Here is a 122624-nt window from a genome sequence, read left to right as displayed (position 1 = left end):
TAGAAGAAGAAGATAAATAAATAATACCTAATTTTTGTGACAAAATTAGGACTGAGGAGCAACTAGCATTTTATTTATTCTCTTTCGAATATCCAGTACTCAAAAGATATCTCCCTACTCTACATGAGTTAATTAATTAATAGTAACAAAACAAAATATAGTTACGTTTTGTTCCTGTTTCGAACTTCACAGCGACAATCGTGTGCTACACATTATTAGTTCCGCTTCCTTTACAACAAAGACTCTTGTCTTTTAATCTGAAAACGATTTATTGGTCGGCTAAAACCTTGTAACTTCTAACAGAATCAACATATTAAATAATAACGCTTATAAATAATACTTACAACACTATTCTGCCTTCCCGATTCATTGGCGCAAATTAAGAAGTGTGTATATATTATTTTTTAATCCCAATAATGCCCATGTATTACGAATTATTATTGGTAAAACTATCATTCGTTTTTCAGTTATGAGTAATGAAACGTAACGCATTTCTTAATGTTTTATTTCAACTAAATCTTCTTATTCCAAATACCGCAGTGTGTAAAAACGAAAGTCTCTGACCAGTGGGTGTTGCTAGTGATGATATACGGCTGTGAGACTTGGTCGGTGGTAATGGGATAATTTTTTTTTTATTGCTTAGACGGGTGGACGAGCTCACAGCCCACCTGGTATTAAATGGTTACTGGAGCCCATAGACATCCACAACGTAAATGCGCCACCCACTTTGAGATATAAGTTCTAAGGTCTCAAGTTTAGTTACAACTGCTGCTCCACCCTTCAAACCGAAACGCATTACTGCTTCACGGCAGAAACAGGCAGGGTGGTGGTACCCACCCGCGCAGACTCACAAGAGGTCCTACCACCAGTAATTACGCAGATTATAATTTGAAGGCTCAAAGTCACTCAATCAAGGGAGAGGGCTATGCTCGGAGTTTCCCTGCGAAATCGAATCAGGAACGAGGAGATTCACAGAAGAACCACAGTAACTGACATAACTCTAAGGATTCCAAAGTTGAATTGGGCAAGACACGGATCGTTTGGAAACTCTGGGTCTGCGGAGGCACTTCGGTTCCTTCTGTATGTTCGAGATGATACCGGTATCTCGTTTTTACCATCGCACCGCCCGCCACCGGAGTAGAGTTCATTCATACTACCTGGAGCCACTGCGCTCATCCACAGAGCGTTTCCAGAGGTCTTTTTTGCCACGTACCATCCGGCTATGGAATGAGCTCCCCTCCACGGTGTTTCCCGAGCGCTATGACATATCCTTCTTCAAACGAGGCTTGTGGACAGTATTAAGCGGTAGGCAGCGGCTTGGCTCTGCCCCTGGCATTGCTGAATTCCATGGGCGACGGTAACCACTCACCATCAGGAGGGCCGTATGCTCGTCTGCCTACAAGGGCAATAAAAAAAATAAAGTCATATTGCTCACAGGTGGCCAATGGTGTCAAAAAAGCTCTCGAACGGCGACCGCGCACCTGTAAGCGCAGTGTAGGTAGACTTCCCACGCGGTGGTCCGGCAACCTTTTAATAGATGGAAAAAAAAAACAGCGAAGGTTTGTTTACCTACGAAGCCCTATTATGATGCTATTTGCGTTTTCGTGTATACAACGTGTTGCAAAACACCCCGTAAAAATCTATATATTAAATACGTGAAGCAAAAACTTTGTAGGTACCCCTTTTTACGAAAATGGCGCGGACAGAGGAGTATAAAATTTCCTACACTTATAGAGAATATAGAGAAGGAGTGCAGAATGTTAATATTTTTTTTAATTATGCATTAATAACAGATTAAATCAATAAAAAAACATTACACACATTACCATGTATTTGACACACACACGCATGCATACTATTTGTTTATTGTCAAACTTTTCTTATTGCATATAGTCTGTAGTCAAATTGAGAATAGATTAAACATTGTTTGTCTTTATTAATATTATATTTATCTAAAGTGTAGTCTTGGCAAAATCTGTGAGCTCCTAGTAAGCTGTCATGTCAGGGAACTACATTATATAACAGAAAGGCCTACGTACCTATTTCACTTAATAATTGTCTACTTTCATAGTTTTTCTATTTTTGAAGTGAAAACTTCTTTAGAATCGTTGTAATTTCAAACCGGATGCAACGGAAAAAACGACAGGTAAGTGACACAAATACAAAAATGTGTAGGATGAAGCCAGCAAAGAATGAGACAGAAATATACATACTATTTAATACAGCGCCATCTGTGAGATTTTTTAATACTAACGTGTGTATGAAAGCTCTTGTAGTGAATTTTAATTTAGGATTATACGTGAAATTAAAATATCAATTCACAGAGGGCGCTACCTTACAATTATTTACTAATGACAAAATTTTACATATACTTAAGACGTTTAGGATAATTGTATTTTAATTTTGGAAGGTTTCACTTCTACCACGTGTGAATTGCACACATTTTTTTTTCAAATGTAGGTACATTCTGCGTAGTTTACTCTTTAATTTTACTGAAATAGAGTTTGCACATCAGTGAAAATATTTTATTTTTTTGGGATGAGTTATACAGCGCTACTACGATTCTTAAATATTGTGAATGAACTCGTTATAAGGCCTCATTTAATCTCCTATCGGATTTACGGGTAGTTTTGTAACACCCTGTATAATGTAAAATTTATTTTAGATTATTTAAGCAAGCTGATATTTTCATCATCATCATCATCATCTCAGCCTGTCCACTGTCCACTGCTGAGCATAGCGCCCTCCAATTGATCTCCAGAGCGGCCGGTCTGTTACCACCCGCATCCAACGTGACCCAGCGACTCTAACTAGGTCGTCGGTCCATATGGTAGGTGACCGTCCCACACTGCGCTTGCCAGTACGTGGTCTGCACCACTTTTACTGCACCAATTTTAATTTGCAGATCAATTTTTTTTGTCGATACGCAAATAATCTTTATATTTGACAAATGAAAAAATTATTTGATCTATCTTGCTGCCGAGTGAACAAAACGTAAATATGTCTGACAATTGATTTTTGGACTATCGAAAATGTATCTACGCGCTTCGGTCATCACTATTTATTTAATAAATGGATCGAGAAATCATCGACGCATCTTATAATTTAAAAAAAAAACCCTCCCCTGTGGACTCCCTTTCTCGGCACTTCAGACAAGAAAACAGTAAAAAGTACATTAATATATTATAATATATTTCTACAATAGTATAATATTGATAATTACGTTTCTTTGCACACAGTAAGAACTGTCAGTTCCTTCATTAATTTAAATTTAATTTAATTCAAAATTAAACCCTAAATCGGGCAATATTAAGTTTATGATGTATTGAACCATGAAAAGTGCAATTTATTCGAGACGACGGTAAAGAAAAATTAGTATAAATAGTATATTTAAATATGTACATATCATTAGATACCTATCTATTCTATCGATTTATCTATTTGCATCAAGTTGTCAACCATGAGTAAGTACTGCTGACGTCACAATAAGGTCACAGCTGAACGTATAGATTGCATTGTAAGAGTCATAAATATTTATTGATTTCAATTTCCGACATTAATATTGTGTAATTGTGATTAGATCAATCGACATTAATTAATTTGAAAAAGCTTTTTTTTGGTTATGGATTCGCGAGTTTCTTTGTTGAAGATGATTTAAAAGGATATATCATCTTTTCGCATTAAAAGTGTACAATTTTCAAAAATATTCGAAATTTTATTAATATGCGGACTCATTTGGTATCACCAGTATTTTTCTAATAAATACTGTCAAAAGAGCGTAGTTTAGTTTTAGATTTTTTTTTAATTTTCCTATGTTTTGACTTTTTTTTCCTATCTAAGCTGATAGCCTTGAGAGGCTATTTCAACGGAACCTTAACTAGTAGGTGAGCTCACGGGGCTCAAACCTGACGACGTTGCTAACACGAACCCTAGCAAGAGCCGTGCTTCGGAGAATCTACCACCTGATCGGAAACGCGACCCACTGAGAAGTTCCGGTGAGAAACGAGGTGGGCTGTGTCTGAGGTTTAAGCCCTTCGTTGCAAGTGTTTTGACTAGGTACTATTAACAAAATTAATACACAATTCTATCTTACTTTAAAAGACAGTTAATGTAACTGGTAAAAGATAAAAAACAAATGTTGCAAAGATGATTAATATTAAAAGCATCACAATGACATGTTAAGCCTTTAAAACACTCTCCTGTAAAATTAGTAAGTTTTGTGATTATACAGTTTTAAAGCGAGAAGACGATTTGTTTTATTTTGTTGTCACCGGTCGAATTCTTCGTTTAATTGTTTTTAAAATAAATTTTGAACTAAAAACAACACCGACTTCAAATAAACAAAAGGAGAACCAACAATATCAACGTATATCAATTAAATGTGCATTATCTATATATATAAAACAAAAGTCGTGTTAGTTACACTATTTATAACTCAAGAACGACTGAACTGATTTGGCTAAAAATTTATGAGGAGGTAGCTTAGAACCAGGAGAAGGACATAGAATGCTTTTTATCACATTCCCGTGGGACTTGACATAAAACGTGGTAATTATAACAAAACGAAACTGACAGCTAAACGTATTATTATATTCTACATTCTTCTATATATTCTATGGTTAATTGTGCTAATTATTATAGAATTTTGAAGTTGACTGGTTGATGTGTTTGAAGCAAACCGTGTGGCGGAACAAAGTTCGCCGGGTCCGCTAGTTAACGATAAATCAAAAACTATTGGTCAGAAATTGATAAAGTACAAATATTTTTCTACACAAGAAGCATTTTCTTTGTCGTGTCACTGTATCGTCATTCGGTACCATTGCTGTCCTCCTCTTCCTTGCGTGGTCCTCCTCATTACAGAGGGTCGTGACTCCCCCGCTGCATCAACCTCTCTTGTACGATCGTCCTCCATCTGCTGCGATCCTTGACCTCGTTGTCATGGCTGTGGGCAGATGCTATGCGCCTAACGAGCAATCGCCACTTCTCCCGTGTGTGTGGTGAGCCGTGTACACTCATGCAAACAACCGCCAATTGCCGACTAAAAAATAAAAATTAATAATTAAATACAAAATTACAAAGAAAGTAATAGGTTGGGGAAAAGTTTCTCCGCAATTTTTAAGAAAATTCACAACATTTTTTAATATACTTTATTTATATTTAACTAAAGTATGTAGATACCATTTTGTTCGATAACTTTTTGCCATTTTGTAGGTAGGCACATGATCCCATTGCTATAGAAATTTTGGGGCTTCTGATCAAAATACCGCGACAATTGGTTTTGGCAGTCCTCTCGTGATGATAACCTGACACTGCCTAAAGAATTCCGAAGAGACCGAAACAGGTGGAAATCTGAAGGTGCAAGGTCAGGACTATACGGCGGATGCATTAACACCTTCCAGCCAAGCTCTCTTAATTTTGGCTGAGGGGCTAAAGATGTGTGAGCGTTATCATGATGAAAAACTACACCCCTTCTGTTGATTCATTCCAGCCGCTTTCTCTCAACTTCTTGCCCTAATCTCATCAGTTGTTCGCAGTAGAGCTCAGAATCGATGGACCTGTCTGGGGGTAATAGCTCATAATTAATTAATGAATTAAAATATAATGAATCATTATCAATCCGTAAACGTAGGAAAAAGTTCTGAGGCAATAATATATTATTATATAAAAAAAGCAGTCGAATTGACTATCTCCTGTTTTTTTTATAACATTTAATAGTGATTTTCATCCAACTTAAAAACAATCTTTATAAAAGTGTTACAATATATTTTTAAAAATTTCATCATCATTCAAACGTACGAATTGGGTAGGTATCCTTAAAACACATACCTATGTGTTGCAAACCTCTAAATCGACATACCTACATTGAGTTGTGTAATAAATAGTACACGAGTGTTTTATAAATTAATCAATTTGAATGCCGTAGCTATGTTGCCAAATAAAGCATTTACTCGTTACGTAGATGGGCCACTTGCAGCTAACGCTAGGCTTCTGCTTCCCCGCAGCCATTATCGAGTATGATGATAAAAAATCTGCCTTCGATTCGCCTCGAAGACTTCGTCGGCCGGGCCTCCTTGGGGTGAGCTGCGCCGTCTGGTTGTAGTGTTGACCGCGGTAACCCCCTTATCTCATCCGGGCTCTGACCTCGGAGGGGATCTGACGCTTGGGCGAAGAGTGCAAGGGAGTCGCTTAGTTGGTAGGGCCCTGAAAACATCCTTGGGCCCGCGGTCTCGCAGTCGCGGATCAGTCCCACATACCCTGTGCGCCTCCTAGGCGCAGGGACCTCGTAGGAGGTTCGGCCCCAGTCACGAAAAAAAAAAAGGTATAATGGTACAGCGATATTATCACTAGAAGCGTTCTCTTCCAGACAACCCTTTACATGCAGAAATTCTGAAAAAGATACAGCAGGTATAGTGTGTTGCGATGTACTATTAGTAATAATAACTAGAGTGGTGTATTAAGATAGTTTTTGTCTATGATTTGACTAAATTACCTTTTTTTCCTAGCTATGTTGATAGCCTTGAGAGGATATTTCAGCTTTACCCTAGCGTGTAGGTGAGTTTTCGGGGCTCAAACCGTAGGTCTTGCTAACACTGGCCCTAGCAAGAGCAGTGCTTCGCAGAATCAACCACCGCATTGGAAACGCGACCCACTGAGAAGATCCGGCGAGAAACTCAGTGGGCTAAATCACCTATAGTTTAATGGCTACCAGATTCCATTGTTAATGATACATGAATGACGTCACATACCTAACGGCATTCTGTTGAAGCCTCAATTGCATCGCATAGCAATCGTCACACTCTTCATATCCGAACTATTTACTTCGCCGCCATAAAGGCCAGAGGGGTAGTCCTGGCTTGTACAGACTCACATAGCGCTCCAACACCAGGAATCACCCCAATTTCTAGACTTCGCCCGACTAATATATTGTCGTTACAGACTACTTCTTCATCTTTTTTTTTTCGCACAGAAGAAAATCGCCGGATCCCCACCCGCGCGGCAGGTGGGGTATGTGGGAGTTGAACCCACTAAAAACTCCTGCTACTCACAACCGGCGCCCTACTTCGGACCGGGCCGGAGCCCAGTCGGAGTTATTGAGACGGCGGGACATGGTTGACGCAGAGCACATTACATCCATCTTGCCGTCTCACAGACGCCGAACCGGACTTCTTCATCTTGGAATGTTATCTGTTTGTTCAATACTTAATCTACAGTCAATGCTTTTGGCATGTTTGGCGTCGTGGCCTAAAGGATAAGACGTCCGGTACAATAATATCTAGCGATGCAACGGTGTTCGAATCCCGCTGACAGGTACCAATTTTTCTAATGAAATACGTACTTAACAAACTTCACAATTGACTTTCACGGTGTAGTAATATAATCGTGTGATAAAAATCAAACCCGCCTAATTACAATTTGCGTAATTACTGGTGGTAGGACCTCCTGTGAGTCCGCACGGGTAGGTACCACCACCCCGCCTATTTCAGCCGTGAAGCGGTAATGCGTTTCGGTTTGAAGGGCGGGGCAGCCGCTGTAAGTATACTGAGACCTTAGAACTTATATGGGTGGCGCATTTACGCTGTAGATGTCTACGGGTTCCAATAACCACTTAACATCAGGTGGGCTGTGAGCTCGTCCACCCATCTAAGCAATAAACATAAAAAATAAAATTATTATTATTATAAAAAATAGTTCACCGTATTTGGTATCTAAGATAAATTTTCAATAATTCAACTTTTTACGAACTATTAAAGATCTAGAAACTAGCTAGAGACTAGTTAGTCCTTTGATGTCAATGAAAATGCAATATCCGGCATTAGCCTCAACCATTCGCGTTATGCTAATCGAGTAATGAAGCCTGTAATTGTAGAAGTAAATTATAATATCTCGTAAGCATTAAACACATAACTTGCTACAGATTCGCTGTACAAGGAAAATGAGAATAGATAGAAAACTGAAGATCTTCAACCTTAGACGGTCTTAAGAGAGTTCAGAGTCCGTCTGAAGTTCATGAAGAAGTTCTTTGAAACATTAAGAAAAAAAAACTGCTATGTTGGAGCCAAGTTGAATTGGACTGTCTTACCATTCAGATCCAAAATACTCTTTTTTTTGTAGTTCATATGTGTTAAGTACATTTTTGATTAGAATAATTGGTGAATGTCTGCGAGATTTGGACAGTAGCATATAGCCGCATAAAAAACAAAACGGGATCGATGGAGACAGCTTGTGACGGAATCGAACGGAGTCACGATCCTCAGCAGTGAGGGACCGATTGAAGAGAGAGAGAGAGATAGCCGTTTTTTTTTTTTTTTTTTTTATGTTTGAAAGTTTACTGGTGGCCCGAAGGCCTTTCCAGTTTCACCAGGACAGGTGGGCGAGCAAAGGCTCAGCCAAGAGGGGTGGGATTTGCTAACAACTGCCCGAGCGCCTCCGAAGGAGACCTAACAACTCAAGAGCAGCTGCTTCGCAAATGAATCTACTACCGGATCGGAATCGCGACCCGCTGAGAAGATCCGGCGAGAAACTCAGCGGGCTGATGCATGGGTTAGGTTGCACGTCGACCTCTTTGTCGAGTTCGACGAGTACGGTTACCGGGGTCCCTAAGCCTGCCCCTAGTATTAGAGCTGAAGGCATCTAATGCAAAGGTTATTGGATCTGATGGATCCGTAAGGACGTGTCTAGGGCGTCGACGGTGACTGGCTCCTGCATGATCAGGATTCGGAGAGTAGTCAGCGGCGGCAACGATAAGGCGATTATCATGACGCATAGCCTTATCGAAGTATCGTTCCGACGCTGACTTCATGTATTTCCGAATTGATTCGAGGCCCAGGTCGTCGTGTAGGTCAACGTTCCTCACGAACCACGGAGCGCCGACAGCTAACCTGCAAAAGCGGGATTGTAGTGATTGGAGGGTGTCTATGTGTGTGCGGGCCGCGTGAGCGAACACCACACTCGCGTAAGTCATGACGGGCCTTATGCAAGTTTTGTAAAGGGTCACCTTGTTCCGAAGGGACATTTTACTCCGCTTACAGATCATGGGGTAGAGTCTACCGAGAATAAACGCGGCACGGTCACGGACTGATTTTATATGCGGGCGGAATGTCATCGATGCATCCAGGGTAACGCCCAGGTACTTGACCTTCCTGGCCCAGGGTATGGGTTGTCTAAAGAGAGTAATCGGGGGTGTGAGATTCCTCCTCCTAATCCGGGAGGAAATCCGTGTGGAGCTTCCCCTCTGAAATAGCACCGCAGTACTTTTCGCTGGGTTGATGTCTATGCGCCATTTTCGGAACCACTGTCCTAGGGCTAGGGCTGCGCTCTGAAGCTTCTTCGCGATTAGGGACTTATTTCTACTAGAATAGTAAACAGTCGTGTCGTCGGCGAATAAAGCTAAATGGGTCGGCGGCGACCGGGGAATATCGTTGACGAATAAGCTAAATAGGAGGGGTGAGAGGACAGAGCCTTGCGGGACTCCAGCTGTGAGAGGTCGTGGGGAGGAGCGGGTTCCCTCGACTCGATATCGAAAAGAGCGGTTCGACAAGAAGTCCCGTATGATGAGCACGAGACTATCCGGCACGCCCATGTTGAATAGTTTGAAAATCAAACCATTGTGCCAGACTTTGTCGAACGCTTTTGCGACGTCGAAGAAGAGAGCTCCCGTGTATAACGGTTTTGGTCGATTAAGCCCCACAAGAATGTGCTCCGTGAGGCGGTGCACCTGTTGAACGCATGAGTGATTTGTACGGAATCCGAATTGTTCATCGATGAGAATGCCCTTGGATGAGACGAAATCTCGGAGGCGCTTGTAGAGCAGACGCTCATACAGTTTGCCTAGAGACATGAGGAGGCTAATCGGGCGGTAGCTCGTCGGATGATTTTTTGGTTTATCGGGTTTATGTATGCCGATAACGTCCGCTTCTTTCCACACCGCGGGAAAGATACAGTTCGCCATAGCGGCATTGAAAATAGATGCCAACATCACGATGAGTTGGACGGGTAGAAGTTTAATAACGCGGTTAGATATACCGTCGGAACCGGGAGCCTTGCGAGGACGTAGGTCTTTGATCAAGTCTTTAACTTCCATCGGGGTGACGGGTGGTAACGCATCCGAGGGTGGCAAGGAGGCTCTGCGTTCTACCTCACTGTCTACTAATTCTACATGAACAGGGTCCACGGATTGAGTGCTGGGCGTGCACTGGGTTTGCAATGTATCGGCCAGCAGCTCTGCTTTTTCGTCATCATCAAAGGCCGCGAGTCGGCCTGAGGGGCCTACGAGGGGGGGCATAGTTACTACCGTATCCGATTTGAGAGTACGAGCTAAGCGGTAGTAAGACCTTTGGGAGGGCGCGAGTCCTTCTAAGAAATCAGACCATCTGGCATCTCGGACTTCGGCGATGCGAGACTTTACGTCGCGTTGTAGGGCACGCATTCGAATACGATTTTCCGCGGTAGGATACCTGTCGTAGGCGCGTATCGAGGCGTTCTTAGCTCTAAGGAGCTCCCTAATATCGTCGGACAATTTGAAGCGGTGAAGGAAGTCCTCCGCTACAACTTGTTTCGATGACCTATCTAATGTCGAGGTGATGTGTGATGTTAAGATGTCTATGGCTTCAGCGGTATCCTGAGGAGTCGGGGTCGAGTCCGGGTTAAACGGGAGCGATGGTGGATCAGATTCAGCCAGGCTGATGCCCAGCGTGTGCCAATCCACCACAGTCCTCGTGACGGGAACGGAATCGGGAGCGCGACCGAGCTTCATGACGACGGGACGGTGGTCTGAATCTAACTCTGAAACTACTTCGATCGAGTGTAAGCGCAGAGTTACGTTTTTTAATAACGCTATGTCGAGTATATCCGGGCGATGCGCGATATTTAGCGGGTAGTGAGTCGGGGTTAACGGAGCGACGATATCGAAGGCGAGATCATCGACTAACGCGTCAAGCCGCCTGCCATTCGGGGTTGTGGTGTGTGAGTTCCACCTGATGTGTTTACAATTTAGGTCGCCCGCCAGAATAAGGGTTTTATTCTACTAATGTACGCCATTGATTACCGGCGGAGTGAGGGGAGGACGTACGTATTTAACGACGCGTATACGTCAGCGTATTCTTGCAAAACGGCGATGAAATGTTGTGCAGTGGAGGCGGCGCGAATGGCGTCACCCAAAGCGTTAACACGCTCAAAGTTGATCGACTGAAAAAAGTCGATCGCTAGAGCGAGATTTTCGGACGCGGTCGGAGGGCAGGTCGCGGGGGAGGGACGTATCGCGGGGGTGGGACGAGTCGCGGGGGAGAGAGTTGTAGCCGTGTTCGTGTACGGCAACGGTTTAGCCCAAGCCGAGACGCTGGGCACCGACGCCGGCACGAAAGCAGGCTTAGCCTTCGGCACAGAGGGTACCGTGGCTTTGATGTCTGGGCCGGAAGCTCGGAGGCGGTTTTGACGGGCGACGCGGCGATTTATTTTTGGAGCTCGGGGGCATCCACGGTAGTTCGCGGGGTGACCTTGTGTTCGGCACAGGACACAGCTAGGCGGTTCCGTCGCGGTTTTTTGGTCGCGAGCGCAGAGGGCCGTGGCGTGATCGCCCAAACACTTAACACATCGGGGGCGCGCGTGACAGTTACGGGAAGAGTGCCCGTACAGTTGGCAGTTATGGCACTGACTAGGAGTGCCTTTTTTATGGGGGACTTCGACGGCAATACCGGAGAGCCTACAGACGGTCCGAATGTTAAAAATTTGCTTACCCTCGGGGGTAGGCTGGAGGGCGACTAAAACCATATTGTATGGCTCCCTACCGCGGCCGGTGTGCATGCGGTGCACGGAATTTACTGGTAGGCCTTGTTCTATCAGATCTGCCTTGACGAGATCGGCATCTAGCTCCTTCGGGATTCCACGTATGACAACGCGGAGTTCGCGCTCCTCCTGGAGCGTATAAGTGTGGAAACTTATACGCTCCTTTCGGAGGTAACTTGAGAGGGCCCTATGGTCGTCGGGTGTCGTTACTTTTATTTGAATCCCGTTGGCGAGATTACGGGCGCTGGCAAAATTAATATTTTTGGCCTTAAGGGCCAGGGAAACTCGGTCCCAAGCTGCCTTCTCTTGAAGGATAACCGGGGGAGGGGTCTGAGTTTTAGATTGCGCCACCGGTCGCGGCGACGGAGTGGCACGGGCTGGAGCCGCAACGGGAGTCTGAGGGCGGGGGCGCGACGCGTTCGCGGCTTTGCTAATTTTAGCGGCCGCGAGAGCTCGAGACTCCGCGGCACGCTTCTTACCCTTTTGTACCAGGGTGAATCCATCCGTCGATGAGGCGGGGGCGAGGTCGACCTCCATCTCCGAGTCAGAGTCGGAGGACGAGGAGGCGGGCGCAGGTGACCTACAAGCAGGAGTTTTGGAGGGCGCGACGGAGGCCGCGGATGATCGCGCTGCTGGAACGGTGGCCACGGCGGACGACGCAGTAGTTTTACTCGCCAGTATAGGCGACGCGGGAACGGCAGGCACGACGGAGGCTGCGGTGCTCGATGTAGACGCTTTGCACGCAGGTACAGGCGACGCAGGAGCAGCGAGCACGGCGGAGTCTTCGAGAGAGCTCGCAGTGTGATTGGCCTTGAAGGCCAGAAACTCTGAGGCGAGCTGTGGGTGACGAAGTCGGAGGAATTCCACGAATACAGCGTCCATGATCGCTGAGTACCCAGGTGGGGCGGCCCCGGGTCTTGAAAACACTCGCCTTGCGGCGAGGCCCCAACTTCTCGGACCTGAGCGGTTCTATTGAACACAGGTGGCAATGCGGCGCGATTACTACAGGACAAAGAAAAAGCACAACAAAACAGAAATTACAAAAAGAAGCAAAACAAATAAATACTTGCAGGAAAACACTTTGTTGGCAAATCTTCCACGAACACAAAAATAACTAAAAACAAAACAAATAAAAGCTTCCAGGAAACACACTTGGTCGGCAGATGTATCACGAACACAGGCCGCGCGAACAATGGCCGGGCTAACAAAAGCCGGGCGAACAAAGACCGGGCGATCGAGTGGACGATGAGCACGTCCGCACGTGACGGGTGCCTCTATCGGAATGGGAGATAGCCGCATAATTTAACCCGACCTCAAACATTATTTGTATAGCTATACTTACTCGCTATTTCTTCTAATTATGAACATCATAGCGTATTGATTTAAAAAAACATATGCCAATATTCTTTTTGTATAAAAATGATTTCACGCACAAGAAATCGCAAATTCCTCTAGTGCACACAATATAAAGGCCGTATTTCTTTCACTTCCTAGTTTTTTTTTTCGTTTTAATCAATTACATAACTCATTTGGTCTCGAAATAGATGGAATAACGAATACCAACCAAGGTCAGGACTTCGAAGCGGCTCAGAATGATTTTGCATCTTATTATTTTATCTACACAGTGTAACGTTATTTCATACCTCACTATGGCTTGTGGCCAGGAATTTAATCTGCTTTAGGCAAATACCAAATTGTATTCTTGTTAAATTTGTCTTATTGCCCAATACCATTACTATGTTCTTTATTTATTTTAACCACTTAAAGCGGATATTATCTAGTAAATTTTGTAGAGATTGATAAATTCGGGCATCTTTTGTCCGATTGAATTCATCTTTTTTACAGTTATTGTTGAAGCTTCACAGATTTTTTTGACATGATGCCAGCAAGTGGAACGCGAGCTCAAACATTAAGGTATTTAGGTTTAACTCCTCCTTTTCAATAGCTAAATTTTTTCTTAAGAATAGTGATACTTTTGTTACACTTTTTTGACTGTCTCCGTCGATTTCCGACGCAGACCTAATAGGAGGTTTTATTGAGTGGTGTTTTTACTTATTCTGATTCCTGATCCATCGATCTGATAGATATTTTTAATGTACCTAAAATTGCAACGTAAAGTGCATAGCGTAATGCAGGATAATTAAGTTGGCCATAGATCACGCACTTTATTTCTAATCGCGCTCCCAGTAACACATGCCCCAATTAATTTCAATTGTCAGTTCCAAATATTTTAATTACTAGATTTGAACAAAACTTCTTTTTAAAAAAGTTCCGTTTTAATAAATCCTCGTAACAGATCGCTTAGGACGTATTCTTCTAGATTGTTTATCCTCATTGTAGCCCTCAGGGCTTCTATGTGAAAATCATCGAAATATTCACGAAATATTTTATGTGACCTGGTACCTGCAATGACCGCTAAACCAAGGCCAATCAAAAGAACAGAAGTAGGAACGAAAAGCGCACCTTCTTTACATTTAAAGCCGTCAGCGCAAAAGCGGCTTAAGCTTACCATACTTAGTATAGAGATAATGATGTTCGAATTTACCTTTACAATACTTCTTAGGCAAAAAAATACGCGCCAAAATGATGTTTACAAAGGCAACTGTTATCTATAGATGAAACTAGGGATGGGCCGACGGGACGAAATCCATAGGAAAAAAAAAAAAAAAAAAAATTCGATATTCCAAATTTTCGATATTCTCTCATTTATTGGTCACTGTCCATTTAATTATCGATTAAAAAAATCTGCATTAGACTTTTCGTGTTTATTTCCGGTATGTCAATTAAAATAAATAGTAGGAGAGCTGGCACCAATTTTTGGGTAGGTATTTGAGGCAAGCTGAAAACTTGTCACATACCTCTCCTATTATATTCCAACACGGAATTGCAGACCTGGCTGGTGAGTAGCGGGGCTAAATCAACCTCTACATTTTTAAAAATATTAAATTTTTTTCCCCAAAAATATATTTGAGGCAATACGCAATTTATATATGTTGCGGTCTAATACTTAATAAATACGAAAAAAAATAAGCCAGACAATTTAATCGGGGTTGTAACATTAACAGACGCGTGCAAAAAATTTTTAAAAAAATTATAAAAAATGTTTTTGAGGCAGCTTGAAATTTTAATGGAGTGTTATTTATAGCTAAAAAATAAGATTCCCACCTACCTATACCTATAGTACCTATCGACATAAAATAGGTGCAGTTTCAATATATTTAGGGATATTAACGGCGGAGTGTGGTCAGGTATGAGTGGTATTGAAAAAATATAACACGAGAAAACATTACGGAAGTGCGAAGTTGTGTTACTTGACTTCCGGAAGTCGTAATCAGTACTACAATCGAAATTAAATAGTGATTGAAACCGGTATTTCGGTGTAACAACTGTTAATAAACAAAATTATAAAAACATAATAATGGAACTAAAAATAATAAAGAAACAAGTAAATAAAGTAATTATGTAATTCACTACCTACTGGTGGTAGGCCCTCTTGTAAGTCCACACAGGTAGGTACCATCACCCTGCCTATTTCTGCCGTGAAGCAGTAATGCGTTTCGGTTTGAAGGTTGGGGCAGCCGTTGTAACTACGAGTATACTGAGACCTTAGAACTCTTATCTCAAGATGGGTGGTGGCGTTTACGTTGTAGATGTCTATGGGCTCCAATAACCACTTTACACCAGGTGGGCCGTGAGCTCGTCCTCCGATATAAAAAATAAAAAAAAAACAGTCTGATTTGGCAACGGATATCTAAGAACATTGCGAAGCAAATTTTTTTCGCAGCTTTAGATAGGCAAATGACTTCAGAGCTTATCGGAGGCTATTGCCATCAGGATGAGAACATCTCCGTTTAGCTACAGACTTGTAGTAAAGCTTGTTCAGTCCAAAAAAACACGAATCCGACTTAATTATATCGTATAATGTTACTGTGGCTGAATCAGAAATATGGTACCAGTTTGTTCGAACTCACAGTATGTGATATCAACCTTGACTCCCTCTGGTTTTAAATTCATTGAAGTACAAGCTAAGCCCGGGGGCTTTCAATGCTACGTAATAATAAAATGTTAATATGATTTGTACTAGTTCCTTACGACATTACAACTTCCGGTGTCGAAGCGAAACTAGTTTTAAAACAACGCAAATGATATTCTATTCTAACATAACTGTTTCAAATCGATTGAATTTCTTTTACACTGCAATTCTATAAAGTAATTTTAAACTATATATTTCATATTTCTTAGACGTAGATAGATACAGTATGCTATTGTAATAGTTATGTTTCAAATCGATTGAATTTCTTTTACACTTCATTCGATAACATTCAGGAAGAGTTTTAATATGTTTTTCGTCCTTCTTAGCGGTAGATATATATTATTATTTTTATTGCTTAGATGGGTGGACGAGCTCACAGCCCACCTAGTATTAAGTGGTTACTGGAGCCCATAGACATCTACAACGTAAATGCGCCACCCACCTTGAGATATAAGTTCTAAGGTCTCAGTATAGTTACAACGGCTGCCCCACCCTTCAAACCGAAACGCATTATTGCTTCACGGCAGAAATAGGCAGGGCGGTGGTACCCACCCGCGCGGACTCTCAAGAGGTCCTACCACCAGTAAGATAGATAGATAGAGTATGTTTTTTGGTACACCGATATAATATGGCGGTTGACGATTTTATCGCTAAGAGCGATCCCTTCTAGACAACCATCAAATGAAGTAGATCTATGTAAGGAAAGGTACATTATTATGTATATATATATTATTTTTGAATCGATAAGTACACCGCGGACGTTGACCGGTGCCTGTAGTGCCTAAAATTACTGAGAGTAAATCGGGAGGATTCGAAATGTGATAACAGCGGCTGTGTGTTTTCCGATCCTCGTATCATTTATAGCATATAGAGACCTCGATAAGGGTGCTTTTTTGAAGAAATCAAATTATAGCGGCATAGTACTAGCTCTATTGATTTTAATATTTTTTCCTTGCCTATTCACTGATAACCTAAGGGGCTATGCAAGCTACGCCTAGATGGGTAGATGAGCTCACGGGCTCAACCTGAGAGAATTTGCTAACACTAGCCCCCTAGCAAGAGCAGTGCTTCACTGAGTCTACCACCGTACCGGAATCACGACCCACTGAGAAGATCTCGCGAGAAACTCAATGGGCTGTGGCTATGGGTTTTTTTATTAAACCTGAATCTCTATGTACAGAGATGTTACAAAAAAAATGAATAAAAACTTTACATATGTTTTGTTTTTTGTTAACAGGAAATAAAATATCGGAGATGAACTCTGAAGGAAAACAAGTTAATTTATAAAGAAAAAAAATTATGTTAAATAATTGAATCGGCTACCATTTCGATGTGTATTTACATACGCCTAGCTATTTAGATGGTAAATTAATTTTGTGTAACAAATTCGGTAACAGAGTTCGACCTTTAGTCTCAAGGTTTTGAACCGAGTTCACGCTGTGATGACCATGGGCCCCCGTAACTATAGAATATAAAACCAGAACCACTGTTAGCTTGTCGCCAATTATATTAAATCAACAAATAGGTATATGTCACATTATTTTTGGTAATAATTTTTTGATATCAATTATTTTTAAGCGTTTTTATTACTGCTTAAGATGGTTGGACGGGCTCACAGCCCACCTGGTGTTAAATGGTTACTGGAGCCCATAGACATCTACAACGTAAATGCTCCATCCACCTTGAGATTTAAGGTCTAAGGTAAGTTCTAAGGTAAGTTCTAAGGTCTCAAGTATAGTTACAACGGCTGCCCTACCCTTCAAACCGAAACACATTACTGCTTCACGGCAGAAATAGGCAGGGGTGGTGGTACCTACCCGCGCGGACTCACAAGAGGTCCTACTACCAGTAAATTTTTGGATTAAAAATTATTAGTAATTTTCTTATCCACGCTACGGTATTTTCTGTACTAAGTTATGAAATTTCGCTTTGTAAGCCTAGTAATATAAAGTCTAGCGTGTAAAATATACCATATTGGATTACGTCAACACTGGTAGCACGGCGTATTCATAGATGAATCCGTTTTGATGCAGATGTAATACAGATTAATTTACGGTCTAATTAAAAAGGCTGTTTTAATCATGAAAGTTTAATCGTAATTATTATAGAATATAACATATTTAACAGATCCTTGAATCGCGCTAACGACATTTTCAAGATATGTTTGTATATAATATGTAACCTCTATACGATTTATCTTAAAAGAGGTTAAGATGTTATAAAGATGACATAAATAGAATTTCGAATATAGAAACATTATAAGAAGGAACATCTATACTTAATATTATAAAGAGGAAAGATTTGTTTGTTTGTTTGTTTCGAATAGGCTCCGAAACTACTGGACCGATTTGAAAAATTCTTTTTCCATTAGAAGCCGACATTGTCCCTGATGAACATTGGCTACTTTTTTTTTAATTTTTTTAATTTTTTTTAATTTTATTTTTTTGGTTTCATGTGTGTTTTAATGTTTCCGAAGCGAAGCGAGGGCGGGTCGCTAGTTAGAAATATAAAAGCATCTTGAAATATTGAAATATAAAAAACATAAAAATAGTGGTGAAGCAATAGCTTTAAATGTTGTTTCTCTTTATAAGAGCAACTCAACTTGTGCTATAGTTTTACTAAGCTAAACTGTATTTTGGTGTAAATAAAATAATACATTATATATATATATATATACAAGATCCAAACAACTTTACTTGGGTCCTTGTGTGAGTTATTTCACCTGCTTGGTGGAAGTCCAACTTCTCCCACCAGTCTCCCGTTGTCGGTGCCACGGAATAGATGAATAAGGTTTTAGGAACCTTATTTAAGGAAGGACCTTATTTATCTATTCCGTGGTCGGTGCCACCAAAAAAGCACAGTCCAAGTTTTGGTGGTGGTTGGGCATCTTGTATTGGCTACACGGGTATGTACCACCGCCCTGCCAGACTATTTCTGCCACGAGAATGATGGCTCATTGAACAATTGGTACGTAGACCTCACATTTCAAGGCGGCGTTAACAGCCAGTGATCCTCACTGTTATACCCATCTACGCAATGATATATAAAAAAGCTCAAGTCAAGGCCACGACCACGATCTTAATGACTTAAAAACATATTGAATCATTTTAAATATCGATCAGACAAAGCCGTGAACTCAAACACTAATTTATTTCCAAGAAAAATTGAGTCGACTATTATCAAAGCCGGCAATCTGACTTTTGGACAATGATTGGTAAATCAGAAAAACGAATTATTGACTTTGTATTCCATTGGCAGTCACAAAACTCTTCGGAACGACATCTTAGATAAATAACAGGTTAACTATTAACCTTTATTTATTGCAGGTTTTGAACCGTATTCTTTGAAGGAGACGATTTTATTCAAATCAATCTGAATTGACATATCAATAAATTTTTTTTGTCCAAATGCACAGATTGCCACCTTTGATAATAGACGACTCAATTATCATAATTTGACGCATGTATTTTTTTTTTGTATATTCCTACGGAAGAATTCCGGTTTTTCTCTTTGTAATTAATTATTCAAAGATATAATCAGTTCGAGAACAGGTCTCCTGTTATTGAAGCCTAAAGGCTTTTCCGAGGCCGCGAGCTTAATATGACCCACAAATTATAACATAATGTGGGACGTATATGTTACTATGCTAACATCATAGACAGGGATTTACTTACGAAATTGCCGATTTCACTGACTCGATGGACTATATATCGTAATAAAAATCAAACTCGCAAAATTATAATTACTAGTTGTAGGACATCTTGTGAGTCCGCACGGATAGGTAGGTACCACCGCCTTGCCTATTTCTACGGTGAAGCAGTACTGTGTTTCGGTTTGGAGGATGGGGCAGCCGTTGTAACTATACTGAGAACTTAGAACTTATATCTCAAGGTGGGTGGCGCATTTACGTTGCAGATGTCTTTGGGCTCCAGTTACCACTTAACACCAGGTGGGCTTTGAGCTCGTCCATCCATCTAAGCAATAAAAAAAAAGATATTGCTATGCTAAGATAATAAATAGGTCTTTACCTAAGAAGTTGCCGTTTTGACTGACTCGATGGTGCAGTGATTAGCGTCCCTGACCGTTGTGCCAAGGGTCGTGGATTCGATTACTATTATACATCGGAAAAACATTCGTGTGATTAACATGTTTGTTAGCTCTTTGACTAGGTATATTGTATAAGTAGCTGTGTATGTCAATTTCTAGTACCCACAACAAAGGGAGCCCTAATTGTTCCCAAAAAACAAAGCATTTTCTCAGTCTTGTCTACTAAAATACTGGTCATTTGAAAAATTATTTATATATGGCTGCCAATAAATTCTAAATTGAAATTAATTTTATTTTAGATATATTATTATGGAATTATCTTTTCAAATTCAGTCATTTATTTCACTGATCAAATTAGTGTTTTATTTTCACTCCACATACACACTGACTGTAGCTTCTCCACCAATATGGACACAATAGAAATACGAGTAATTATGGAACAGGAGTTCCTTTACGGCAGTTTATCTTCGGAAATTTCGTGGACAAAAACTCAATATACAAAAAAACATCTAGATTTTGAAGCATTTGTGCTCTATTTCCTACCTACCTTATTACCAGTAAGTATCCCCCAGGGGCTATTCTGAATTCGCCTTGGTTGGCGGCGAACGAGTTTTCGGGGCTCAGCTTGAGAGACTGCTAACTCTAGCCCTAACAAGAGCAGTGCTTCACAGAATCTACCAACGGATCGGAATCGCGAACAACTGAGAAGAACCGGCCAGAAATTCAGCCGGCTTTGTTCTCTAAATAGACTATTGACCTTATATAGACATGTGAGGGTGCCATGTTATGATCTTGTGAGTAGCCAAAACAGCTGACCTTTTTTATTGCTTAGATGGTTGATCGAGCTCATGACCCACCTGGTGTTAAGTGGTCACCGGGGCCGGGGATGACAGGCGGTAAATATTTGTCTGTAACGCCACCTTGCCTATTATTGCAACAAACATTATTACAACGGAATACAAGTACAATAACTCATCTATATCAATAACAAAACAATTAATAAATTAAAGAAAAACCATTTAAATTAATGCATAGATCCGTCGGAACAATAGATGTATACTTCCTACATTCGGTATCCGGCTATTTCAAACCCAACATGCACCATAATAACGTGTAACGAGTGATCTGGATCAATTAATATCAACTAATAAAACATTATTTTATTGCAAGACCATTTGTGGTGAACAGATGAATACGTGGAGTAGTATGTGAATTTTTTATTTTATTGCGTCGACTGAAGAACGCGTTTATGCTTCATCTGGTGTTAAGCGGTGCTAATATCGAAGTCTCAATTGTATTGTATAATGACTGCCCCGGTCCTCAAATTGGAACTCATGACTGGTTCGCATCAGAAACATGTGGACTGTCAGAGTGAGAATTAATCTATACTAATATATAAATCTAGTGTTTGTTTTTTATTGCCTTTGTAGGCAGACGAGCATGCGGCCCACCTGATGGTAAGTGGTCACCGTCGCTCATGGACGTCAGCAATTCCAGGGGCAGAAATCGACCTCATGCCTCAAGGCACCTGACGCCAATCGCATTGTGATGTCAGCATGTAAGCCCGTCCGCATAATCTATATTAATATATAAATCTACAGTGGTTTTTACGGATGTTCCGTTATAACTACTGAACCATGCATCCGATTAACTTGAAACTTGCTATCCATGTAGAAAATACATGTACTTAATGGATAGGCTAATATTTATATGAGCGTTGGACTCCCTAACAATGATGACAATAAATAATAATGTTAATGTTAAATGTCCGCGAAGCGAGCGAGTACGGCTGGTAACTTTAAAAATAACTAGAGGTCCCGCAGTAGTCGAAATTCGACTATAATTAATTGGAATTGTAAGTTTGTACACTAATATGATTGTATTTTTTCTATAATCACAAATTTCGCCAAGGCTACTCTATAAAAAAATATTAATAAAGACAAACAATATTTAATTTATTCTCAATTTGACAACAGACGTCAAGAACAAAAGTTTGACAATAAATAGTATGCATGCGTGTGTGCGTCAAATACATGGTATGTAGTGTGTGTAATGTTTTCTTTATTGATTTAATGTATCTTTTATGCATTATTTTAAAAAAAATATTAGCATTGTGCACTTCTTCTCTATATTCTCTATAAGTGTGGAAAATTTCATACTCCTCCGTCCGCGCAATTTTCGTAAAAAGGGATACAAAGTTTTTGCTTCAAGTATTAATATATAGATAATATATAATAATATATTCTCTAAGATTCGAACCGCTGTTAATCGCAGCTGAACACTGAAATTTCAGAGAACAGTTGACTCGCTAACTTCCAAATTATATTTTTATTTATTTTAAACCACACTTTAATTGGTTTGATTAATTAGTTTCAAGATCCACTCCACGGTTTCCCCTGTCTCACCGAATGGAGTGACACCGGCAGTAGTTATTGTCATAGTCGACCACCGCGCGCTACGATTCCAAGTATTTATTGCTTATTACACTTGTATGGGTTTTTCTTTCTTCGCCGACTACGGAATAAAATATAGAGTGAATGACGTCATTATTTGGAAGAAGTTACTATTGTTATTCTTACTTCGTGGTATATATAGAAGGAAGGTATCACTATGCATCTGATACTGAATTGTAAACATAATCTACAGTCAATCACAAATCGAATACTCCATTGTTGGTCTCCTCAAGCCATTTCCTAGGGTAGTCCGGCCGCTGAAAGAACCTTTTCGTGCCAGAACCGACGAATTCATTTATTTTTACGATAATCATTTTTAATTGTGTAATTTAATTGGTGTAATAAAAATCAAACCCGCAAAATTATAATTTGCGTAATTACTGGTGGTAGGACGTCTTGTGAGTCCGCTCGGATAGGTACCACCGCCCTGCCCATTTCTGCCGCGAAGCAGTAATGCGTTTCGGTTTGAAGGGTGGGGCAGCCGTTGTAACTATACTGACACCTTAGAACATATACATCAAGGTGGGTGGCGCATTTACGTTGTAAATGTCTATGGGCTCCAGTAACCACTTAACATCAGGTGGGCTGTGAACTCATCCACTCATCTAAGCAATAAAAAATAAAAAAATTGATCGGCCCTGTTAAATATATAAAAGAAATGTTGCAATTTTGCACTTCTCAAATTAAGTTGATCGCATTTTCTCGTTGGCCGGATTATAATAGTCTCTTATCTTTCATTCACAGTAATATTGTATCTTCGGCTGATTTCTTATCTATCACTATGCTTCTTAACTTCAAGTTAAAATTTTATGTGTCGGAGGTATTTTCCAATTTCAGATGGATGTGTTCCAACACCGTGCATATTTCATTTTTGAACCATTCTTTCGCTATAACCTAAAAGGCGGCAATTATTCCAAAGCAACTCAACATTCAACCTAACGTCTCAAGATAGGCAGAGGTATTCAAACTGTAGTGGGCTGTGACATCATAGACGCATCGTTACTGGTGGAAGGACGCCTTGTAAGTCTGCACGAGTAGCTACCACCATTCTGCCTATTTCTGCCGTGATGCAGTAATGCTTTTCGGTTTGAAGAGCAGCGGTTGTACTCTTAAAAGTAAAATCTTAGAACTTACGTCTCAAAGTGAGTGGCGGCACTTACGTTGTAGATGTCTATGGGCTCCGGTAGCCACTTAACAACAGGTGAGCTAATCCACCCATCTAAGCAATAAAAAGAACGACTCAGATTTCAAATTGATAAAAAAGGAAAGTGCACTCATTTAAAATATGTGTAATCTAAAGTTGTTCTGATCAGGTATTTAAGGTATTTCAGATCGATACAGTCATGATCATCATCATCATATCAGCCTGTCCACTGTTGAACATAGGCCTCTCCAATTGACGTCCAGTGCGGCCGGTCCGTTGTCACCTGCAACCAACGCGACACAGTGATTCTCACTAGGTCGTTGGTCCATATGGTAGGTGGCCATCCCACACTGCGCTTGCCAGTACGTGGTCTCCACTCGAGGATCTTTCTGCCCCATCAGCCGTCCGATCTTCGCACTATGTGACCTGCCCACTGCCACTTCAGCTTGCTAATCCTACGGGCTATGTCGGCAGCTTTGGTCCTTCTACGGATCTCCTCATTACTGATTAGCTCTGGTAAAGAAATACCAAGCATAGCTATCTCCATAGCTCGCTGTGCAACGCTAGGCTTCCTAAAAATATCTTTTTTGAAGCATCAAGATCGATACAGCAGGACTCATCCGCGAAGCAGCTGCTCTCGAGTAGTTAGGTCCCCTCAGAGGCCCTCGGGCAGCTGTTAGCTAATCCCACCCCTCTTGGCTGAGCCTTTGCTCGCCCACCTGTCCTGATGAAATTGGAAAGACCTCCGGGCCACCAGTAAATCTTCAATCATAAATCTATACTAATATTATAAAGCTGAAGAATTTGTTGAAAGAATGTTTCAAAATCGGGTTTTTTTTTTCTTCCTTTTGAGAGCTTCCGCTGCGTGCGCTGCAGAAACGGTTAAAGGTTCGCTAAAGTAATGTATGACAGAATTGTTCCCCTTTAAAAGATCTAAAAAAATGTCCGTGACAGTATATGTCTACCTGTCCTGGTGAAACTGGAAAGGCCTCCGGGCCACTAGTAATCCTTCAATCATAAAAAAAAAAAAGGTTAGCTCACTATAACGTTATTTATGCTAACCAAATTTGTGCTAAAATTAAGCATTATTTGTGAACTATTCCACGCGCACGAAGTCGCGGACAAAAGCTAATATATGTATATATATATATACAGTAGTAAGTATGAATAATAAGTTTATCAATGCACTTTTTTGTTGTACTGGGTGCAGATACAAATAAATCGCAAGACGTAGGGTAATTTAGTTGATTTACTTACTAATCTAGTCTAAAGCGAGACAGTGTAATCACATCCCTTCAATAAAGTCTAGCGATCTAGTTATGGTTAGTATTTATTTTAGAAGGGCGGACGGGGCTTTCAGTAGCTTTCAAGGTTGGCAAGAAACGAAGCACAATTAGTAGCCGACGCGAAACAAAGCCAGGCGCACGCGCCTACAACGTTACCGCTACAACCTTTTTGGTGACATAGAGGTTGTATAGGTACATGAAAAAAAATATTAAGAAAATTAATTTTTAAATTACAAAGCCAAAGTTCTTTTTTTTACTTATAAAAAAAAAAACGCGCGCTTTTCGTAGTGTTGCTATTATTTAAATTTTCTTATCGACGTCCTAGAAGCACATTGTGGTAAGTTTTTTTTCTTGTTACTACATTATATTCTACACCAAACGATTCTAAATATAAATAAATTTATTGGAAATTGAGAAGAGAAATTATTCCGAAACATCCGTCATCAAATTATTTGGCCATCATCTCTTACGAAGTGTATAATAAACATCAGCTGGAGAACAGAATATTTTTTATGAGTCTACATATTGATTATAGGCAACAGTGAACGAACGTGAAAATTAAACCAAATATACATGTTTGAGGTCATTTCGTATTTCCTTGTTTCATCTTCCAAAACTGGATCAATGGAGCCGCAGTTATGCAACTTGAGCCTCAATTTTCTGTCTCATGCTGCGCCCGAGCTTTCACGTGAGCTCGTGTCTGTCTCACGAGAGTAATAAATCTATATATTAATACGTGAAGCAAAAACTTTGTACCACTTTTTACGAAAATTGCGCGAACGGAGTATGAAATTTCCCACACTTCTATAGAATATACAGAAGTAGTGCAGTATGCTAATATTTTTTTATATTATGCATAAAAATATAAATTATGCATATCATTAAAAAAAACATTACACACAGTACCATATATTTGACACAACACATTTAAACTCTTTGTTTATTGTCAAATTTTTGTTATTCTTTAAAGTCTGTGGTCAAATTGAGAATAAATTAATATGTATTGTTTGTCTTTAATATTATTTATCTATCACGTAGTCTTGACGAAATCTGTGAATAAAGATATATATACAGATAAAATAGTCTTTGACAATACAACCATAATAATGTTCTAACTAATAATTTCAATTATTTACATTCGAATTTCGAATGCTGAGGGACTACTGGTAAAAATTACTATGTGTCGCTTTCCGTGATGTATTGAAGTTAACTTTTACTCATAAGGATTCCATTCAAACTTTATTAAAGGAAATGTCTTAAAAAAAAAACTCCTTGAAAGAAGCTCTTTACCAAGTCGAACAGAATGTCATATCTCTGAAAAAAGATATCAATAGAATTAAAAAGATAATTGCTCGCTATACAAGTGTGTATTGCAAAAAAAAAACTATACCCGATCGTTATAATGAACAAAAATTAAATATGGTTTCAAAAATTAATTAAAAAGACTCCAAGTTAGTGTCGATACATACATTAGTTAGTTCTGTTTAAATGACACCGAGGATGGTAAGTTGGCGTCATTTTTAGCCGTCGCCTAAAAAAATCAGGTTTAATATTCTAACGAAGTCGGAGCCAAAATTTTAAATGCTTGCTTAATAATAAAATAAATAAATAAAATAAAAATAATAAAGCCTATTGATTTCGTGCATTAACAAAAACAATTTAACCATATTGAATTTCAAATCATATTATGCTTCATTATTATTATCTTTCTTTGAAATATTACAGAAAATAGATTAAAAGAAAAAATAAACAATTCGGTTATATGTATCTAATAGAAAAATTGGTATAATCAATTATAACATATTATAGGTAAATTATTATTATTTTTAGGGTATTCGTGTTATTATTTTAATAATAGCCGTGGGTTAATAATACTCGTAGTAATACTAAGAGACAGCATTAGGTTCAAATAAGCCTTAGTTCTTGGATGAACGGTCCCTACAGCCTACAGAGGAGCATAGCGGCAGAATATTTTTTTATTGCTTAGATGGGTGGACGATTTCACAAATCACCTGGTCTTAAGTGGTTACTGGAGCCCATAGACATCTACAACGTAAACGCGCCACCCACCTTGAGATATAGTTTCTAAGGTCTCAGTATAGTTACAATGGCTGCCCCACCCTTCAAACCTAAACGCGTTACTGCTTCACGGCAGAAATAGGCGGGGCGGTGGTACCTACCCGTGCGGACTCACAAGAGGTCCTACCACCAGTAATTTCGCAAATTATAATTTTGCGGGTTTGAGTCAGGAAATCAAAACTACTAAACCCTAAATCACTAAGCCGCCAATCATGGCCCTCCCTGTGGTCCTAACACCAGTACCAAGCGAGGTCGTTGTGAAAGGACAAAGGCGACCTTAGTTACAAATCAATGTCACGCACATTGATAGAATCGATTTAAAAAAATCACACCTTCGATGTCTTAGGTAATTACGCACACACAGAATATGTAATTACGAAGGTTCTCTAGTCCGGCCTTCGGATTATTACGAATAGTCAGTCTTCTTAAACTAAAACTTTAATTTTTCAATCTGGTACATATGAGATCGTCAGCGCAAAAGTGCCCTAGGCTTATCGTATTTAGTACGATGGTAATGAGGTTTGGTAGGTACCACCGCCCCGCCTATTTCTGCCGTGAAGCAGTAATGCGTTTCGGTTTGAAGGGTGGGGTAGCCGTTGTAACTATACTGAGACCTTAGAATTTATATCTCAAGGTGGGTGGTGCATTTACATTGTAGATGTCTATGGGCTCCAGTAACCACTTAACACCAGGTGGGCTGTGAGCGTCCACCCATCTAAGCAATAAAAAATAAAAAAATACTTTTACACTGCTTCGTAAGCAATAATAATACGCGCAAAAATAATGTTTACAATCTCTTATTAATTATAGGTGAAACTGGGGATAGGTCGGTTTTCCATCAATATATATTATGTTTTGAATAAATTGCAATATATAAGCACTAATATAAAAAAATATTGTGGGTTAGGCCAGCCAAGGCCAGAAAAAGACCTATAACTGTAGAAGAAGCTATACGAGAGAAGAGTGCGAGTATAGGGATGACGTATGTCACGGCCTGAATGGAAAAAGGGATCATGCTACGCCGACTCCACATACCTAAAAAAAGGCAAAAAAGGTCCGAAAAATTAATTTTTTTTTTTGTTTAATCATACATTCTACATATAAATCACATAATCAATTCGCTTCTTATTCATTTATGCATGCATTCGTCAATGTTTGCATTTTGATAATTTTGTTTATTTTTATTTGGTCATTTGTTTGGGTCAATAGCATTAGCGTTGTGCGGAGATGAATGGCTTTATGCAAAACAGAAACAAATCTAATCTAAAATACAGGTTTCCAAAGCGTTCTATGAATATTTCATTAAAGAATATATTTTCGAGGACGATATATCGCAAAAACCACATCTTAGATTGGATACCTTCAAAGCAATTTATTTTTTTAATGATGCAGTTAAAGTGCCCCCTATTCTATACAGATGGTGGAATTTCGGCTTAATCTACTTTTCTGTGTGAGGTTTTACGTGAATACCCATCAGAATTCACGCAAAACATAATCAATCGTAATCGCAAAACGTAATCAATTTCAAAATGTTATTTTTCATGCGAGCCCCTTTTAAAACATGACTTTTTCTTGAAAAAATACGAAATCTTGACTCCGTATTTTTTCCTTGCAGACGTCTTGATTAATAAACGAAATGACTGCGATTACACGTGTAAACTTGGTATGTAATGTCATCGAGGTAGCTTGTCGTGAATCCAAGAGAACTAGACCTTCTCAATTCACAAACGCCATTCATATAACAGAAGTAGCTACCGCGGCCCAAAGCCGCCAGCTTGAGGCATGAGCTTTAAATGTAATCAACGGCTTTCGCGCACTTCAAACCGAAACGCATTCCTTTTTTATATTGCTTAGGTAGGTGGACGAGCTCACAGTCTACCTGGCGTTAAGTGGTTACTGGAGCCCATAGACATCCACAACGTAAAATGCACCACCCACCTTGAGATATAAGTTCTAAGGTCTCATTATAGTTTAAAAAACATTAAAAAAAATTAAGATAATCAAACCTTGAACTTCAACCGAAAGTGAAAGGGTTAAGGATAGCATGATGCAATCGTGAATAATTTTATTACATTAATTCAAAATTTTTTTTGCCATTGAAGAATTGTTTTACCGACAGCAATTTGCATTGCATATTAGTGATCCGAAAAGTGAAGCTTGTTTTAAATGACACTGGTATCCGACTTAATTAGAGGCTGATTTTTTTTAATGCCTACTATGAAATGACTTCACAGAGCGCCTTGTCGTTCAGGGCAAAGTGGAAGGCACCAGACCACGTGGAAGGGTGCCCATGCGATGGACCGACCAGATCAAGTCGGCAGTTGGCGGCTGTTTGCATGAGTGTACCAGGCTTACCACAGACCGGGAGGAGTGGCGATTACTCATGAGGCGCATAGCATCTGCCCACAGCTATGATGCTGGATGACAACCACGACCGCTCTGACAAGAGTGATAGGACATACGAATACGAACTATGACAATAATAAAAATGAGCTTTAGCTGTCACCGGTAAACACAGTCAAGGCTACAATAGAAGGATATTTTGCATTGAAAAAGCGGTTATTCTAATTGGACGTAACTCCTTCAAAAATGGGCAAGAGGGTCATACCCAAAGTATGAGTTCAAAGTTGAAATTATGGAGGCAGGTTTTTTATTGTATGAAATCTTTATCAAACGCCTATAAGATACTTCGATTGTTACTTTAGCATAAGCTTACCCTTTTTTTTTTGCATAGACTAATAAACAAGCTAACGGTCCACTTGTTTTAAGTGGTTACCCTACCCACATTGAGACATGAGTTAAGTCTCTGTTCATACGATGGCTGCCCCGCTCATGAGCCGGACCGCATTACTGCTTCGCGATAAGAATGAACAGACTGTTTATATCTACCCGTCCAGGCTCACAGGATGCCCTACCTCCCGTAAAACCTGGGATATATATTTAGTTATGTAACCGCTGTAGGAATCAGGTATAGCCACGTTAAGAAAGATTTAATTCTATTCAATCTTTGGTAAATAGACTTTGTGGCAGTAACACCACAATTCTGCCAATGTCAACTTGACACAAAAACTTTGTATCCCTTTTTAAGAAAATTGCGCGGACGGAGGAGTATGAAATTTTCCGCACTTATAGAGAATATAGAGAAGAAGTGCACAATGTTAATTTTTTTTAAAATAATGCATAAAAGATACATTAAATCAATAAAGAAAACATTACACACACTACATACCATGTATTTGACGCACACACGCATGCATACTATTTATTGTCAAACTTTTGCTCTTGACGTCTGTTGTTAAATTGAGATTAAATATTGTTTGTCTTTGTTAATATTTTTTATAGTGTAGCCTTGGCGAAATTTGTGATTATAGAAGTATAAAATACAATCATAATAGTGTACACACTTACAATTCCAATTAATTATAGTCGAATTTCGACTACTGCGGGACCTCTAGTACAATTAATTTTGCAATAAAGGAGTTTTGTGCGGGACCACTTAGTTTGATTTGCTATCAAGCCATATATGTATATAACTCGATACGAATACAAGGAAGATTTCACGCATTTGTCCAAGGATGCATCAAAACACGTTATGATTATACTAAATAATGTGTCTACCTAAGTATACGAAATGAATTAATTATTACATAATAAACGTATTATGAATTCTTTAACGACGAACAACAGGAATCGTGATCATTTATATGTTAATAATATTACAAATACGTCTATTATGTGAGTCGTCTATTATCAAAGGTGGCAATCTGTGCATTTGGACAAAAAATGTTACTGATATGTCAATACAGATTGATTTGAATATAATCGTCTCCTTCAAAGAATACGGTTCAAAACCTGCATTAAATAAAGGTTAATAGTTAACCTGTTATTTATCTAAGATGTCGTTCCGAAGAGTTTTGTGACTGCCAATGGAATACAAAGTCAATAATTCGTTTTTCTGATTTACCAATATTGTTCAAAAGTCAGATTGCCGGCTTTGATAATAGACGACTCATGTTGAGTAGGTCCGAAGACTACAATAATTATTTCTCTATTTCACATTCGACTATTTTTAAATTAGCTTCGTTCTTTATTGTTACTCAAGAAAGTTAACGCGGTGTATCCATACGTCTTTTTAATTTTACGAGGTGTTTTAAAGCGATTTTAAATTGATCTCTGGTTTGAAGTCCGAGCAGAAACAAAAAGATACAGTACCAACTGCATCTGGCAACATTTTTGCGCCATGCAGATAACCGCAAAGATGGGGCTTGTTAACTGAAATGTTAGAGTCTGTTAGCAAATAAGCCCACAGAGATCATTTCTTTATTTCTTTATTCTTTATTGTACATACAGTTAATACAATATAATAATTGCGAAAAGTTATAAAATGGCGAGTTTAATTCAACAATTGAGTTATCTACCGGCTAACCGTTCTTAAAGAGGGTGAGCTTTACATAGGTGGGTAGAAGAGTACAATCTAATCAATTTACTTATTGATACAATACTCAATAACAATAATAGTAACAATAATAAATAAATAAAAACTTCAGAGGTGTCAAGGGACACCCGGATGGAACGAAGTTCCTTTCGATTAATTAGTGAAGGAATTGTATTTTTTTTTTAAAGTTTTAATAATAAATTACGGCATTATGAAGAAGAAAAAAACAATACTATGAACTAAATTACTATTGTTAAAACGCTATCTCGAGAAACTGTACTCATTACGCGGGCCAATCGGATACGAGCAATGTCACGCGATAAGCGCCTACACGTTGATTGGTCAGAATGACGGATCTAAAAAGTGTCGTGACAACTTTTCGTAAGAATTTTTTCCGTCTAGCCCCCTTTCACAACGCGCAATAAGGAACTTCGTTCCAAAAACACTAATACAAAATAATATATCAGACTATATACTTACATACACGATTACACACATAAATAACATAAACATAATTACCAACGTCTGATTACCGTCGGGATTGAAACAGCGAAATTTGGGCAGGACATGGAGGGAAATGGAGCTAGGATTCTTCATCTCGTGTCGAAATGCTCGCATCACGAGACGAGGGGACCTTAACAGGATTCAGCATAGGCAGTCACTTGCTTGTGCCTCTCACATTGCTGATGTCCATGGGTGACGTTGGCTACCAAGTTTCAGATGGGCTGTATGCTCGTCTAACTAAATCGCGATAAATCATACAAAATTTTAACAATAATAAAAAATAGACAGACTTCAACAAACAAAAATGGAAATATCATTAATATAATCGAAGTACCTACATTTAACTTTAATTAAGAAGAACTTAGGAACTAATTGTTTGAACGCACATGATCACATGAGAAGCACAAGGTTTCAAATAAATAAATATATCATTATTAAGGATGCACCCAGAGATAAGTTCTGAGGTAAAGCACATTAAAAATATATAGCCGAATTGAGGGCTTCCTCCTTTTTATTTATTGCTTGGATGGGTGGATGAACTCTGCCCACCTGGTGTTAAATAGGTACTGGAGCCCATAGACATCTACAACGTAAATGCTGCACCCACCTCGAGACATGAGTTCTTAGGTCTTAATTTTCACAGGCTTTTTTTATCTTTTAATTCTTAGATGGGTGGACGAGTTCACAACCCACCTGGTGTTAAGTGGTTACTGGAGCCCATAAACATCTTCGACGTAAATGCGCCACCCACCTTGAGATATACGTTCTAAGATCTCAGTATAGTGCTACCCCACCCTTCAAACCGAAACGCATTACTGCTTCACAGCAGAAATAGTCAGAGTAGTGCTACCTACCCATCCAGACTCACAAGACGTCCTGCCACCAGTAATCCTCGTTCTTCTTTTGAAGGCGGTTGAAAAGACACTAGACGCCTTATCGTCGGCAAAACTGCCGTCGCTTCTCTTGGTTGAAAGGCTCCGCGTAGATTACATAAGACGGATTATCAATCAGCTAGCTTTCTAAAAAAAAAAATTCGTTCGTCTAACGAATGTAATTACCATTATTTTGAACTCCAAACAAACCTACGTAATACAATGCGAGCATGTAAATTCTCCGGGAAAGAATGCTATTAAACTTTTTTGCGTGTGTGATTTATATTCTTTATTTACGTGTTTACATTTAAAAACATTAATATGATGTTTTTGTGTAGTATCGAACATTAAATTATTTTGTCAGCAATCTTATGTTCTTTTTAAGTAAACAGTAATTAAAACTATTAAAGCAGTTGCACACGCTATTCTGCGTGAACTGGATTTATCTCGAGGTCAAGTTCATATGCTGACAGTCACGGTATCACGGCGTGCCACAGCTTAAACGTAATACAGCTAGTCAGTTCCGCGTCGACCCTGTGTCGATCAAGATTTAGTTAAAAATCACAATTTGTCAATACAATTTTTTGGTTGAAACAAATCAATATGCATCCTCCTCGTAACTCAGCTGATCTTAAATTAAGCTGTAGCACGTCCAAAAATTAGCATGCAGTAGCACGGAAGGATTATTTATTCTCTTACCATTCGAAGAATTGCGAAAATATTATAACTACCGTCTGGAAACCCGTACTAGTATTTGCCACCACCTTATCAGTTTCTCCAACGAAGCAGTAATGCGTTCCGGTTCGAAGTGTGAGGCAGCCGTTGTCCTATAGAGCTGAGACTAAGATAAAATGTCTCAAGATGAGTCCCGGCATTTACGTTTCTGATATGTCTATAGGTTCCGGTAACCGCTTGTCTTTAAGACCTTTTGTGCTAAGTGATAGGTCTGCTTTTATTTTGGAGTCTAGTTTATCGTTACATAGTATACAATAATCCGGTAACAAATCGGTTCTTACCATGACCTTGATTGTGTCAGTGTGCGAATAATCGGGTTATAAACTAATCTGTACTATGACGTCAGCATACGCTTTTTCTGGTAGAACAAAATGACAACCACATTTATAAGTATTAACTAGCTAACCCGGCAGACTTCGTAGTGCCTCAATCGATAAATAAAAGACCGACGGGGGGGACATCAAAGGAAAAACAAAAATGTTATTTTTATTTAATTCCGAGCATTTTTCATATTTATCCACCTTTTAAAGCTTCACTGGACTTCCACAAATAATTCAAGACTAAAATTAGCCAAATCCGTTCAGCCGTTCTCGAGTTTAAGCGAGACTAACGAACAGCAATTCATTTTTATATATATAGATTACGCACCAATATATCATATTCTTTTTCGCGATTCGTAAACATAATTAAAATGAATCTTACGGTTATACTCTAGTTTTTTTATCGTAATTATATTTTTTGCTTCGTTTCTCACCGTTAATTATAGCATAATATCGTTACATTCATCACACCGGATACAGTTTTGTTGGCCTATGATTTTTTTGCTTGTAACCTAACTAGTTGAATTGAACGCCGAATTAGTAAGCCAACTGTGAACTCTCGAGAATAAATTCCAAATGAATATCAGAAAATAGTTCTCAAAATAAGCTTTATATATTATTTTATTTCTTTTATACGTAAAAATCAATTAAGCTTGGTCGGGATGCGGTCGTCTGATATTCTAATATACGTCAATTATTTTAACATTTTCTTTATCGTCAACCTTGACATTTTAATACACAGACGGAAAAATATTATTTTTGTAGCTTTTAGATATAAACGGACATGCTTGATGCAATTTTTAATAAATAATTTTATTTAATTTTTCAAGCAATATTCATAGGTTCCATTTATTTCTTTTAAACAGAAAACCTGGATTATAGCTATTCCTGTTGAAACACATACCCGTGTCTTTTGAATTCAGTGTCGAAAATCCAGCCACCAGTTACAATGAACACTTCCTTTTCTAGACTCGAAATTTAGACGACTTATTACCAAAATTATAGTGTCTCTAGAAAAGTTGCGATTTCACTAAAAATATTAGGTGTTATTGTGTAAACACAATCAAAAAACACTAGTGAGTAAGCAGTAATCACTACTCGCATAACAGCTTTGACAATAACCAATCTATTTAATAAGATTGTACATATTTTACTAAAATTCATAGTTAGGTAACAAATACCATACAAATCCTTTTTAATATAACGAACTACATCATTCAAATTAACGTAAATGAAACATAAAATATCCAATTTTATTTTAATAAAAATACAACAACTTTGAAAGGCAGTTTTGTTCATTAATGTTATTTATTTTAAAGGCCAATGGAAATATACCATCGATTATTTAAATGTCCAATGCTTACATATATAATGTTTAATCCTGCTGCAGATAATACCTATTTCAATAACATTCTCGCACCTAGCTATTTAAGGAAATAAAGAGATTCGTGCATGAAGGAACTACATATTCACGAACTCTGTAGTTATTAACTAACCCTGTAATATCTGAATTAGCAAGACGATCTACAGTATCACGTTTGCATAACAATGTATTTTTGAGTATTGCTTTATTTCCTTAGTTAGCGATTACTTTGTAACTAGCAATGCTAAATACGTCAATTTGAGTAATTTCATTGGAGTAAGGTTAAACATTTGTCGAGTTCACGAAATACATTTTTTTTAATTTGTTTTCAATTATAAACTTTGAATCGGTCATAAATTAACCGCTAACCTAAAAAACTTTGGACTCGTGATGATAACATAGCAGTACTCACGGGGAGTAGTGCTGTCCTGCTCATTTCTGCCGCAAAACATCGCTGCGAAGGCTCGACGAGCTTTTTTACAATATAATTGCTTATATACTTTAAGCTCATGTTCCAAGGCTACGTCCAATCTTTATTTCTTTCTTTTGTTTTATCGACTGCTAAAACTGTTTATCACTCGCATCGCAACTCAACAAGACGTATCTCGTATCTCTCTCAAAACGAGGGTTAAGCCTCAATTGCATAGCATAACGGTCTTCCTAACAAACGGGAGGCGGTAACAGCTTCGCGACAGAAATACAATAGGTCGTGGTACCTACTCATAATTTAACCAATAGTTTATAGAATCGACGAAGACCCAGTTAGTGTGTACTGGTTTTATGGAACCAATCAGTAAGTAAGATGTCAGATTATCTGTTTAAAAAATTACACTTATAAATTAATCACAAAATTCAAAATTAAAAATAATAAATGCAAATTTGGTAAACTCACCGCATTATTTTTACACTATGTTCATTAGGAAGTCAAATCATGTACATTAATATTTATCGGTCGCATATCGTACCGGATTTGCAGTGATGTATGTGTTAATGACGTCTACCCAGCGATACTAGTTTCGTGATCTTGAATTTAATTTTTAGGCGTATAATTCGAATCCTGCGTAATTTTGAAGGTTGGAGCTTGGTAATATTGTATAATGTTGCGACACAATTTTGTTGCTCTTGATATTTACCTAATAACATTATATTATTTTGACCTGTTTTTTTATTAATGACATTTAAAATAGTTCTTTAAAATACCTAATAATTTAATTCAGATATACCAACATAAGCATTGTGAAGTCGTCGTGGCCTAAAGGATAAGACGCCCGGTGTACCCATATCGAGCAGTGCGACGGTACCAGTGTTCAAATCCCGCAGTAATATATCAAACTTTCTAATGAAACACGTGCTTTAACCCGCTGAGTTTCACGCCAGATCTTCTCAGTGGGTCGCGATTCCGATCCAGTAGTAGATTCAGCGAAGCACTGCTCTTACTAGGGCTATTGCTATTGTGAGCAATTCTCGCAGGTTGTACCCGTTAGCTCACTTACCAATCCGCATGAAGTTGGAATAGCAACTTAGACTATCAACCAACGGTTAGGTAGGGGGAAAAATGCTCCCGAATCACTTCCACGTTCAATGGATAACACTGTACAATAAAAATCAAACTCACATACATAAATCACTTAAGAATTGGTAGAAGGAGCAGTACAGCGAAGGAGCTGCAGTCCCACCCCATAAATGAACTATCAAATTATGCGCAAAAGGTTTGCCCCTAGTCCAGAGTAGTTAAGGATCCTATCCACAGCATTTGCCACTAGTCTGTATGCACAAAGGACCAGTCACGATGCCCGTCATCATCATCATCATCATCTCAGACTGTCTACTGTCCACTGCTGAACATAGGCCTCTCTAACTGATGTCCAGTGCGGCCGGTCCGTTGCCACCTGCATCCCACGTGACCCAACAATTTTCACCAGGTCGTCCGTCCATCTGGTAGGTGGCCGTCCCACACTGCGTTTGCCAGTACGTGGTCTCCATTCGAGGATATTTCTGCCCCATCGGCCGTCCGATCTTCGCGCTATGTGACCTGCTCACTGCCACTTCAGCTTGCTAATCCTACGGGCTATGTCAGCAACTTTGGTTCTTTTACGGATCTCCTCATTACTGATTCGATCAGAATAGAGAAATACTAAGCATAGCCCTCTCCATAGCTCGCTACGAGACACTAAACTTCCTAAAAAGATCCCTTGTCAAGCACCACGTCTCGGAACCGTAAGTCATCACTGGCCACATGCATTTCCGTCCAGCCCGTCAGCCCGTCATCAGCTCACACATTATGAACCAGAAGTCACATGGTTGACTGCTTTCACAATTAAAGTTACACAAGACAATGAATGACTTCCTCGTACAGGGAGGTCACACGGCAGCTTGACTTTACGAATGTGTCAACTTCTAAAATTATAGTCATTACACACACATCACACATTTGACTATTTCACACATCTGAAACAAGGCTGAGTTTTCGACGACAGTTCCGTTGCTCTGTGTGCTTAGTGCGAGTTTATTAACGTTCTCGATAGCGTAAAAGTTAACTCAAAATCTGTATGCAGTTGGAGCAGCACCCCTTTTTTTTTTTATTTTTTTTTTTTTTTTTAGCGGCAAACGGTCTAACTCCATTTAAATTTGAGTTAGCTTTAACGCTATCCAGAACGTTAAAAACTCGCAATTAGGACACTGGTATCTTTGAGATTAGCGTGCATGGTATACTTATAGTATTAAGCGCAGTCGCCCCTCTAGTCCCAGGATCGATATCCAAATGGGATTCAGACAAAGACTACTTTACTGGTGGTAGGACCTCTTGTGAGTCCGCGCGGGTAGGTACCACCACCCTGCCTATTTCTGCCGTGAAGCAGTAATGCGTTTCGGTTTGAAGGGTTAGACAGCCGTTGTAACTATACTGAGATCTTAGAACTTATATCTCAAGGTGGATGGCGCATTTACGTTGTAGATGTCTATGGGCTCCAGTAACTCCACTTAACACCAGGTGGGATGTGAGATCGTCCACCAATCTAAGAAAGAAAAAAAAAGGCAACAGGTTTGGATGAGGCCCGCTCACGAATCGTCCATAAAGAATGCATTAACCTTAAACTATTGAAAATGAATCTGTTAAACTTTATGTATTTTTTTTTCTTTCAGGATAACAAAGCAAATAATGTAAATAAGCATTGCAAAGATTAATTAACGATTACTTTTAACAAAGGAACTCGAGCTTGTTAATTAAAAACCTGATTGTTCATACAAATATTAATGCATGCTAAATACGTAAACAATAAGCATAGAGGAACAACAGTGAGTTCAATTTATAGTGTTTTTTTTTATTGCTTAGGTGAGTGTACGAGCTCACAGCCCACCTGGTGTTAAGTGGTTACTGGAGCCCATAGACATCCGCAGCGTATATGCGCCACCCACCTTGAGATATACGTTCTAAGGTCTCAGTATAGTTACGACGGCTGCCCCACCCTTCAAACCGAAACGCATTACTGCTTCACGGCAGAAATAGGTGGGGTGGTGGTACCTACCCGTGCGGACTCACAAGAGGTCCTACCACCAGTGATTACGCAAATTATAATTTTGTGGGTTTGATTTTTATTACACGATGTTATTCCTTCACCGTGGAAGTCAATCGTGAACATTTATTGAGTAGGTACGTATTTCATTAGAAAAATTGGTACCCGCCTGCGGGATTCGAACACCGTCGCATCGCATCTTTTAGGCCACGACGACTTCGAGACTAGTGTCTAGTTTATTTTTTGTTTAAGGGTAAGTACATACGTGAGCACTGTAACAGATTCTGTAATATAAACTTGAACTTATTTATGAATGGGATACCAGTTTAGAAAAGGTTTTTGTTAATCCTCGCAATTGCTATGGGAAGATTGTTGATGACGTTATTCAGTCGATACCAAATGGACCTCATAGTGAACAACGGTACGGTTAATACTTAAAGGATTATATGGATTTCAAGCCGCTTCTTAAGTTTAAATCATAATGATGTTTTTTTTTCCATTGCTTTTGAAATAAGGAATTATTTTATAATTGTATAAAGGGGTTCAGTTCTTGACTCGAAAAATTAATTTTAGTTAAATTTTAATGTTTGCCTATCGATTTATTTGCCTGTTGTTGATGTCCATAACTGCTTCCAATCAGGTGAACTATACGCTCCTTCCAACGATAATAAAAAATAAAATTACAGTTTTTCTAAACGTACATAGTACTTAAAATACTTTAAGTGCTCAATAAAATTTTAATGCAGTGAAGTGTGACTGAAAATTAATTGGACTGTGACCGATTCTAATGTTTGTCGTGAATTGTAAAAAAATAATGGATATGCCATCAATATAATGGTTCTACTGTTTAATTTCAAATCACATTATCGATTTATTTATTCCATCATTAATTACGTTGTATCAGACACTTGAAGGTTTTTTTTTATTTGTGCCGCAGCTTCTCACGCGAGTTATCATTTCTAGGTATTGAGAATAATCACAGTATAGGTATTTTTATAATTTGCGTAATTACTGGTGGTAGGACCTCTTGTGAGTCCGCGCGGGTAGGTACCATCGCCCTGCTTATTTCTGCCGTGAAGCAGTAATGCGTTTCGGTTTGAAGGGCGGGGCAGCCGTTGTAACTATACTTGAAACCTTAGAACTTATATCTCAAGGTGGGTGGCGCATTTACGTTGTAGATGTCTATGGGCTCCGGCAACCACTTAACACCAGGTGGGCTGTGAGCTCGTCCACCCATCTAAGCAATAAAAAAAAGGATAGTTAAGCTATAGTTTTTTTTTAATGAAGAAAGGATCATTGGTAGCCTGAAGGCCTTTCAAGTTTCACCAGGACAGGTGGGCAAGCAAAATCTAAATCAGGAGAGGTGGGATTTGCTAAGAGCTCCCTAAGCGCCTCAAAAGGAGGCTAACAGCTCAAGAGCAATTGCCTCGCGAATGAATCTACTAGCGGATCGAAATCGCGACCCGCCGAGAAGATCCGACGAGAAGCTCAGCAGGTTAGGTTGCATGTCGAACTCTTTATTGAAGTCGACGAGTACAGTTACCGGGGTCCCTAAGCCTGCTCCTATTGTTAGAGCTGAAGGTGCAATAAGGTTAATCGGTCTGATATATCCATAAGGAAATGTTGAGCTATAGTCCCACCAAACGTTATTTATGTGTCGTCTTCTTGTACTTTTCTCATATTCCCATGGAGTATTTTCGTCCTTACCTATCCCATCAATAATAATTTCAATACATGATGTTTTATTTGATCATGTGTATCAACAAATCGCATTTACCTTTTGTTCGTATCCATCATATTTGTATACTAACAGTCTCCCACAACTCAACAAGGCATTGATTACACAACACCAAGCACTTACAATGTCTAGCTTGATTTATATCTAGAACCTAGACAGAGTTGGTCACGACATTCGCCAGTTTAATATTCAACAGCTGTGTTAGTAATCTCCATTAAGAGATAATCAAAAAAATAATTTTAAATTGTGATACCTTTTTGTTAAACGGATTTAATTGGAGGGATTTTTTTTTGTTATTGGTTATTTCACTGGCGTAAATGAATCAAACGACAATACGTGTCGCTTGATTGTGATTGATCATTACGGTTCATGAGATTAGCGATTTCAGAGGTGTGGCCAAGCCGTTGTCTAAAGTTCAAGACCCTTAGGATCTCATTTATAGAACTACATAGGGGCGTCTTATAGCGGCCAAGAAAAAATAGGTAAGACAGTCTAATCCCGAACTAGACTGACATCTAGAAACACGGTGTCTGAACTTTGGCTTCAGAAGAAATGATCTCTGCGATGGCGGGTGATGTGATAATAAAAATAGTCCTCAAAACACTCCTGCTGGAACATAAGGTACCGAAAACAAATAACAACCAAAGAGTCTCCATAGACAAATTCCAAAGTGTATCCAAAAATTCCCGTAGACAAACAATACATATGAGCCATGACATTGAAGCTTCAAATTATATTTGAATACCAGTTGCTTTAGCTTTCGAACCAGCTCCTACTATCAATCCGAGCTTACTCGCAAACACCATAACGTGCAATTACAGCTACTGCATTGTAGAAATCAAATTGATTATCGCATCATAGATAAAAAACCTAGAGCAATATCTTGAACCCTAAGCACATATGATTACGACGTAATTTAGTTACCTAATGACGTATGGTTACCAATGGAGAAGGTCGCGATGATGGCAACGGTCAGCCGACCTTGACACAGATGCTATGATATAACATGATTATCATGTCTTGTTCATTGCTTATTTCATTCAGAAAAAAGATTGATAGTACGCTGGGCCAGCAAAATGTTGTTCTTTTTTTTATTTTTTTTTTTATTGCTTAGATGGGTGGACGATCTCACAGCCCACCTGGTGTTAAGTGGTTACTGGAGCCCATAGACATCTACGACGTAAATGCGCCACGCACCTTGAGATATAAGTTCTAAGTTCTCAGTATAGTTACAACGGCTGCCCCACCCTTCAAACCGAAACGCATTACTGCTTCACGGCTGAAATAGGCAGGAGGTGGTACCTACCCGTGCGGACTCACGAGAGGTCCTACCACCAGTAACAGTCTTTAATGAGTAAGGCTGATGATGGAATGACTTATTAAAAAATTAACGCCGATGATGACTCATTTAAAGTCCCGGTCGATATTATGATTCCGAATGACGATGGCGTAGCTGATGAGCTGCAAATAGACCCTTGAGATCTTGAAAAATCGATTATCTTTCTTTTTTTTATTGCCTGCATGGCAATATGTAGGCCTGCCTATATGTAGGCAGACGAGCACACGGCCCACCTGATGGTGAGTGGTTACCGTCGCCCATGGACTTCAGCAATGCCAGGGGCAAAGTCAAGCCGTTGCCTACCGTATCTGTGCCACTAGTACACATGACATGACTATGCGATTAGTAATGACCCAAATTTCATTCACTCTTAACATTGCCAATGTCGGTGACATCAGCTACTACTCTTAATTCGCAAATAAAAAAACCAAATCATCTTCTATTAAATTGTCAATTATGTGAACAAAAAATCATGCAATACAGAAAAAAACCATTGATTTTATCCGCGACTAATTCGGTATTTATCGAGCTACGTATAAACTCAAGGACTCGCTTCGAATTGTCTTCGATGACTTTCGCTTTTGTTCGACAAAAACTAATTAATTGCAAAAAAAATATCATTAAGCACTCGAGAAAATTGAATATAACTATTTTTAGCTCGATGACAACGATAAAGCAAAAACGTGGTAATTTAATTGATCAATTCCATAATTACTAAAACATGACATTGTTTTATTATTAAATCATAGTATTTCGAAGAAACTTATTAATGGTTTATCTTATTCTTCTTATTAATACAATCATAAAAGGCGTTATTTGGACCTAAGTAACGTGATGAAGGGATATGCACTTCGTACTAAATGCAACATATTTCAAAAAATCCACTTAGAAACCACCACTCTTTTAAAATACACATAGATGGAGATGATCTCATTAGGATCTTTATCAAAATCGATGTTTCGAATTGCCTATCTCATCTATCTATCTATCTATATAATCTATATATATAAATGAATTGCTGTTCGTTAGTCTCGCTAAAACTCGAAAACGGCTGGACCGATTTGGCTAATTTTGGTCTTAAATTATTTGTGGAAGTCCAGAGAAGGTTTAAAAGGTATTTAAATATGAAAACGCTCGGAATTAAATAAAAATAACAATTTTGTTTTCCCTTCGTTGTGTCCCCCGTCGGACGGATTCCTTTTGTTTGTTTTAAGTTTGTTTTATACAAAAGTTTAGGTCTTTTATTTATCGACTGAGACACTACGAAATCTGCTGGGTCAGCTAGTTAGAAATATAAATTTCAAACACACCATAAATTCATCTTGTTTCATCACTTATTATTGACATGTAAGGTTTCTCTACAATAGCACGTTTTGTTATAACATATATAACATAGCCAACATCCTTATTTTAATCTACACAGCACACATATATGATACAACATGTTATAAATTTATCTGTTTATTGTCTGTAGGCATAGTTTTTGTAAGACTAATCTTGTGTTTGTAAAACCATATGTCTTGTGGGTGTATTTTATAATTTCCTGATTCCAATTTGGTGTCTTATATTGATTTTTATTATTCACATTTAAAATACGAGCTAGCTAGGTAGTTTTTGACCACAAGATCCACTTTTTAAATATCTTTGTTATCAGTGAATTTGTCAATTTGATTTTGGTATACAAATGAAGATGACGCAAAAGGTGTAACAAGACATGATATTTTACGAAAGGAGTAGAGACACGGGGACATTTAAAGTGAAGATCAATAAAAAAGCGAGAAATTGCCGAAGTTGTTATGGACATGTAATATGACGGAATGTTTTTATAATTTTTATTGCTTAGATAGATGAACGAGCTCACGGCCCGCCTGGTGTTGTGTGGTTACTGGAGCCCATAGATTTCGACAACGTTAATACCCTAACCCACCTTGAGACGTGAATGCTATGTCTCAGTTTTATAGCTACCTCACCTTACAAACCGATACGTATTAGTTCTTCACTACAGAAATAGGCAGGGTGGTGGCACGGGCTTCCAAGACCTGACCAGGACTGAAGCACTTAGATACGACAGGAAGATTAATTGGACAAGAATTATTCACTGGCGGTAGGAGCTCTTGTGAGTCCGCACGAGTAGCTACCACCGCCTTGCCTATATTTGATGTGAAGCAGTAATGCATTTCGGTTTCAAAGGTTGGATAACCGCTGTACTGAGACCTTAGAACTCATATCTCAATGTGAATGGCGGCATTTACGTTGTAGATGTCTATAGGCCTCGGTAACCACCAGTTGGGCTGTGAGCTAATCAATAAAATATCCAAGCAATAAAATAAAATAAAAAACTACATGGCAAAGATTATGTTACGTCAGATACAATGCGAAATCGCAATGAGTGTCATAAAGAATCATCAGGGTCGTTATGAGGGGAACAAGCCAGTATTAATTTTTAAATACACATTTTTGTCATTTCAAATCTCACGTTCTAGTTACTAAGCTTGGTATATTAATAAACGAAGCCTTTTTGGTCATTGCAGCATGACTGACGCTGCCCACTCTAACATTTGACATCGAATACCAAATATGGTATCGTAACTGCTAACATGACCCGATTACAACGTGAATATTTTTAAAGAAATTTAAGCCTTTTAGTCTTGAAATTAAACTGCATATTTCAGTACCAAGGGATTTTCTTTATGACCTTCGTGTCGGAATGCTATGATGATCACCCAAACTAACTAAACAACCCCGCCTAGACAAATCCCCTGCAGCCTCGCGCTTTCTGCGCCCGATTCTCCCTCGAGACAGCAACCAGAAGAGATAGCAGGGTTACCGTGTTGAACAGTGTGTTTAGTACGAGTTTTTTAACTTTCTCGATAGCGTAAAAGTTAACTCAAATATGTATGCAGTTGGAACAGCGCCCCTAACGGCAAACGTAGGCGAATTTGAGTTAACTCTTACGCTATCGAGAACGTTAGAAGGTCGCACTAAGCACACTGATGCGCAACTCATCCCAGGGACGCCTGCGGTGGCTTTACAAGCTGGCCCAATGCTTTAGAAAACCCGCAAACATATATCTATTTATGTTGCCACCCCTAAAAACCCCGTCGCGACTAAATTACAAATCACAAAATTATGTTAATCGTTGATTCATTTTACACTAAAAAAAAATGTTTGAACAATGCGGAACTATAAAAATGTATTGCTTTATTTAAATGTTCGATGACTTGAAACGTAATTAACGGAGCGAGTGTAAGGTCATCCATAGTAGGCGCTTTGTTTTTCAAATACCTATAGCTCTGCTTTACTTATTTACAGACCGGTGGTAGGACCTCTTGTGAGTCCGCGCGGGTGGGTACCATCACCGTGCCTATTTCTACCGTGAAGCAGTAATGCATTTCGGTTTGAAGTGTGGGGCAGCCGTTGTAACTATACTGAGACCTTAGAACTTATATCTCAAGGTGGGTGGCGCATTTACGGTGTAGATGTCTATGGGCTCCAATAACCACTTAACACCAGGTGGGCTGTGAGCTCGTCCACCCATCTAAGCAATAAAAAAAAAAGACACCATACTGATATATTTGTAGGATATATTTAGGATATATTTGATATATTGATTTTCTGTTTTTGTGTATTTGAAATAAAGCTGTTGTATTCTTTGTTCAAGGAGCACTGCTGCTTGAGATAGAGGTTTTATCAGCTAGTTCAAGCACAGATGCAAATTATGATTACCTATGTTTCTACTTCTATGTTAACAAAAAATAAATAAATAAATTTACAATATTATCATATAGTGTTCTCGAAGCGAAAAACTGGTCTTACCTACTACCCCGAAGTACATGAAAAACAATATTTATTAATTATTATTAGATAAGATCACGCGTCATGTCAGTACGCAATGTATTTATGTTTTCTTTTAGATCACATGAATCACTAGACTTTTGTCTAGGTTACATTGCTTGCCATGAAAAAACAATTATTTATTTATTAATACGTGAAGCAAAAACTATGTATCCCTTTTTACGAAAATTGCGCGGATGCAGGAGTATGAAATTTTCCACACTTATCTATACTAATATTATAAAGAGGAAAGATTTGTTTCTTTGTTTGTTTCGAATAGGCTCCGAAACTACTGGACCGATTTGAAAAATTCTTTTTCCATTAGAAGCCGACATTGTCCCTGAAGAACATAGGCTACTTTTTTTTTATTTTTTTTTATTTTTTTTTTTTGGTTTCATGTGTGTTTTAATGTTTCCGAAGCGAAGCGAGGGCGGGTCGCTTGTAGATAATATAGAGAAGAAGTGCACAATGCTAATATTTTTTTAATGCATAAAAGATACATTAAATCAATAAAGAAAACATTACACACACTACATACCATGTATTTGACGCACACACGCATGCATACTATTTATTGTCAAACTTTTGTTCTTGACGTCTGTGGTCAGATTGAGAAATATTTTTTGTCTTTATTAATATTTTTTTATTGTGTAGCCTTGGCGAAATTTATGATTATAGAAGTATACAAATATAAATATACATATACAAGTATAAATACAATCATAATAGTGTACAAACTTACAATTCCAATTAATTATAGTCGAATTTCGATTACTGCGGAACCACCAGTATTTATTAATTAGATAAGCTCACGCGTCATGTTAGTACGCAATGTATTTATGTTTTCTTTTAGATGCCATGAGTGAATAGACATTTGATTGGGTCACATTGCGTGCTATGCAAAAACAATTATTTATTTGACATTAATTAACTGTTTTTTTTTTCGTGTTGCTTATCTTGTTAGAAATCATTGTCAGCCGTTTATTGCCAACTATTTGAACACACCCTATATCCATATATACAGGGTGGTATACAGATATGTTTGATGTTCGTGTGATTTCGACAACTAACTCAAGCCAGTCTATTGTAAGCTAAAAGTGAGAATATAGTCATGCATCACTTAACGTAACAACGCCATTGACGTAACATTAAAGATCTTATGCTCACCTGAAATCGCAAACTAGAAAAAACCATGACCTACATCCCCTTTATTAACATCAAATAATCGTTCTCCTATTCACTTGTAATATACATTCAATTACATCAACAAACCGTAACAAATCATCCATCCATAAAAACAATAACTCGAATACAGTGTAAGGGTAACCATGCGTTATGTGAAGGACGTTAAAGCTTAAATTAAATTAGAACAAAAAAATACGTTACGACGATCAGGTCCAATAAATATCGATAATAGTAGTATCGTTGTTAACACTGGATGGTACAGATGTCAGGGTCTACCTTTTGTCGTAATTATTGAATGAGCCTTGAATTTTTTTTTTTTTTTTTATCTCCGTTACAATTGTAATCTTGGTCACACTAGTTTCATCATATCTATTACTATGGCTCTATTTACACGGGATCTGTTTCACACGATACCGCTTTTACACGGCCCTAAACATTGATTAAAGAAATTAGATTATTTATAAAAAAATGTATGTATGGTTGTACATTCGCATATCATTAAAGTCATTTACGGGTTTCATTCAATTGACAATACGTAGGACTCCCGTGTTGTGTACTACACATACATTTACCTTAACCCTACAGGTTGACCTTTAGTTCGCCTACCTGACCTGGAATGGCCTCCGTACCATCAGTATCCACTCTGTCACAAAAAAAAAAACATTTATCCGGACGGATCCGACAAATTTAACTACTATTACCTCATCTGTCAACCGACTTTAATTTTTATGATTAATGAAGTCGTCGTGACCTAAAGGATAAGTCGTCCGGTGCATTCGTGTTGAAGCGATGCACTTGAAGCGGTGCGTGTTCGAATCCCAGGCGGGTACCAATTTTTCTAATGAAATAAATAATACGTACTCAACAAATGTTCACGATTGACTTCCACGGTGAAGAAATAGCATCGTGTAATAAAAATCAAACCCGCAAAATTATGATTTGCGTAATTACTGGTGATAGGACTTCTTATGAGTCCGCGCGGGTAGGTACCACCACCCTGCCTATTTCTGTCGTGAAGCAGTAATGCGTTTCGGTTTGAAGGGTAGGGCAGCCGTTGTAACTATACTTGAGACCTTAGAACTTATATCTCAAGGTGGGTGGCGCGTTTACGTTGTAGATGTCTATGGGCTCCAGTAACCACTTAACACCAGGTGGGCTGTGAGTTCGCCAACCCACCAACGCAATAAATAAAAATTTATTTATTTTTGGAAATGTCTTGTCATCTTCAAAATGTATTTTATAAAACATAGTAAGAATCATTAGGATTCAGAAATTATGATCGAATTTTGATAAGTCGACGAACACTAAATTTTATTATCACTCTAGTATTCTTCATCGCGTTTTAATCTTAGGATGCTAGACCGATATAATTTTTTTTATCATTTGACATTTGACATTTCGTTTCTGTAGCACCTTTCTTTATGATCGCTCACTTCGAATCATTCCATTCATTAGCACAGTACAAACATTATTAATCTGTATAACAAGCGTTTGGACGGTCGTCTTCTTTATTTCAATTAGCTGTAATGAAGCTGAATCAGACAATACAATGGGACGTGCACGCGAAGGGTACATAAAATCGCGTCACACAACAACTAGGTCATTGCTCATAAATACGCTATCAACTATGTTCGCAATTGTATATTATAGCAATGCGTGGGACAGAATTTATTTGGAGATATTAAGGTTAGTTCCAATTCCTTCCTAGTTAAATTGTAAATTGGATGCTGATAGAATTGCATGGTTAAAATTCTACATGAGGACGGATAGCTAATATCTGATTGTCTATTTCTGCTACGAACCATAATAATTTCCGCTTTGAAGGGTACGACTTCCGTTTTTTTTTCTATCATTGCTGAAGTCCACGGGCGACGATGTACATTCACCATCAGGTGGGACGTATGCTCGTCTGCCTACAAGGCCAATAAATAAATAAATAATAATAATAAAAAATTATGCGATATAGTTGAGATTTAAAACTCATGTGGGAAAACATATGGTGATTACGTACGTATGCCTATGACTTATACCTAATACCCAAAAAAATCACATCTTTCGTCCCCTCCTCCAGCTTCCCATGGCTTAAGGCAGTCTCTTGTCCATCTCCATACATGTCTTACTTTCGATGTTGGACCATCTAATCACATATTCGATTTTCGTGCACTGTTACGTATGTGTAGAGGGACCAAAGATTATTATTGAGGTTTATTTACGAATGCGACAAGTGATAGCCCTGCCAAGCTCATACCGACTCTCGTTACACTACTAATAGATATAAAAAAAAGCCTAGATATAAAAAAAAACCTATCTCCAGGAATTTTATTAAATTAGGAACGTTAAAACTTTGTGCAGTTGTTGGCCATTACAGTAAGATAAGTGGCGAATCAACATCACCATCCTAGTCGGTTACTCTTGGTAGAGCAGTCGTGGTCATGTGGAATCCTTGTTTATTATAGCCTGGACAGCTGTTCTCCACAATTCCATAAGTAGCGCAAATGTGCCTATTCGAAGCGTGCCTAGGCATCAAGAGTAGTGACTGAAGTAATGACTGAAATAATGATGAAGTAATGATGAAGTAATGACTGAAGTAATGACTGAAGTAATGACTGAAGTAATGACTGAAGTAGTGACTGAAGTAATGACTGAAGTAATGACTGAAGTAATGACTGAAGCAATGACTGAAGTAATGACTGAAGCAATGACTGAAGTAATGACTGAAGAAAAGACTGAAGTAATGACCGAAGTAATGACTGAAGAAGGTAAAGTTTCTGATTAATTTATTTTTGTTGCCAGAATAAATCAAGATGTTCCGCAGCGGTCTACTGGGTAAGCTGGGCGACTTCTACAAATGGTACGTCCTCGGTCTCGTCTCCGTCGGCTACATATTGGGAGAACTTGGACATTATCTCATAGGTAAGTTCTATCTAATAAATAAATAACTGGGAACAAATCACGCACGGTCATCCGGCCCCAAATTACCCTGTGTTATGGTTACCAGTGCGCTTAGTGCGAGTTTTTTAACGCTCTCGATAACGTAAAAGTAATTTGTATGGAATTGGAATGCTTGCTTACGTTTGCCGCTAGAGGCGCAGTTTCAACTCCATATAAATTTGAGATGTAATGGGACAAATTAACACCACACTGTCTCAAATGCCAACCCTACCTGCACGTGGTGCATCCTGCTGATTGACGAACAGGGCTCTGGCGACCGATAGATGGCGGAATAACCATAAACAAAAACCGCTCGGTGCAGAAATCTCCTGGCCGGTAACGGGCAGCAGCATTACCGGTGCAAGGCACCGAGTACTGCGATCGCCAACCCGCCTGCCAAGCGTGGCGATTACGGCATAACCCCCCCTCTTATGGCAGCTATAAATAAAAAACGGCCCCCAGTTCCCGGCAGCTTTACTATCCCTGGCTACGGTAGCAGCCATGGTAACGGTAAGGCAGGGGGTGCGAAGAATCCCCGGGCTACGGACAGCTACCACCAAATGACCCTGGCGACTCTCAATACCCGGACCCTGCGGCTTGACGAACATATTGAGGAACTGGAAGTGGAATTAGGAAGGATACGATGGCACGTCCTGGGGTTGTGCGAAGTCCGAAGACAGGGGGAGGACGTCATAACTCTAGACTCAGGCCACCTATTCTACTTCCGGGAAGGAGACCAACCTGGACAAGGTGGAGTTGGCTTTCTCGTCAATAGAATCCTCACGGACAACATTGTAGAGGTATCCAGTGTGTCGACACGGGTAGCGTACCTCATAATTAAGCTCACCGAAAGGTACTCCCTTAAGGTGGTACAAGTATACGCACCGACTTCGTCATACTCGGATGACGATGTGGAATTTGTGTACGACGATATCACCAGGGCTCTGCACAATACCACAAAAGCCCACTTCAATGTTGTCATGGGAGATTTTAACGCTAAAGTGGGAGTACAGACTTGCGACGAATCGGTGCTAGGATCCTTCGGTTATGGATGTAGGAACCACAGGGGGCAAATGCTAGTCAACTTCCTTCAGCGCGAGAGGCTCTTTCTAATGAACTCGTTCTTTAAAAAGAAGCCACAAAGGAAGTGGACTTGGCTAAGCCCCGACACTGTGACGAAAAACGAGATTGACTTTATTATGACGGACAAGAAGCATATATTCAGGGATGTCTCTGTGATCAGCAGGTTCAATACCGGTAGCGATCACCGACTTGTCAGAGGCACACTGAATATGGACTTCAAGTTAGAACGCAGCCGTCTAATAAAGTCTACGCTTCGACCCAGCCTACATCACATGGCTGTAGATCCGGAGCAATTCCAGCTAGATCTCCACAACCGATTCGCTGCCTTGGAAACCACCACAGACGTAGACGAGGCCTTAGATGGCGTGGTGAGGACACTGAGACAAGAGGGACAGAGATTGTGTCCAAAGGGTCGTACAGGCAGAAAATCAAAATTATCATCCGAGACTCTCCGGCTAATGGAAGAAAGGCGAGAAAACACACAGGCCACACAATCAGAGAAGGTGGCTCTTAGTAAGAAAATCAGGACGCTGATACGACGCGATCTCCGACGGTACAATACTCAGCGGATCAATGACGCAATTGAGCAAAACCGAGGAGCCAAGGTGTTCGTGCAGCGTCTTGGTAGAAGCCATCTTACAAAACTGACCACAAGAGATGGCCAAATTCTCGCCTCCAAACCGGAGATTCTCAAGGAAATTGAGGACTTCTACGGATGTCTCTATACTTCCAAAACCACCAAGTCTGCCTCTGGCCCAGCAGATGTCCGAGCTACACTATCCCACCACTACACCGACGAGCTGCCACAGATCAGTGTGGACGAGATCGGAATGGCTCTTGAAAATCTTAAAAACGGAAAAGCCCCGGGCGAGGATGGTGTTACTTCTGAGCTCTTGAAAGCAGGAGGTCTTCCTGTCATTAGGGAGCTCCAGAAGCTCTTTAACACTGTCCTCTTTACCGGTAGAACTCCAAAGGCGTGGAGCAGGAGCATAGTTGTCCTTTTCTTTAAAAAAGGAGATATAACACTTTTAAAGAATTATCGCCCCATCTCGCTCCTGAGCCACGTCTACAAATTGTTTTCGAGAGTCATAACGAATCGTCTTACTCAGAGACTTGACGACTTCCAGCCTCCGGAGCAGGCAGGATTCCGAAGAGGATTTGGTACCGTGGACCACATTCATACAGTTCGGCAGATTATACAGAAGACTGAAGAGTATAATCTGCCACTATGTCTGGCGTTTGTGGACTACGAGAAAGCCTTTGACTCGATCGAAACCTGGGCTGTCCTGGAATCTTGGCAGCGGTGTCAAGCTGACTGGCGATACATCGATGCACTAAGATGCCTGTACGATGCCGCTACAATGACCGTCCAAGTACAGAAAGACCAGACGAGACCAATCCAGTTGCGCAGAGGTGTAAGACAGGGGGATATTATATCCCCGAAACTGTTTACAAACGCACTGGAGGACGTCTTCAAGACTCTGGACTGGAACGGACGCGGCATTAACATAAACGGCGAGTACATCTCACATCTTCGCTTTGCCGATGATATCGTCATCATGGCGGGATCGCTGCAGGACCTACAAGAAATGGTGCACAGCCTTAATACTGCATCCCAACGGGTTGGCCTCGGAATGAACTTGGATAAAACCAAAGTAATGTTTAACGGAAACGTCATTCCGAGACCAATCGATGTTGATGGTACACCTCTCGAAGTTGTTCAAGAGTATGTCTACCTAGGACAGACCCTACAACTAGGTAGAAACAACTTTGAGAAGGAAGTGACCAGAAGGATTCAGTTGGGCTGGGCAGCGTTCGGGAAGCTTCGTCATGTCTTTTCGTCGCCCATACCACAATGTCTGAAGACAAAGGTCTATAATCAGTGCGTCCTACCCGTGCTTACCTACGGAGCCGAAACGTGGACACTGACTGTGCGACTAGTCCAGCAATTAAAAGTTACTCAGCGAGCTATGGAGCGAGCTATGCTTGGTTTGTCATTGCGAGACCGAATACGCAATGAGGTCATTCGGACAAAGACCAAAGTGATCGACGTAGCTCGCAGAGTTAGTAAGCTGAAGTGGCAGTGGGCTGGTCACATATGTCGCAGAACCGATAACCGTTGGGGTAGACGTGTTCTGGAGTGGAGACCACGAACCGGCAAACGTAGTGTAGGACGCCCTCCTGCTAGATGGAGCGACGACCTGCGCAAGGCAGCTGGCAGTAACTGGATGCGTAGAACCGAAGATCGGGTTCAGTGGCGAGCTTTGGGGGAGGCCTATGTCCAGCAGTGGACTGCCGCAGGTTGATGATGATGATGATAAATTTGAGTTAACTTTTACGCTATCGAGAACGTTAATAAGCTAAGCACGTAGAGACGGACCTACATACTTATATACATTTAGATGTATACATATATAAATAATAAACACCCAGGCAAAGAGTAAATAAATATCATCATACGGATGTTACGGGAATAGAACCCTCCACAATCCTGGGCGCAACAATCCAAGGCTCTAAGTAGCCTTGCTTGCTTTGAAGCGACATTAAAAATAAACACTCACATGTATCGTATATGCATTACAAAAACCGTAACCCTCCGTAGACCACATCGGTACATTGTCTTTGTGAAACTCTCAATAAAGCATACAAAAATAATTGTTCCTTTTACGTACGTAAAAAACTCAATTAACAAAAGAATAAGTTTTTAGATGTAGCCTATCGATTGAGTGTCCCACATACGATAGGGCGACCTTCGCCGATCCAACTCAAGCCGCAAATGTCATTGTACAGGCTGTATGCACTCGCTTGTACAGGGTTGTCAATATTGTTGTCTAGGGTTGTCAATAGGAAGTTCTTTCAAGGCTCCTTCATATGGTATCTTATGACAAGTTTTTTTAAATAAAAAGAGTCTTATTCACACGGCTCGTTACGAGTTGTTCTTTTCGACCTTTCAAACCAGAACGCCTGACTGGTTCACGACACAAATAAGCAGTGTAGTAATGCGTACGTGATCTTACAGTACACTATACCAACAGAAACATAAGCCCTATCATCAGAATAGTACATTGGCAAACACGCTGGAGGAAATGTCCAACTTTTCTCCCGCGATGCACATACTATTTTTTCTCATACCAGGCCGAAAGTTCGTGGAGTACTGAGCTAAGGGTCCAGGGGCGAAGTCCCGGTGGGGTCCAGGGGCGAAGCCATGGCCGGGGGTAGGGGGGGGGGCGCACTCCTCAAAAAAACAATTTAACTGTTTTTTAATTTTTAAATAAGCTACTGCTTATTGAAAAAGAACTGACTGATGAACTCATCTTTGTTTAATACTTCAATATTAAATTTTATTGCCTTTTGTTTATTTCACTTTTACACTAAGCACAATATTGCAAATTACCCGAGCAGAACAATGGCGGAGAATTTTAGGTGCGTGAGAGCAGACGTAGACACTAACGCGCATGCGCACTTGTACCCAGAGAGAAAAAGTTACACTTTCTTCCGTGTACAGTGGGAGGAAAACCGAACTTTCGGCGTCGGTAGGAGAAAAATTACGTTTATTATTAAACTGTTTTAATTGTTCTTTGAACTCTAATTATAAAAAAAATTAGGGTTGTAATTACAAATCTTAATAAAGGAAATAAATAAAACATGAGCATTTTGTGGGCACTCGCGTTAAAAAGACTTGGATGGACTGTGAAAAGGTATATGCGAGAGAAGAATGTGGGTGCAGTAATGATATACTTAACGGTAGGCAGCAGCTTGATTCTGTCCCTGGCTTTGCTGACGTCCGGGCGACGGTAACCACTCACCATCAGGCCGTATGATCGTCTGCCTACAAGGAAAAAAAGTGTGGTGTCGTGGGACACCGGATAGGAACGAAGTCCCTTATTATAAAAATATTAATTTTAAGTTCTATTCGAGGTATAAAGAAAATAAAACTGGAGGTTTCGCAACAACCCACGGTCATTCGGTAACGTGCAAACTTATTGTGGTACACTTCATTCACGGTTGTTTGAATAAGACTTAGTGTATTGCGCAAACGAACGCTCTAAGATCGTGGTCAATGAATGATAAAAAAATATGTTATTTTTTGTACGTTATTACAAAGTTAAGACGTACACTGTGTGCATTACTAAAAAAAATCTTACGTTACGGACGTTTTTTCCCGGTTAGGGTACCCCTCCGCGCCATCCCATAAGGAACTTCGTTCCAATAAAAAAAATACAATACCTCTCATTAGGTTAGGGACATCAACATAATCTAGACAAGAGTTTCTGTAACACTGTTTCTTTGTGGCTCCACCAGGTACGACATCAAAAGTCACAGCAGAAGACCTTCATTACGGCGACAAGTCTTGCATGCTGAACGCAACACATCTGTCGCTTAGCCAACTTCCAGTTGTCTGTGAGAAGGTTAATTCCTCTGAAATGTAAGTACACTGTGTTTTTATTATATAACTAATATATATGACTGCATATTTAATATTTTTGTATTCATGTGTGCTCGTCACTGAAGTATGTCTAATAAACGGCTCGATCGGTTTGATTAGAATTTATTGTGTGTGCTTGAGTGGTTTAGATATAAAATTGGAGCCAGTTTGTGGCGCTGCAATCGTTTTTTTTAGAGATTAAACAGAACTAGTATATGTCAGTCCCGCTAAAACCTTAATACATATTTTAGCGAGCTCTTGACCATTAAAAAAACATTGATAATGCACAACATTGAACACTAGGTGGATCGAAAATACGTCTGGTAATCTACATTAAAGGGTAAATATTATAAATATACTACGAATACCGTGGACTGCCATGAGAATTAACGAGTCCATTCTTAGGGAGCTAAACATCCGAAAAAAGCTCTCTTCCATCTGCCGGGAACGTGCTATGGGCTTCTTCGGACACATCATGCGGTCTCCCAGACATGAATTAGAGAAGATCATAATTGCGGGTCGCATAGAAGGCAAGCGCGCCGTGGGCAGAACACCAGCCAGATGGTCAGATCTAGTAAGAGAAGCACTTGGTGGTAGTCTGTACCATGTGGTCCATGCCGCCCATGATCGAACACAGTGGAAGAACGTCACATGTGCTCGCGATCCTCAGTAGTGAGGGAACGATTTAGAAGAGATAAGTACTTCATAAGAAGACAACAACGCCGCGATCGGTGCTCAACAAAGAGACAATTAAAATTAGTCTTCAACGACCAACATGACTCGGCTCCGATGTAATAAACTAGCAGTGTTATTAATGATGTTTTAATTGACGGTTAAAATACATTTAACCCTTTCACGGCTCGGTAAGAGTGATACTGCAGCCTCATGAATAGTCACGTTCTTATCCGGTACTTCAGAAGCCGTTCTCGAGTTCTCACCTGAAAAAGTTCTCACCGGATCTTCTCAGTGGGTCGCGATTTTTCGGCGGTAGATTCTGCGAAGCTCTACTCTTGCTAGAGCTAGTGTTAGCAAATTCTCTAAGGTTGAGCCCGTGAGCTCACCTACCCGTCGGTGCGTAGCTTGAATAACTAGTTAGTCAGCTAGTTAATAAAAAATATATAAGAGTACTAAAACGGTTTTTTTTTAATGCTTAGATGGGTGGACGAACTCACAGCCCACATGGTGTTAAGTGGTTACTGGAGCCCATAGACATCTACAACATAAATGCGCCACCCACCTTGAGATATAAATTCTAAGATCTCAAGTATAGTTACAACGGCTGCCTCACCCTTCAAACCGAAACGCATTACTGCTTCACGGCAGAAATAGGCGGGGTGATGGTACCTACCCGCGCGGACTCACAAGAGGTCCTACCACCAGTAATTACGCAAATTATAATTTTGCGGGTTTGATTTTTATTACACAATGTTCCTTTACCGTTGAAGTTAATCGTGAACATTTGTTGAGTACGTATTTCATTAGAAAAATTGGTACCCGCCTTAGATTCGAACACCGGTGCATCGCTCAACACGAATGCACCGGACGTCTTATCCGACGACTTCATATTACTAGGGTGTTACCCTAAGTATTTATATTCGAACAAAAACAGATTATCTTTAAATTTTTTGAGTTTAATTAACCATGAAATTAAGTGGATTGTGTCGTAAACTGATCTAGAATCGCGTTGCCTTTAGCCGAGTAGTTCGGTCGCGAAGTGTCCTTCAAGAGGACATGACTGTAATAGGGTTGCTACGATATATATATAACACGATCACAATATATTTTTTATCGACCTGATACCTAAAGCAAAACAATCGGTGTATGCCATTTATTTTCTTTATACATTATACATGTCTTAGGCTGGTGGTAGAGTCTTATATCTGCCATAAAACAGTAATGCGTGTAGGGTGGGGCCAGTAAAAAACTGAGATTTCGAACTCGTGTTTCAAGGTACTCACCTACATTGGCGGTATCTATGTTGTTGATGTCCATTTTTTTTTTTTATTGCTTAGATGGATGGAAGAGCTCACAGCCCACCTGGTATTAGGTGGTTACTGGAGCCCATAGACATCTACAACGTGAATGCGCCACCCACCTAAAAATATAAGTTCTAAGGTCTCAGTATGGTTAGAACGGCTGCCCTACCGTTCAAAGCGAAACGCATTACTGCTTCACGGCAGAAATAGGCAGTGTTACCTACCCGTGCGGACTCCCAAGAGGTCTTACCACCAGTAAGAAGTCTATGAGCTTCGGTAACCACTTTTTTTGTTGCTAAGTAATATTTGCTCAGTATATTTTATTGTTGAAATGGATGCATGAGCTCATGGCCCACCTGGTGTTAAGCAAAAAAAAACCTTAATTACCGGCTGAACAACTAAGGATATTGCCGCCTAATTATTTAATTGAATATAAGCGATGTTGATAATTTTTTTTTTTTTGTTTTTTCTAAATCTTAATCTTCACGGAGGAGGTCAAATGTCAAATATTGATAGGCCGTTGATATTATGCAATCAAAGAATGCGTTTAAAAAAAGTGATCGAAAACCCAGTCGTCTCATTCTATGGATTACGGTTACTGCTTAACATCAAACGGACCGTGAGCTGGTCTGGTCATCTTAATCAATTAAAAGAGTCTTATTTTGTATTGTATTAGTAGTCGCTATTTCCGGGATCTAATTAAACTTTTCTGCATTCGCAGAAGTTTTTCGTGGGTACTTAGTTGTATAACAACAGGTATTTTTTTTAGCCAGCAGTCTCATCACTGGATGGACGATGCCGAGTTAGTTATTAGGAAAAGTTTCAGATTTCAATCAAATGAAATTATAAAATTAAATAATACTTTTTTTGGTCAGCCCTATCGCGAAGGTCACCGTGCGTGTCAATTGTAGTCAATCAGGAAATATGCGTGGCTTATTAAAATATACGTAGAAAAACCACTCAATTTAAATACGTATTTTTTTCATATTATTATTGTAATGATTTATGATTGCAATAATCAAATTTATTCAGTAGCTTATGTTTTAGGAATTACATTTAACGATACTATAATATAGGTATGCAGTGTTGACAGTAAGTCGGTAGGAATTGAATCGAAAAGGTTTAAAATTCTTGTTGTTGAAATTTTCTTGAAGGCATGCCGACTGCTTATGCATTGGCGAACCAATTTGGATCACTTTATTGTGCACTCGAAGCCAAACCTAAAAATGATCATGAACTTTCGTTCGGTAGTCAACTTCGATGAGAAATCTATACTTATCATAGCAAACAATTTCCTACTACTTCTTATTCTTTGTTGGTCTCTCACTAGTGAGGCCGGTCACCATCCTCGTCAAACCCGTGGCTTGCGACGAAGGGCTCGACGAGCGAATTAACCCATAGACACAGCCCACTGAGTTTCTCGCCGGATCTTCTCAGTGGGTCGCGTTTCCGATCCGGTGGTAGATTCTGCGAAGCACTGCTCTTGTTAGGGCCAGTGTTAGCAACACGCCGATTTGAGCCCCGTGAGCTCACTTACAAGTTAGGGCGAAGCTGAAATAGCCTCTCAAGGCTATCAGAATAGGTAGGAATAAAAATAAATAAAAAACTAATGAGGATCGTGGTCACATGCCATATCTCCATTCACTTAGAATTCTTCGAAGGAAAACTAAACGCGGAAAACTTTTAGAGACATGTTGAATTTTACCTAGCGGTATTGTTTAGGTTTTCTCTCACAAATAGACTTATGGCTCTATTGCCCTTGCTACCTCATTAATTTTCGCTATAAGCCGTTTAGTTATTACTTCTATACAACTGAGATTTTTATGTGGCACTGCAAAGAACACGTCTAATCTGTGAACGGTATTCGCAAAAAAATTCTTAATAGTACCTATCTGAAAATTAAGTGTCGTACAAACATGTGCAGTTTTTCCAATCGGCAAATAGCAAAAACCTGAAAAAAAAATCAATACAGACTTACAGGCAGAGCAAAAACACATTAATAATGTCTCTTGCCGGGAATTTTTGCGTTGAGCTCGCGGAAGTCTACTGGAATGTAGGATCGATTCTTTGTGCCGCGTATATTTTTTAGTTCGTTTATTTATTGTTCCTTTCAAAGATCTTATGCTGTCTCTGTGTCCTTATTTTGATAGTTTTCTTAGTGTTGTTGTACTATGTAAACTCTGTATGTGTGTTGTATGTTCCTTTATTGCTGATTATGGATATCGGTACTGTTATTTTTTTTTATTGCTTTGGTGGGTGGACGAGCTCAAGGCCCACGTGGTGTTAAGTGGTCGGAGCCCATAGACATCTACAACGTAAATGCCGCCACCTACCTTGAGGTATTAGTTCTAAGGTTTTAGTTTTTACAATACAACCGCTGCCCCGCCTAAAACTGAAACGCATTACTGCTTCACGGCAGAAATAGGCAGGGTGGTGGTACCCATCCGCGCGGACTCACAAGATAGACCAGGGTCGATAAGTTTTAAAACAAAAAAAAAAGTAACCAATTGTTATTATTTGGTATTGTTATTATTATTATTTTTTATTGCTTTTGTGACTGGACGAGCTCACGGCCCACCTGATGTTAAGTGGTTGGAGCCCATTGACATCTACAACGTAAATGCCGCTACCTACCTTGAGATATTAGTTCTAAGGTCTCAGATTTTACAGTACAACGGCTACTCCACCCTTCAAACCGGAACGCATTACTGCTTTACGCCAGAAATAGGCAGGGTGATGGTACCTACCTGTGCGGACTCATAAAACGTCCTACCACCAGTAAGTGAGTAAGTTACGGGCCAAATAGATGTTAACCAATTTTTTTGAGATTCGCGCTTCGTTGCTTCCTAACCGCGTCCTCTACCGAGTAAATTTGTCACCATCTCGGGTAGTTAAAGAAGAGTCTTCATGTTCGCTGCGTATAAAGAGCAGTTTTGTTAAATTGACTAATTTAAATTTGTTACAGATGCGAGTCCTTAACTCTGAACGGCACACGGTACTGCGAATGGGGCTACAACGGCCTCGGCATCGACTATCAAGTCCTGGCTGGACCTGCCTTCATGGCGGTCTTCACCGTTGTCGGAGTTCTACTTGGAGTGGCAGCGGACAAGTAAGTGCTTACACTGTAGCCTGTTTCTAGATTATCTTGTTCTGCCATTTAGAAACATAGCGTTTATCGATATGATTAATACAGTACTGAATTTCCTCGCATTTATTTAAACCACCCTACGCCTAGTGGTAGGTAAAAATAACTGACGCCGCGGTATTTAGATTCGATTCACGTATTACATTTTCTTATTTGTTGTGTTCATTATATTTTTTCTTTTAATGGTAGGAAAAACAGTTTCCGTCTTTCTATTGATTGCATTAAAATTATCAAATGGCGACTAAATAATAATAATAAAACAACTTAACAAACATTGATGGATTGATCATAAAGAAATATTCGGGTTGTTTAAGTTTGAAATAGTCAATCGAAAAATCATTGTAGTGTTAATGTTAAATGTGTGTATTTAAAAATAGAGATTCATAAATATTGTAACCAGAACTACTTGTGTTGTCACAATAAATATTAGCCACATCAATAACACTAATATTAAAAATAACTGTAGTAAAGGATTATCTTTAACAAAATAATTAAACGGGTAGGCAGCGGCTTCACCCCGATATTGATGTCCATGGACATCTATATATATAAAATTGAATTGCTGTTCGTTAGTCTCGCTAAAACTCGAGAACGGCAGGACCGATTTGGCTAATTTTGGTTTTGAATTATTTGTGGAAGTCCAGAGAAGATTTAAAAGGTAGATAAATATGAAAATGCTCGGAATTAAATAAAAATAACAATTTTGTTCTTCCATTGATGTGTCCCCCGTTGGACGGATTCCTTTTGTTTGTTTTAAGTTTACTAGACGATGACCAAGCTATACTCGGTTTTTTTTTGATAGCGCCATCTTGTTGTGTCTTTAAAGCGGTTAGTTGCCCTCAATTAAGAAAAATAGTATTATTATTCGACAATAGATGTCGGGAAGAGTTGATTACTGAAAACACGAATAAAACAACATTTTCTGAAAAGAAATCGTAGCTTGATCGATTTATCGCCCTCGAAATCCCCTGTAGACTAAATTTTATGAAAATCGTTGGAGCCGTTTCCGAGATTCAGATTATATACATATATATTAATATACAAGAATTGCTCGTTTAAAGTTATAAGATTTTATACAAAAGTTTAGGTCTTTTATTTATAGATTGAGGTACTAAGAAAGTCTGCCGGGTCAGCTAGTCAGCAATAAAAAAAATTAGGAATTGTACCTAATTATTAAAAACTCCAAGAAACTATAATTATTAAGCAATACATATTATGTTTCAAATTAACTTAAAATGTTCTTCATATGAAAGATTATATCTTTTACGCGTTTGATAGATTCAAATTAACTTAATCAATATATTTTTATCGATATCAGATCTTTTACGCGTTTAAGGAAACCCGTAAAAGTAAATTATTTAGTGAAACAAAATACCCGACATTAAAAAGATTTACTAAAGGGCGAAAAATACAAGCTATATTATTAAATGCATTACAAGCGGAGACAAGCTAATCGTTCAATCCGTGGTGTTGACATACCTACAAACCTTTAAAATATTACACACGATCAATAATAATAATACTGCTTGAATTACTTTTAACCGGCTCGGTGAATTACCTTAGAGGCAAAGTACAGAAGTAATATGATTTGTAAATTGAATAGCTTAAAATCTAAGTGCTTTGTGGTATCTTATTTGTATTAATGCATCCATTCAGTTCTTTGTTAAATCTTAAGATAATATGTTTAAAGAATTCTTCTGTCTGTGCTTATGTTAGTGAGTTCCTCCGAAACGGCTGGACCGATTTTGGTGATTTTTTTGGTGAATGTGAATTCTAGAATGGTTACAATTAAATATTCGCTCCATTGGAAAATGTTTTCTTAATTGTATTTTTTATAAAAAAAAAAGTTTGGAATTTTCGGATTTAAGACCGTGTAAGTTTGTCGGATCTGCTAGTCTATATATATAAATCTACAGTGGTTTTTACGGATGTTCCGTTATAACTATTGAACCATGTATCCGATTGACTTGAAACTATCCATGTAGAAAGTACATGTACTTAATGGATAGGCTAGTGATTAGCCTAATAATAATGACAATAAATAATAATGTTAATTTTAAATGCCCAGCGAAGCGGATGAGTACGGGGAAGTTTATTATAAAGTAATCAATAATTTGTTTACAGATACAATAGGGCGCGCATTCTCTCGATTTGCACTCTGGTTTTCGTTGTCGCGATTCTCCTCATGGGCACGGTGACAGAATACTGGCATCTCGTAGTACTCCGTATGGTCATGGCGGCAGGGGAATCAGGCTGCAATCCCTTGGCGACAGGAATCCTGACAGATCTGTTCGCTGAGCACCAGAGAGCCTTGGTCCTGTCCATCTTCAACTGGGGTATTTATGGAGGATACGGTATAGCTTTCCCGGTTGGAAGGTACATCCCTGACTTGAACATTTGGGGTCTGGTGAGTAACAGTGCATGGAATGGTATTATGCATAAGACGTATGCTTAACTTTCCTTTTTTGTGTCGAGCCGTAATTGCGGAATTTTTATATTCGATAGTGGCAGCAGTTCCGAAAAAATCACCAATACACGTGTTTTGATTGATATTATTCGGTTCGGTCTAATAACAAACCGAAAATACAAATACAACAACATTTTTTTTCCGAAAGCTGTGTCCGTTTAGAATCGAATTTGATAGCACTAGCCCATGTTCTCTTAAAAGACGATAAATGGATTCACCAGACGACATCTAGTAACCACTTAACGCCTTTTTAAATCACTCATTTAATACACGCAATATATGTATACATATTATTGTCAAACAATAAGACAATTATGAAATATCTAATTATTTGGACATACTCTCCAACAGCGCGGTATTTAGGCTCTAGAAACAATCACAATCAAAGTCCACACTATGATTATTTTTAATTCCCACAGAATTGGCGTTTATGCTACTACGGAGCTGGAGTCGTGGGTCTGGTGATCGCTGCCCTGACGTTCCTCACGCTTAAGGAGCCTGAACGTACCACCATCGGTGAAGAAGGTACGTCAGACAATCCAACATTCCAGATTAGGTGTTAGCCGTTTCAAGGGAAATTGTATTATATAATTTTGGTCATAGGTCCTAATTATAATAAATGATAATAATCATAAGCTCCAAGAGACCTTTCCAGATCGAAGTCTGTATCAGTATTAGAGAATATTAAATTTGGAACTTGTACTTTATGTATTTTATTTATTTATTAGCTGATGTTAAGTGGTCACTGGAGCCCATAGACATCTGCAACGTAAATGCGCCAGCCAGCTTGAGATATAAGTTCTAAAATCTCAGTACAGTTACAACGGCTTCCCACCCTTCGAAACGAAACGCATTACTGCTTCACGGCAGAAATAGGCGGGGTGGCGGTACCTACCCGTGCAGACTCACAAGAGGTCCTGCCACCAGTAATTTACCACCACCAAACTATAATTTTGCGGGTTTGATTTTTATTACACGATGCTATTCCTTCACCGTGGAAGTCAATCGTGAACATTTGTTTAGTACGTATTTCATTAGAAAAATTAATTAAAATGAAATTAAAAAAAGAATTAAATGTATTTCTGAAAATCTATGACACAAGGGAAAATATTATCATATTATCTTGGGGCCGTCGGAAATTCAAATTCAATTCGCTTACCTACTAGGAAATCACGCAATGATTTCCGCCCCAACGGTCCGGAGTCCCACTAAAAAGAAAAACAATAGGAACACGTTTTTCCTCAATCTCAGAATTTTCAAATTTTCCCAGGTAACACGAAAAGCAACGACGCAACTCTGGAGTCTGGTAAAAAGGTGCCGCAGGTCACAATCTGGCACGTCATCTCCCAGCCCAGGATACTGCTTCTCTGCTTAGCTGCTTCGATCAGACATTGTGGTGAGTCTATAGATATTCTCTTGATTTTGACAACGAAGAGGAATAATGTTATACGCGACTATAAACCAGACAGCATTAAACCTTCATTGCTATGAAAGGGTTTTTTTTTATTGCCCTTGTGGTCAGACGAGCATACGGCCCATTTGATGGTGAGTGGTTACCGTCGCCCATGGACGTCAGCAATGGCAGGGGTAGAGCCAAGCCGCTGCCTACCGTTAAATTTGTTTTACCTACAGGCGTTTTGTTCTGCATATCTTATCTTATCTTATATCTTTAAACAAGCAATTCTTGTATATAAATATATAATAATATATAATCTAAATCTCATAAACGGCTCCATTGATTTTCATAAAATCTAGTATACAGGGTATTTCGGGGGCGATAAATCGCAGTTGGAACATCGCCCCTAGCGGCAAACGTAGGCAAACGATCCCATTCCATACAAATATGAGCTAACTTTTACGCTAACGAGAACGTTAAAAAACTCGCAATAAGCACTCAGAACTCCGGACCAGATCAAGCTTTGCCTCGGGCCATTAAGCTTGGTGCGACGGTAGCTAATAAATATTAATTGATGTAATTTTTACGGTTCTTTTTTTTTATTGCCGTCGTATGCAGATGAGCATACGGCCCACCTGATGGCGAGTGGTTACCGTCGCCCATGGACTTCAGCAATGCCAAACGGTTCACGGTGTTTCAGATTTTTATTACATTAACAGCGGGTTGGATTTGTTATTGATGTTATTGATTGTTTATTTTTTACTGGTGGTAGGACCTCTTGTGAGTCCGCGCGGGTAGGCACCACCGCCCCGCCTATTTCTGCCGTGAAGCAGTAATGCGTTTCGGTTTGAAGGGTGGGGCAGCCGTCGTAACTATACTTGATACCTTAGAACTTATATCTCAAGGTGGGTGGCGCATTTACGTCACAGATGTCTATGGGCTTCAGTAACCACTTAACATCAGGTGGGCTGTGAGCTCCTCCACCCATCTAAGCAATAAAAAAAAAAACGAAAAAAAAACTATTGAGGCTTCATGAATCAAATTGAAGAATCACAATCGCGTTAACGTGCCTAAAGATTCCAATGACAACTTGCAAACCACCGCACCATAGTTACGTATAAATACAATTGCAAAAACCACTATGCATAACTTATATAAAAAATATACGAAAAACACGATATGTTTTCCATATTTTTGTGTTAGTTTTGGTTATGATTAAGCCGTACTATCTTATTTCGGATGAGCCCATGGTAATTTACGCTATTATTATTTTTATTTTATTTTTATCCTACCCATGCTGATAGCCGCCGGTCCGGCGTCCCGAGGGGAAGGGTGATGGAAGAGATGTGCTCTTAACTAAACGCTAATACTGGTGGTAGGACCTCTTGTGAGTCCGCACGGGTAGGTACCACCGCCCCGTCTATTTCTGCCGTGAAGCAGTAATGCGTTTCGGTTTGAAGGGTGAGGCAGCCGTCGTAACTATACTTGAGACCTTAGAACTTATATCTCAAGGTGGGTGGCGCATTTACGTCGTAGATGTCTATGGGCTCCAGTAACCACTTAACACCAGGTGGGCTGTAAGCTCGTCCACCCATCTAAGCAATAAAAAAAAGCTATTGAGGCTTCATGACTCAAAATGGAGAGTCACAATCGCCTTAACGTGCCTAAAGATTCCAATGACAACTTGCAAACCACCGCGCTATAGTTACGTATAGATACAATTGCAAAAACCACTACCTATTACCACTACAAGTTAAATACTTGAAATTCTCCAAACAAAGGCTTTGATATAATTCTTGTACAACAATAAAATGCAAGGTCCATAGGATGTTGTGATTTGTAACAGACAGGGACAAATTAAATTATTATTAAGAGCACGATAAAGCTGAATACACAAATGTACGTTTTTATACGAGTTTTATATTAAACTAACTGACCCGGCAGACTTTGTAGTGCCGCAATCGATAAATAAAAGATGTAAGTTTTTGTAAAAAATAAACTCTAATTAAATAAATGTAAAGAAATAATTTTACTCACAATATACATTAAACAATTACATTAATTAACCTAACTATTAACATAGAGGGTGCTCTTGAACATTTTTATAAACGTCACGAACTTACAAGTAAAAATATCCAAAGCAGTGTGCTTAGTGCGAGTTTTTAACGTTCTCGATAGCGTAAAAGTTAACTCAAATTTTTATGGAATGGGATCGTTTACCTACGTTTGCCGCTAGGGGCGCTGTTCCAACTGCATACAAAATTGGGTTAACTTTTACGCTATCGAAAACGTTAAAAAACTCGCACTAAGCACACAGTTAACGACTTTGCCAGTTCGTTATAGATTTTAATATGATATATTGTTTTTGTCAATTAAATAATGCAAACGCATTGTTTTTGTTAACGCTACGAGCCACGTTTATTGCTTAAACGCTCATTAAAAAAATAATAGCTGAAATGCAATCGTTACTTCAAGCTTTAAGTCGAGTCGTATGTATTCGCCGCTTAATCCAGTGTACAAATTAATATGCACATAATTTTAAAAAATATCCTTCAAAAATTTACCAAACGGAAATCACACTTCATAACATAATATTACTTAGCGCATTATAATAAAGAATGATTTGAATTCTGGAACTTTAATTCGTCTAAATACGTAACCTATTAATCAAAACTCAAATCGCTGCTTTGAAAACAAATCGAAAATTAGAATTAAGAGGCTGATTAAAATTGAAAGACAAATAAAAATGCTCACTCTAATTACGTATAATTTAGTAGTGCTACATTTTTTTTTTTTACTTATATGTGTGGACGAGCTCACAGCCCACCTGGTGCACCTGGTGTTAAGTGGTTACTGGAGCCCATAGACATCTACAACGTAAATGCGCCACCCACCTTGAGATATAAGTTGTAAGGTCTCAGTATAGTTACAACGGCTGCCCCACCCTTCAAACCGAAACGCATTACTGCTTCACGGCAGAAATAGGCAGGGCGGTGGTACCTACCCGCGCGGACTCACAAGAGGTCCTACCACCAGTATTAGCGTTTAGTTCAGAGCACATCTCTTCCATCACCCTTCCCCTCGGGACGCCGGACCGGCGGCTATCAGCATGGGTAGGATAAAAATAAAATAAAAATAATAATAGCGTAAATTACCATGGGCTCATCCGAAATAAGATAGTACGGCTTAATCATAACCAAAACTAACACAAAAATATGGAAAACATATCGTGTTTTTCGTATATTTTTTATATAAGTTATGCATAGTGGTTTTTGCAATTGTATCTATCTATACGCAACTATAGCGCGGTGGTTTGCAAGTTGTCATTGGAATCTTTAGGCACGTTAAGGCGATTGTGATTCTTCAATTTGATTCATGAAGCCTCAATAAATTTTTTTTTGTTTTTTTTTTTTATTGCTTAGATGGGTGGAGGAGCTCACAGCCCACCTGATTTTAAGTGGTTACTGGAACCCATAGACATCTACAACGTAAATGCGCCACCCACCTTGAGATATAAGTTGTAAGGTCTCAGTATAGTTAGTTACAACGGCTGCCCCACCCTTCAAACCGAAACGCATTACTGCTTCACGGCAGAAATAGGCAGGGCGGTGGTACCTACCCGCGCGGACTCACAACATGTCCTACCACCAGTAATTACGCAAATTATAATTTTGCGGGTTTCACTTTTATTACACGATGTTATTCCTTCACCGTGGAAGTCAATCGTGAACATTTGTTGAGTACGTATTTTATTAGAAAAATTGGTACCCGCCTTCGGGATTCGAACACCGGTGCATCGCTTCAATACGAATGCACCGGACGTCTTATCTTTTAGGCCACGACGACTTCGCTTAATTACTTTGAAAGTAAACTTCGATCGGATGTCGTTACAAAATCCAAATATTAGTTTCGTTATAAACATTAGCACACTGAGTTTCTCGACGGATCTTCTCAGTGGGTCGCGTTTCCGATCCGGTGGTAGATTCTGCGAAGCACTGCTCTTGCTAGGGCCAGTGTTAGCATCACTCCGGTTTGAGCCCCGTGAGCTCACCTACTAAGGTTACGCTGAAATAGCCTCCCAAGACTATCAGCTTAACTAGGAAAAAAATATATAAACATGGCTGTGTGTACAATTGCCTTAAGTAGCAACTGCTGTCATAAAGTCACGCATGCATAGTTTTAAGTGAAGGAAACGTTAGCATAATTTCTTGATTGCAAACTAAGTATTATTTAATCGTATGTAAGTTTATCTTATATTGTATTTATTTTCCACATGTGTATATAAGTATATATTTTTATGTAAGTTTATTAAGATATAGCACCGTCCAGTTCACTTATTCCTCTCGCTGCAAGGTTGCATGGAAGAGATCGTTTTCAACGATAAGGCCGCCAATTTATATCACCGACTTTTATTTGTTTTATTAGTTTACTCTGTACATAATATGGTGTTAAATAAAGAGTTATGTTATTATTATTAAGACTTGAACGTCAAAAATGGGCAGCTGATTAGTTGTAGACTGTACACCGTCAGCTTACGTCTGTACGTCACGTTTAAAAGGACAACAACGCAAAACTGATAGTGATTGTCGCCCAGTTTGATCATAACCTTACCAAATGTCCTGCCAGTCACGACATACGCCTAAAGAGGTTGACAACAAACGAACCTCAAGGTCGAATTCAAATGCCTTTTTGTAAGCACCTAGATAATAAACATGGGCGTTGCGAGTGGTTTAAAACGAAGCAGGCCGTTGGTCGAAGAACCGATTGAACTATTAATCTTTCGCTCGAATGCGGTGGGGGGTTATAAGCTCAGTCGTCACTGCGACCCACGTGGATCTGTTGTGACTGTACCTAATATTATAACCATAGATAATACACATAAATTAGATTATAACTACCTGTTTACTTAGTGCGAGTTTTTTAACGTTCTCGATGGCGTAAAAGTTAACACAAATTTGTGTGCAGTTGGAACAGCGCCCCTAGCGGCAAACGTAGGCAAGAATTCCAACTACATACAAATTTGAGTTAACTTTTACGTTATCGAGAACGTTCAAAAACTCGCACTAAGCACATTGATTAGTACATAATCTTTTTTATGACATCCATAATTAGATCGCATTCTAAATTTTATAAATATATGAATGAAATGAGAGATATTTTTGTGTGCTATTTCACCATCTGGGCTTAACAATCGTGAACTTAACCATACGTTTCGATTTAAAGGTTTGAAAGGCGTACAACATTTATTTATTTATTGCTTAGATGGGTGAACGACTTCACAGCCCACCTGGTGTTAAGTGGTTACTGGAGCCCATAGACATCTACAAGGTAAATGCGCCATCTACCTTGAGATATAAGTTCTAAGATCTCAGTATAGTTACAATGGCTGCCCCACACTTCAAACCGAAACGCATTACTGGTTCACGGTCGAAATAGGCAAGGCGGTGGTACCTACCCGTGCGGACTCACAAGAGGTCCTACCACCAGTTAAAACATATTATTATAAATAGGTTCAGGTAACAGTATGATAATCTGGGACACATAGGAACAGTTTAGGCAAAAAACCCTTCATCTTTCTGGTTACACCCCCCAATCGGTACGTAATTGCACTGGTATTATTATTAACTAAAATAATCATTATAGAAACGCGGATGAAACCCACTCTTCTTCACTAGTGTGTACCAACAATAAAACAACCTACATTTTATGACTTTATGACTTACGGAAGCAAAATTGGGATGGGATGGGAGGACCCAAAAAGCCCGTTTTCGTTCTTAATTTTTCCACGTGGTTTTATAAATATGTTTTTAAAAAAAATGTTTTACCACAAGCATTTTTTTTTTATTGTAGGCCCTGTAGGCATACGAGCATACGGCCCACTTGATGGTGAGTGGTTACCGTCGCCCATGGACTTCAGCAATGCCAGGGGCAAAGCCAAGCCGCTGCCTACCGCTAAATTATTATTTATTCATAATCGGTTGTCCTGTTTCAGAGTTAGAAGATAAATTAATGTAACAAGGCTATTTAGTTACGAAACTTGTGCCTTTGTTCTGCTTTAGGAATGTGAAAGTGTGTTACGAAATTATTGTGGTGTTTTTTTTTTTGGAAGAATTTGTGTATTTCGTCGAGAAGTTTATCATATTATCCAATAATGTTTAATTTAAATAGTTTTTCAAAAGAAAATTTATTTGGGACTTTAGCACCGCCGAAAATGAAAATAAGGCACTAAAAAGAGATAAACGTGTATATTTATAGGATTTTGCACGGGAATAAAACAAAACACTTCTGATGGTTTAATATTTTTCACGAATGAACTTCACACAAGTTTTTTTAAATAAGATAAGTCATTATTATAATAGCTTTACTGTAGATACTAATTACGAAGTTTTTTAAAATGCGAAATGTAATTTTGATGACCTAAAGAGTAAAATACTTTTTTCTACGGTACGTGAGCTCACGGGCTCAACCGGAGAGAATTTGCTAACACTGGCCCTTGCAAGAGCAGTGCTTCGCAAAATCTACTACCAGATCGAAATCGCAACCCACTGAGAAGATCCGGCGAGAAACTCAGTGGTTCAGTGAACGACAAATGGAGGATCCTTTACCGAGCGGTTTCGTCGCGCCGTTGTCAGTAGATCAACTTCACCGTCTCTATTAGAGTTATCGCAACGTTAGATACTTCAAACCGAAGAATTAACATCGAAATAAAAACACAGTAATAAATGCACTATTATATCTTACAATGTATCCTATCATTATATCTTATTTGTTTAACGAGCAAAATCCATCGAAGGCATTACCAATCAACTTACGATTTAATCTACACGTAATGTTTAATTCAATCGTTTTACAAATTACTTAATTTAGAACACAATATTAATGTTATTATTAAATTCTTGAATGAATCACATCCACAAGTCTCGGCTCCCTCAGAAAACGATCAATAGATCTTCTTAACCACCAGGTGGTATGTGCTTCGCCTACAATGCCGATCTGTACTACCGTGACTACTTCCCCGACGTCGATCTCGGCTGGTGGCTGTTCGCTGTCACGGTCGGCATTGGATCCGTTGGTGTTGTCGCCGGTGGGATTATATCGGACAAGTAAGTATTGAAATTGACGTTAAACATAGCATTTTGACAGAAATTTTAGCGGGAACTAGCAAGAATAAGAACTACTCGAGGAGAAAATGAATATCTGTTCAAGAAAATTAGTTCAGATGCAGATGCTTTATTGAAGTTCGTTTATAAAAAATTCATACGTGTCAAATAAGAACAGTTTATTTAATTATGAATTCGCTTGAGAATTGTTTGAGTCACTCTGAGGATTTTTTAAAATCTATAATGCTTTTTATCATCACGCCGTCCACCGAGTAATCATCCACAATACTTTTCTATATATAATTTTCTCTATAGCCAGCACGATCCAAAATAAACTTCCGTCCTGAGCACTAAGAAATGTAATTGTTCGAAGAAGGCTTAAGAAAAAAAAATCATCGGTGATGAATCGCTTGGCTATAACTCTAGTGTTGCCAATCTTCAAGAGCGGGGACGTCGCATTAACTCGACCACATCACACCCTGCCACCATCATTCTCCTGCCCTTCTCCCAGTCACCTGGGGTCGGCGTAGCATGTTTTCTCCTTCCATACTCCTCTGTCATATACCATTTCTACGCTCACTCTCCTCTTAGACATATCGTCTTTCACGCAATCCGTCCATTACCTCTTTCTCTTCTACGACGTACCACCATTATGTAATATATGACCAATATTTTCAGATACGTAGCGAAAATGGGGATTAGGTCCCGAGTGCTTGTGCTCGCGTTGTCCCAGCTGATAGCTACCTTACCTTCGTTCGGGTCCGTCGTCTTCGGCCCGCTTTGGGCTATGATCACCCTGGCCTTCGCATATTTCTTTGGTGAGTTCCTGCGGTCGCGTTTATTCTATCTTAACTAATGACGTACTCAAACATATCACACATTTACAATTAAATCGAAGTTATTAAAGTGCTCTACAAAATAACGAAAATAAGAAAGTATTTACGCGGTAGTACAGTAATACTAGCCTTGAATGTTACGCCAAAGTCGCGGGTTCGATTCCCGGCCTCGGGCAAACATTTTTGTGATAAACAGGTTTGTTTACTCTTTGTCAAGGTGTTTACTATATCTGTATCAATTAAAATGTTTACAAGTATGTATGTCAGTATCTGGTACCCATAGCACAGGGAAACCTAATTTGGGGCCAGATGACCTAACGTAATTTGTTCCATATTTATTAATATATTAGTTAATCGATTATACCAAAAGCCTGTCACAATGCAAATGACGCAATTTTTTTATTTATTGCTTAGATGGGTGGACGAGCTCACAGCCCCCTGGTGTTAAGTTGTTACTGGAGCCTATAGACATCCACAACGTAAATGCGCTACCCACCTTGAGATATAAGTTCTAAGGTCTCAAGTATAGTTACAGCGGCTACTCCACCCTTCAAACCGAAACGCATAACTGCTTCACGGCAGAAATAGGCGGGGCGGTGGTACCTACCCGTGCGGACTCACAAGAGGTCCTACCACCAGTAATTACGCAAATTATAATTTTGCGGGTTTGATTTTTATTACACGATGTTATTCCTTCACCGTGGAAGTCAATCGTGAACATTTGTTAGTACGTATTTCATTAGGAAAATTGGTACCCGCCTGCAGGATTCGAATACCGCTGCATCACTCGACACGAATGCACCGGACGTCTTATTATCCTTTAGGCCACGACGACTTCACTGATTCCTTTTTCGTTTTCAGCCGAGATGTGGTTCGGCATTGTGTTCGCGGTACTAGTAGAGATCGTGCCCTTGTCCGTGCGTTCCACAACCGTCGGCGTCTTCCTCTTCGTTATGAACAACATCGGAGGAAATCTGCCAATTCTGGTCGACCCCGTTTCCAAGGCCATCGGTTATAGAGAAGCCATCATGATTTTCTATGCCGGATTTTATGCCATCAGTAAGTTTAATTTTATTTCATTAATCGTTTAAGAATTTGCAAGTAGACATACTGACGCCCTAAACGAGTATTCACTGAGTATTAGAAGCGTCCCAGATATTTATACCTGTTTCGCGGATTCTGAGGATGTCTGGTTTGTAACCTCTTTGCATTCAACAGAATACAAACAAATAAAGATCAGCAAGTGCTATTGGCGTTTTGATAAGCCCCAATCTAAAGTTCGATTACGTCAAACATAAAATAACTATAAAGTGATACTCACTATACAATATAGCTGTTCATTTTGATTTCAGAAATAGTCTAGATTCATATTATCAAAAAAAAAAAAAACAACAAAGGCCCTGGAATTCAAAAATATACGCGATAAAGTCGCTTAAAAAAAATAATTACATGACATTAATTATTCAACCAACAGGCAGCATTCTGTTCTTCTTGACAATGTTCCTGATGGACGGACCGGTTGAGAAACAGGAAGAAACAACGACACCCACAGGATTGGACAACAGAGCTTACAGCCACGACGAGCTCAGGCAAACGAGAGCATTACCTAACTCACCTAACAGTAGATTATAATCATAAAGTGCCACGCCTTCAATTTTTATAGTAGAACGGCAATAAAGCTATTGTTTTGTGTAATGGTAACCCAGTGCTTGGAAAGTGATGTGCTTGAAAAATATACATACAGTACGATACATATTTTGGTGATTACTGTGAACCTCAAACCATTTATTTTCAAACTTAGTACTTTGATACAGTGTTAAAAAGTTTTTGTGCTGCCAATTACAGGGTGTCATTTCGAATGTTGTACGTAATTGTAGTCCTTGATACTTACAAATAACATTATACATTTAACTTGTTGTCAAATTTAACTGAAACCGCCTTTGTTTAGTTAAAATTAAGATTTAAATGACTTAATAATAAAATCATCTTTCAAGTTAGGCCCTATCTAGTACTAAATGTGGTCTAAAACACTTGAGCCAAAAAGTTATTCAATTGAAACAAAAAAAATATGATACCAATGAGAAAATGTTCAAGATCTTCAGAAATAATACTGTTAAGATTTTTAGATGTAAAATTTACAATAGGAATTTAGTTTTAGTAATTAGTTGTTATAATTTATTTGTTTGAAGTACAACAATAGCTTTGATCGTCTTTTATATTTCGTTTATAACCAACTCGGCAACTTCCTGACAATTCCACGCGAGCATTTCCTTTATAAAATTTAAAATTCGAGATAGGGCACCACTGTATTTTCAGTTTTTTCTGAAAGTTTTATGTAGGTAGGTACCTATTTACGCTAAAGTTTAGACCCAAAAACTGCTCGCCGTTGTAAGAAAACATTTTGTAATGTATTCAATGTTGTATTTTTCTACATATTTATTTGTTAGCAATACTGTAAATAAAAAGTTGTTTTAAATTCTTGAACTTTACTTTTCCTTTTCTTCACCTCTTCCAACGTATTTCAAACGGCAGGGAAACAAAACACATCCTTTTAAAATTGCCGCGCAATTTTACCAAAGACAACGTAATCTTCATGTCATGATTGGGTTTTGGGTTTAGCTTAACGTTGGGTTTAGTTTTTAATATAATTCACAAAAATATTGATTGAATAATCGTTTCACATCGTTGTTGTTGAATTCCGTAACGATTGGCCTGGAGCCTATCATAAAGATACAACTTAAATTGATACTTGATAGATACTACAACTTGTTTTCTCAAGAATACCGACGCTCTTGTTTTAATCAAAATATTTCGAAAGAATGTTAATTTAAATAAACTTATGATCACCTGTAAATAATATTAAGTACCTATTTAGAACTAAATTTCTTTCACGCCTTTAATAGATGTGATAATTGTTCATAGAACATACAACGAATTTAAAAACAACTTCAAAACATCACATTAATTTTTTAAAATCCGTACGTATCAAAGACCCTTTACAGTTACTGGTTTTATTATTTTAGACTACTATCCTAATGCCGCGGCCGGCCACTCACATGCGCGCAAACATTCCTACATTGTACGAATATTCGCGCGCATGTGAAGGGCTGTCAGACGTTCATTCGCAAACTTATCAGCTGTGCAAATGGGTTCGGTATCCAATTTGCGAATCCGTTTCCGCTTCCTCCTACACTTGTTTACGAATGTCTCACGAATTTCTCTTCTTTTTTAATTCGTCAATAGAACATTGAAGAGAAAAAGAGTTTTTAATTCTTTCCCGGGCGTCATTAGCGGCCATTCTGTTTTTATGGGATTTCTTTTGACGGTCCCATATGGTCGATTCATTTTGCAGGAGTTCAATAAACTCCATCACCTTGGTGTTGTTCCAATCCATGATGAAGGTACGCTACATAGTAGACGTCACGAACTATGAAAATGGCGAAACGTCCGTTGCCTTCGCAATCGTGGGCGCAACTGGTCACACGAATGTGTGGGAGACTACGCGAAGGATCGCGGTTCGCGCGCTTTGATGTCCGTTAAAAAACCGACACAGCTTGAAAAACCACGAATGCAGCGGAAACTTTGCATAATCATTTGCAAATGTCGTCCTACACTTGTGGGTTTGCGTATTCGTGCGAATGTGAGTGACCGGTATAATAGTATGTATTACTATGCTTAGTAAAGATGGGTTAATACCGATATTTATCAATATTAGCGAATACTAATATATTCATGATGTAATATTATAATACCATAACGAATACGTGAATATCCTGATAGCTTAATATACTTCGATAAAACGGGTAAACGAGTTAAACTTAATACGGTATTCGTGAAATAAGCTAATGATTATTAATACACCTAATACGGTATTCGTACCGTATTAATTTTAACTCGTTTATCCGTTTTATCGAAGTATATTAAGATATCAGAATATTCACGTATTAGTTAAGGTATTATATATACAAAAATGAAATGCTGTTAGTTAGTTTCGCTAAAACTCGAGAACGGCTGGACCGATTAGGCTAATTTTGGTCTTGAATTATTCGTGGAAGTCCAAAGAAGGTTTCAAGGGTAGATAAATATGAAAATGCTCGGAATTAAATGAAAATAACAATTTTGTTTTTCCTTTGATGTGTCCCCCGTTCGTCGGATTCCTTTTGTTTGTTTTAAGTTTATTATATACAAAAGCTTAGGTCTTTTATTTATCGATTGAGGCACTACGAAGTCTGCCGGGTCAGCTAGTTAATAATATAAATAGTATATTGTATCTAGGAATTAGACTTCACACTAAATATTTTACAAGTAATATTATGTACATTAAAATTAATATTATTATTAAATCAGAATTTGGTCAACATTGTACATTAATATAAACAACAAGTTAGTAATATTATTTATTTCTTATTGGTGCATAAAAATATCAGCTTTTTTACTTTTTCTACCGAAAGCCTGTTACGTCGGTCAGAAATATATTTAGAAATTTTGAAAAAAGTTTTGGAATTTTTTTTGAAAAAGTCCTCTCACATGGTATTGAGGTGGCTAGTGGGTACACAACATCTATAATATTATAATCCACGAACCGTTTGTTTAGAAAGTCATTTCGATTCAAATCAAACTTCATAAAAAAAATCAAAAAAATCAAACTTTTATTTAAAATTTGAGAAGTCCGTAGAAGATAATTAAATACCACCACAAAAATATATTTTCATCATAATTTATTACGTAAAAACACTTAATTTAGTTGTGGCAGTATTACATTTTGTGTAAAAAAAATTTAATTTATGAAATTGGTAAACAATGTCAACTACCGTACCTACTTTCGTTTTTCAAATCATCGTTTTAAAACCAACTAATTCAAAGGACACAAAAAATAAAATTAAAATTATGAAAATAAAGCTCACCGATTTTATTCCAATAAATGTAAAAATGCACTATTTTGCCTTGAGTAGAATCTTTAGTAGAATCAAGAAATGAAGGTTCAAACATTAAAAAGTAATGCATTTAAAAATTCCCACTAGCATCTTTGACATGTAAAAAGTTGAATTAAAAAATAGTCCTTATACTCATAATGATATGTACTTATTTTCATTGCTCAATATGTAAACATGTAGTTTATCTCACTTACTCTTAGCTCATGCAGTATTGTTATGAATGTGATAGACAGATATCCGCGAGACACGTACGGCGTATGCCAGTATATTTTCGAGTGATAGATACAACCCGACCGATGTGAGTTGGCTAATATTATGAATAGAGTAATACGGAATAATAGCATATCAGAATTCGACGGATTACCGATACACGAATACAAGCTGTATTACGAATATCATAATGAATACTAATATATCGGTCTCACCCTTAATGCTTAGCCTTGAGAGGCTATATCATCGGAACCTTAACTAGTAGGTGAGCTCACGGGGCTCAAACCTGACGACGTTGCTAACACGAACCCTAGCAAGAGCCGTGTTTCGCAGAATCTACCACCGGTTAATTTACTCGTCGAGCCCTTCGTCGCAAGCGACGGGTTCGACGAGGACGGTGACCGGTGCTTGAGGTACCTAAAAGCACCGTTAGTGGATCGGGAGGATCCGAAATGACGTGGCTGAGCCCCGTGAACTCAGCTACACATCTGATGAAGGTAGCATAACCCCTTGAGGTTACTAGCAATAGGTAGGAAAAACAACAAAATTAACTTTCTTTTTTGTAGCTACACACCTCCTCGTAATACCAACGAATGGAAAAAAGAGGCATTTGAATTTTTACAAAATTCTTCTTAAAACCTTCTTTCTGCCTTTACACCACATTATTTGGGGTTGTTGTAAAATGTACTTTTAGCAAAGTGTAGAGATTGGGCGTGACTTTTACGACCGACGGCCTGCCTGAAGTTAACCCTCATTGGGTTATACTCATAGACCTATATAGTAGGGACACGACATATTGTTCTATACGTACAATTGCTTATATAAATAGCACCCATTTTGAAGGCACATACATAAACATATATCTATCTCGTTCTTACTCAGCACTTTAACTCGCAGGAAAACAATATAACAGTATTTCAGTGCGTACATAAAATGAAACATGAATATACGTAAATGTCTCCGTCTCCGTCTAATGAGGCCGAAAATCCGCCATGTTTAGCGCGCCAAATGTCATTGTCACGTCAGTTCGGCCGTCTGTTTTGGGTTGTACATTATTTATTGACTTTGATATCGATTTAATATGATTGCTTATATAAAATTTCTTATTTTATCATGCTTAAAACATACAAAAATAATAATTAAAACATATTTTATAGGATCTCAAGAAAGTCGATGCCCCAAAACTATTATCTATATATATTTAAATTCGTTATGGAGCCCTCATCCGAAAAATCGGACACCATTTTTCGGTCGGAATCTATTGATCATGACACTAATCATAAATACCTCTTTAAAATATGTCATCTAAACATATTTAGACATTCTGCTTAGATATTTCAGGAAAAAGGCTACCGACTAAATCTATTCGGAACTATTTAAATAAAATACTTTTATTCCGCAGTGAGTAAAACACTATTGTCAACTCGTTAAATATGATTGAAACGTGATTTTAGACAGGAAGTCACAAGGAATGACGTTTGTAATTTTATTAACGAATAAATGTTCTGTAGGTGTTTTTTTTATCAGGCGGTCCCTTGATAAGTTTAAAATTTGAGTCTCTCTCAAGTGAGAGTGATTCAAATGGTGTGGCGTACCTTCCTTGAGGTGCGCTGCGGTTAGTGTGTTACGGAGTCAGCAAAACAATTAAAATAGATTGTAATAGTCTAAGAAAAACACGTACTCAAAATACGATAACATTCAGCATGCTAGAAATGGGCAGATGGCACTGTACTACGCCATATCTTTATGTTTTGCGGCAAACGACAACTTTATAAAATCAGTGTAGCAAATTTTAAAAATCGTCATATCGTTTACTAAGCAAATTTGAAGCACGAACTCGTCTTAGATTTCACATAATATCTAAATCACATCATCTTTGCACATAACAATATACTTACTTCCTATTATAGTATAAATTCTACAAATACATTCACTCCACAATATTTAAAATAAAATGAGCCAAGAACGTTTATCGATAAAACCTACTAACATTAAAATCTTTTGGGCAGCACTAAAACCGCCATGTTTTGTGGCCAGATGACGTCACAGTGGCACGAATTTTTGTTGACGTTTCATTTCCATAGGTTTCCTACTTCAGAGGTTATACTATAGTATATTCATTGCAAGCTTCGTTACAGAAGGACTTTTTCAGTACCGGTAAAATGGGGCGATTAGGGATTGACAGGCGAATCGGGAAAAAAACCGGGAAAATCTTTCGACGCTCAATATAAGTTTTACATTCGTTGCAAAATCTTCCATTTTTTGTAGTTTAATAGTAGAATGTTGAAAGTTCACAAAACAACTCTGAATATGCATGATAATAGCTGCTAACTTATAAAAAATCGCGTTTCAAATTAACTTCCTGTGGTGGTCATTATTTTAGTGCTAGAAACTTTGCTCTCTTTTATTTCTTTGATAATAATAAAAGACGACTGTGATTTATAAACGTTATTTAGTGTTTGAACCAGCATATATATTAAAGGTTAGTCTCAGTAGTTATTGGTCTTAATGTATTTGATAAAATAAAAATACATGTAAAAATCTGTTGTTTTTGGGGATATTAGGGACGTCATAGGTACAAATAACAACGAAAAAGGGGTCAACTGGGATGAGAATACGTGAAATGGAAACGACCTAAGTATAAATAGGTACAGGTTTGTAGGGCTGTCTATGTAGTTATAACAATATTTTTTAAATTTGTTGGTAAAAATCTGGTTTATTTGAAGCGAAATTGGGAATAAGTCTTTATTTGAAATAGATAAGCAATTTAATATAAGTAAGTCGATTTTGCAGAGACATGTAACAAGATCAATGAAATCTCAAGGTGAACAAAAATGTCTAAGTAATACATAATAAAATATTTGTTCAGAGTGGGGGTATTCATCTGATTAATCCATGGAATAACCGACACACCTAATCTCTTAACCCAGATAGAAATATCAGCACTGTCGATTGCACCTATAATTGAGGTGATGTCTGCCATGTACTTTTGTCAGTTTTTCAATTTTTTTTATTGATGATCACTTTGTTGGTGCAACTAAATAAATAAATAAATTAAAACTATATATAAAAATAAAAGTAGTGCCAACCCTAGCAAATTTCTCATTTCGTCCCAATTAACCGCAATTTTCGGGTAAATAGGGATTAGACCTATTTTTGCATTTTTTGCTTAAACTGGAATGCTAGTTGCATAATTTTAAATTAGACAACAAAGATGCCCCCAAGACTCAATCATTTTGATCCTGATATAGCATTATATACATCAACAACTACCTTAAAATTGCTCATAAAGTTGGAATTTGTCCCTAATCGCCCCATTTTACGGTACCTAAAATTATTCTTTAACATATTAACAATTTCAAATTACATGGGGCATCACAAATTTCAAATTGTATAATATTTATGAATAATTATATGTGACTGTATCCGTGGCTTGGTCTTTTTTGCTTGTTCTATGTGTTCACGTCATGTTGTTTATTCTGTAGTGTCGAAGCTTAGTAGTAGCTGTGAGCGATTGAGTACCATAATTTTCGGGTTAAAGATATTCTTTATTCTCAAAAGAATTACATAGATTAAATGAGAACATTAAAATAGTTACAATTACTTCAGATCGTGCAGTACATGACAATAATTTACAGTACCAACATGCGACGCTATGCTATAAACAATTCATTTAACAAAAACTATAAAGATTATTATTTTCTTAAAATGTATAAACAGGGTAGATTACCACAGCAGATCGCCTCGACCAGCCGGCCGGCCGCTCGGTGGCGGGTAGATATTGGCGCCACAAGGAGCTAGTTCGCATGGATGTGGCATTGGTTAAATGTTTGCAGGTTGTTAATTTCGTTGTTTTTTCATTTCATTGTTTATTATATTTCTTTCCTGTTTATATTTAGGTATAAATATGAAGTTATTGTTAAATAAATGAAATTAAATTAATGGAATTGGGTAATTACTTTAAATTGAATTTAGTATTTTTAGTTATTAACGTAGGCTTAAGTAACAATACTATCATTTCCATTAATGTAACTGTCTGAAATAAATGGATATTATTATTATTAACAAATTTATCTTAGAAACTATATTATGGGAACATTTTTTCTTATATAATCATTACATTTATTTTTAAATACATTCAATGACTTGATATTTTTTAAATCTAAAGGCAGCATATTATACAGTTTGACACCCTCAGATGATATATTTCGTTGTCCATAGTTAGTTCTAGATCTGGTAGTGATTAAGTTTTCGGCATTTCGATTACGATAGTTTTGAAGTTCCTTTTTTTTAGTAAACGTCAATTTAGAATGTATCTCCTTGTGTAATATTTTTCTTATTAGTAAACAAGTGCTATAGGTATACAGTTGTTTTACAGACATAAGTTTGGTTTCACTATAGACTTTTGTGGTGGGTGTCAGGTAATCGTAGTGGAATAATAATTTGATTATTTTATTTTGTGTTCGCTGCAATTCCTTTAAGTTCGTGTCAGCAGTGCTACCCCATACCTCAATCAGATATTGAAGATGAGGTTTAACCAACGAATTGTAGATCATGAGAGAGACTCGACGAGGAAAACACTGGGCGGTCCCGCGCAAAGATCCTGTTAAACACGACAATTTATTTTGGATATGTTGAATGTGTGCTTTCCACGTCAAGCCGCTGTCTATAGTTAATCCTAAGTATTTTTCTTCGTTACTATTTCGTAATTTTTCGCCATTTATAGTAAGCGGTGCAAAATCCTGAATAATTTTATTTTTAGGTTTAAAGATTACGTAAGAAGTCTTAGCTGCATTTATAGTCAGCAAATTGTACTGAAACCAATTGTATAATAAATCTAGGTCCTGCTGGGCTTTGGATAATACATCGTGAATGGAGTGTCCGTAGTAAAATAAGCACGTGTCATCAGCATACAGTGTTAGATCACAATGTAGTGCGACTGTCTGTATATTATTAATATAAATTAGGAATAAAAGTGGCCCCAATATGGATCCTTGGGGAACTCCGCAGTTAATAGGGTGAGAATTACTTTGATGATCATCAATTTTCACTATCTGGAGCCTGTTTTCCAAGTAAGACTTAAATATTTCGTAAGCTGAATTGGTCACACCAATGCTCTCTAGTTTTTTCAACAGTAATGGGTGACTGACTGTGTCAAAAGCCTTTTTTAGGTCTATAAACACTCCTAAGACCATGTTTTTCTTATCAATGTTTGTTTTGATAGTAGTAACTAAATCTATCGTTGCTGAAAGTGTATTTGATTTTGGCCTAAACCCGTATTGGCGATCAGAAAGAAAACTGAGTGATGTTAAGTGTTCATTGAGACGATTATAAAGAACTTTTTCGAAAATTTTAGATGGTATGGGTAGAACTGATATGGGACGATAATTGTTAACATCAGATCTAGACCCTGTTTTGAAAATTGGAACGACCTTGGCGATCTTAAGATTATCAGGAAATATACCATCGTTCAAACACTTGTTAATGCATTGAGATAACACGAGAGATACAGCGTTCTTTAAACATTTGAGGGTCTTTGCACTAATACCATCAATCCCCGTACTTGTGTTCGGGTCCAAGTTATCAATATGTTTTTCAATTTCATCTGGGGTACATAAATCAAGCTTTTGTAGAACAACATTAGTCACAGAGTTATTTGGTAAGGTATGCGTATGATATCCATGAAATTTCTGAGGAATTTTATCGGCCAAGGTTGTGCCTACAGTTGAGAAAAACTTGTTAAAATATTCACATATGTGATCTTCTTGTATTATACGACCCTCAGTAGAATGGATCTTGGGAAGCAGACATTTTTTCTTCAGTTTATTTGTTGCTAAGGTGTTGATTAGGCTCCACATCTTTTTCGGTTTTTTGGAACATTTATTGAAAGCATCCAGATAATATTTTCTCTTTGCGCTTTATCCAGATAATTTTACAACATACAGAGTACATATGAGCTGTTTTAACAAATATATTTATTTTCTTTCTTCGAAGGCAGACTAGCACAAGGTCTAAGTTACCAATAAAACTAAATAAATTTGATTTTTTTTAGTGCAAACAAATTTATTCTAAAGCTACTAAAACATCATTATTTTTTGACACTTTGTATTTATATAATTTCTCTTTTCTTCTAGATTTCCAACATTTGATTTCTTCTTTTGATAGTACATACTCTCCACTGACTGTAACTGCATGTAGTTTCTCTGTAAATACATTATTTATTTTCGTTATTGCCTAGTTAGTTTGTACAAGCCAAACATGCATCCAACCTAATAAAAATATAGGCACTGCCTTTATCAGAAATGTGAAGAAAACCAACATCTGGAAACCCTGGGAATGGGTAGTTTAATCAACGCATCATATTGACTTAGCTGATATTCATGATGAAGAAAATTTAAAATGTTTTGAGTTATTTGAAAGAATGATGATTGAAAACATAAAGCTAAGTTACTCGCAGGCATCTGTGGCGGGTAGCCATCATACAATACAAGATATATGGCAGATGCCTGAATCTCACTTACGACATTTTTAAGATAAGATTGCATACCTAGTCAGGTCATAAATTCTGTCACATGTTTAATGTAAAATAATTGAAAGAAGTTTATTCATTATGTAACCATTCATATACCAAAATGAACTTAACAAAACATAGATTCTTATGACACTAAAGTTTATTCAAAATGACTTCCGTGATTTTGAATACAGGCCTTCAATCTGCGCGGCCAGTCGTCTATCGCAGCACGAACGCGGTCCATGTCAATATCGGCGGCTGCCTTAATCAAGGATGTCTTGAGTGACTCCAAATTGGGATGAGGCTTTGAACACGCCTTTTCCTCCAAGTATTGCCATATCTTGTAATCTAACGGATTCAAATCTGGACTGGAGGAGGGCCAGTCTTCGTGCCGGATGAAGTCGATTTTAACGCGCCGCCAGCCAGTCTTGTGTGCTCTGCGCTCTATGGGCTGGCGCCGAATCTTGTTGGAATACCCAGTGCCTGTTATTGAACATGGTATGAGAAACAGGTTCCACAAGGTTCGTCAGGACTGTATTTTGATACACAACTGAATTCGTTTTTACACCTTTCTCACAAAAATGTACCTCTGTTAAGCCCCAATAAGAAACTCCCAACCATACCATGAGCGAGGATGGAAAATGACCTCGTTGGACACGCGGAATACGGTTGCTCGCTTCTTCACTACTGTGTGCGTACACCTTATCATTTTGTTTGTTGTAGCTCTCTTCTACGGTAAACATTTTTTCATCCGAAAAAAAAAATTCCCGATATTTTTTTCCCGCGTACCGCTTCAACAAAGCGCGGCATCTCTTCAGTCTCAGGTCCATTAGACGAGCATTCAAACGATGTCCTGTTTTTCTTCGATATGCCCGAAGCCCTAAGTCTTCATTTAACACCCTTTTCCCCGTAGTTCTGCTTAACCCCATCTAAAGGGCCAACAGTTTCTGCTTACGTTTGGGATTTCTTTGAATTCGCTCCTTCACAGCTTTTATCATTGCTGGAGTCCTAACAGACCGAGGGCGACCACTTCTTGACCGTTCATCTACACTAGAGTCTTCATTGTATCGCTTGATGGTACGATAAACGAATCTTTTGGTTATATTCAAAATTTTCGGTATGTTAAAAATTTGAATTGGCGCGTAACCGCAACGATGCAACGCAATAACTGCAACACGGTCTTCTTTAAGCGTCCACTCCATATTTAAAAACGAGTAAAATTCTAAAAGTATACATTTTTATTTTCATGAACAATTCGCAATTCGAATTCAATAAACTTTTTTGTGGCCAGCATTCTAAAAGAAAAGTTTTTACTGTGTGACAATACTTATGACCTGACTAGGTATATACAATTTCCGAATGACAACATTCGGACCATCGGTCTACTGAGCTATATCACCCACTCGGTGGAAGGTCTTTCTTTCATTGTTTAAGCCTCCTACACTAGTGACCCCAACGTGATTTGAACACGCAACCTCCCACATAACCAATCAAGTGGTTTCATGTAAACATAATTATGTATTCACAATTTCTCGCTTCTATTTTTTAGATTATCTAGATTGATTGGGGTCAGCACGAGAAAAACCAACTGTCCCATCACTTGTTCAATCTGCTCTTTCATGAAATGTTTAAATAGAGATAATGCTTCTTTAAGGCCGAACTACTCCACAGTAGATTTAGATATTTCTGTGATGATGATTGTAGAATAATTTGGATAGCATTTTCTAATAATATTGAATAAACTTCATCCTCTAAAAAAAACAGAATTTGCAAGAGAATATCCTAACTCACCCATGTCATCTGAACCAGGACAAACTTTACTAAACTTTAACTGTTTCGCTTCACAATTATGTTTCTCAGTGGATATGTCCTTAACGTCATCACAAGATAAAAATCCATTTGAATCCTTGAACAGTTTGATACCTCCCTTTATTTTGTGTTTTCTGTAATAAATATATACAAATTTGGTAAATCTTGCAAAAAGTTCCATCACAATTAATAAACTTTTGTATATAGTTAAAATTGTTTTAACTGTGTAACCTGTGATCTATAAGGTAATAAAGTCAGATAAAAAAAAATAAAAAAATCCTTCAATGAGTGAACAATCTCCCAGCCCTGTTGCCATAATTGATACAGATAATTTTTTCATACTTAAGAGCAGAGTATGTGCTTCACAACCGGAATAAACAACATGGGAGTTGCCAAGTCAAAATATTTAAGACCCTGGAAAAATATAAATTTCTGATTACAAAAATTTATATTTTTCCAGGTTTAATATTTATTATACAGGGTGGCCCATAAGTCCTTAGATATGAAAAAAAAATTATTAAAATAAAACTAATTACATTATGAATTAAATTTTTATTTACATAAAAAGCTTAAAAAACGGGAATTATTTTTTGAAAATAACATCTTCTAAATGTAATCCGTTGCGATCACGGCACTCTTGCAAACGACGTCTAAAATTGTCGATGACTGCGCGGCACGTCACTGCTGAAATGCTTGTCATTTCTCTGCGGATGTTTTCTTTTAGGGCCTCAATTGACCGCGGGTTTGTGTCGTATACTTTAGCCTTAAGGTAGCCCCACAAAAAAAAATCCATCGGGGTCAGATCTGGACTACGTGGAGGCCAGGAAATGTCTCCTCTCTTAGAGATAACTTTGCCAGGAAAAAGTTGACGGATAACGGGCATAGCAGTGTTAGAGGTGTGAGAAGTGGCCCCATCCTGTTGAAACCACGTCCTGGCATTAAAGCCTGAAAAGTTTTGCAATTCTGGTATGAAAAACTCTTCGATCATAGCCACATATCGCTCTGACGTAACAGTAACTGCGCGCCCTCTGCCATCCTCAAAGAAGTAAGGCCCTAGGATACCATGGGCTGACATAGCGGCCCAAACAGTCACTTTCGGACTATGTAAGGGATTCTGATGCTTAAGTTTTGGATTGATGGGGCTCCAATAGCGGCAATTTTGTTTACTAACATGCCCGTTAAGATGGAAATGAGCCTCGTCAGAGAACATTATGTTATTGAAGGAAGTAAACCGATTCAACATTTCATTCGCATAATTTTGTCTTTGAATACCGTCATTTTCCTTTAATTCTTGAACCAACTGAATTTTGTAAGGGTGCATATGTAAATCTTTCTTCAAAATCCGTTGTAACGATGTCCTGGATACGTTTAATGCTCTGGCGCGCTTACGAGTTGACTGTGTCGGATTTTCGCGAATAGACTGTGTCACTGTGTCTATGTTTTGTTCCGTACGTGACGTCCTTGGGCGACCCAACCGCGGTTTATCTAACGTCGAACCGGTCTCCTCGAACTTAGCAACCCAGTTCTTAATCGTTTGAAGAGTTGGAGTGTCGTCAAAGTTGTGTAAACCTTTGTGTTCTCGAAATTTACGCCGCGCAACGGTTGCCGAATTGTCGTTTTTATAAAACTCGCGCACACAAAACGCACGGTCCGCTCCGGTAAAACGCTCCATCGCGACTAAATTCCCAGAAACCGAAGTTACTCCCCCCGCTTCCCCTGCACCGCTCACGCGCGCCCTGTTCGTTTTATTCAAATTTTACTTTTCAAAGGACTTATGGGCCACCCTGTACAATGCTATTGCTTTATTGTGGAAGTCAATAATAAATAGTGAAGTATGAATTTTATCAGAAAAAATTGTTAATCTGCAGGATTTCAACACCAGCATAGTGACATAGCTTGGTTTTGTGTAGACCAGGTGTGTTATATGTAGACCATAATGACTTCAATTCGATATAATGTATACAATTTTGTGGAGCAATTGCTCCAGTTCCAGCTACTGCTTTGCTGATTTTAGGAGTATACAGTAAAATACAAATAAGCTAACAAAAGTTTGCCAGTAGTAAATAATATTTCAACTCGTAAAGACCAACTTTAATAATACCAACATTACACTTTTGTGTATCATTTATGTTTGTAATCTATGAGTTATTGGTCTCAAATAAAGTATTCCCTAGACAAATATTCTTAAAATGTCCAGATGATAAATGTTAAAAGATAAAAGTTCACATTAATGCTTAGGTCCAGTATCCTTAACTCCATATCATAAGCACTATCAACTTCTGCGGTGAAAAATAAACATTTACTTTGGTTTAACAGGGTCCACATCCACAAATCTTGTATTTTTCTGTATGATAGCTGATAATTTAGCGCCAATTCTTTTTTGCATTTCTTCTGGAACCTTCACATCATTGTAGTGGCTTGATATTTCTAAGTAACGTTGGGAGACAGGCTTTTCTTCAATGGCTTGAATATAAAAAAAGGTTTGTAACTGTAACTACATATATTATTTATTTCACAATCTATTTAACAAAAAATTTGAATGTTACTATACTTATGATGCGTTTCATTAAAAGATGGAAATATATAATAATAGCATTATAATAATAAACATAATGAGCAAATAATTTATTTTACTATTCAATCATATTTGATCATTGCTATTTACTATATGCAGATGCAATAGTTTCTAACCTACTAGGTAAAAAGAGTAGAAGGATAATTATCGGTGTATACACATGTTTACGCATTAAATGTTTAACGGAGGGCTCGTGTATGTATACAACTAAATAATATGGTACCTTGAATTGTTTTAGATCCTGTAACACGAGTTTGGGATAGAGATTTTACGAAAGAGTTGTCGACGACGTCTTTGAAACGCGATAGGTCTTCATCTTCAGATGAATCTGACATAGCTAACCACTGATTATATTATGTTAGTTAATAAAAAATGTAAAATATTTTAAGCAATAACTAACCACAACATTGCTCAAATAAAATACTTGTTTTGGTTTGTTTTTTATAAATTATTTTTAATAGCCTGGATTCTGGTCTTTTAGCCAAATCTTCATTACTTTCCTATCAGACCTTGTCCTCAAAAAGCAGATTAGAGCGAAACGGAATGAAGTTGGTTTATTTGAAATTATATAAGTAGTTCCATCAAAATTATGGATGTTTACTGGTATTTGAAGCACATTTTTGAAGAACAAGAGCCATGTCCAACTATTTTGTATACCGTACTTTTCCGCCATTTTCGTCAAAGCGAAACTGTCTATTGAATTAATCATTTACGTCAAGTGTCAGATACCAGCTGTTTTTAGGTTACTTTTAAAAGTTTTAGCTCTATTAGGTACCTAGGTCCCTACTTAAATACTAGTGAATAAACTTTAGTTACCTGCATTTAATATTTAAACCTTAATGTCAACACATAGCGATAAGTATGGGTGAATACCGGAGACCACCTCCAGACCAAAATTTAGTGAACTTTACCCAAAATAGTGATTATGATTCGCTTGCAAAATATTTGATAGGCAACAACTACAGATTTCGTGAAAATATCATTATACCAAGAATTCTTGGACCTGTTATAATTAAAACCAATGAGGAGAAGATGATCGAGGCAACGGTTGAGAGCTGTCCCTTTAAATCATTGACTAGTTGTATAATTGGTAAGTTAAGTGCTTGCAGTAATATTGTATCTTCGGCTAATTTTTATATTTTATTGCTTAGATATGTGGAATAACTAACAGCCCGTCTAGTGTTAAGTGGTTACTGGAGCCTATAGACATTTACAAACGTAAATACGCCACCACCTGAGATATAAGTTCTAATATCTCAGTATAGTTACAACGACTGCTGTATACCCTTCAAACCGAAACGCATTACTGCTTCACGGAAAAAATGGGCAGGGCGGTGGTACCTAACCTACCCTACCGGATTATTCTGCACCAGCCCTGCCTAATTGCATAGATTGCATAAAATGACCACATTGATATCCACGTGGTTTCTTTAGTCTGCCTTTGGTTATCTTCAGAACTATGCCTAAATGATGCTCATCTGTGCTCACAAACACTACACTATTTTGTTTTTACTGTTAAAACTAACCAAATAAAAAAGGTGTACTTTTCATATTCTATAATTGGTATTGTGTGAAAAGATTAACATTTTGCCAAAAATGTTTACTTTTTTTACTTAACAATGAAAGTTTTACTGTTACCTAAAACTAACAGCTAACAGGGTACAAAAAATTTTTTTTATTACAGGATATGGTCTCGGAGCAGCAGTGGGTCTATTCACATCTTCCCTGATGCCTAACGTAACAGATACAACTGCCCAACAAAATCAAACGGCTAGAGAGATTTTACGGGAAATGAAAAACTCCATGTTGAGTTATGGAAAAAACTTTGCGATACTTGGTGCTGTGTTTTCTGGGGTCGAGTGCTGTATCGAAACAGCAAGGGGGAAGTCCGACTGGAAGAACGGTACTTATGCTGGAGGAATTACAGGAGGATTAATTGGATTAAGAGGTATGATGCATTTCAATCATTTTTAAAGTAATGTATTGTCTAGTCTATTTCTCTTCTTTGGATTATAGTTGTTTGCTACCAAATATTTATCAATCGGAGTTCTATAGAAAATTCTTAGTAGTAGAGATTGATTTCTCCTTTTACCATTATTGTTGAGCTTGGCTTGGTTTCCATTTAATGTTATGCACTCTAAATAAATAATATAATAAAATAGTATTAAATATCTGTTGTCATGTAGTGTGTTAACCATAATATAACTAATATAGTATAGTATAGTAATATAGTAATAGTACTCACTCACTTCTCAAAATTAAATATTTTTAGATATTGGTTCTCAAAACGTTAAACCATTACCTCAAGATTAGAATTCACGTACATATATTTTTGTTATCAACATTTTGAAAAAAAAAGCTATCTACCTATTTAAAAATATTTTATTGAAGTCTGCGTTAAGTAAAGACTGTAAAAAACAAAAAATTAATATTTAAAAATTGGAGGAGAAAAGGTTTAAGTATGTTATTGTTACCACTTAATAGTAGGTGGGCTATGATTTCCATTTTATATTTAGCTATATAATTCTATGTATATATTTAGTGAAATATAAAAAAAAATCGATCAACAACAAAACTTCCCCAAATTAAACATTCTGAAAAATTGCAAATTAAGCACTAAAATCTTCGAAAAATTCTTATTACAGGTGGATTAAAAGCTGGCATGTTTGGAGCGATGGGATTTGCAGCCTTTTCCACAATCATTGACTACTATATGCATCAACGGGCTTAAATAATAATTTAGTTTATTTTATCAATAAAATGTTAGTAATGTTATTTTTCTTATATATTTCTACTACGCAAAATAATTTATTTATTGTCCATAAATATGACAAAACTGTTTTTTTAACCTTCTTTAAAAAATGACTTACGTATTTCACATGCATAATGATTTCAGAAATTCAGGACACCGAATAGTCAGTCAAGCTAATCAGAGATAAGGGGTACAGTCTGTGGTGAACATTAACTTACAACCTTCCCATTACTTCATCTGTGGTTGCAGTATTTTCTCTTCACCTTCCTAAATCTACTAGAACGTTGACTACTGCCCCGAGCAAACATAGGATCTCATTGAAGACTGCGATAGACTTATCATAGTGATGATGGGAATTCCACCCTATTCACCTTTTTTTTTTTTTCCTACCTAAGCTGAGAGCCTTGAGAGGCTATTTCAGCGTAACCCTAACGTTTGTAGGTGAGCTCACGGGGCTCAAACCTGATGACGTTGCTAACGGGTTCGACGAGAACGGTGACCGGTGCTTGAAGTACCTAAAAGCACCGTTAGTGGATCGGGAGGATCCGAGATGACGTGGCCACCTATTCACCGTAGGCACTCAAACAGCATGGAAGTTGTGATGTCGCAAAATTTTGGTAACCATATATTGAATTGGTGGGGGTACTAGAACTATGGACCGTGTGGACCATCCACTGTCAGGTGCTTACTGGCTGTTTCCCAGACTGGCGGTACTGATTTTAAATACAATACGCCTATCTACCATTCTCTTTGTCGTGGAAGTATATGATTCCTAAGAAAATTTGGTATTTGACTATGTGATTTTAACGGTTTTTTTTTTATTGTTTAGATGAGTGGACGAGCTTACATCTACAACGTAAATGCGCCACCCACCTTGAGATATAAGTTCTAAGGTCTCAGTATAGTTGAGCTAGGCTGCCCCACCCTTCAAACCGAAACGCATTACTCCTTCACGGCAGAAATAGGCGGGGTGGTGGTACCCACCCGTGCGGACTCACAAGAGGTCCTACCATCAGTAAATAGCATAGCACAGCTTGTTCGTGTACAATGATCGTTTTCTCTCACGCCAACTAGTTCAACATACCGGCGTGACACGATAACCTTCTTATCGTGGCCGCTAATTGCATATTCGACCCAGTCGACAGGGCAACGTAAAGCCCTCCTTATTTTATTGCCCTTGTAAGCAGACGAGCATACGGCACACCTGATGGTGAGTAGTTACAGTCGCCCATGGACTTCAGCAATACGAGGGGCAGAGCCAAGCTGCTGTCTACCGCTTAATACTCTCCACAACCCTCGTTGCCCTAAACATGTTTAAGCGAATCCCCCCGATGCACTCTCGGTGCTTTTAGGCTCTTCAAACACTGGTCACCATCCTCGTCAAACTCAATTACGAGTTCCACGAGGACGACCGATGCGAGGGAGAGATCTGTCACGATTCCGATCCGGTGGTAGGCTCTGCAAGACGCTGCTCTTGGTATGGATAGTGTTTGAAAATTCTCTCAGGTTGAGCCAGTAACCTCACCTACCCATCCGCGCCTAGCTGAAATAATATCAAGCTACCAGCGAATAGGTAGGGGGAAAGGAAAGGAAGGAAAGGAAGATTACTGATATAAACTTCCGTAGAAATATAAAAAAAATATGTGTCCAGTTAACTGGTGAACTGTGTAAAAGGACACAGTGTGTAATGGAATAGTTCTTAAAAACGTACATAGCAAATAGGTAGTGTTAATTCCTTAAAAATATGAAGCAGCGCCAGAACGCTAATAAGGCGGCAGCGACCTGTTACGATAACCTCCTCATCATGGCCGCAGCTTACACAACAGCTAGGCGCTATTGAATCCATAGACAGTTTCAGATGGGTCCGCTTGATTCACTCTGTATTTTTTAACCTTTCTAATACTTCTAACGCAAGCAGCAGCCATAGTGCAGTGTGCTTAGTGAGAGTTAACGTTCTCGATAGCGTAAAAGTTATATCAAATTTGTAGGTATGCTGTTGGATCAGCGCCCCTAGCGGCAAACGCTCTAACTTCATCGAAAACGTTAAAAAACTCGCACTAAGCACACAGGCCACTGTACTCGTGCCAATTGAAGAGTTTAACGTGACATAGCTTAAGAGCCCGCTGAGTTCCTCGCCGGATCATTTCAGCGAGTGATCTTATTGTAGATGCACTCGCGAAGGAACTGGCCCTGAACTGAAGGTGTCCTTTAGAGGCACTCAAGCAATTGTTAGCAAACTCAACCTAAAACAGTGTTTGTTCAGGCGTCCTAGTCTGTCTTAAAAAAACTGTTTGTCTAACGCTGCAACATTAAAAAAACTGTTTGTCTAACGCTGCAACATTTTTAATTGCGGACCATTGTTCGTAATGTAACACAATTCAAAAAGGTAAGGCAGTGTTAACGGTCGAGAGGAGTTGCGGGAGCTTATTTTAAGCTGTACAAACAATACTTTTAAAAAAAATTACTAAATCCATCGTAAACCTGTTATATGTTCATACTGTTTGTTTTTGAAGCGACTGAATGAGCGATCCGTTCAGTTTCTGTTACGAGCTTGTGAGGTATGCGAGCTGTACCTATACGAAAAATGCCGAATAACCAATACTTGCCGGAACAGATCATAGATACTAGACCAGACCGACTTTTTTTTTATGATTGAAGGATTACTGGTGGCCCGGAGGCCTTTCCAGTTTCACCAGGACAGGTGGGCGAGCAAAGGCTCAGCCAAGAGGGGTGGGATTTGCTAACAGCTACCCGAGCGCCTCCGAAGGAGACCTAACAGCTCAAGAGTAGCTGCTTCGCGAATGAATCTACTACCGGATCGGAATCGCGACCCGCTGAGAAGATCCGGCGAGAAACTCCGCGAGCTGATTCATGGGTTAGGTTGCACGGCGAACTCTTTGTCGAGTTCGACGAGTACGGTTACCAAGATCCCTAAGCCTGCTCCTAGTGTTAGAGCTGAAGGCGTCTAATGCAAAGGTTATTGGATCTGATGGATCCATAAGGACGTGTGCCAGACCGACTTGCTTCGCGCACTGAATTATGGTTTCGCTCCCAGGCTAAATGTCATTGTCATTGACTTATTTCATGACCATCTCTACTAATCTGTGCTCTATGACGTGTTTCCGTTAAAAAAATCAACAAAACCAACGGACGTTTTGGCTTGATTGATTTTTTTGTGGAAACTGGTGAAAATGTATTGATAGTATTTTTTATACAACAACCGTAGAACGTAGTGATTAGATTTTTTAATACGTAGATTTATTAGCGTATTAATATATAAAATGAAGGATCCATTCGTGAAAGACAGTATCGATTCGCCGGCTCACGGTAGTCTAAGAAATGTCGAGGGATGTTACAATAAAAATATATTTAAGAACGCTTCGTTCGTCAATTCACGTCGTGCCTTGCAGTCGGGAGCGGATAAAATAACCAGGACATTTCGTAGCGTCAGAAATACCTTTGGGAATTTGTCACAGGTGAGATAATTTTTAACTTGTTTTAACTTAAAATCAAAAATTAACAAGCCTTTAGGCGTAAAATTATATTAAGTAAATTACATATCGGAAAATATCGTTGGTAGTAAAATTTAAAAAAAGAACACGCAGCCATTAACGTTGAGAACAAATCTTGTCGGCATGCACATCTATTGAATGAAGTTTTAAATTTAATCGCGGCTTTCGTGTGTACAGCATCTCCGCTTTGGTGGAAGACGTCGTCATCGACTATCGGAGGCAGGGTCTCCTTGTCGAACGCCATCCACGCCAGTTATGAAGAAAAAACAGGTAACTTTACTCATATACTCAATCAAATAAATTACTCTTTTCTGACACCTCGGAAAATGGTTAAGGGTGAAAGTGACTGAAATCAGACAAGAATACATAACTTTCTTGTATACTATAAATTATCTGTGAACTGTTCGGGCTGCTGATAGCTGTAGATAGCTAGGCCAATGGATAGAAATAACCAGGATTCCTAGATTTTAATGTTTAAAGATCCCTCTCTTTTTTTATTGCCTCTGCAGGCAGCATATATAGCTGATGGTCAGTGATTATTGTTGTTGATGGATGCAATGCCAGGGATAGAGCCAAACTGCTGTCTGTCGCTGACTACTATATGCACACCTCATTTGACATGAGTGCCCTCAGAAAACACTGAGCAGGGAAGCTTATTCCAAATCCAGATTATATATTGTAGAAAAGAGCCTGGTAATGCACTGTGGCTGAGTGCAGTGGTTCTTGACAATGCAATAATCTTAAACAATACTTCTAAACTTCGCTATGGTAAAGGTGGAAAATACAAAACTGAAGTCCCTCTATAGACTCGAAAGTTTCCAAATAATCTGGGATAATTTGTAACAATATTGTTAAGTTTTAAACATTCACACAGTGTAGTCATTTTCTTCTAGCTATTTTAGTTTAGCATTCATACAAACCCTTTTGAAAAGTTATGTGGCTACCATCAGTAGCTATTGTAATTGGATAATCATAGATCAATGAAATCACACATATTTGGGAGTGAAAATATTCACTACCCGTCGACTTTTAAACCCTTCTACGACATCATTATCATCACACGAGGCTCATTAAAACAATAATTGATATTAAGATTGTGACTTAGGGGCAAAAGAAACCATTTCGTAACGAAATAATCTACAGCTAAACCAAACATAAATAATTACAGTTACTTGGGAGAAGTCCGACGAAACTGTATAGTCCATTTGGTATAGAAACACCTCAAGGACGAGAATTTAGGATGTCGCCGTACATGCCTGACACACCAGATCACGGGTAAGTTGAAATACCCAATCTCCTAAACCTAGTATATTGTGTAAGTAAATTATTATTATTTAATTATTAATTTCAGGTGGTACAATATATTGTGGCTGTGATTTTGTCTTTGTGACCTGAATTAATGCATTAAAAAGCTTTATATGAAATGACTTTTTACTAGATAAGGTTTTTTAGATAATTGCCTCACAATTTGTCCTAATTAATATTTTATGTATTCATTTTATATCATAATTAAATATTAATTTCAGATTATCACCAAAACGTCGTAAAGGTTTGACACACTCATGGCACATTCTAGCCAAGAAGAGGCCACGAGCGTTGTTCCAATGAACCATCCGTTTGTAAACTACCTGCACAATTTGCATTCCCACCGCTTATGTAAGACTGCCTTTTTCGTAGTATAATCTTAACGTACGCTAAATTATTGTTATTCGAATTTCGGTAAAGATTACAAAACAAATTGTGAGTTAATTTTTTTTTAATGAAATGAATTGTGGTTTTTTTTGTTATGATTTTAATAACATTGTAATTTGAAGATGGCGGCTAGCCAGATATTATAGGCTAATCACTGGCTGGCATTCGAGTGTGCCTGTCTTTAAGTTGAAACCGTGCACTGTGTGGCGATTAATCACTGGTGTTTAAACGTAATGCACCATAGCATCGTCGATACAGATGTTCACAAACCCCATACGTGCTCACTAGCTACTTATATTACGTTATAAAACATGTATGTCAGTCGCCAATCACTTGGAAAGAGAGTCAGATCGTTTAAGACACCAAGCTCGTCACCTAATATTTATCAGATTAAGTAGAGTTCGTTTGTTTTGTCATTTAACAATTCAGGATAATGCATCACACCAAAATTTATTATATTACATCCTGTAAAATTTGATGAGGGTGAATGAAATATATCTCAACTAGCGACCCGCCCTCGTTTCGCTTCGGAAACTTTAATTTATTATTGATTTCTCCACTATTTAATGGTTGTTATACACATGGATGTTATATACATATAAACCTTCCTCTTCAATCACTCTATCTATTAAAAAAACCGCATCAAAATCCGTTGCGTAGTTTTAAAGATTTAAGCATACATAGGGGCAGAGAAAGCGACTTTGTTTTATACTATGTAGTGATACTACAATTGTCATCACAAGTGTAGCTGGAAACAGATCTTTGTTTCATAGTTGATAAGTTTCATAAGTGGTCTTTACCGAAATAATAATTTGCTAAGTGTGAAATGAGTTCAGTATTCACTATATTTTGGTTACATTTTGTACCCAAAAAAATGAGAGGCTTGTTGGTCATTTTGACATTTAATTATTTTCATTGATCTGCAAACTGAATGTTAGCTTTAAATATATTATTTTATAATAAAACGCAAGCTATATTAATACTAGAAATTGATAATCTTGATGGTGATAACAGTTATTCGAGATGTTTGTTGGCTACCTGATACAGTTTATAAAAAAAAAAAACAGCTCCGATCTCTGCGTTGGCATCGTCTTAATTTTATATTGTCATTTACGCAATCCCTAAAATATCAATGATTCATGATTCTTCTGATTTCAAGCACACAACTTTTTTGCATTTGCAACATTTTGTTGTTTGTTTTTTCTTTTAAATTAATGTTACGTGAAATTCATGGTGATAACCTAAGAAAAATGTACTTAAATTCAGTATTAAAAATGCCAAAAAAAAAACTCGCTGAAGTATTATTGGAATGTTTAAAACGTTGGTTGATTAGGTTAAGGTTATATATATTCAATACAGTACAGTGGAGTTAAATGGTATGTAATACTATACCTGTGGACTAGGATATTCATGAGATAATCTAAATCTGAAACTGTAGGTACTTCAGAAGATATCACAAAAATTGTGCTTTGAGACAAAAAATACTAAAGTCATATCACCGTTTGACTCCATATATTATTCGTAAATTAAAAAAATACGCTTTGCTGTGACAATATGTAGTTGGCTAATTAATGTACTTAATTAATATTATATAAATATATATTATAAGGAATTTTTACACCATGAATACTATAATTGGTTTTATTTCAGTAAAATTTTAATCATAGCATTAGTTATGTGTGTGTTTTTACGAGCCTCAGCTAAAACTGGTATTGAATACCAACAAGACATGAGGTTGATAAAGCACCAGATCTTCGAAATCGCATGACCAAAAACATAATGTGTTAAAATGTTCTGATAAACAAAATTGAAAGCGTAATTGAGTTTACATACAGCATGATGAAAATTAAACCGTACGTATATTTAATCGTGGGCCAGCGTTTCGTAGTTTTGTAATGCGAAAGATGGCCAGTATCGATAAAAGAATATCGATATTTCGAATCGTCTATTACTTGTCTACTTTTGTATGGAACCGATTACTTGAGTCGATACTTTTTTACTATTCTACTCGTTAGTACAAATAAAATACAGTTTCGACACCCCTGTTATCTTTTTTTTTCTTTTTTTTTTATTGTCTTTGTAGGCAGACGAGCGTACGGCCCACCTGAGGGTAAGTGGTTACCGTCGCCCATGGACTTCATCAATGCCAGAAGCAGAGCCAAGCCGCTGCCTACCGCTTAATACTCTCCACAAGCCTCGTTTGAAGAAGGACATGTCATAGCGCTCGGGAAACACCGTGGAGGGGAGCTCATTCCATAGCCGGATGGTGCGTGGCAAATCTTCTACTTCATATCTTTAATGAGTGTCATCCACAAAGCTCACAGCTGACTTTTTTTTTTTTTTTCCCTATCAATGCTGATAGCCTTGAGAGGCTATTTCAGCTTCACCCTAACGTTAGTAGGTGAGCTCGCGGGGCTCAACCGGAGAGTTGCTAACACTGACCCTAGCAAGAGCAGTGCTTCGCAGAATCTACCACCGGATCGGAAACGCGACCCACTGAGAAGATCCGGCGAGAAACTCAGTGGGCTAAAGCTGACAACAATGTGTTAGCAATGTCTTTGACGTTGTCAATGACAGGACGCCGAAAGCTGAAAACCGTTCGTCTGTCAGTATAATAATGTTTTTCTTTATACAATTTTACATTCCACTTAATATTTGAATCGTTTAGATTATTTCGAACAAAATTAATGTAATGTATGATATTATTATGTGTATTAATGTCTATATTACAACTAGTTTCAACTTATGTTGCAGAACTGCTAATGTGCGCTTAAACATCGTCTGATTGAAATATGAATAAATGTTTCTTTTTTTGTAGTAAGTTTTTTTATTTTATCAAGTGTTGGTAGCTAATTCCTGTAGCATGGCAATCTTGTCTTTGGACTTCAAGGATGGGACTACCGCTATGTGACACATTTTTTTTTATTGCTTAGATGGGTGGACGAGCTCACAGCCCACCTGGTGTTAAGTGGTCACTGGAGCCCATAGACATCTACAACGTAAATGCGCAATCCACCTCGAGACATAAGTTCTAAGGTCTCAGGTATAGTTATACTGTTGTCATTTGGCCTCAGGTTAGATGGGTGGAGGAATTTACATTGTGATACCAAAACATTCCAGTAACCATTTAAAACCAGTACCCTAAGCCGTGAGCGCGTCCTCTAATCATCAGCACTGACAAATTGTTCCAAATTACCATTTTATTATTAAAGGAGCATCCTAGTCAAAGTTGACTAATCCATTGATCATCACACCAAATATTCATCACAAGTTAATATGATTAGACAATATATAATACATTCATACTGAATAAAGTTTGTCTTAATGATTAGACAATCGAGAGCTTTCTTCATTTCTCCTTTGGAGGCGCTCGGGCAGCTGTTAGCTATTCCCACACCTCCTGGCTGAGACTTTGCTCGTCTACATGTTCTGGTGAAACTGGAAAAGCCTCCAGGCCACCACAGTAATCCTTCAATCATAAAAATGAACAACCAAATTTTCACATATCGAACGGGTAATTTCAAGATCAACACAGCATCGTTCTAAACTCATTCAATCTCAATCAATCAATATTAAAAGTAAACAATGAACTGTGGTTTTCATTTCTCTGTCATGTCCGTTAATCACGGCCGCATTTATTACATTTAAATGAGAAGCGAACATTAAAAATAAAAAAGTTGTAGTCCGATTCAATTATCGCGATTGGCCTAGTCCGGGGGGATCCGAGTGGTCCGCCTCGACGTCACAAGTACGGGATCGCCAGGCGGCGAATAGTGCCGAACCAATTAAATGTTTAGGTGGTGGACAAGCTCACGGCCCGCTTGTTGTTAAGTGGTTACCGGAGCCCATAATCATTAACAAAGTAAATGCCGCCGCCCACCTTGAGATATCAGTTCTAAGGTTTCAGTTTTAACAGTACAACGGCTACCCTATCCTTCAAATCGAATTACTGATTCACGGTAGAATAGGCAGGGTGGTGGTACTTACCTGTGCACCCTCACAAGAGGTCCTGCCGCCAGTAATTACGCAAATTATTATTTTGCGGGTTTGATTTTTATTACACGATGTTATTCAATCGTGAACATTTGTTAAGTACGTATTATATTTCTTTAGCAAAATAATAACTGGTGCCTGCCTGTGGGATTCGAACACTGTTTTATCGCTAGATACGAATGCACCGGACGTCTTATCCTTTGGGTCACGACGACATTTAGAAAGCGTGAACTGCAATTTTGACCTGCGACTTGTATATTATTATAACTTCTTCCTAGTCGTACACTCTTGTCAAAGTGGTCGTGGTCATGCATCAGTCGGATCCTGCGATACCGATGCTCTCGCGATGCGATGCCATGTGGCACGGTGTTTCGCAGAGTGAGAGCAATCATTTATGTTGGAGTGAGTCACAGATTTTATGAGGTCGGACCATAGTGTTGAAGATCGTCCGCGAGATGCACCGTCACCATATTATTATATAATCAAAGCCATATTATTATTTCATTTATATATACTAGATACTATAGTGCGCTGGCGCTGTGACCCCGAAGTTGGTCTTGGCCTCCGACAATAAACTTGGTCATTCATCCCGGCGCTGCGCAACATCGAGCCAGTCCGACACTTGGAGCTCACGTAAATTTCCTTCCACAACGTCAGACCAGCGGTACTTGGGCCTCCATACTATTACTTATTTCATTGCAATAAGAACTAGAGGATGACCGAGCCCAGCACGTTTTTGAAGTGAAAACTTCTTTAGAATCGTTGTGATTTCAAACCGGATGCAACGGAAAAAACGACAGGTAAGAGACAAATACAAAAATGTGTAGGATGAAGCCAGCAAAGAATGAGACAGAAATATACATACTATTTAATACAGCGCCATCTGTGAGATTTTTTAATACTAACGTGTGTGATTATACGTGAAATTAAAATATCAATTCACAGAGGGCGCTACCTTACAATTATTTACTAATGACAAAATTTTACATATACTTAAGACGTTTAGGATAATTGTATTTTAATTTTGGAAGGTTTCACTTATACCACGTGTGAATTGCACACATGTATTTTTTTTTTTTAAATAAATTGTGTTGTTTAGAAATTATATTTAAATACGAATTACATATGGATATTATATTATATTATTTGTTATTTTCTTTCAATAAAAAAAAGTTTATGTTTAAGTTCATTATCGATAAAGTTGATTATTGAAAACACGAATAAAACAACATTTTCTGAAAATAAATCGTAGCTAGATCGATTTATCGCCCCCGAAATCCCTTGTATACTAAATTTTATGAAAATTGTTGGAGCTTTTTCCGAGATTCAGATTATATATAGGTGTAGGTAAATAAATATATACAAGAATTGCTCGATTAAAGATTAATAAAGTGAAACACACATTTATTCTCTTATTCTATTCTACATAGCAGTTGCAACGGAATTGACTTGTTTCTCCTTATGAACACTCTCTTCAACTTGACGTACCGTATCCATCAGCGGTTGGTCTCTTGTCTCCGGCGTCAGGATGATAAGTAACCCTGACATTACTGCAGCGCAACCGAAGAATATTGAAGGAATCGACGGTGAAAAGGTCATCTGAAAGTACATAACGCGAATTAAAGCCCACAAGACACACAACGCAACGCCTCACTAGAAATTTAAATATTGCCCTAGTTAGTTAGGTACTACATGTTGTATACATTGACACTGTTAAAAAAATTATAACATCTAAAATTTTCGACTCAACAAAATTTTTTGAAGTTAGGCGCGTTATGAAAAATTGATGAGAGTGAAATTTTACGATGCGCGCGCACCGTGACACAAAACTAACAGAATGAAGTTGCCCACTAAATCGCTCATTAAGTTGAGGAAATAATTCTACCAACTTCTCACTGGTGGTAGGACCTCTTATGAGTCCGCACGGGTAGGTACCACCGCCCTGCCTATTTTCTGCCGTGAAGCAGTAATGCGTTTCGGTTTGAAGGGTGAGGTAGCCGTTGTAACTATACTGGGACCTTAGAACATATCTCAAGGTGGGTGGCGCATTTACATTGTAGATGTCTATGGGCTCCAGTAACCACTTAACACCAGGTGGGCTGTGAGCTCGTCCACCCACCTAAGCAATAAAAAAAAGAAGAACAAAACAGAAATAGAACCTCTGTTAGTGGCGCATGTTGGCACGCACGCCGCCTCTGTTCACTGTGTTTATATTTATAATATTTATCCACATGCTTTGAGTTTCTACATTTAAAACACGTGTTTTCATTTTGTTTTCATTATATAAGTGCGAATTTTATATGTGCGTCTGAATTGTAATCAGAAGTGATTTAAATTGAATATTTAAATCAATACTAATTAATATTAGAAAACATTTGTGAAAAAACTCTGCTCATCAACCTTCCTAAGTGCTCCAATACAATTGAGGTTAACTATCCGTATGTATTATTTAGTAATATAAATGACAAAATTATTATTTAATATAATTCATATTATTAAATTATTAACGTTAAATATTTATTATTAATTATTAAATATTTAAAAAAAAAAGAAATAAATTTTATAAAAATAAAGAATAACTTCTTACGCGCGTACATAAGTACACGCACCCTTTTTTATTGCTTTCATGGGTGGATGAGGTCACAGCCCACCTGGTGTTAAGTGGTCACTGGACCCTATAGACATCTACAACGTAAATGCGCCACCCACCTTGAGATATTATAAGTTCTAAGGTATCAATATAGTTACAACGGCTACCCCACCCTTCAAACCGAAACGCATTACGTCTTCACGGTAGTAATAGTAAGTAAGTGTTGGGATTGATTGACTTGGACAGTGATTGTGACGGGCAAAGTAGAAGGAAAGAGACCCCGCGGCTGATTACCTAGCCGTTGGTGTCATCAAGTAACCGCTCTAACTGGGCTGCCAGTCGCAACCGCCATTCGAGCAGCTGAGGACCGGACGAGATGGAAACAGCTCAAGAGACAAGCAACGGTCAAGTTTCAGGGACACGACCTTCAGCAATGAAGAAAGCGACCAAGAAGAAGAAGAAGTTGGGATTGACATACAAAGCAGACAACATTGCAGCAAAATTGGAAATTAGAATTTACGGGACGACCATTAAAGTGATCGTTCTCTACAGACCTTAGTAAAAGAAATGCTAAAATCCTACGTTACTTTACTTCGTGATTAAAGACAAATTTAGTGGAATTAAAATTGCTTACATTGCTCCAATTATGAAAGTCGTCGTGGCCTAAAGGATAAGTCTGCCCCACCCTACAAACCGTGTTCGAATACCGCAGGCGGGTACCAATTTTTCTAATGAAATACGTACTCAACAAATGTTCACAATTGACTTCCACGGTGAAGGAATAACATCGTGTAATAAATATCAAACCCGCTAAATTATAATTTGCATAGTTATTGATGGTAGGACCTCTTGTAAGTCCGCACGGGTAGGTACCACCACGTGAAGCAGTAATTAATGCGTTTCGGTTTGTAGGGTGGGACAGCCGTTGTAACTATACTTGAGACCTTAGAACTTATATCTCAAGGTGGGTGGCGCATTTACGTTGTAGATGTCTATGGCTGCAGTAAGCACTTAACACCAGGTGTGCTGTGAGCTCGTCTACCCATCTAAGCAATAAAAAAACTTCAGAGGTGTCAAGGGACACCCGGATGGAACGAAGTTCCTTTCGATTAATTAGTGAAGGAATTGTATTTTTTTTATTAAGTTATAATAATAAATTACGGCATTATGAAGAAGAAAAAAACAATACTATGAACTAAATTACTATTGTTGAAACGCTATCTCGAGAAACTGTACTCATTACGCGGACCAATCGGATACGAGCAATGTCACGCGATAAGCGCCTACACGTTGATTGGTCAGAATGACGGATCTAACAAGTGTCGTGACAACTTTTCGTAAGAATTTTTTCCGTCTAGCCCCCTTTCACAACGCGCGATAAGGGACTTCGTTCCAAAAAGGTAAGCTTTATTTGTGATTTGAGCTCTAATGTACTAGATGGATTTTTCTCAGTTAAAATAGCCGAAATTTTAAACAATCTGTTAGTATCGTAAAAACAAATGTCAACGAACTTGTACTACACGTCATCACATCACAACTTTACACATACATTACATTATTAATTATGTATCATTTAATTAAAACCATTAAAAATATGCTAAATCGAAATGCTGCGGAAACTTTCTAGCAAACAATACTGATACAGTAAATTAAAATTGCTTAGAGGCGGCACCTATAATATTTTTCCTAAGATTTTCGCGAATATTGATCAGTTGAATTTGAATATACTAGGTATACTTACCAGCGGAGTATTCCGTAGGATAGCTCACTCTAACCGGCGCCATCTAAGCGGGCTTCGGATACCCTGCCGACCGAGAGGGCTGGTGGTCGTGGCGCCGACGACCGCCGGTCCGGCGTCCCGAGGGGGAGGGTGATGGGAGAGATGTGCTCCGCACTAAACGCTTCACTTTCCCCCCTTTGCCTTTTCTTGAGTTCTCTCTCATGCGAGGTTTGGACGTTGGTTCTTGAGCGACAGGAGGTTTTAGTCAGTTTCGACTCTGACATGCCCCGCCCTCCATCCCCAGTGGAGTGCGGAAGTCCGGTGATTTCGTCCTGACCAAAAAAAAAAGGTATACTTACCAACATCGGTGTAAGAGGTGCCATCATATTCCCGATCCTAGACGTGAGCGCGCCAAGACCAAGTAATAACCCTCGTACACTAGTCGGAAATAACTCCATAGAGTATGTTATGATCCCAGTGAAACAACCGGATATCAACATTTTACCGACGAGGAATAACGATATTTTCGTCCATAAATACGCTGCAAAGAATTATTTTACCTACGCTTAATTATTATAAATATGAATGAAAACAGGAGTCGTATTATATATATTAAGTAATAATAATTGATTTCGGGAAAAAGTGTTTTTATTTAATTAAAGTTGCAGTGAATTCTCTTTGGTCGTATATCTGACTGGCCCTGACACAATTAAATTGATGACATTTAAAAAGCTAGAAACAAAACAAAATAAAAAGTTGAAATAGTTTACTCGACATTTTTCTATAAATCTTCTTTTTGCCAACATGAATGAATGAATCTATTATTTTTTTGAGATTTTATGGCCTGGTGAGCGCATTTAAGGAAGGTGTTCGATACATATTTAAAGTTTTATTGTAATTGGTACACAATATATTGGACAGATGCTTGAATCTCGATAACGACATTTCTTCCCGATCCACTAGGGATGCTTTTAGGAACCTCAAGCACCGGCCACCGTTCTCGTCGAAACCGTCGCTCGCGACGAAGGGTTCGGCGAGCAAATTAACCATCAGACGCAGCCGCGCTTCTGATCCGATGGTAGATTCTGCGAAGCACTGCTCTTGCTAGGGCTAGTGTTAGCAACGTCACCAGGTTAGAGCCCCGTGAGTTTACCTAATCGCCTGGTTACGCTGGCATAGCCCCCTAGGTTACCAGCATAGGTGGATAAAGAAAAACAATTTGATGATAGTTTTGATATTTACGTGTTCGATCGAAAAAGAGAAAAATCTAAAAACATGTCGCGAAAAAAATTGTATGCTTCATAAACTTCACGCAACTTGTTCTAGAATTTTCAGTGCGGGAACTTTAATATAAAGATGAAGTTCGCTCTGGCCGACCCGTTAAGGATAAAGTTGATGGCATGTAAAATAAAATAGTGGAACAAGATCGACACAGTAGTACCTAATTACGACAAGGCCAAAGCAAAACTAGAGGTAGACCCAAAAACAAATTTGATCCTCTTGAAGAAGTTTGGCAATAGAAATAGAGCTCTACCCACTGCTCCACCCACCACACGTGCTACACTGAAAGAAACAATATGAATCGTGTACTCTTTTGTGATTCTCTATCGAAAGAATCCGAAAACATCTTGAAAAGATTAACCACTGGCGATGAAAAATGGATTACCTAAGACAAAGACGCGTGAAGACGATCAAAGGACAGGTTGTAGGGTTGGAAGGGCATTGTTCATTATGACCCCTTACCGCCGGGTCATTTCTCTATACGGAGCCGAGATCTGGACCCTTAAAGCGGCTGATCGCAAACGCGTTAATGCTTTTCAGATGTGGTGCTGGAGAATAATGCTGCGGATACCTTGGATAGCGAAGAGAACCAATGTCTCTGTCTTAGACCAACTGCAGATCAAGACAAAACTGTCCACACTCTGCCTTCGCCGAGAACTCGAATACTTCGGTCATATTGCTTAGAAAATAACTGACAGCTTAGAGAGACTATTCGTGACAGGGACGATCGAGGAAAAGAGACCGCGCGGGCGCAATCCGACAAAGTGGTTCGATAAAATCCGCACCTTACTAAAGATCCCATTCCACGAAGCGCTTCAGGCGGCCAGTGGTCGGAAGCGCTAGAGAGATATTACAAGGAGTAAAATCCTGTCGAAATATTATGGTGACGAGCTTTAGCAGTGAGGAAATGACGCGATTCCTCGCGAACTGATGATGAACCTCGCGAACTGATGATTTTTCCCGGCGGTCCTCGGAAGAGGACTGAAAAATCATCAGTTCGGTTCTCTGTCGCCAACCGATTACTGGCGGTAGGACCTCTTGTGAGTCCGCACGGGTAGGTACTACCACCCCGCCTATTTCTGCCGTGAAGCAGTAATGCGTTTCGGTTTGAAGGGTGAGGCAGCCGTTGTAACTTTTTTTTTTTTTTTTTTTATTGCCCTTGTAGGCAGACGAGCATACGGCCCACCTGATGGTGAGTGGTTACCGTCACCCATGGACTTCAGCAATGCCAGGGGCAGAGCCAAGCCGCTGCCTACCGTTTAATACTCTCCACAAGCCTCGTTTGAAAAAGGACATGTCATAGCGCTCGGGAAACACCGTGGAGGGGAGCTCATTCCATAGCCGGATGGTACGTGGCAAAAAATACCTCTGGAAACGCACTGTGGATGACCGCAGTGGCTCCAGGTAGTATGGATGAACTCTACTCCGGTGGCGGGCGGTGCGATGGTAAAAACGAGATGCCGGTATCATCTCGAACAATTCCTCAGAGCACTCCCCATGGAACATACGGTACAAAATGCAGAGGGAACCGAAGTCCCTCCACAGACCCAGAGGCTCCAAACAATCCGTGAGAATGGGATTATCGACAATCCGAACGGCCCTCCTCTGTATGGAGTCAAATGGAAGAAGCTGGTATTTGGGAGCCCCGGCCCAGAGATGGGAGCAGTACTCCACGCGAGGCCGGACTTGTGCTTTATAAAGCAAAAGCCTTTGTCCAGGCGTGAAGTACCGCTTCGCTCTGTTGAGGACTCCCAGCATTTTGGACGCCAACTTGGCTTTGCCTTCCAAATGACTCCGAAACTGGACATCGCTCGAAATATCGACCCCAAGTATCCCAATACTCTCGGAAGGTTGCAGGGATACTCCTTGGAATTGCGGCGCCATGACAAAGGGGTCCTTCTTCGCAGTGAACGCGCAAACTTGTGTCTTTAACGGGTTGAATTGAATCAAGTTCAATTCACCCCATTTGGAGACTCGCCCCAGAGAGTTCTCCACTTCAGACACAAGTTTTGATCGTCTCTCCTGCACCACGCTCCGAGAGAGACTCTGATGGCCGATATATCGCGCATCCCCCGTGCTGTCATCCGCATAGCAATGCATGCCATCAATAGACAGCATGTCATTGATATACAGGAGGAAAAGCGTGGGGGAGAGCACCGAACCTTGTGGAACGCCAGCGTTAATGGTCATGGTATCAGATCAATCGCCGTCTACAACGACCGTGATGCTCCGCCCATCCAAAAAGCTAGCGATCCACTTGCAGAGACCCTCGGGGATTCCGTAAGATGGTAGCTTCGACAGAAGTGCCCTATGCCAGACCCTGTCGAAGGCCTTCGCGATATCAAGGCTCACAGCAAGAGCCTCGCCCTTGCTCTCCAAGGCTTCAGCCCACCTGTGCAGATATCTGCGTTTCCGTCAGAAAAAGGAGGGCAGGCTGCGCCGTCTCAAGATGGTGGTGTACGGCGTCGAGGTTGCTGTGTAGGCCCCTTACATTGCTGAAATCCACATTAAATGTGGAATGGGGCATCGCCGATAAAACCCTTTTCCTTTTTTGTACTGTCATGTTTGATTTTTTTTTTTGTTTGGAGAGTGGGAATGGGTGGGGTAGGAAGTTCGAAGCGAAATCATGACGATACCTGAATAAAGCGCGGAACACAGTACGTGCTCGACCACGGGTTGCGTGAGAGACTGACGCAGGGCATGGAAGGGCCCCCAGTCCACCCTGCGTGCGATCGCCGGGATCCACTCCGGTCTCCGACTCCGGCACGACGACCGCACGGCAGGATTTTACACCGGTTGGCGGGACAGCTTCCCGGGGCGGAGTTTAGTAGAGACACCCGGGTTCAGGTCCCCAACTGACCGGCGGGCGGCGGCGAACACCGTTTCACTGGGTCTCCCTATACCCCCGTCAAACAATCACGTCCCGCGAGCTCGCACGCACGTCTGCTCCGCATGTTCCAGGCATCATCAAGATTCACCCCGAACAAGGAAGAGGAAAGGGAAGGAACAAAACTGGCTCTCCAACCCACACGCCGGAACACAGCTAGGCTATTTGGGGGCGGACTCTAGTTGGAGGGTGGTCGCCAGCCAGTCGGACAAGTTCTACCACCGATTATGTATTCAGCTCCCGTTTTGCACCACCCAGGGGTCACTTGTAGAGAATCGCGGGTTAAACCTACGGAAGCGGGAAGCAATCAACCCCCCTATACTTGAGACCTTAGAACTTATATCTCAAGATGGGTGGCGTATTTACGTTGTAGATGTCTATGGCTGCAGTAACCACTTAAGACCAGGTGGGCTGTGAGCTCGTCCACCCATCTAAGCAATAAAAAAAAGATGATAGGAATCAAACGAGACATAAAAGAAAAACGGCTTGGTTTTTCATCACGATAACGCCAGATCACACACAATCGTAGCCACCCAACAAATATTGAGAGAGCTTGGTCATCACCCGCCCTGACCTTGCACCCTCAGTTTCTTTAGGCAACGTTAGGTTAACAACAAGAGAGGACAGGAAAACTACTTGTCGCAGTTTTTTGATCAGAAACACCAAAATATTTACCTACAGAACGAACATTTATATTACAATTAAATGCTAATGAACTATGATAAAAATTAAATAGAATTTTTAAATAAAATACGAAAAAACTTTACCTAAGTCAGCCCCGACTTACAATATGTAATAATATCTAAATAAATAAACAATGATAAAAATTATCTCAAACTTGTATGTAAAATACGACAACTTTTTCTCTAGGTAGGTACATACCTATTATCTATGTGTTAATACTTACTTGTTTTATAAATAAATACATTTTATGCTGAATTTGTAATCGATATATGTCTTATTGTCTGTGCTGTACACTGTGTTTTAATAATAAGCCGTTTTATTTCCAACGATCTTAAAAAGCAGGCTTTTCTTCAAAATTATAGCCCCAGGGCATAGGGCTTATATTGTGATATAATTATGGTTACCTAAATTAAACAAATCTGTTTTTTTCAAAGAAGTCGATCCACGGCCCTCTCTTTTGGAGTATCGGTTATAGAGTGCTCTTCCGGGCCTACGCGTAGTTTTTTCTTTGCATTGATGTGTGGACGAGCTCACAGCCCACCTGGTGTTAAATGGTTACCGGAGCCCATAGACATCTACAACGTAAATGCGCCACCCACCTTGAGATATGAGTTCTAAGGTCTCAGTATACTTAAAACGGCTGCCCCGCCCTTCAAACCGAAACGCATTACTGCTTCACGGATGAAATAGGCAGGGCGGTGGTACCTAGCCGTGCGGACTCACAAGAGGTCCTACCCACCAGTAATAAACTAATACCTAAAAACTAACACCAGTAATAACAGTAGTCTACTACGCTGACGATACGTACCATACAAAATATACATAGGTACCTACCTACCTAGATACAAACGAGACCAATAAAAGCTTGTTAAAATTAATAATGGTTCTCGTAATATTTGAAGTACCTACCTATACACAAAATGAAAATATCTAAATATCTTATCGTCTATCAGATTAACTATTTCCTAATAAAGACTCATCAAACTTACTCTCGGGCACTTGAGCGGAGCAGAAACACAACGCTGCGGTCAAAATAAATCCAATAATTAAAGACAATTTCCTTCCAATTTTTTTCATGAAATACAAGGCGATTAAGTCTCCTGGATATGACATTATGGTTACCAGTAAAAAATTAATGTATTTATCACCGGGAAGCCAAACAGAATTCAACATTAGACCGTAATACACGAAGCTTGCTGAAAATCTACAAAAACACGCCACAAAAAACCTCTTTAAAATCTCTGGAGATTTGAAAATAACACGGAAACCTTCTTTTTCATTTTCTTTTATATCAAACTTTTGTCTCAAGCCCACTCCATCAATGTTAGACAGTTCGTTCATATCCATATTGATTTTATTTGTTTTCGCCATCAAAATCATTGTTTTTTTGGCTTCTTCTGTTTTACCCTTGACTATCTGCCACCTAGGGCTCTCTTTGATAAGCCAAATAAAGGATAAGAACAATATTAATGGACTGTATATAATCAGAATCATAGTCTTCCAATATGGGATCACCATGGCCATACAAGCGAATAGTGTTTCTCCAACATATATAAAATAGGCAAACAGAACGCCCGCTAGTAAACGTTTGTCCTTTCCGCAGATTTCTAACACTGAAAATAAAGGAGAAATATTTTAGAAACTAAAATTAATTATTAATGAACGCGCTCACCGCTCGTCTGGTGCTTAGTGGTTAATAAAAGCCGTTGACATTATGACGTGAAAGCCCTCACTTGTCGCATGAGGTTCAAGTCGTAGTTAAGTCGCTGTTCTGCCTTTTAAGTAGGAATGCATGAACTATTCATGCTAGAAGAAGGCGTGGTGATGGTTTATGTAAGTTGAGAATATTTAATAGTTTATTAATATTGATTAATATTGATTCATTAGTTAGGACTCTTCGTGAAAGTCGTTCGTTAGTGTACAAGTATTAGATTCGTTAAAAAAATTGATACTTGGCAGTTGATTTTGAAAATCGGCACATCCGCATCGCTCAATTCGAGTACACCGAGCTTTTAGGCCACGTAAAGTTTTTTTTTAATTTGGTAAAATTGTTGTTAGCATTTAGCGAAAGTTACACTAGAATGTACAATTAAGGAATCAATTATTACATAAAGCTAGGCTGGGGCACTATTGATGATACTACGGCTTTTAATGAAATGATTTAGGTCCACACCGGCTTCGCGAGTACTTCTACTTATTTTTTCTTATCAGCCCGTCCACTGCTAGACAAAGGCCTCCCCAAGCCTCGCCACAAAGATTGGTCCTGCGTTGCCTGCATCTAGCGGATCCCCGCGAGCTTCAATAGGTCATCGGTCCTTCTTGTGGGAAGCCTACCCACGCTACGTCTTCCGGTACACGGTTGCCACTCGAGAACTAAGTCATCATGGCCTAAAGGATAAGACGTCCGGTGCATTCGTGTTGAGGCGATGCACCGGTGTTCGAATCTCAGGCGGGTACCAATTTTTGCAATGAAATACGTACTCAACAATTATTCACGATGGACTTCCACGGTGAAGGAATAACATCGTGTAATAAAAATCAAACTCGCAAAATTATAATTTGCGTAATTCATAAAATTTAGTATACATGGGATTTCGGGGGCGATAAATCGATCTAGCTACGATTTATTTTCAGAAAACGTTGTTTTATTCGTGTTTTCAATAATCAACTCTTCCCGACATCTATTGGCGAATAATAATACTATTTTTCTTAATTGAGGGCAACTAACCGCTTTAAAGACGCAACAAGAAGGTGTTATTAAAAAAAAATTATTTCTTATTGGGACTACACTGCCCATTCCTAAACTTTTATTAAAACACTGGTACGGTCCACTAGTAAGGTCAGTATTCAGCGTTGTGCCAATTACATATTTATAAAGTAATTAATAACTTTAATTCTCTCTTTTCTCGTATTCTTTACCAGGCCTCTCTCAAGTCGCACCTCAGGCGTAGTCTTCGATCCTCCTCAGGTGAACTTTACAAAGACTTACCTACGTAACACAACTCCGAGTCAAAATTTGAAAACTTTTATGAGACTTACTTACTGAGCACCATACCCGAAGTGTAAGTACCGCCAGACATGCAGGCCTCTACGAATTCGACCATTACGTAAATATACCAGTTCTTGACTAGGACTTTTAAAGCCCCCACGGAGCTGCCGACGATACATATTATAAGGGCCGGCTTACGACCCCAGCTGGAATACATGTTATTAATATATAACATGAAAACGTACATAGTAAATTTCTGAAAACATTAAACCAAATATCGATGATAACAGTCGATAAGCCTTTGAGAAAGTAGACTCTCACAAGGATTAAGCCCTTTCAAATACTTTTATAAGGAATTTCTACTTAAACGGCAAAGTGCGGAGGCGGGGCTTCTGTAGATTATGCCACATAATTTTTAATTTAGGTATTATTAGATTTAAGTTTATAGATTAAGATTACAGGCAGCGGCAGAATAACAGCGATGGTTTCAGCTATCACAAAGCTGAGCCGCGGCCTTTTTATCTCCAGTGTGTTAGTATAATATATTGTAATATTGTTTAGAATTAGAATTTTTATGTCATATTAATTGAAATTTTATTTGTATTTGTATTGTGGAGTAAATAAATGCAATTTTATTATTATAACTCTGACGTGTTTTTTTACTCCATCATTTTTACGAATTGCTGACTAAAACAATCCATAGCTGTGGCTCTAGTGAACAAGCAGTGTACTGGCCGAGAAAACCCTAGAAGATTAAGTATATATACAGAGCTATCATAGATTGAGATGATTTGAGTAAGACCTAAATAATTTCAAAATAAACAAGTTCAGAACAAAATCATTCAGACCCCTCCCGGCTAAGTAGTGGTGAACGGGCCCATCCGTCCTAGCGGAGTTGGAGAGACCTCGGGACCAACAGTTATCCCGAATAAATCTACTACCGGATCGGAATCGCGACCCGCTGAGAAGATCCAGCGAGAAACTCAGCGGGCTTCAACGATTGTCCGGCCGCAGAAAGTAATGAGGTAGTGATGAAGTTAGTCCTGAATTTGCGATAATGAAGATCGTGTCTAATTGCCGCACGATCACAAAAAAACTACTTATAAAAATATATAAAATAACCATAATTCTCCGTTAAATTTGAATTTAAAATTGTATCTATACCTTTACCGCGATTTTAAATTTTTAGTATTCGGAAACAGTACTACCAACTGTGCATTCTTGTGAGCTCTGCATTCGTTGTGTACTCACACATCGTAAATCCACCCGGTGACGAACATTGAAGCCAACATGCCGAAGCTGTGTATAGTGCCAATTAGATTCGATCTCCACGGTTGACATCCCAAGTTCAACTGTAATTTTCAAATCGTACTCAGTTCAACTGTAAATTTCAATGATACATTTTGTGATCATCAATAATCATTGATTAGTAACATTACAATCCCATTTTTGCAGGATAGCCGCCGGAGCCGCATGGTACATCCGAAATGTGGACCTCCACGACGACATGGACCTAGAGTCTATCAGTAAATATCTACAGTCGGCATCATGGCGCCACTTCGAGAAAGCGGCACGACACGAGAACCCTCTCGTCGTGGCCGCCAGTAACTACATTCCCGATCCTATGGACCAGTCTGGTAAACACTCGACAGAATAGTAAACATAGTAACAGTCGACGTCGCCAAAAACACCTCATTTCGGGTCCTCCCTATTCACTAACGGTGCTTTTAGGTACCTCAAGCACCGGTCAATCGTTCTCGCCGAACCCGTCGCTTGCGACGAAGGGCTCGGCGAGCAAATGAACCCACAGACACATTGCTTCACTGAATCTACCACCGGATCGGAGTCGCGACACACGGAAATGATCTGTTGAGAAACTCAGTGAGTCATGTCTATAAGTTAAGTTGCAAAAGGTAATCGGTACTTGGAAAGCCTAAAAGCACCGAGAGTTCCGGATTAACTCTTCCGACAAGTCTCTTTTGGGCAACGAAGGCTGTCGTCAGAAACGTTCGTAGCAAGCACACTTTTTTAATTTCACAAGCAAACGTAATGACGGATGTTTCGTCAATTCGAACAGCTTGAATTTAGGGGTTTTGTGTATCGTGCCAATATTGAATCATCGCATGTGAAATTTTAAAACCATAATAAAGGCGCAGGGAGACGGTAGTTTAACGCAACATGACCGTCTCAGCGAATGACAATAAAGTCCACCTTGCCTCAGCAACCACAGTGTTGTTACTCTCGTATATCCACTCGGTGCACTGGACTAGACTGTCAGTGAAACTACTGCTGTTGCAGGTCCCATAGTCGTCTTTGAGGACGGGTCTGTAACAACGATCAATCGTCTTGTTCGGCCACCATGTAGGATTTTCCGCTGTCGACATGTTGTTCTCGCATTCCGACACTTTGCATCTGAAATTTATTACTGTACATCCTTAAGCTGACACACAATTCTGATTACTTTTCGTTTCCGATGCAGATTAGGCGGTTACAAAGTCCATCAACTCATCTAGGTATTAGGACTTCAACCGATTTTGAAGAACCTAACAAAGGGGTGACAAAAAAAGAAAAGATAAAAGAATGGGAGACAACAGTGACAGAAGAAGAAAGTAAGAGAGTGTTAACTATGAATGTGGAAGGCTATAGAGAAACAGGTAGACCTAAGAAGAAATGGAGGGATTGCGTGAAAGACGATATGTGTAAGAGAGGAGTGAACGAAGAAATGGTATATGGTAGAGGAGTATGGAACGAGAAAACATGTTGCGCCGACCCCAGGTGACTGGGAGAAGGACAGGAGAATGAAATAACGAATGACAGAAGAAAAAAGATAAGAAAAAAAATTAGAAGCTTTTATAAAAGCCGTATTGAGAAATGGACGTAAAACATGTACACAAGCGTGCTTTATTAAAGAGAACCTAGATGAAGGGTTTCTCACGCGTTTCGGTTTCAGGAATTAAGTAGTCTGTATGCATCGTTGCCTCGACCTCATCAAGCTTGGTTTTTAGCATTTAGTACGTTCTAATATGCATGGACTACGAAAAAAACTTAACATCAGGTGGCAAACCAATCTCGCAAGAACATCGTATTCATCAAATTGACTCGCCCCGGCGTTCTAGAGTTAAATTGTATTACGGAATGTGAGTAGAGCGTGTTAGATGCGTTTTCGAACATGATGAGAAGTTGAGGATGGAGGAGGAGGAAGCCGTGTTCAAGTTCATAAAAACGACTCACCTGTATTTCAGATCGCCAGAAACAAAAATAAAATTTACATCTATTAGTGTCAGGAAAACAATAGTTACACCGATGTAAGCGTATTGCACAATTTGATATTTACCGAAAACATCAAATATTTGCAATAAACTGTATTGAGTCGACGACGCCCCACTCATATTTATTTGAACGGGCGTCCGTCTCGTCGCGTTCGTACTCACTGACTTCAGTCAACGCTGCAGTTTTCCATTAAAACAAAAGGCTCACAACGAATTGTTCTAATTTAATCTATAAACGACAAAAACTCACATGTATTTCGAATTAATTTTATTACTGTTTTACATAATTATACTATAGTTCAGAAGATGACACTGCATAGTTAGGTATATTATTTTTTTCCTACCTAAGCTTATGCCTTGAGAGGCTATATCAGCGTCGCCTTAAGTAGTAGGTGAGCTCACGGGGCTCAAACCTGATGACGTTGCTAACACGAACCCTAGCAAGAGCCGTGCTTCGCAGAATCTACCACCGGATCGGAAACGCGACACACTGAGAATATCCGGCGAGAAACTCAGTAGGCTGTGTCTGAGGGTTAATTTACTCGTCGAGCCCTTCGTCACAAGCGACGGGTTCGACGAGGACGATGACCGGCATAGTTCTAGAATCATTAAACCCACCTACTAAATAATAATATAACTGAAGTCCAATTTTTACGCGCTAATTTTCCTCATTGTCCATCGAAGCCTACCTACCAACCATTGATTCCTGAAGCGTTGTATAATTAAATCACCGGCACGATTTGAAGCACTATCAATTTATTTACGGCCTACAAGAAGCCTAAATATAAACAAGAAGGTTGTAAAAATGTATAATGATGTTACTAAGTGACAGAGAATACCTACAGTGAGTGGTACCTAAGAGAATTCGTTAAATTTAAGATTGCCTGAAACATGCGTACTAGACTGGCAAATATACTTTTATAACTTTACTGGTGGTAGGACCTCTTGTGAGTCCGCGCGGGCAGGCACCACAACCCTACCTATTTCTGCCGTGAAGCAGTACATAATGCGTTTCGGTTTGAAGGGTGGGGCAGCTGCTGTAACTATACTTGAGACCTTAGAACTTACATCTCAAGGTGGGTGGCGCATTTACATTGTAGATATATCCTGCGTGATCAGGATTCGGGGAATAGTCAGCGCCGGCAACGATAAGGCGATTATCATGACGCATAGTCTTATTGAAGTACTTTTCCGACGCTGACTTCATGTATTTCCGGATTGATTCGAGGCCCAGGTCGTCGTGTAGGTCAAAGTTCCTCACGAACCTTGGAGCTCCGACAGCTAACCTCCAAAATCCCAGGCGGGTACCAATTTTTCTAATGAATTACGTACTCAACCAATGTTCACGATTGACTTCCACGGTGAAGGAATAACATCGTGTAATAAAAGTGAAACCCGCAAAGTTATAATTAGCGAAATTACTGGTGGTAGGACCTCTTGTGAGTCCGCGCGGGTGGATACCACCGCCCTGCCTATTTCTGCCGTGAAGCAGTAATGCGTTTCGGTTTGAAGGGTGGGGCAGCCGTTGTAACTATAATGAGATCTTAGAACTTATATTTCAAGGTGGGTGGCGCATTTACGCTATAGATGTCCATGGGTTCCAGTAACCACTTAACACCAGGTGGGCTGTGAGCTCGTCCACCCTCCTCCTCGCGTCGTTTCCTCACTGCTGAGGGTAGTGACCATTATATATCGACAGGATTTTGCTCCTTGTAATGTCCCGCCAGCGCCTTCGATCATTGGCCGCATGAAGGGCGTCGTGGAATGGGATCGTCCACCCATCTAAGCAATAAAAAAAAACGGGACTGTAGGGTTTGGAGGGTAGTAGTTCGAGCGCGGAGGCTCCAATCTCGGCGGTCCGTGCTGGAGGCGTGGTCTCGCCGCTTGGCGGACCCGTCGGCCGGCCTCCGTACCGTCGAGGCGGTCCGCCCGGTTCTCGCGGACTGGGTGGGCCGCGACCGCGGATGCCTCACCTTCCGGCTGACGCAAATGTTGACCGGCCATGTTTGTTTTGGCCGGTACCTTTTCAAAATAGCCGGAAGGGAACCGACGGCGCAGTGCCACCACTGCGCGGACAGCGACGAGGATGACACAGCGGAACACACGGAAAAAATAATGTAATATAAAAAAATTTATAAATAATAATTTATTAAAAAAAAAAAAAAAAAAAAAACATGCCCGCTGAGTTTCTTGCCAATTCTTCTCAGGACGGAGGCTAGTTCTTGTGAATTGGCGGTAGTTCTTTTGACGTTCAACAAGTATGTACTTTCATTTATGTTGAATAATTTTTTTTTTTATTTGATTTGATTTTGATTTGAACACACATTGGCGCGTTGCTCTGGATTCGACGAGCAACGCGCCGCCCTCGTCGCCGTGGAGCCGGGGGCCGGAGGCGGGAATACGCCCGTACGTCCCAGCCCCTGTAGGTAGCGGCCTTCCCCTGGTGAAGGTCAAGGGGCGACCTGAGGGGGTGAGGCCGCGCGGCGCGCTACCAGCACTCTAGCACGCTGCCGTGGAGTGAATAGAGCGACCGGTCGACGGTGTATCGCGTCCCGACCCGGCAGGCTGGTTCTGGTCCAGCGGGGTATTCCGGGACACCAGCGGCACCGTCTGGGCGGCCCGACGGGCTGCCGTACCGAGACGGCCGACGTTTCAGAGCCTTCGATTCGCCTCGAAGGCTCCGTCGGCTGGGCGTCCTTGGGGTGAGCCGCACCGTCTGGTTGTAGTGTTGACCGCGGTAGCCCCCCTACCTCATCCGGGTTCTGACCTCGGAGGGGATCGGACGTCGGGTGTAAGAGTGCAGGGGAGTCGTTTAGTGGGTGGGTCCTAAAATCCTTGGGCCCGCGATCTGCTCACAACACCATGCAGATCGTTGAGTCTCACATACCCCGCGCGCCCCTTTTGCGCGGGGACCTCGTAGGAGGTTCGGCACCCTAGCCGAAAAAAAAAAAAAAAAAGGTTGTCTATGTGCGGGCCGCGTGATCGAACTCGCGTAAGTCATGACGGGCCTTATACAAGTTTTGTAAAGTGTCACCTTGTTCCGAAGGGACATTTTAAACTGCTTACAGATCATGGGGTAGAGTCTGCCAAGAATAAATGCGGCACAGTCACGGACTGTTTTTATATGCGGGCGGAATGTCATGGATGGATGCATTCAGGGTGACTCCTAAGTAGTTGACCTTCCTGGCCCAGGGTATGGGTTGGCCGAAAAGGGTTATCATCATCATCAGCCTTTATCTGCCCACTGCTGGACATAGGCCTTCCCCAATGCTTTCCACATAATGCGGTCCTCCGCCTTCCGCATCCAACGACTTCCCGCCGTGCGCACTAAGTCGTCAGTCCACCTGGTTGGAGGACGCCCCACGCTCCTTGTACCCATCCGTGGCCTCCATTCGGGGGTGTGATATTTCTCCTCCTAATGCGGGAGGAAATAAACGGTGAGTTTCCCCTTTGAAATAACACTGCTGTGCTTTTCACTCGGTTGATGTCTATGCGCCATTTTCGGAATCACTGCCCGAGGGCTAACGCTGCGCTCTGGAGTTTACTCGCGACTTGTTTCTACTAGAGTAGTAAACGGTTGTGTCGTCAGCGAATAAGGTTAACTGGGTCGGCGGCGAACGAGGAATGTCGTTAATAAATAAACCAAATTTATTTATTTATTTTTTATTGCTTAGATGAGTGGACGAGCTCACAGTCCACCTGGTGTTAGGTGGTTACTGGAGCCCATAGACATAGACATTCACAAGGTAAATGCGCCACCCACCTTGAGATACAAGTTCTAAGGTCTCAAGTATAGTTATAACGGCTTCACTTTTCAAACCGAAACGCATTACTGCTTCACGGCAGAAATAGACAGGGTGGTGGTACCTACCCGTGTGGACTCACAAGATGTCCTACCACCAGTAAATAGGAGCGGGTTCCTTCTACTCGATATCGAAAAGAGCGGTTCAACTTGTAGTCCCGTATGATGAGCACGAGACTGTCCAGTACGCCCATGCAGAAAAATTTGAAAATCTAACCTATGTGTCAGACTTTATCGAACGCTTTTGCAACGTCGAAGAAGAGTGCTCCCGTGTATAACGATTTTGGTCGATTGAGCCCTACCAGAATATGCTCCGTGAGGCGGTACAGCTGTTTTACGCATGAGTGATTTGCACGGAATCCGAATTGTTCATCGATGAGAATGCCCTTGGATGAGACGAAGTCTCTGAGGCGTTTGTAGAGCAGACGCTCATACAGTTTGTCTAGAGACATGAGGAGGCTAATCGGGCGGTAACTGGTCGGATGATTTTTTGGTTTACTGGGTTTATGTATGCCGATAACATCCAGTTCTTTCCACATCGCGGGAAAGATGCAGTTCGCCAGTAAAAAGTAGATGCCAACATCACGATGAGTTGGTCAGGTAGAAGTTTAATAAGGCGGTTAGATATACCGTCGGAACCGGGAGCGTTGCGAGGATGTAGGTCTTTGTTCAGGTCTTTAACTTCCATCGGGGTGACGGGTGGTAACGCATCCGAGAGTGGCAAGGAGGCTCTGCGTTCTACCTCACTGTCTACTAATTCTGCATGAACAGGGTCCGCGGATTGAGTGCTGGGCGTGCACTGGGCTTGCAATGTATCGGCCAGCAGCTCTGCTTTTTCGTCATCATAGAACGCCGCGAGTCGGCCTTACAACAATATTATCAAGGATTACGGTATGAACTAAATTATATTGAACCACACGATGAGTAACATTTCCCTAATCTTAATTAAATTCGTCTGCGTGCACATGAAATAATTAATTTAGTTTTATTGGAACAGTTACTCCAGAATAGTTTTCCGATATCAAATAAACCATTATTTTTAACATGTAAACATATTAAATAGGAGAGAATAACAAATATAAAAATAAGTAAGACTTTAGATGATTTTTATAATAGTAAAGAAAGATTCACCACAATACTTCGCTATCCATCTTCTGATAGCAATACTTTTGGGGAAAAAAGCATTTCTTTGAAGCAACTCAGCAACTCAACATCACTAGAATGTGTCTATAGTAAGTCGATTAATGAAAACTGACTCTCATTACGTATGAGGAGATTTGTGATTACTTAGAACCTAAGTTTCGCTTTTAATAACACGGTAATGGAAGGTACCATTTTTGCGTCGATAGAAAATCGTCTGTGGCGGCAGCCATCACAGAACGCAAGATATTTGACAGATGCCTGAATCTCGCTTACGACATTTTCAAGATAAAGCGCATAGGTATACCAAGTTCCGAACAACATACAGATCGTCGATCTACCGAGCTATATCATCCGCTCGGTGGAAGATTTTCCCTCCGTCGTTTATATTTCCACACGTCAAAATATAAATTCAGATTCAGTTTTGTTTTAAATATGATAATCAAAATCAGATAAGGTTATGTATGGCCAAGTGACTAGTGGGCGAAAATTCGAGACTTCGTTTTTGACTCTGGGACAAACCTTAATTATTGACGTGATAACGTCTTATATATCGATGAACACCGGCTGCATGCACGGAAAAGTGTCACGTTCCGCCTGAGCCTGAGCGTGTAAGCAAGCATAGAGTGGCACGGTCGACCCAAGCGTTGAATTGTGACAAATTAATCTCTCTCTTCTGGCGTGACGTCAAATTTAGTAGTTGCAATAGTTCTGCTACTGATGTTATCACGTAAAACTATCGTCCGTAACCCGACTTTACAGAGACAAACATTTTTTTATTTAAATCTGGAAATAAATTACTTAAGATCTCCGGTTTTTACCTATTTATGACGTATATTACGTCATAAATATTACCGTTAATACAAATGAGCTAATGTCAGCTTTCAGTTTGAATACACCGAATATTATATATATTTTAAACTCTTCAAATATTACAGAGCATGTAATTATTTTATTTATTGTTCGAGCCACTTCTAAAAATTATATTACCGGTAACGCAATTTTAAATTCGCCCTTATTAAAAACATAAAAACAACCAAATTTCCACATATCAAAAGGGTCATTTCAAGATCAACACAGCATCGTTCTAAACTCATTCAATCTCAATCAATCAATATTAAAAGTAAACAATGAACTGTGGTTTTCACTTCTCGATCATGTCCGCATTTATTACATTTAAATGAGAAGCGAACAGTAAAAATAAAAAAGTTTTAGTCCGATTCAATTATCGCGATTAGCCCAGTCCGGGGGGATCCTAGTGGTCCGCCTCGACGTCACAAGTAGACCGGGATCGCCAGGCGGCGAATAGTGCCGAACCAATTAAACGTTTAGGTGCTGGACGAGGTCACGGCCCACTTGTTGTTAAGTGGTTACCGGAGCCCATAGTCGTTAACAAAGTAAATGCCGCCGCCCACCTTGAGATATCAGTTCTAAGGTCTCAGTTTTAACAGTACAACGGCTACCCTATCCTTCAAATCGAATTACTGATTCACGGTAGAATAGGCAGGGTGGTGGTATCTACCTGTGCAGCCTCACAAGAGGTCCTGCCGCCAGTAATTACGCAAATTATTATTTTGCGGGTTTGATTTTTATTACACGATGTTATTCAATCGTGAACATTTGTTAAGTACGTATTATATTTCATTAGCAAAATTGGTGCCTGCCTGTGGGATTCGAACACTGTTGCATCGCTAGATACGAATGCACCGGACGTCTTATCCTTTGGGTCACGACGACATTTAGAAAGCGTGAACTGCAATTTTGACCTCCGACTTGTATATTATTATATCTTCTCCCTAGTCGTACACTCTTGACAGAGTGGTCATGGTCATGCATCAGTCGGATCCTGCAATACCGCTGCTCTCGCGATGCTACGCCATGTGGCACGGTGTTTCGCAGAGTGACAGCAATCATTTATGTTGGAGTGAGTCACAGATTTTACGAGGTCGGTCCATAGTATTGAAGATCGTCCACGAGATCCACCGTCACCATATTATTATATAATCAAAGCCATGTTATTATTTCATTTATTTAAACTAGATACTATACTGCGCTGGCGCTATGACCCCGAAGTGGGTCTTGGCCTCCGACAATAAACTTTGCCATTCATCCCGGCGCTGCGCAACACTTCGCCAGTCCAACACTTGGAGCTCACGTAAATTTCCTTCCACAGCGTCAGACCAGCGGTACTTGGGCCTCCATACTATTTATTTCATTGCAATAAGAACTAGAGGATGCCTTGCACGTTTTTTTT

At 39.1% G+C, this 122624-nt stretch overlaps 5 protein-coding genes across 7 annotated transcripts; 3 read left to right on the top strand and 2 right to left on the bottom strand.

Moving 5' to 3' along the window:
• The first annotated feature begins 24839 nt into the window (after nucleotides 1-24839).
• Nucleotides 24840-74496, top strand: cts (cis, cis-muconate transporter protein). Its single transcript, XM_028170988.2, has 11 exons — nucleotides 24840-25081; nucleotides 49454-49573; nucleotides 54977-55100; nucleotides 60042-60185; nucleotides 62346-62628; nucleotides 63108-63213; nucleotides 63959-64084; nucleotides 71049-71187; nucleotides 71863-72002; nucleotides 72882-73079; nucleotides 73495-74496. The coding sequence occupies exons 2-11, from the start codon at nucleotides 49465-49467 to the stop codon at nucleotides 73650-73652; spliced, it is 1527 nt and encodes a 508-aa protein (XP_028026789.2). The 5' UTR covers nucleotides 24840-25081; nucleotides 49454-49464; the 3' UTR covers nucleotides 73653-74496.
• An 8705-nt stretch (nucleotides 74497-83201) lies between these two features.
• Nucleotides 83202-88462, bottom strand: LOC114240481 (uncharacterized). Its single transcript, XM_028171029.2, has 4 exons — nucleotides 88283-88462; nucleotides 87788-87947; nucleotides 85467-85618; nucleotides 83202-83367 (listed from the first exon to the last, which is right to left on the bottom strand). The coding sequence occupies exons 1-4, from the start codon at nucleotides 88392-88394 to the stop codon at nucleotides 83228-83230; spliced, it is 564 nt and encodes a 187-aa protein (XP_028026830.2). The 5' UTR covers nucleotides 88395-88462; the 3' UTR covers nucleotides 83202-83227.
• Nucleotides 88463-88801: 339 nt separating this feature from the next.
• LOC114240471 (mitochondrial import inner membrane translocase subunit Tim22) lies at nucleotides 88802-92745 on the top strand. 3 transcript variants are annotated; one of them, XM_089733779.1, is made up of 4 exons: nucleotides 88802-89149; nucleotides 89744-90007; nucleotides 90705-90821; nucleotides 91641-92745. In XM_089733779.1, exons 1-3 carry the CDS (start codon nucleotides 88921-88923, stop codon nucleotides 90788-90790), a joined length of 579 nt encoding a protein of 192 aa, XP_089589905.1. In that variant the 5' UTR covers nucleotides 88802-88920; the 3' UTR covers nucleotides 90791-90821; nucleotides 91641-92745. The 3 variants fall into 3 exon arrangements, with proteins under 3 accessions (XP_089589905.1, XP_089589904.1, XP_028026820.1); XM_089733778.1 differs by lacking the exon at nucleotides 91641-92745 and adding an exon at nucleotides 90956-91565; XM_028171019.2 differs by lacking the exon at nucleotides 91641-92745 and having other exon boundaries at nucleotides 90705-90834.
• Nucleotides 92746-93790: 1045 nt separating this feature from the next.
• On the top strand, nucleotides 93791-98832 carry LOC114240492 (uncharacterized). The gene is made up of 4 exons (XM_028171058.2): nucleotides 93791-94287; nucleotides 94501-94593; nucleotides 95492-95598; nucleotides 95850-98832. Exons 1-4 carry the CDS (start codon nucleotides 94093-94095, stop codon nucleotides 95929-95931), a joined length of 477 nt encoding a protein of 158 aa, XP_028026859.2. The 5' UTR covers nucleotides 93791-94092; the 3' UTR covers nucleotides 95932-98832.
• A 2563-nt stretch (nucleotides 98833-101395) lies between these two features.
• LOC149501363 (solute carrier family 22 member 15-like) lies at nucleotides 101396-117182 on the bottom strand. The gene is made up of 7 exons (XM_089733608.1): nucleotides 115391-117182; nucleotides 114376-114571; nucleotides 113411-113511; nucleotides 112214-112365; nucleotides 110160-110783; nucleotides 104678-104859; nucleotides 101396-101607 (listed from the first exon to the last, which is right to left on the bottom strand). Exons 1-7 carry the CDS (start codon nucleotides 115546-115548, stop codon nucleotides 101431-101433), a joined length of 1590 nt encoding a protein of 529 aa, XP_089589734.1. The 5' UTR covers nucleotides 115549-117182; the 3' UTR covers nucleotides 101396-101430.
• Between the last annotated feature and the right edge of the window lie 5442 nt (nucleotides 117183-122624).

This window comes from Bombyx mandarina, chromosome 16, assembly GCF_030267445.1.
Source record: "Bombyx mandarina strain Sakado chromosome 16, ASM3026744v2".
Lineage (NCBI taxonomy): Eukaryota > Metazoa > Arthropoda > Insecta > Lepidoptera > Bombycidae > Bombyx > Bombyx mandarina.
Note: the sequence above shows the minus strand (reverse complement) of the source record. Positions and strands in the feature narration are given on the sequence as shown.

Bases quoted from the DNA above. Each gene is read 5' to 3' on its own strand.
- cts (XM_028170988.2), top strand. From the start codon at position 49,465: ATGTTCCGCAGCGGTCTACTGGGTAAGCTGGGCGACTTCTACAAATGG. The intron at 49,574-54,976 runs GTAAGTTCTATC...TGGCTCCACCAG, and splicing joins ACTTGGACATTATCTCATAG to GTACGACATCAAAAGTCACA. The intron at 62,629-63,107 runs GTGAGTAACAGT...TAATTCCCACAG, and splicing joins ACTTGAACATTTGGGGTCTG to AATTGGCGTTTATGCTACTA.
- LOC114240481 (XM_028171029.2), bottom strand. From the start codon at position 88,394: ATGTCAGATTCATCTGAAGATGAAGACCTATCGCGTTTCAAAGACGTC. The intron at 87,948-88,282 runs GTACCATATTAT...TTTATATTCAAG, and splicing joins AGGATCTAAAACAATTCAAG to CCATTGAAGAAAAGCCTGTC. The intron at 85,619-87,787 runs GTAAATGTTTAT...TATTTATTACAG, and splicing joins GTGGACCCTGTTAAACCAAA to AAAACACAAAATAAAGGGAG.
- LOC114240471 (XM_089733779.1), top strand. From the start codon at position 88,921: ATGGGTGAATACCGGAGACCACCTCCAGACCAAAATTTAGTGAACTTT. The intron at 89,150-89,743 runs GTAAGTTAAGTG...TTTTTATTACAG, and splicing joins ATTGACTAGTTGTATAATTG to GATATGGTCTCGGAGCAGCA. The intron at 90,008-90,704 runs GTATGATGCATT...TTCTTATTACAG, and splicing joins AGGATTAATTGGATTAAGAG to GTGGATTAAAAGCTGGCATG.
- LOC114240492 (XM_028171058.2), top strand. From the start codon at position 94,093: ATGAAGGATCCATTCGTGAAAGACAGTATCGATTCGCCGGCTCACGGT. The intron at 94,594-95,491 runs GTAACTTTACTC...AAATAATTACAG, and splicing joins CAGTTATGAAGAAAAAACAG to TTACTTGGGAGAAGTCCGAC. The intron at 95,599-95,849 runs GTAAGTTGAAAT...TATTAATTTCAG, and splicing joins CCTGACACACCAGATCACGG to ATTATCACCAAAACGTCGTA.
- LOC149501363 (XM_089733608.1), bottom strand. From the start codon at position 115,548: ATGAGTGGGGCGTCGTCGACTCAATACAGTTTATTGCAAATATTTGAT. The intron at 114,572-115,390 runs GTGAGTCGTTTT...AATAAATTTCAG, and splicing joins TCTGGCGATCTGAAATACAG to ATGCAAAGTGTCGGAATGCG. The intron at 104,860-110,159 runs GTAAGTTTGATG...AATTCTTTGCAG, and splicing joins CTCCGCTCAAGTGCCCGAGA to CGTATTTATGGACGAAAATA.